The sequence below is a fragment of the Argentina silus genome (genome assembly GCF_951799395.1).
Source record: "Argentina silus genome assembly, chromosome: Y".
Lineage (NCBI taxonomy): Eukaryota > Metazoa > Chordata > Actinopteri > Argentiniformes > Argentinidae > Argentina > Argentina silus.
The window spans coordinates 29,686,504-29,791,201 of record NC_139654.1 but is presented as its reverse complement, the minus strand read 5'-3'; the positions used below and the strand labels follow the sequence as shown (position 1 = coordinate 29,791,201).

The 104,698-nt window shown below is 46.5% G+C and overlaps 1 protein-coding gene across 2 annotated transcripts; it reads left to right on the top strand.

Annotated features, from left to right (window-relative positions):
* Positions 1–9,877: 9,877 nt before the first annotated feature.
* LOC310824228 (serine/threonine-protein kinase SIK2-like) lies at positions 9,878–66,393 on the top strand. Of its 2 annotated transcripts, none has more exons than XM_083697058.1 (15): positions 9,878–10,265; positions 28,044–28,160; positions 29,878–29,941; positions 35,150–35,311; positions 44,871–44,995; positions 47,778–47,901; positions 55,354–55,571; positions 55,832–55,984; positions 56,298–56,435; positions 57,406–57,616; positions 57,823–58,107; positions 61,779–61,948; positions 62,049–62,162; positions 63,965–64,056; positions 64,261–66,393. In XM_083697058.1, the coding sequence occupies exons 1-15, from the start codon at positions 10,125–10,127 to the stop codon at positions 64,925–64,927; spliced, it is 2,781 nt and encodes a 926-aa protein (XP_083553184.1). In that variant the 5' UTR covers positions 9,878–10,124; the 3' UTR covers positions 64,928–66,393. The 2 variants fall into 2 exon arrangements, with proteins under 2 accessions (XP_083553184.1, XP_083553185.1); XM_083697059.1 differs by lacking the exon at positions 9,878–10,265 and adding an exon at positions 27,330–27,416.
* The last annotated feature ends 38,305 nt before the right edge of the window (positions 66,394–104,698 follow it).

Here is a 104,698-nt window from a genome sequence, read left to right as displayed (position 1 = left end):
GGGCGACTCGTCGGTAACAGGGGCGGGATTCTTTTCGGTGTCCGGGCCACCCTCATCACGCCCTGGGCGGCCTGGTAGCCTTCCACCAGGGATACCAGCTGCTCGGCGCTCTGGGGGTTGTTCTGGCACGCATACCTCCGGGCCTCGTGGGGCAGTGCCCTCATGTATCGGTCCATGACCACCCTCTCCACCGGCCCCAGGGAAGGGGGGTCAGATACCAACCACTTGTTGGCCACCCGAGTCAGTTCGTGCATCTGGGCCCGGAGGAAAGCGGCCGGGTCGAAGGTCCACTCGTGGAGCTGTTGGGCCCGGGTGTGGCCGAGCCGCTTGACGATCTCCGTCTTCAAGGTTGGGTATGGCACAAGCCCGTCCGCGCAGAGGTCCTGATAGCAACTTTGGGCCATGCCTGACAGAAATGGAGCCACCAGGCCTGTCCATTGATCGGGGGCCCAGCCTTCCCTCTGTGCTGTCCTCTCGAACATCTGGAGGTACGCCTCCACGTCGTCGTCCCCCGTTTGTTTGACCAGGAATTGGGCCGGAGTGGCGGACTTGTGCTGGCCCTTGGCCAGCAGGCCGGCGACGAGCTCCTCTTGGCGGGCTTGCTGCTTGACATTGAGGTCCACGGGCTGCGCTATCAGCGCCTGGAAATCCGTACCAGTGGCCATGGCGGGGTCTGGACTGGTTTCCCGGTGCTTGGCCCCCTGGTGTCTCTGCGGTTCACTGCGTTTGGGTCCCGGGTCAGTATGCCCGCATTCTCCACCAAATGTGACGGCCGCCGGGGTGTGCGGGCACGTCACGGACCCAAACACAGTGTAAGCAGAGAGGTCCACACCAGAATTATAATCAAAGATTTTTATTCGGTTAGCGGGGAGCGGGAAATGATAGAGAGAGGGTGGGGGTGAGAAGGCGTCGTGTCGTGAAGATAGCAGGGGGGTTCGGTACACGGTGGGTGGTCCTCTTACGTTCCAGGTCGGGGCGGCAGCGGGGTAGTCAGACAGGCGAAGGTTGGCAACGTAGCGGGCTCTCCTATGGTCAGGGGTCATACACTGGACAATGGTGACATGGCTTATTCTCTCTCTCATCAACTGCTCCTTGGTTCGCCGTAGCAACTCCTCCCCACTGGGTGCTCCGTGGGCTACTTTTGTACCGTCTCTGCTGCTCCTGCTGATGCCCTTCACCTGTGCCTTGATGGGCAGGAACTCCATGTATGGGCATACGGTGATTATCTCCACGGGTTGCAGCTGTGGCCCCTTGGGGCGCAGGAACTCCATACATGGTCCTGCCAAAGACAACACGGGGCAAGAGAGGGACAGCAGAAACAGCAGAGACAAAGCGAGGCGAGATATATACTCCATTTACCACCGTCCCACACTCGCGCATGGGCTTAGGCACGGGCCGGGCGCCACACTGTATATGGGTAAAATACCTGTATATGGGTAAAATAATATAGTGGTAGTTCTAGTTTTCAAATAAAGTCCATTAATGTCATGGCTGTGTTTGTTTCCCCCAATTGTACCTATTCAAGTAAAATAGTTATGGTTTACTCATACTCTGTACAGTAATACAGGATTATAAAGCAAACGTGTATGAGTAAATTTTTTCTAACTTCAGTTTGTTTTACCAGCAGATAGTGCTGTTCCATAGAATCTAATCAGCTGATCCATTGGCCCAGCTGTAATACACAAAAATAGAACGTAATGGTATTTATGTATGTTATGTAATTCCTTGATATTATCTTTGTTAAATGACTGTAGTCCATATCCATACAGTACTTGTTTGGCTAGACTAGAGTATTGCATTGTAGCAGTGCGTCTAGACCATAGGCTAGACCCATCATGCAAATGAGGTCATGCAGTTTTGCTCATGTAGGTTATGAACTGTACTCCCAAATGCTTTCGGTAGTTCTTCTAGCTGCCTTCCATCCCAGGGAGGATACTCATAGCACAATATGCATACTCTAACCCAAAGGACAGGGAGAAATCATGAAATTAAAATTATGTTTAGCATGTTGCCAATGTCGCCGAGCGCGAGTCTAGTATGGCCTTTCCCCGGCCTAAACACCATTCCCAACGTTACTCAGTTAAGCACAGCAGGATTGTCCCGAGGTTTGAGAGCAACCTTGGTGAATCACCACGACACTGCGAGAAAGAGAAAAAGCTTAGCAGCTGGGGGCCCAACCTGACGAGGGACACCGCGGCTGCGGATGTTCCTGAAACACATTTTATTTTTGATTTATCCCTCAAATAGGTGCAACTGCATAACTAAATAAGAGGAATTAGAATGCAAGTGCTTGACCCCGTGTCACTATATCTGCTTAGGCCTCATTGTAAGAGTAGGCCCGCTAACAAAGAAAGTGCTAGAAATAACCATGTTTACTGTGTGGTTGTAACAAAGTCCGTTTATACATAGAGGCAGACGCAGCGGTGTAGTGAGGGAAAGGTCCCGTTTATTCATACAGTCAGTAATAATAATTTGTCCGTTGGCTTTCCAGCCTCGCCAGAGCGTCTCTCTCTCTCCACTGTCAGCTCTCAGCTCTCCTCGCCTACTGAAATGGCAGAAGCACACACATCTTAAACATTCGCCGACGAGACTTCATTTGCAGCAGGTGTGCAACAAAGTCTCGCCGACACAACCCCGGCCACGGTCCTGTAGCTCCCTCTACAGGCCGAACGCTGCATGTCCCCCCACATACCCCCATCGCCCGACGACCTACTCCCCCCCCCCTGCACGGGAGAGGAAGTCTGCCACGAACATCTGCGCCCCCGGTCTGTGCACGACGGAAAAGTTGAAGGGCTGCAACGCGAGGTACCACCGGGTGATCCTCGCGTTTACATCCTTCATGCGGTGGAGCCACTGGAGGGGGGCATGGTCGGAGTAGAGGGTGAAAGCGCGACCCAGCAGGTAGTAGCGGAGGGTGCCGACCGTCCACTTGATGGCCAGGCACTCCTTCTCCACGGTGCTGTACCGGCCCTCCCTCTCCGACAGCTTGCGGCTCAGGTACAGCACTGGTCGGTCGGCCCCCTCCACGCGCTGGGTCAGCACTGCTCCCAGCCCTCTATCCGACGCGTCCGTCTGTAGGGAGAAAGGGAGGTTAAAATCAGGCGCATACAGGACCGTTTCTCCACAAAGAGCCCCCTTAAGGGCCTCGAACGACCCCTGGCACTGGCCCGACCATTGGACCGGATCCGGGGCACCCTTCCGGGTGAGGTCCGTCAAGGGACTGGCCAGCTCTGAAAACCCTGGTACGAACTGCCGGTAATATCCAGCCAGCCCCAGGAAGGCCCTCACCTCCTTCTTCGTCTTGGGCCGGGGAGAGGCGGCGATGGCCGCAGTCTTTTCAATCTGCGGTCGCACCTCCCCCCGTCCCAAGTGGTACCCCAGATACCGGATCTCCCTCCGCCCGATCACGCACTTTTTCGGGTTGGCCGTCAGCCCCGCCTGCCTCAGGGACCGTAGAACAGCAGCCACACTCCGCACATGCTGCGGCCAGGTGTCACTGTGAATGACAATGTCATCTAGGTAGGCCGCAGCATAGGCAGCGTGCGGCCGCAGAATACGGTCCATGAGGCGCTGAAAAGTGGCTGGGGCTCCGAACAACCCGAAAGGGAGCACGGTGAACTGGAATAACCCGAGCGGAGTGGAGAATGCCGTTTTCTCCCGGGACACCGGCGAGAGTGGAATCTGCCAGTATCCCTTCGTGCAATCCAATGTCGTGAAGTACCTGGCCGTACCAAGCCGGTCCAAGAGCTCGTCAACCCGGGGCATCGGATACGCATCGAACTTGGAGACCGCATTAACCCGTCTATAATCCACACAGAACCGTATAGCCCCATCTGGCTTGTTGACAAGCACGATGGGGCTACACCAATCACTGCGGGACTCCTCGACCACACCCAGCTCCAGCATGGCTTCCAACTCCCTGCACACAACGTCTCGTTTGTGCACCGGCAACCTATAGGGACGCGTATGCACCGTTAAACCCGGCTGCGTTTCTATATGGTGGTCGATGAGCGTAGTCCGACCGGGCAGGGGAGAGAACACGTCGGCGAACTTAACCTGCAAATCTGCAACGTCCGCGGCCTGGCTAGCAGAGAGATGGTTATCAATATCGACCGGAGTGCTAACTTTCGATTTTGGGACTTCCGGACCGAACTCCTCTCTCTCTGGAATTACCGTAGCCAGAGCAACAGTGACCACGTCGTTCCATTTTTTTAGGAGATTGACGTGATACACCTGCAAGCTATCCCCCCGGTCCGAGCGTACAACCTCATAATCCACGTCCCCCATGCGACGTGTGACCACAAACGGCCCTTGCCACTTCGCAAGTAATTTCATGCTGGAGGTGGGTAACAGTACGAGCACCTTGTCTCCCGGTGTAAACTCTCGTAGGGTAGTCCCCCTGTCATACAGGTGTTTCTGACGCTCCTGGGCTTGCAGCAAATGCTCACGTGAGATAGCCCCTAGGGCGTGGAGCTTTGTGCGTCAAGGACGTACTGGAGGACGTACTGGAGGACGTCGAGGACGTACTGGATCTCACTTTTACTGTCGCTAGACCCTTCCTCCCAATTTTCTTTAAGCAGGTCTAGGACACCCCGGGGCTTACGCCCGTAGAGTAATTCAAACGGGGAAAACCCGGTGGAAGCTTGGGGAACTTCCCGCACCGCAAACAACAGGGGATCTAGCCATTTATGCCAATTCCGACTATCCTCGTAGACAAACTTCCGGATCATTGACTTCAAGGTCCGATTGAACCGCTCACAAAGGCCGTCAGTGGCCGGGTGGTAAACACTGGTTCGAATCGCCTTGATGTTCAACAAGCCATACAGTTCCTTGAGGGTGCGTGACATAAAATTAGTGCCCTGATCGGTGAGAATCTCTTTCGGGATTCCCACGCGGGAGATGACTTGAAACAATGCTTGCGCTACACTCCTGGCGGAGATATTGCGCAGTGGTATTGCCTCGGGGTATCGGGTGGCGTAATCTATCAAGACCAACACAAATCGATAACCCTGTGTACTCCGGTCAAATGGCCCGATAATATCCATCGCGATGCGGTCGAACGGGTTCTCGACCAATGGTAAGGGCCGCAAGGGGGCCCGTGGAATGGCCGGGGAATTTACCAACTGACATTCCCGACAGGAAGCGCACCACCTACGCACCTCTGCCCGAATCCCCGGCCAATAAAATCGGGCCATTATACGGTTCAGTGTTTTGTCATACCCTAAATGGCCCGCCATGGGGTTGAAATGAGCCGCCTGGAAGACCATTTCGCGGCGGCTGCGGGGAACCAACAACTGGGTTACTTCCTCCTGACTTTGTGAGTCACGACTTACTCTATATAACCTGTCGCTGATAATCGCGAAATAGGGGTGGGCGCGCACTGTGTCTGGCCGTATCAAAGTACCATCAATTGCTATCACTTGGTCAAAGGCTGATCTTAGGGTCTCGTCACGAGACTGCTCGAGGGGGAAGTCGCCTAGCAGCGGATAGTTCGGCGGGGAAATCTCGGGGTGAGGCGTCCCCGCCGGCTCCGGCTCCCCGGCAGTGCCGCGAGGCGCCGCCTCGGCACAGAGCACATTACAAGCCTCACACCTCCCTAGCTGTCATGCACGCACCCCGGTAGCCCTCTTTACCGCTTGAGGAAACCCCTCCCAATCCACACCTAGAATCAGGGGATGCGTGAGGCGTGGGCTAACCGCCGCCTGTACACTATGTTTTTTTCCCTCAAAATGAATTTCGATAGCGACCACCGGATATTCGTGAATGTCCCCATGCACACACCTCACCCGCACCCTCGATGCCTTCAACAATGCCCCCGGCCGAACCAGGCGCTCCTGGATCATGGACTGCATGCAGCCCGAATCCAAGAATGCCTGGTGCGTATCATGTTGTATCCTTACCGGAACACGATACGCCGCTCCTCGCTCCCGGGGGGAGGGCCCGGTATGTCGCCGATGCGGACGACCTGTCCCACGTCCATCGCCTGGCACTCGGCCTGCACATGGCCCGGCCGTCCGCACCGCCAACACACACCCCCTGTCGCTCGAGGTGCTACCTGTGGGGCCGGGGTCGGCTCTGGATGGGTGCGCCCCTGCCATCTCGACCTTGGGGCGGGCGCCGGCCTCTCTCCTTCTGGTCCCTCGGCTCCTCCTGGGCGTCGCCCCCCCCCCCTGCCGCGGGGCCGGGGTTGGTCGTTGTGGCCCCCGCGGTGGGAGGGAGAGATGGTCCTCCACCAGCCCCACGGCGGTCTTGAGGTCCTGGGGGCGGTGGTACTGGACCCAGGCGGCGGAACGGGCCGGGAGCCCCGCGAGGAACTGCTCCATTACTACCCGGTACCCGACCTCCACCGCCGAGTTGTTCTCGGGGTCCAGCCACCGCCATGCGCTGTCCTGCAGCCGCTGGGCGTAGGCGAATGGCCGGCACCCCTCCTCCATTGCCAGGGCCCGAAACCGGCGCCGGTGTTCCTCCGGTGTAAGGCCCAGGCGGTCCCGAATCGCCCGGGCCAGAGACGTGTAATCCCGTTGGGCGGCCGCCGGCAAACTGTGGGCCGCGAGCTGCGCCTCCCCTGACAGGAGGGGCAGCAGATGGTAGGCCCACTCTTGGACCGGCCACCCCGAGATCCTTGCCGTCCCCTCGAACACCGCGAGGAACGCCTCTGGGTCGTCCCCCATCTTCTGTAGCTGGACCTTGGGGGGACCTGGTGCCGCCCCGGTCCCCGGCGCCGGCCCGCCGACCCTGGTGAGGTCCTGGAGGAGGGCACGGTCCGCGGTCCTCGCCGCCGTCAGCTCTCCCAGCGTCGCCTGCTGGGTCTGCTGCAGGATCGTCTGTTGCTCGAGGACGAGCGCTATCCTCGAGACCGCTGCTGCTAGCGTCTCCATTCTCCGCCTTCACTCTGTGTCCCAGGTTGGGCGCCAATGTAACAAAGTCCGGCAGACGCAGCGGTGTAGTGAGGGAAAGGTCCCGTTTATTCATACAGTCAGTAATAATAATTTGTCCGTTGGCTTTCCAGCCTCGCCAGAGCGTCTCTCTCTCTCCACTGTCAGCTCTCAGCTCTCCTCGCCTACTGAAATGGCAGAAGCACACACATCTTAAACATTCGCCGACGAGACTTCATTTGCAGCAGGTGTGCAACAAAGTCTGGCCGACACAACCCCGGCCACGGTCCTGTAGCTCCCTCTACAGGCCGAACGCTGCATGTCCCCCCACAGTGGTCTTGCTCAGAATTAATCGCTGAGGTAAGGCAATATATCTTTGAAAAGTTGAAGTCATGGGTGCAAAGTGTAACCACTGTAGGAAAGAAAATATGAAGTGAGACCCGTCGAAGGGGCAGGTCAGGTGGTGGAAAGTCCCCAACAGGAAAAGTACCATGGCGTCCGAAATCAAGTGTGAACATGTTAAGAGATGTGTAATACTAATAATATGAAGAATAGAATGATTTACTGGTTTTAGATCCTTTAAAATGATTGATTACTATATGGTTATACGGTTGGAGAGTGTGTTGATGTGATAGGGCCTAAAAGCAATACTTGCTGAGGGACAGAGAAAATGTCCTAGTCTTAGTGTTGCGAAATCTGGTGTTATTGCAATACCCTCTTCCTCTTTTTTATTTTTATATTCTCTGAAAAAATACTTTGCAGGCCTGCTCTGCAGAACATAGACACACACAATGGAAACTTAGACACAATGTTCAGACATAGACACAATGTTCAGACATAGACACAATGTACAGACATAGACAAAACACCCAAGATAGGGGGGTACCTTAGCCAGGGTATAAAACATGCTTTTTGGGGCATTTCGTTGGTCATTCCCCGCTGCGGAGCGTAATATCTGAGGCATCGGAGCAGGATTGAGTGTGTTGGAGACCAAGCCCGGAGCTCATACTCTGATCATATTCTGACTTACGGATTGCCACCGCTGAACAACTTTTAGAGACGAGTTTTCTTGATAAGTATTTGGAAGTTCACTTTAGTGACTAGACCACAATCTGAGAACTCCACAGCTCCTCTTTCAGCACGGGGCTAAACCCTTAGCTGTTGGGGCTGTGGCCGTAAGCAATACCAAGGAGCTATTATCACAGGTTTTCACTCTGAGGAGCTATTATCACAGGTTTTCACTCTGAGGAGCATTTATCATAGGTTTTCACACGGAGGAACAATTATTACAGTTTTGTTCTTTTCTAAGTTTTATTGTTTTCAGAGGAACCCCTTTGGATATAGTATTGTTACAGGAGTTCTCATCAGATTCACGGATAATATTGGACACAGGATTTCAGGATCATTTGGATTTCAGGATCAACCGGAGTTCCGGATCATTGAGAGTTCAGGTTCGTCCAGAATTCAGGATTCTTCAATCAATTCCAAAAGAAAATAATTTTAGTAGTTTTTCTGGATTTTGCTCGTCAGGGGCAAGGCTGAGGCCCCCCGCGGGGAATCAGAGCCTCTTGGCTGGGTAGAGGAAACTCGAGCTTACCACAAACACGGCGGATAGAGGAAACGGATCTAACTCGACGGGGTTTGGAATCGGAGCCTCTCCAATCTTCACTGACCAATAGTAAGACAGGCTGATAGGTTTTTATTATTTTTTAATTTTTATATTTTTTCTATTATCATGTTAACAATTTAATCAAGCTGTCTGTAACCCCATTTTATGATATTTTAGCTATGCTGTAATGCTTTGAATATTAATTAAACATCATATCCTGCATTTAAAGCAACAGTGTCAAGAAATGTAATGGTTTATTATTATTTTATTCTAAATTGTAGAACTCAGTATAAGTCATATTACTCTTCCTGGTAATGTAAAAAGTTATAGGCTACTGTGCATGTGATATCATAGGATCTGAAAGGTTATATCTGGCCCCTTATTTTTACCTCCATTGGGTATATTTTCCATACCGATAAATCTTATATCCGCAACCACACCAACTGGCACTCATTAAGGTTAGAGCAGCCGTACAACCATAGAGGTCACCTGCTTCAGTGCACGGTTTTATAGGGGTGACTTTTCAGTGCATTGGAAGTGAGTGAAGGAAGCTTTGGGGGAACTATGGGATTTTTAGGCTGTTAACAGCGGATTGAATCTAACCACCACCAACCTACCCCGAGGTCTAAACCTGTTACTAGAGGGTTGGTACCGGAACCCTGTATAGGGCTATGAGTTCTGGTTGTGAATTTTATATTTTAAACTGGAACTCAACTTTTGCCGGGAGACACCAACAACAATCAGTAGAGACCACAGGTCAGGTGAACTGATGTTCTGAGAGCAGGTTAGCCAAGCATCTCACACACTGTAATGCCTGACTATATATATATATATATGCCATTTAGCTGACGCTTTTATCCAAAGCGACTTACATTGCAGTGAGTGCATACATTTTTCATTTTCGTAACCTTGTTCAAATGCAACAGGCAACAGGCAATCAAATATTGCATGCATTATCATTTATTTATTAAGTTTTGTTTAGGTTCTCAGATCTCTTCTTAACGCCAAGCTGCTATAAAACTGTAAACACATCTGTCAAAACAATATGCAGACATTTGCTCGCATAAACACGCATGAATAATGTTTTTATGTCCCTGCGCTTTGACTCAGAGAAACACAATCTTTTAGAATCAAAGCACCTGCGGACCCAACTTCAAAGTTACATATGGGCGGGTGAGCAAACAGATTTCAGAACAGAAAGGTTACCGGTTGACGTAAGAGATGGTTCTGTCGCCTTGGAAACCAATTTGGCACTGAAGTGCAGAACGTATTAAGAGCCCCGACCCCTGTGCAAATAACCCTTGGCTCTGACGTCAATGCACGTCAACCAGAGAACGCGATGCCTCCTGCAAGTTAACTCTTGTACTGTAGCTAATAGGGTAGCTTGCTAGCTGAAATGTTATAGCTCTATTGTATTGGGGAACGTGGCGTGAAAGCCCGTGGCACTTGTAAATGTCCTATTTCGTATCGTTGGCCTGAGGGGCTGTCAATGTCCAAGCTGGCTGCGCAACCGACAATTTTACTTTGTCTATTTTAAATAGACACATTTTTAGAGGGCGGATTGTTTTCGTCGCCTTGTTATCTGTCGGTTCAGTGGCCAGTCTGTGGCTACCTCCTCTCCACAAGCCCTCGAGAACAGCATGGTCATGGCTGCTGACAGCCTTCAGAAACCGATACTTCGGGGTCCGGTCCGAGTGGGCTTCTACGATATCGAACGCACTTTAGGAAAGGGCAATTTCGCCGTTGTGAAGCTGGCGAGGCATCGCATTACGAAGACCGAGGTGAGTCGGCTAGCTAGCAGAGGAAAGTTAGCTAGCTAGCTAAGTGTGAGATTCTGGCAAATGGCAACACTAACTATGCATTTTATCCAGCTAATAAACTCCGTGTGCGAGCTTCAAAACCTTGCACCCTTGCCTACTCTATAAAGTTATTATTTCCACATTTTCATTGAAATGCTTTGACTATTCTTCCCGTTCTTGAATGATCCTAAGTCACATTTGTCAATGACCCCTGTGGATGTACACACTATTGAGCAGTGAAATGGGCTGTCACTCGTTTTTAAATGCAACTCTGTAGACGGATTTGGTGGAGACGGTCATGTGATTTACATGTATTTAATTGTGGCTGATACAAAGGCTGTTATCGTCTGATCTGCCATTGTAAATGGTGATAAATGCCCCTCTCTCTCAGCTCGGTGTCGTACACAGATGACTCGGGTACAGTTCGGGAGCTCAGATGGTCAGATGCTGCGCGACTTGTCATTTCCGGGATGCTGCCCAATAATCTGAATTATGTATTTAATGGATTTTTGGATGCAATGTAGCTTATATGCGTTTGTGTTTATGGATCGTAAATTAGGTGTAATGCGTTTGTATCGAACTAGCTTCATGTAATGTAGAGTCACTACAGTATTTATCCAATGAAACATTAGGTAGCCATAAGCGCTGTTCAACTCGATCATTAAAGTCAGATAACCCTAGTGGGATGGTCTGATAGATGAAAAGTAATGGTTGGATAAATAGGCCCATATTAGTGTTTGTGTTTATTTTGTATTATTCACAGCGAAGGAAAACTAAAGCTAAAACTAAAGCTAAAGGCATTTTAGCTTTGTATGTAGTATTGTTACAATGTTGTTGCATAGGCTACAGGTGAGATGACAATTAATGTCTTGGAACATTTAAAGATGTCAGTGCAGAGCAGCACATGAAATAAACAAGTTGAACAGATACATTATCGTTGGCAATTAAGTACATGAAAATTAATAAAAAAGAGTTACCAAAAATGGAAATACATTCACATAATAAAATGACAGTTCTGTGATACGCGGAGCTGTTTCACTTAAATTAATACTGTGATAATAAATAAGAACATAATGAGAAACTAGTGGCACTATCAGAAGTGATACACTCACGGGAGAGGACTGGAGTAGATTAACAAACCTGTGCAGCCTCATGGGCACGGAGCTCATGCAGGCGATTCGGCTGGATCTGGAGGAGACCATGAAAATGTATGTCGACCGACATCGGACAGTGCAGCACCTGGTTACGCGAGCAGGGTGTACTCATGCTCCAAATTGAAAGGACCAGGCGCTCTGTTAATATCTTGGCGTCAGCCTTCCTGAAGGACACAACTGCATTAAGTACGGAGACTCCACGCTCTACAGGGCTGATGGTGTGCACCTCCCCAACAAGGGTTCTGCTTCTCGAGCCTTCGGGAATGTCTCGCTGCCACTGTGTCTTTGGTGTAGACAAGCACATGCTCCCGCTCCCCCCCCCCCACAAAGCCTCTTATAAGAGCCACTCAATCAATGAAATATATGCACACCCTACTTAAGTGGGCATGAGCCATAAGCATCTGTTCAACTCCATCATTAAAATCAAATCACTTGCATCCCCCCAAATAACAAGCTGCAGGCAGGAATCGAACCCTGTGCCTCACACGTCAAGGAGCAAGGACATCTCTATCATGCCACGCAGACTGTGCTAGAGAGGGAGGCAACAAGTGTATATGATGATCTGTCATGGTGTGGAAATCAAAAGTCCCCCAAAAATTCCTTGGGTGATTCAATTTTAATGATCAAGTTGAACAGTGTTTATGGCTGCCTAATGTTTAATTGGATAAATACTGTAGAATCAGAATTCTTTTATTTGGCCAAGTATATTTGCACATACTTATAGACTTGGTGAGGTTGGTGCATGGACATAAAAAAACAAATAGTAAATATTGACAAGAAATTTACAAAATAGCAAAATATGAACAAAATAGCAATAACAAATTTACAAAAAAGAGCAGCAGAACAATACATCTTGTAGGCTGTGTGAGACTAAGTGGCAATGAGGCTAGAGGTTGTGAAATGGTTGTAGGGCATGTACACTATAAATTAGAATAATTTAAAATAATTATAAATTACACAGTGCATTGTGTGTGGGGGGGGGGTGGTGGAAGTCCCAGAGTCAGTGAGAGGCAGGGGGCTTGTTTGTGAGCCCCACTGCCATGGGGAAGAAACTGTTCAGGTGGCGCGAGGGTTTAGTCTTGATTGACTGGAACCTTTTGCCGGATGGAAGTCTCTGGAAGAGGTTGTGACCAGGATGGGAAGGATCAGCTATGATCTTTCCTGCTCTCTTACTGGTCCTGGAGTGGAACAGTTCCAGGAGAGAGAGCAGGTTCTCGGCTGACCGAATTATCCGCTGCAGTCTGCCTTTGTCCTTGGCAGTGGAGGCAGCAAACCAGACAGTGATTGATGAGCTGTGTAGAACTCGGCCATCACTTTCTGCGGCATGTTGAATTTCTTCAACTGCCGCAGGAAGAACATCCTCTGCTGGGCCTTCTTGATGGTGGAGGTGATGTTCTCCGCCCACCTGAGGTCCTTTTGAAATTATTGTCCCCAGGAATCTGAATGACTCCACAGTGTTAACTGGGGAGTTACACATGATGAGGGGGGCGGTTGGGGCTGGGCTTCTCCTGAATTCTACTTCTATCTCTACAGTTTTTAGCGCGTTCAGCTCCAAGTAGATCTGGCTGCACCAGGAAGCCAGGCTGTCAACTTCCTCACTGTAGGCGGCCTCATCACCATTGGAGATTAATCCAATGAGGGTAGTGTCATCCGCAAACTTAAGGAGTTTGACAGAAGGGTGGCTAGAGGTGCAGCTGTTGGTGTAGAAGAGTAGAGGAGAGAGCACACAGCCTTGTGGGGCTCCGGTGCTGATGGTCCGGGGCTCCGAGACAAGCTTGCCCAGCCGTACCTGCTGCTTCCTGTCTGTCAGGAAGTCAGTGATCCATCTGCAGGTGGCCTCAGACAAGCTCAGCTGGGATAGCTTGTCTTGGAGGAGAGCTGGGGCGATAGTGTTAAATGCAGAGCTGAAGTCCACAAACAGGATCCTGGCGTAGGTGCCGGGGGAGTCTAGGTGCTGGAGGATGAAGTGAAGTACCATGTTCCAATACATTTGGGATTGAGTGAGTGGTGAAGCCTGTTCTCCAGTCTGAGTAAATTGGTTTAATCTTGTTTGTAGTCAAGTTGAAGTTTATTTGTTACGTCTCATACACGAGTGCAGGGAGTAAAATTCTTGGGCTCGGTTCCTTGACAATGCAGCATACAATACAAATAATACAAATACGCAGTAGTGCAATGAGGTAGGACAAGACAATAAGTGACAGTGCAAGATAAGTGAGACGGTTGGACAGTGACGATGTTGGGGACACAAGACAGTAGACATGACATAATTCCAGTATAAATAGTAGAGTAAAAAAGTAAAGTGTTCAGTGGAATGTCATTATTATTGCACTGTGCTGTTGGTGTAAGAGGTGTTGTTAAAGTGACTGTGCTGGTAGAGTCTATTCTGTGGGTGTGCTGGGGGTAAAGTCATGGGTTCGGGGTAGGCTTGTTCATGAGCCTGATGGCCTGGGGGAAGTAGCTGTTGGAGAGCCTCTAAGTTTTGGCCCTGAGGCTCCGGAGGAAGCTCTGTCTTTTGGACGGCAACAGTTCAAACAGGCTGTGATTGGGGTGGCTGGGGTCTCTGATGATCCTCCGGGCTTTGCTGACACATCGTTTGCTGTATATGGGGCTTTGCTGACACATCGTTTGCTGTCTATGTCCTGGATGGAGGGAAACTCACATCCACTGATGCGCTCAGCTGTCCGCACCACCTTCTGCAGCGCCTTGCGGTTGAGGGCGGTGCAGTTGCCGTGCCAGGCCATGATGCATCCCGTCAGGATGCTCTCTGTAGTGCCCCTGTAGAGGGTATGCAGGATCTTGGGCCCCATGCCAACCTTCCTCAGCCGCCTTTTTCACTACCTGATTGGTGTGCTCGTCCCAGGTGAGGTCGTCGGAGATATGGACGCCAAGGAACTTAAAGCTGTTGACCCTCTCTACTGCGGACCCGTTGATGCTGATAGGGTCCTGTTCCCGGCCTTTCTTCCTGAAGTTCACCACCAGCTCCTTGGTCTTGTCAGTGTTGAGAGAGAGGTTGTTCTCCTGGCTGTACTGGGCCAGGCGGTCGACCTCTCTCCTGTAGGCCGTCTCATCGCGGTCTGTGATCAGGCCAATCACTGTGGTGTCATCAGCGAATTTGATCACAGAGTTGGAGCCATGAGTGCCCACGCAGTCGTGGGTGTACAGGGAGTAGAGGAGGGGACTCGGGACACAGCCCTGGGGGGTTCCAGTGTTGTCGGTCAGGGGGGTGGAGGTCTTTGAGCCCATTCTCATCCAGTCGCATAGGCCGGAGTTGAGGCCTAGGTTCCTCAGCTTGGTGTCGAGCCTGGAGGGGACAATAGTGTTGAATACTGAACTGTAGTCAACGAACAGCATCCTCACGTAGGTGTTCCTCTTCTCCAGGTGGGTGAGGGCGGAGTGGAGTGCGGTGGCGATGGCGTCGTCAGTGGATCTGTTTTGCCTGTAGGCAAATTGGTGAGGGTCCAGGGTGGGAGGGAGCATTGATTGAGTGAGTGGTGAAACCTGTCTGGTCGTTAACTGATCATCAGGTGGGAGGGGATGCCACCCTGCTAGTCATCAGCAATCACAGAATCTGCATTTATTTTGTGAGATCGCAGAGCGACAGCCTCCTGACACGAAGACTCCAGACACAAAGACATAGGAGTCTATCTGTGGAGTCCATCGAGAAAGGCCTGAGAGGAAGGCCATACTACTAAGTATTTTAGTTCTACTTTAATGAAAAAAATAAATAAAAAAAGTTCATTACCCTGAGTGTATTGAGCCTACCTGTATCCTACATTTCCCATAACCCTCTCCCTCTATACTGGCAAAAAATCACAATGTGCTTTCTCCCCATTCCTGTTATTTCCTCCATTAGGAGGACACATCGACGCTACACCTCCACTCGCAACCCTTCCAACCTAATCTACCCACCATGCTCAACTGACCATGTCCCACTCTCCTCCCACTCATAAGGCGGGCAATCAGCTTGACCTTGTCTTCACTAGATCCTCCCATACCTCAAACCTCACTGTTACCCCTCTCTTCCAGTCTCGGACCATCATTTTGTATCCTTCTCCCTCCCTCTCAAATGCTCACCCTCCCAACCAGTCTCTACCCACACTGTGTTCTCTCATCGCAACCTGCGCACCCTCTCACTCACCGCTCTTTCTTCCTCTGTCTTATCCGCCCTACCCTCTGTTGAATCCTTCTCTCTTCTATCCACTGATGCAGCTTCCTCTACCCTCCTGTCCTCTCTTTCCTCATCCTTCGACTCTCTCTGTCCACAGATCTCAAGGCCGGCACCATCCACTCCACGTGCTCCCTGGCTGTCTGAAACCCTGCAAGCTTGTAGAATAGGGCTCCGGGCAGCTGAGAGGAAATGGAGAAAATCTGGCCTTCCTGATGATCTAGACCATAGGTGTCAAACTCATTCCATGGAGGGTCTACAGGTTTTTGCTCTTCCCATCTACTTGATTGATGAATTAAGGTCACTAATTAGTATGGAACTCCCCTCACCTGGTTGACGAGGTCTAAATTGAAAGGAAAAAACAAAAACCTGTAGACACTTGGCCCTCCATGGAATGAGTTTGACACCTATGATCTAGACCCTTGTCTCTCTCTCCTCCTCAACTACACCTCATCTGCATCAGCTGCTAAAGCCTTATACTACCATTCCAAAATTCAATCTTCTGTCTCTGACCCAAGGAAACTGTTCTCCACGTTCTCGTCACTCCTCAACCCTCCTCCTCCCCCTCCTCCCTCCTCTCTGTCTGCCGATGACTGTCACCTATTTTGAAAAGAAGGTTGATGACATTTGCAGCTCCTTCAAAGGTCTTCATTACCACAGAGGTCAGGGCGACTGGTCTGTAGTCATTAAGGCCTGTGATCCTCTGCTTTTTGGGAACTGGGATGATGGTGGATGTTTTGAAGCAGGCAGGTACCATGCATTCAGCCAGTGAGGTGTTAAAGATGTCCGTAAACACTGGAGACAGCTGGTCTGCACAGTGCTTCAGTGTGGAGCACTATGAACCAAGATGGCGGCGCGTGCACACGCAGCGACCACTCGCGCTCCAGAGAATGCGGTGTTTTGTTTGTTTAATAAGTGTTTGCCCGAAAGTTTGTCGTGTTCGTCTCGTCTGTCTGCGTCGAAATACAAGTACAGTCGACAGGCTCTGCTAGACATCTGCGAGAGCAAGATTTACAACGTTTTGGACACCACAACAGAGACACTCGAAGAGCTCGGATTACTTCGCCGGCCCGCGACTACTCGACCCGACCCGACTCGACTCGACTGCCACCACTCCCCCGGAAAGGAGAGGTCGGAAGCGGTGTGCGAGGAAGCAGAAGAGGGGCAAGCGCGGAGGTATCCGGGCTAGGCTAGCGGCTAGTCCAACTCGCCCAGCCATACCATCCATCATCCTGGCTAACGTACGATCCTTGGACAACAAAATGGATCATATACGACTGCTGAGGTCAGCTAATCGGACAGTGAGTAACTGCTGTGTACTTGTTTTCACTGAAACATGGCTTAACGACAACATCCCCGACTCCGCTGTACAACTTGAGCAGCTGACATGCTATCGAGCGGACAGAGCCCTCGTCAACGGAGGTAAACAGCGTGGCGGCGGAGTTTGTGTTTACATTCGTGATGCGTGGTGCCGGGACGCTGTGGTAGTATGCAGACACTGTTCACCACTGGCGGAGTTTATGATCATAAAGTGCCGTCCTTTCTATCTGCCGAGGGAGTTTACTGCGGTCTTGCTAGCCGCAGTGTACATCCCTCCAACCTCCAGCAACAGTGACAGGAATGCGGCACTTTGTGAACTGTACCAGGCCATCAGTGAACAACAGACAGCACACCCAGATGGATTTACCATCCTCGCTGGAGATTTTAATCATGCTGACCTTAAGACTGTCCTACCAAAACTCCATCAGCATGTCAATTTCCCAACAAGAGGGGAAAACACCTTGGACTTGGTCTACACTTCCCACAAAGGAGCATACAAGGCCTCCCCCCTCCCCCACATCGGACTCTCTGATCACATCACTGTCATGCTAATGCCAGCATATAGGCCCAGAGTGAAAGTCGGAAAACCGGTCCGGAAAGAGATAACTGTGTGGCCGGAGGGGTCCAGGTCTGCTCTCAAGGACTGTCTTGCAACAACAGACTGGGACATGTTCAAGCAAGCAGCCACACAGAACAACCATACGGACAATGAGGAGCTTACAGACACTGTCCTCTCCTACATCCGTAAGTGCTCTGATGATGTGACCCACAAAAAGACCATCATCACTCGGGTTAACCAGAAGCCATGGCTGACAGGGGCTGTCCATCGGCTGCTGAGGGCCAGAGACAAAGCCTTCAGAGCCGGGGATGAAAATGGCCTAAGAACAGCGAGAGCCAGCCTGTCCCGTGGCATCAAGAAAGCAAAACTGGACTACACAAATAAGATTACCTGCCACTTCAAGGACAGCAGAGACACGCGGAGCCTGTGGCAGGGCATTCAGACCATAACGGACTACAAGCCCGCGCCACAGACCTGCGACAACAACATCTCTCTGCTCAACAACCTCAACAGCTTCTTTGCACGGTTTGAAGCAACAAACACTACAAGCCCACAGAAAACTCCACCCCCCCCCCACGATCAGGTCCTGTGCCTGTCTGCTGCCAGTGTGAAGAGGACACTCTCTACCATCAACCCCCGCAAAGCAACAGGCCCAGACAACATCCCAGGCCGTGTGCTGAGGGACTGCGCAGAGGAGCTTAAGGATGTCTTCACGGACATCTTTAACACTTCTTTGCGTCAAGCTGCTGTCCCATCACATTTCAAGACCTCCATCATCATACCTGTGCCAAAGAAATCCGCTCCATCCTGCTTCAATGACTATCGCCCGGTAGCACTGACCCCCATCATCATGAAGTGCTTTGAACGGCTAGTCATGTCTCACATTAAGTCCATCCTCCCCCCCACCCTGGACCCCTTTCAGTTTGCATACCGAGCAAAACGTTCCACAGAGGACGCAATCTGCTCTGCTCTCCACCCAGCCCTCACCCACCTGGAAAAAGCAGACTCATATGTGAGAATGCTTTTCATAGACTTTAGCTCAGCATTTAACACCATAATCCCGCAACAACTGATCTGCAAACTGGACCAGCTGGGGCTCAACACCTCCCTCTGCAACTGGCTGCTGGACTTCCTCAGCGAGAGACCACAGGCAGTACGAGTCGGCAACAACACCTCGAGCAGCATCACACTCAGCACAGGGGCCCCCCAAGGCTGTGTGCTCAGTCCCCTGCTCTTCACCCTGCTGACTCACGACTGCACATCAACCCACAGCACCAATCACATGGTGAAGTTTGCGGACGACACAACTCTGGTGGGTCTCATCTCCAAGAACGACGAGACCCACTATAGAAAGGAGGTCAACCTTCTGACCACGTGGTGCAGAGACAACAACCTCCTGCTGAATGTCAGCAAAACGAAGGAGATTGTGGTCGACTTCCGGAGAGGGCACACCGAACACCCACCACTGACCATCGATGGTGCTGCTGTGGAGAGAGTGAGCAGCACCAAATTCCTGGGGGTGCACATCAGTGAGGACCTCTCCTGGACCACCAACACCGCATCACTGGCGAAGACAGCCCAGCGGCGCCTCTACTTCCTCCGCAAGCTGAAGCGAGCGAAAGCTCCCACACCGATCCTGACAACATTCTACCGAGGCACCATTGAAAGCATCCTGTCCAGCTGCATCACTGTGTGGGGCGGTAGCTGCACCGAACACAGTAGGAAAGCACTGCAACGCATTGTGAACACAGCTGCTAAGATCATTGGTGCCCCACTCCCTTCCCTGCAAGAGACTTACTCCACCCGCCTCACCCGAAAAGCTACCTCGATTGTGAGCGACGCAAGCCACCCCGCACACAGTCTGTTCAGCCTCCTGCCTTCTGGAAGAAGGTATAGGAGCCTCCGTGCCCACACCACCAGACTCACGAAGAGCTTCATACCCCAAGCTGTCAGGAAGCTAAATTCTCTCCCCTCACTTCCCCCAGCCACATCCTCCTAGCTGTCAGGAAGCTGAAACCACCCCCACCCCCCCCCCCCCCCCCCCCAAAACACACGGACTCTGGACAATCCACTACTCTATTGCTACAATGCACTATTGCACTATTATTTTATTTTTTTTATACATAATACACAGTATTTGGCTGCTATTTTACTGACTTTACTGTCTTTACTGACTGCTCTTTTTGCACTGTTTTAAATTATTTTTATTGAATGTTTTACTTTTAGTATGTGTTATCTGTTGTGCCTGGGCACTTTATCTGTCTCACCGTGGGAGAGTGAGAAACGTCCTCTCGATTCCTTTGTATGTCTTGACATGTGAAGAATTGACAATAAAGCCACTTTGACTTTGACTTTGAGACAGCGTCTGGTCCAGCTGCCTTGCGGGGGTTCTGTTCCTTTAACAGTTTGTTGACGTCTCTTTCCTGGATGGAGAGAGGTGCGATGGGGGGGAGGGGGCTGTCTGGGTCCATTGTGTAGGGGGGGTAGTGTCTCTGTCCAGGCTGGGAAGAAGAGGTGTGATAGCTGTGGGGGAGGGTTGGTTGTGTGGGTCAGAGTCAGGACTGCTCCATTGTCTGTCGAATCTACAGTAGAAGTCATTTAGGTCGTTTGCAAGTCTGAGGTCATCCATAGAGTGGGGGGATTTGGTTTTGCAGTCTGTTATCACTCGAAGGACTTTCCAGACTGACGAGGAGTCGTTGGCTGCAAACTGTTGTTCTAGCTTCTTTGAGTACTGTTGTCTGGCCTCCTTAATCTTCTTGCCAAACGTGTACTTAGCCAGTCTAAATCTGTCTTTGTCTCCACTCCTGAAAGCCCTCTCCTTCTCCAAACCAAACTGTTTGAGTCTTGCTGTGAACCAGGGCTTGTCATTGTTGTAACTCACCCTGGTGCGTGTTGGAATACATCTGTCCTCACAGAAGCTGATGTATAACGTCACAGACTCTGTGTATTCGTCCAGGCTGTTGGAAGCAGTCTTAAAAATGTGGTGTCTAGGCAGTCACGCAGCTCCTCTACTGCTTCTCTGCTGCTCCAATTCTTAGATGTCCGCACAGCAGGTTTAGAAAGTTTTAGTTTCTGCCTGTATGCCGGGATCAGGTGAATAAGAACGTGATCAGATAGTCCCAGAGCCGCGCTGGGAACTGCATGATGAGCTCTGCTGATGGTGCTGTAACAGTGATCCAAAATCTTCTCCCTGGTCGGGCATTTGATTAACTGTTTATATTTAGGGAGTTTGTGAGTTAAGTTGCCCTTGTTAAATATTTGGTCGGCGAGTTGACGTTTAGCCACTTTCACATCTGTAGTGACTCTACATTACATAAAGCTAGCTTGATACAAATGCATATTAGCTAAATGACACCTAATTTACGATCCCTAAATACAAACGCATATTAGCTAAATTGCACCCGAAAATATCTATTAAATACATAATTCTGGTTATTGCGCAATATCCCGGAAATTACAAGACTCTGAGCGCCCCTGAACGGTACCCGAGTCGGATATAGCAAGTTCTTGTACTAGCCCATGTCGGCATAGGTTCGAATCCAGCCCATGACCTGCTGACATACCCTCTCCTCCTTACTTTCCTCTCATTATTCACTATCTCTATCCAATAAAGAAAACATATGAGTGAGACTGCCCCACTTACAAAAATAACCTTTAGAAAAGACAGCTTCCATTCGTTTACAGTTTGTACTCTATCCACATTTTTCCTATGTGATAGTGTGCGCTGGATGACTCCCACATAATCGTGACCAGGTTATCACAGAGTTCACCATTAATGTCTAATGTTCACATGCATAGTTAACAACACGTAGACTCATCGACATCAGATTGTACTATGCATAAACTCCTCACGATTTATTGTAACTGCATGGTCATGGCATATTGGGTATTCTTAATGGAATCTAGGAGTGTCTGTCAAACAGGGATGAGCAAATCATTCTTAATCATAAAATACGGTCATGGCCAAAAATATTGCCACCCCTTTACTTCTTTCAGATAATGCACCACTTCTCCCAGAAAATTGTTGTAATTACAAATGCTTTGGTATTCACACGTTTGTTTGTTTTGTTTGCATTAGAACAACACAAAAAAAGCAGAGGAAAAAAAAAGCCAAATCTGATATAATTCCACATAGAACTCCAAAAATGGACTGGACAAAATTATTGACACCCTCAACTTAATATTTGGTAGCACACCCTTTGGAAAAAATAACTGAAATCAATCGCTTCCTGTAACCATGAATGAGTTTCTTACACCCCTCTACTGGAATTTTGGACCACTCTTCTTTTGCCAACTGCTCCAAGTCTCTCAGTTTTGAAGGGTGCCTTCTCCCAACTGCTGTTTTGAGATCTCTCCACAGGTTTTCTATGGGATTTAGATCTGGCCACTTCAGAACTCTCCAGAGCTTTGTCCTAAACCATTTCTGGGTGCTTTTTGAAGTATGATTTGGGTCATTGTCCTGCTGCAAGACCCATGACCTCTGACAGAGACCCAGCTTTCTGGCACTGGGCCCAACATTGCGCTCCAAAATTCTTTGGTAGTCTTCAGATTTCATGATGCCCACAGTCAAGGCATCCAGTGCCAGAATCAGCAAAGCAACCCCAAAACATCTGTGAACGTCCACCATGTTTGACCATAGGGACCGTGTTCTTTTCTTTGAAGGCCTCATTTTGTTTTCTGTAAATGGTACAATGATGTGCTTTATCAAAAAGCTCTATTTTGGTCTCACCTGTCCACAGGACGTTCTCCCAGAAGGATTTTGGCTTCCTCAGGTAAGTTTTAGCAAACTTTAGTCTGGCTTTTTTAATGCTAAATGCCATAAATGTAAATGTAAAAATGTAATATGTCTGTGTCAGTAGTGGGGTCCTCCTGGGTCTCCTACCATAGCGTCCCATTTCATTCAGATGGTGATGGATGGTGCGAGCTGACACTGTTGTACCCTGTGTCTGCAGGTCAGCTTGAATTTGTTTGGAAGTTGATCGAGGTTCTTTTATCCATCACTCCGAACAATCCTTCATAAATGTTTCTCTTCCGTCCACGTCCAGGGAGGTTAGCTACAATGCCATGGGCTGTGAACTTCTTGATGACGTTGCGCACAGTGGACACAGGAACATTAAGATCTCTGGAGATGGATTTGTAGCCTTGAGATTGTCCATGCTTTTCCACAATTTTGGTTCTCAAATCCTCTGACAATTCTTTCCTCTTATTTCATTTCTCCATGCTCAGTGTGGTGTACACAACACAATGGTTGAGTCAACTTTTCTTCATTTTAAACTGGTTGCAAGTGTGATTTCTATATTGCTAGCACCTGTTACTTGCCACAGGTGAGTTTAAATACAAATTAAAGGAGCATCACATGCTTGAAATCCAATTATTTCTTACAATTTTGAAAAGGTGCCAATAATTTTGTCCAGTCCATTTTTGGAGTTCTGTGGAATGATATCAGATTTGGCTTTTTTTTCTCTGCTTTTTTGTGTTGTTCTAATGCAAACAAAATAAATAAACGTGAATACCAAAGCATTTGTAATTGCAACAATTTTCTGGGAGAAGTGGTGCATTATCTGAAAGAAGTGCAGGGGTGCCAATATTTTTGACCATGACTGTATATCTTGGGAGTCAGATATAATGTAATGTTAACTTGTGTTAGTTTGTCATGTGACCACTAATGTGTAGAGTCCGCTTTATCATGTCCATAACCGTCTGAAGTTGTATTGGGGAATAAATGTATGGTCCCTATTCTTATCCCGTCCAGTCCCTTTCTCTCTTCAATTTGGGTCTTTACCACTTTAACTCTGTGAGGCTCTCCTCACTCACCCATGGGAGCTTAGGCCTACCTATCATTGTAATAGGCCCTGCCCATTGAATGCGTCAAACACTTAATCACTAGCTACAGGAAGTGAATGTATGTAATCTAAGTTATTACTTAGACATCAAACCAGCCCAAATCCTGCTGTAAACAAGCTAGTAGAGACAGTATCTAGGGCATGCTACATAGGTCTGTGATTATATAACTATAATAATGTGATGTTGCTGCTTGGACAATCTGTGTGTACTGTACACGCTATAATTGGAAAAGCAAAGCCAGGCCGGGACCCCTTGTTCTTTACAAAGACATGGTATTATGACATGCCACTGTTCTGGAGTTTCTACTTCTCTTCTTGAGTTGTCCAGGCCTAACAACATAGGTCAGAGAGCTGGGGTCTTGTGATGCCACACTTGATATTCTATTTTATGATCACAGTTTTTCTTATCTTAGAAGTGAGTGTTTGTGTTGTAAAGTACATTTTGAAGGACATGTTGTTTGGATTTAATGAAAAGCAAGGGCATCAGCATGGACTTGTACAATACTGGCTGGATTATCCAACACCATGGCACTTGCCACGGAGTTGGACAGCCTTCTCGATCAGGTTTTCCTCCAGATACATGAATAAATCCCAGTATTTACGCTTCCATGATACACTAACCATGTCTGGCCATGTATGGCATTGAGCTGTATCCATTTTCGAAAAATTGTTCATCAAGATCTGATGTGTCCCTTAAGTGTTCCCTTAATTTTTTTTGAGCAGTGTATATATATATATATATATATATATATATATATATATATATATATATATATACAGTGGAACCTCGAGATACGAATTTAATCCGTTCCGAGACTTCCTTCGTAAGTCAAAACATTCGTATCTCAAATTTGAAAAAAAAAGGGTTCGTGTGCAGGCGGCTGCCAGTTCTCGCAAAAAAAAAGGATTCGTATCTCAAATTTTCATTCGTATCTCAGAGCACAAATTCTACGAACTTTCAATTCGTAACTCAAAACATTTGTATATTGGGGCATTCGTATCTCGAGGTTCCACTGTATATATATGTGTATTATTATTATTTTATTTTTTATTTTTTATTCTCCTGCTGAGCAAACACATTACGCAAAAGAGTAGGAAATTAACACTTTTTTAAGGGCTTTATTATTTAATTTTTTTTGCCCCTGTTTATTTTTGTAGCCAATTTAAAAAGTTTCCAGGACACTGTCACTCAAGGATGAAAAGCTCTTGTTTCATGGTTTGAAGATGTAGCTATTAAAGGCCTAATATCTCTCACAACACTTGATTATCCACTGTTGTTGATGATGATTACTTTTGATAAGTTCCTGATACGTTTTTATTGGCTTTTCAGTCAGGACACTTACATTGCTCAAATGTTAAGTTTAAGTTCATTCTATCATTATGTGACCTCAACTATTTACTATTACCCATGTAGCACAGCGACCTCATCGTATTGTAGGGCAGGGTAAAATCTCCTTTTACAAACACATTTTCCTTCTAAGCTTGTCAGCACCCATACGATGAACGAAGCAGAACTACCCATGTTATCTCGTACATGGGAATATTCTACCTTGTGAGCTGTGAATCCATTACCGCTTTCCTGCAGATGTCTCAGGATTGGCCAGGGGATGTCAAGAAACCACCTCATGGCTCTGTGCTAGAATACAGAGCACGTCTGCGACCCACCATGGATGATTATCGAGATCTGCCTGGTCATTCTACTTCTACTACGCAATCAATACCCAGCCACCACCTGCTCGATAACTGTTCATCACATACTTTCCATATACAACTGTACCTTTGGACCGGGACAGAGAATCAGCAATTTTATTTTGTAAACCAGGAATGTAAGCAGCCCTAAGCACAAAAATTCCCCATTACACAAACCCAGGTAAGTCATGTCATTAAACGATTGATTATGGGAACGGAAGAACGGCTTCACATATTGATTGTCAACTGCAGCTTTGTTGTCACAATGCACAAGAATCTGCTTCCTAGTCCACTGATTGCCCCATATGATGCATGCTGCCACGATAGGATATAATTCGAGAAGCGCTATTGATTGCTAATTCTGAGGTAGACATAAAATCTGAAGGAGCCAGATCTGTGAAAAATGTTCAATTTTCGCACAAAAGGGTCCAAGACGCATGTCGGATTGGCAACCCGAATCTATAGTAACCATATCATATAAACCGTCAACAGATTTAGCCAAATCTAAAAGCCTGGAAATGAAGGCACGGCCATGAGGAATAAAATGCATCACAACATTTTGATGCCCTAGCAGAGAAAGCAATTCGCGTTTAATAACGGACATCATGTTGAAAAAACTCCTCATGATCAGGCAGAGAAGCTTGCATTGAAATGCTATCGAAGGTGATGCCTAAGTACTCCAAGGAAGTTAGAGGCCCCACTGTCTTTTCTTTTTTAGAAGCACGCCTAGCGCTTTAAAAGTAGTTTTGAGCTTTGAAATGCATTGAGCAGGAGGAGAATAGGGAAAATCGATGACAAAAAATGTGTCCAGTAAATGCAACATGAAAGGCAGCCGACAATTATTGAGGAGGATCCAACATAAAGCCTCTGATGGTATCGAAAATGCGAGGGCTGCTGCGACACCCGAAGGGCAGTCTGGCTGAGAACACATCAGAATACATTAGAATACATAATGCCACTAAGAGTGATGAAGAGGCATGATTCGCACCTGCTGTTTTAAGCATCCGAATAGCGTGGTCAACGGGGGGGGTATTGATGCTTGGAACAGGGCCATTGTGAGGCGCAGAAAGATCAAATGTAGTCAAAATGTAGCCTCCACCTTTTCTTTTTTTTAAACAACCTATCAACCACATCCGGTTCTTGACATGCAGACAACAAATTAGGACATGTATTCCCTTAGGAATAGAACTTAAACCAGCATGAGTAAGACCAGTAATGAGAGAAGCCACAAAGGAATCATTAGGATGGTTGATCAAGCGCCTTAGAAAGTTCAAGTACATTGATGTTGAGGGATGTTAAATTCATCTTTTCCCTGGAAACCCCCTGCGAGGGCAGATCGCCCGAGAGTGACTGTCTCCACATATCCATGTAGCGGCCATCTGGGGTCGAACGGCTGAGGTGGGATAGTGCCTGCCTGCACCGTCCTCGTACAAACACCAACAGTATCAGGAGCAGAACCGCAAACAGAACATGACAAAGCACGGTGCCTAGTGAAAACCGTTGATATTAGAGGCAAATCCACCATGGACCAGTCCAGCCTGACATTAGAGCACTGAAGGGTCATAGCAGCCTTAGAGGAGAAAAATGTATGATATTCATAAAACAAGTTTCCCCCGTAGGTGAGTGCCAAGTCGGAGATCAAACTCAAATGGGTATCTCCTCTCTGGGAAAACTTTGCACAAGGTGTCCCAAAAACCCTCAAAAGATATGTTAAATTCCACCATTGTCAAACAGTCTAGGATCACATTCCTTCAGAATAACAGAAATGTCCCCACAGTCAACCACGTGTCTATCGCCCCCTCAGCAGAGATCAACATCTTCACCAGATTGATATTGTTACCTGCTATGATCTGGTTCCAGAAATAGTGGCAGCAGGAGAGACGAATGCGACCCTGCCGACTGCTACCGGGACTCCAGTACCCATCGTCCTGATTGGTGTGACGTCAGGCATGAAAACCGGAACCCCTTACACGGCCGCGGATGGGCTGAGGGCAATGCCGGAAGAGAAAGTGCCGGTGGTGGTGTTGATGTTTTCCAATGTAGTGAGGCATGCATTCATCAAACCCAGGGAGCCTTGGATGTCTATGAGCGCTGCGAGGACCGGGTCCTCCACCACAGGCGAAACCAGCGCAGGCTCTGGAACCCTCGCCCTCTTCGGGGCCGTGGGGTCGCGTGATGCATGACGCTTCTTAGATGTAGCTTTACCGACCCGAACGGTTGATGGAACATTGGGCCCCAAGGACCGCAAAAAACATGAAAAGATCCTTGTGATCAATGCCCATGCCCACAATCTCACGGCGGTAAAGGTCATTGAGGATGCACTGGTGAATCGGGAGGAACGCCTTCAATTACCTCCATGGAGAGGCCAACTCCGATAGATCAGACATGGCGAACCCCAACCAGGTAAAGAAAAGAAAATACACAAAAAGTACTTGCACAGCCAGTGGCGAACAACTGCTCAGCTATGGTGAGTCTAGCGTAACTCGGCTCTTATAGCCTGTCCCATGAACATGTGACATGATTTGCATAACGTGAGATCAGCTGTCCATCCCTGACGACCAGCTGCTCTCCTCCTTAAAGTGTCTTGCCTGAACCTTCGTGAACTTACATTTTTTGCCTTCGTCATTATGATTTCAGGGGCATTTCATGAACTTTCCAGGGCATCCCTTAATTTCCTACCCCGTTAGGCAATCATCACTGGAAATTTAGGAGAAGTAGTTTATTGTGTTCTTGCTCATTAGACCGGAATATATTCTGTTGATAGCTGTCTGTTTGCCCAGATTCTGTGTCACTTATACAAACCTCTGTTGTAGGTGGCCAATGTGTAGGTGACCAGCGTGTTGATCGTATATCGTATGTTCATCATCGTATAACTGATCTTTAACCTACATGTCTATAATGCGTTTCCTGTAGGTGGCCATTGGCCAATGTGGTGTTGTGTATCACTGATCTATGAACCTTTGTCTGTTGTGTATTCTACAGTGGCCACTGTGTATCACTGATCTATAACGTCTGTCGTGTCTCCTCCAGGTGGCCATTAAGATCATTGATAAGAGTCAGCTGGATACTGTGAACCTGAAGAAGATCTACAGGGAAGTCCAGATCATGAAGATGCTGGACCATCCACACATCATCAAACTGTACCAGGTAAACCTCTCTAACATAATTTTCTTACGACAGGTGGTGCCATTCCTATGCGTCTGTAGGACGTAGAACCAAGCTGAAGTTCTGAAGAATCTGCCATGAAGTAGATCATATTTGTGATATTCATTCCCTCCAATTATTTTCTATGAGACTGCTACTTATGTTAGAAAACCATGAAAACTTGATATAAATCGTTAGTTACTGTTGTTTCAAGTCACTTTTAGAAGCATTTGAGTTACTGTTTTAGTTACAAGTAGTCTACCCATTGTAACAATATGACAGCACATTTCAGCCGGGCTACTTTTGAGCTATCCTATGAGTGTTTTCGAGATACAGGTCAGTGTAGATGGAGTCACGCTATCTGACATGAGAGAATGCGCTAACGTAGCATGATGACTTTATTTAATCCATTTGGACATTTCTGTCATACATCATGTCATTATGTCAACAAAGGAGATTATAGTCAGTCAGACAGACAACAACAACATGCACAGCATATATAGTTAAATCATTCACAAACAGAAATCCCTATTTTAGTTTCCTTTCTTGATCGTTATTAACAGCCTAGTATCCGTAGGCCTATCCAGCACCTTTTCTAATGGGTTAGCCAACACCTTTACACAATCTAGCTGTCCTTCCCCCAGTCCTAGACCATCTGAGCTATCAGAGCTGAGTTAATAACTCACCAACACTCTGGCTGGCTGAGCTGCAGTGTGTCATGGTGTTGATTTGAGAGTTAGCACTGTAGGGTCCAGTCCTGTGTGTGTAGCCTGGGGTACAGTCTTGTCCAGCTACACAGCTTTACTAACCTCAGAGCAACTCATAGTCCACACTACAGCCCAGCCCAGATAGATCACTCCTTTTTCAGAGGACTTCACTTCATTATGTAAGACTCAGTCACTTTGGTTGTTTGGAATGTGAATAGCATTTTGTTATTATTACACAACTGTGTGTGTGTGTGTGTGTGTGTGAGTGTGATTATTTCCAGCACCTCGTCCATTCCAACACCATGGGTCAGTTAGTCGTCATGTCCCTTCAGACCTCATAAACAGACAGGGCAGCGCCGCATGGCTCTTGCTCTCATCACTAACACTCCACCACACTCTAGTGAGGGTTGGAGATGAATATGTAGTAGCATATCAGAAGTGTGCAGAGCAACAGGGTTGGTTTGGTAGCTCATATGGTTTTTAGTATAATATGTGGTGTGGTATTCCAGTGCTCATGTATGAATGTTTCTGATTAATTCTCTCTCCTCCTGCACATTTAGCTCGATTCATGTCTCTGTAGTTTCTATCTAATTCTGGCGGCCGCCCCCACATGGCTGCTCCAGCAGTAGGCCTGCTCTGTTCTCTATCAGTTCTGTCAGGACTGGGTTTGGAGGAACCATTCATACATGGAACGTCATTCCCATTCACTCAGATCTGCTCTATGTTTAACAATCGAACAGTTTAATTTATTTGCAGATGACAATGTGGTCTGATGTGTGTTATTGTGCTGCGTTTTCTTTGCTGATCAGTGTTCTCTCTCTCTCTCTCCTTCACTCTCCCTCCCTCATTATCTCCTTCCTTCTCTTTATTACTCCTTCCCTCTTCATCTTTCCTTTTCTTCTCTCTCTCCTTCATTCTCTCCCTCCCTCATTATCTCCTTCCTTCCCTCTCTCCATCCTTCCTTTTCTTCGTCCCTCAATCTCTCCTTCCTCCCTTCTCTCCCTCTTTCACAGGTGATGGAGACTAAGAACATGCTGTATCTAGTGACAGAGTATGCCAAGAACGGGGAGATATTTGGTGAGTGATTGATTAAAGTGTTACATAGTGTTCAGGCCCAGTGAAATCATATCACACCAGGTCTCGCATTGCCAGACTTCAGAGTCTTGTTAGCACTCGCCTTTTGGAAGTCTGGTGAATTCATGATTGGAAAGTGCATTTGATTAGCTCTTAGCAGAAGTGATGTTTCGGGAACAACAACCCCCCTCCCCTTTTTTGTTACTCTTGATAAGAACAAATGAGTCAGTGTTATTAATTAGTCAAGGCCTATTGACTGCTTGGAACTGTGTCAATTGTGTCACAGGTCTCCACCCCTCGGGAGAGAGGGAGGGAGGAAGGGGGGGGGGGGGGGGGGGAGAGGAGAGAGGGAGGGGGGAGAGAGAGGGAGGGAGGAGGGGGAGAGAGAGAGAGGGGAGGGATCTGGAAAAACGTCTTGTGAAGAGATGAGATGAATATTATATGTACCAGAGTGATTGTAAGTGGAACGTTTGGAGAAAAAAATTGCAGCAGAATGTATTCTGAAGTGTACAGAAACATCTTGTCTGCTTGAGTACAAGCAAATGCCTCCAAATGTATTGGATGGCGCATTATCGTACAGTAAGACAGTGACCCCAAACATACTGCCATAGCAACTAGGGAGTTTTTCAGTGCCAAAAAGCAGAAAGGTCTTGACTGGCCAAGTCAATCTTCAGATTTAAATCCAATTGAACATGCATTTCATTTCCTAAGGATAAGATTTTAGGCAAAAATCCCATTCTCGTCCCACAGCCTTGCTGCTTTGGGGAGGCAGGTAGCCTAGAGGTCGCTGGTTCGATCCCCACCCCACAGGCCTGGCAGAGCATCACCAGAGAATATACCCATGGTCTGGTGGGGTCAATGGGTCGCATGTTTAGTATTTGGTCGACAATCCTTTGCATGCAATAACTGCCTGAAGTCTGCGTCCCATTGACCACACCAGACGCTGGGTATCTTCTCTGGTGGTACTCTGCCAGGCCTGTACTGCAGCCATCTTAAGTTGTTGTTTGATTGGAGGCCTTATCAGGAAATAAAATGCATGTTAAATTGGATTTAAATCTGAAGATTCACTTGGGCACTCTCTTTTTGGCTCTGAAAAACTCCATGGTTGCTATGGCAGTATGTTTGGGGTCATTGTCTTACTGTATGATGTATATTTGGAGGCATTTGCTTGTATTCAAGCAGACAAGATGTTTTTGTACACTTAAAGAATACATTATGCTGCTGCTATCAGCAGTAACATCATCAATTAAGACAAATTAGCCAGTTCTTCTGGCAGCTATACATGCCCAAACCATAGCATTCACCCTGTTTCACAGATGAGGTGGTATGCTGTAAATCTTGGGCAGATCCTTTTTTCTCTAAATGTTCCTCTTGGAATCACTCTGGTACATGATAATGTTTGTCTTATCTGTCCACAAGACAGTATTCCAGACCTCTGCAGGGTTTTTAGGTAGTTTTTAGCTGTAACCTGACCATCCTTTTTGAGGATAACTAGTGGTTTGCACCTTGCAGTGAAGCTTCTGTAGTTTGGCTGTATTCCGTGGATGGTAGTCTCTGACACATTCAAGCCTACCTCTTGAAGGGACAGTTGTTTTGGGTTTTTACTTAATTGTGGTAAATTCTCCGGTCATCCACTGTCTTTCTTGGTCTACCAGCCCATTTGCTGAGCTCACCAGTGCTTTTTTTTTTTTTTCATGATGTTACAAACTGTTGATTTTGGTAAGTCTGAGGTTTTGGCTATGTTTCTGATTTCAGCCTGATTTCTTTTGTCCTCATGTTCACAGACACCAATAGCAAACTCCAAAGGCAAATGCAAAGCCGAGAATCAATACTAGACATTGACAGCTCTCTTATGCCTGCACAAATGATGTGACGGAACACACCTGACAAACCAGAAACACCTGTCAAGCCAATTTTCCAATACTTTTGGTGTTCTGAAATAGGGGGACTATGTATAAAAAGGGTTGTAATTTTTAAATGGTTAGACCATTCTGAAAAAAGAAAACATTGAATTAAAGCTGAGAATCTCTACTTTAACCCCAAAGTAATTGATTTGATTTTGAATCCAAACTGTTGAAGTATAGAGCTAAAATAAGACAAAATGCTTCCTCTTTCCAATACTTATGGAGGGCCCTGTCTGAATCTCTCCCATTACTTTTGATGCCTTAAAATAGGGGGATTCTGTGCAGCCTCCCTGTGTCTCTACTGTCTGGACGCAGGCCAGTGGGAATGATATACAGACGAGAGAGAGACATTTACATTACATTTACATTTATGGCATTTAGCAGACGCCTTTATCCAAAGTGACTTTGTTTAAGTAAGTGAATCATCTATCCAACAGTCATCATAAGACAAAGTAATCAATGCTCACACCAGGGGCCATTGGCAGTCGTAATGCCAGAAGGCTTTTTATTTTTTTATTTATTATTTATTAACAGGAGAGGACTTGTACAGGGGTGAAGAGGTCTCAAGGGTTGGGGTTAGGGTTAATACAGGGAGGGTAGTGGGGGTGAAGAGGTTTTAGGAAGGACTGTTAAGATGTGGCCTGAAGAGATGGGTTTTCAATCTACGGCGGAAGATCGGTAGTGACTCTGCAATCCTGACAGTGGGGGGAAGCTCATTCCACCAGCGGGGCGCCAGGACAGTGAAAAGCCGTGACCAAGTGGCGCGGCTGCTGCATCCACATAGAGGTGGCGGTGCCAGGCGGGCAGCCGAGGTGGAAGAGCGGAGTGATCGTGCAGGGGTTTGGGGGCTAACCATTGCTTGCAAGTAGGGAGGGGCTGTTCCCTTTGCCGCCCGGTAGGCGAGCACCAGGGTCTTAAATCTGATGCGAGCTGCTACCGGGAGCCAGTGGAGGGTGTGGAGGAGGGGCGTGACATGGGAGAATTTGGGGAGGTTGAATACCAGACGAGCGGCAGCATTCTGGATGAGCTGCAGAGGTCTGATGGCGGAGGCGGGGAGTCCGGCCAAGAGTGCGTTGCAGTAGTCAAGGCGGGAGATTACAAGTGTTTGGAGCAAAAGTTGTGCTGCTTCTCTGGTGAGGAATGGGCGTATCCTTCTGATGTTGTCGAGGAAGAATCTACAGGAGCGTGCTGTCGCTGTGATGTTCGCCACACAGGATAAGCGGTTGTCAAGGATCACCCCAAGGTTCTTGGCTGTATGGGAGGAGGTCACAGTAAAGTTCTCTACTGTGATGGAGAAGTCTTGGAGAGGGCAGGCTTTCCCTGGGAGGAAGAGCAGCTCAGTCTTGTCAAGGTTGAGCTTGAGGTGGTGAGCTGACATCCAAGCAGAAATGTCAGCAAGACATGCCGAGACGTGTTGCCACCCGTGAGTCAGAAGGGGGGAAAGAGAGAAAAAGTTGAGTGTCATCAGCGTAGGTGTGGTAGGAGAAACATGTGAAGAAATTACAGAACTGAGAGATTTGGTATAGAGAGAGAACAGTAAAGGCCCAAGAACAGAGCCCTGGGGGACCCCAGTGGTTAGGGCTCGTGGAGAGGACAGCGATCCTCTCCACATCAACTGGTAGGAGCGACCGGCCAGGTAGGATGCAAACCAGGAGAGTGCAGAGCCAGAGATGCCCAATTCTGAGAGGGTGGAGAGAAGGATCGGGTGGTTTACTGTGTCGAAAGCAGCGGACAGGTCCAGAAGAATGAGAACAGAGGAGAGGGAGGAAGCTCGAGCGGAGTGGAGGGCCTCCGTGACAGCAAGGAGAGCAGTTTCAGTAGATTGCCCAGCCTTAAAGCCGGATTGGTGAGGGTCGAGGAAGTTGTTCTGAAGGAGGTAGTTAGACAGTTGGTAAGAGACAGCACGTTCAAGGGTTTTAGATAAGAAGAGAGAGAGAGAGAACCCTGTGACTCATGCCCCTCTCCCAGCATGCATCAGTGCAGTGAGGCTGTGTGGAGGTTGTTGCCCCCTGTCTGACATTGACGAGTGTTAGTCATCCATCCACTGGTGTGATGCCATCAGCTCTCTGTGGCGTTAGCAGCATTAGTGGAGCCGCTCTCACTGCCTCTGAAAGGAACCACTTCCACACTAATGGCATGTTTGGCAGAGAACATTCACGAAGAGTAGATAAAGACACAGACACAACATTAATTTATGTGGAAGTGTCAATACAAGAGAAATATTTTATCTGAGTGACCTGAGTGGCCAGTGTTTATTGTGTCTGCTAAACCAAACAGCCATCACTGTTCCAAAGTCCACGGCGTGCATGCGCATGTATGTATGTGTTTGAGAGCGGAACAGTCTTCAGAGCTCTGACACATTCCCATGCCAAGTGTGTTTTTTTAGGTTTTTTTTATTAGAGAGGCAATCTGAAAGTCCTCATCCGTCATTAGATGTGGCTTGATAGAATGTAGACCTCTGTGATCTCTACTGTATACTTGAGACATATTCACTTGCATGTGCTCATGGCTGTAGAAGAGAGAATTTTGCACTAATGTATTTGGGACCATAGCTGTGTTAACATGACTTGCACTGGAGTTATGTTTGACCGACAGAGTCAAACTAAACAAGCAGTGAAGATTCCCATGTGGCAGAGGAAACAGTTGACTAAGACAGGTTTTGATTGGTTGCAGGAAAAGAGTCCCATAGTTCACTATAGTGTCCCAGAGAGACAATATAAGAACCAGGGGTGGGTGTGTATAGACTTGGAACACCATTGCAGCAGGAACAGTGAAGTTGGGTCATGTTGGCCCTTACTCCCTGCTCCTTTCCCTGGCTGCCGTCTTATTTACTCTTCTGGCCAAAATGTGCCCTTGCACACCTCCCACCTCCCAATGTTTTTGGGTGCATGAGGGGAAATGAACTGGTGCACGCTTCAGCCAGAATGACAGAGAATCCGATTGAGGCCCCTCTCCCTCCCCTGCTCCCTGATGTGATCATACAGCAGCAGTAGGCTAGTTCTCAGAACCCTGACTGCCCTCCCCTCTTTTAACCATGATGACACCATGCTAGATGTTCTCAACACCCCACCCCCCACGCACAAAAAATACATGTACTGTATAACTGTTCAGTCATGAGCAGAGAATGCAGATAATACTTTGTCAGCCAGTCAAGCAACCATTGGTTCAGACTATATTAGTAAGACTTGGACCATTCATGTGCATGCAAACGTTACACCAAATGTGACTGGTAGACAGCAGAACACCTGGAGATGCTTCTAAACCTTCTCCCTCCTTGTTTCTCTTCCTCCTTCTCTCTGTCTCTCAGACTACCTAGCTAAGCAAAGTCGTCTGAGTGAGCTGGAGGCGCGGAGGAAGTTTTGGCAGATCCTGTCAGCGGTAGAGTACTGCCACAACTGTAACATTGTCCACAGAGACCTGAAGGCTGAAAACCTGCTACTGGATGGACACATGAACATCAAGATAGCAGGTAGGTCGCCTACTATACCTGGCCAGCATAGGACACATGAAATCCAAAATAGCCACTTTACCTGTGATGATTACATGGTTCCAGATCCATCAGGCAGGCAGGGACGCTCGTACATCCTGTACTTGTCTGAGATGATGACGGCCGCCCGTCCGCCCACTCCCACAATAACTGTCCTGGGTTATGTTCTATACCTACAGCCTGTTTGACAGAGGCCCACACTGTGGCTGTGACATTCATACATTCTCCACACACCATACCTCTTATTTAACCTCTAGTTCATCTCTAGCAGACAGAAGGACATGTTATTTCATCCTCAGATGAGAAGATGGATACACTGCCACAACTGGTTATAAAGGTGTCCTGGTGGGCCCGGTCAGCTAATCTCTCTGAACCCCCGCAGAGCAGCGGTCAGTCAAAGAAAAGTCACCCCATTTTTTGCAATGGGATGGGGACCCCCACCCTCACTAGAGTGCTCCTCTGGGTCTGACATCATAAACCTAGCTGTGTCATCAGGCCTTATTCACCTTTGATCTGTTCCATAACCGCTCCTCACCTCAGTTATTATGTGACACTGTTCTAGATCTGTTCTGGGTAGATCTTGTTGTGTTGCAGCATGTCTGAGCCAGCCATCTACACTCAGTATTACACAGCCCCAGCATTAATAAGACAGAAAAAGAAGGATATGCATAGATTCATATTGATTTTAGATTAGTGTTATAAAACACTGAGTGTCGTGTGACGTGTGTGTGCACGTGCTATGGTGAGAGAATAGAGAAAGGAGCGTTGTATTGTATTGGAAAGGGGTTGCGCGGTGGCATTGTATAGTGTTGGGCTCGAGCTCTGATGAAACTTGACGCATTTACTGAGCTGCGGAGTACTGCTGTCTTGCACATACACTCACTGAGCACTTTATTAGGAACACTATACTAATACTGGGTAGGGCCTCCCTTTGCTCTCAAAACAGCCTCAATTCTTCGTGGCATTGATTCCACAAGATGTTGGAAACATTCCTTTGAGATTCTGGTCCATGATGACATGATTGCATCATGCAATTCCTTAGGTGCACTTTCAAGCTGTGAAGAAATTACAGAGCCGAGAGATTTGGTATAGAGAGAGAACAGTAAAGGCCCTAGGACAGAGCCCTGGGGGACACCAGTGGTGAGGGGTCGTGGAGAGGACAGCGATCCTCTCCACGTCACCTGGTAGGAACGATCAGCCAGGTAGGATGCAAACCAGGAGAGTGCAGAGCCTAATTCTGAGAGGGTGGAGAGAAGGATTGGGTGTAGCACACTAATGCGCTTACCACATAATCGCATGGTTCCCAGTTCGATTCCGACCCACGACCTATCTTGCATGTCATCCCTCCTTTCTCTCTCCCATCCTTCCTGTCAATCTCTACTGTCTCTATCCCAATAAAGCAGAAATGCCCTAAAAACATATTTAAAAAAAAACTGTCAAATGCAGCAGACAGGTCCAGAAGAATGAGAACAGAGGAGAGGGAGGAAGCTTGAGCGGAGTGGAGAGCCTCTGTGACAGCGAGGAGAACAGTTTCAGTAGAGTGCCCAGCTTTAAAGCCGGATTGGTGAGGGTCAAGGAAGTTGTTTTGAAGGAGGTAGTTAGACAGTTGGTTAGAGACAGCACGTTCAAGGGTTTTAGATAAGAAGGAGAGAAGGGATACCGGTCTGTAGTTATGGACAGCAGACGGGTCAAGAGTTGGTTTCTTGAGAAGAGGCTTGACTCTGGCTGTCTTGAAAGCAGCTGGGACAGATCCTGTGGATAGAGAGGAATTGATTAAGGTGGTAAGGAACGGAAGGAGGTCTCTGGAGATGGATTGGAGAAAGGGGGAGGGGATAGGATCGAGGGGGCAGGTGGTTGCCCGCTTGGATGTGACCAGCTTTAGAACATCATCAGGGGAGAGGGGGGAGAAATCTGATAAACCAGAGACTGGGTGTTGCACAGTGGGTTTTGGAGGAGAGGTAGCATTGTTGGTGAGAGGTAGAGGGAAGGAGCTGCAAATGTCATCAACCTTCTTTTCAAAATAGGTGACAGTCATCGGCGGGAGGAGGGGGAGGAGGAGGGTTGAGGAGTGACGAGAACGTGGAGAACAGTTTCCTTGGGTCAGAGACAGAAGATTGAATTTTGGAATGGTAGTATAAGGCTTTAGCAGCTGATGCAGATGAGGTGTAGTTGAGGAGGAGAGAGAGACAAGGGTGTAACGATGTCCGTGACACACAGAGGCAGACGCAGTGTTGGGATGAGGGAATTGTTCGTTTATTTGGCTTTCCACCCTTTCAAACAGTCGGCAACTTTCCAGTTGCCGTTCTCTCTCTCGAAAGCAGAGGCACACACATCTTAAACCCTGTCGTTAGCGAGGCTTCATTCGCAACAGGTGCGCAACAAACCTCGCCTCCGAACCCTGGCCACGGTCCTGTAGCTCCCTCTACAGGCCGAACGCTGCATGTCCCCCCACATACCCCCACCGCCCGACACAGGCCGGGGACACGACGGCCGACAACCTACTCCCCCCCCCTGCACGGGAGAGGAAGTCTGCCACGACCATCTGCGCCCCCGGTCTGTGCACGACCGAAAAGTTGAAGGGCTGCAACGCGAGATACCACCGGGTGATCCTCGCGTTTACATCCTTCATGCGGTGGAGCCACTGGAGGGGAGCATGGTCGGAGTAGAGGGTGAAAGCGCGGCCCAGCAGGTAGTAGCGGAGGGCGCCGACCACCCACTTGATGGCCAGGCACTCCTTCTCCACCGTGCTGTACCGGCCCTCCCTCTCCGACAGTTTGCGGCTCAGGTACAGCACCGGCCGGTCAGCCCCCTCCACCCGCTGGGTCAGCACTGCTCCCAAGCCTCTATCCGACGCGTCCGTCTGTAGGGATGTTAAAATCAGGCGCATACAGGACTGTTTCTCCACAAAGAGCTCCCTTAAGGGCCTCGAACGACCCCTGGCCCGACCATTGGACCGGATCCGGGGCACCCTTCTGGGTGAGGTCCGTCAAGGGACTGGCCAGCTCTGAAAATCCCGGCACGAACTGCCGGTAATAGCCAGCCAGCCCCAGGAAGGCCCTCACCTCGTTCTTCGTCTTGGGCCGCGGAGAGGCGGCGATGGCCGCAGTCTTTTCAATCTGCGGCCGCACCGCCCCTCGACCCAAGTGGTACCCCAGATACCGGATCTCCCTCTGCCCGATCACGCACTTCTTCGGGTTGGCCGTCAGCCCCGCCTGCCTCAGGGACTGCAGAACAGCAGCCACACTCTGCACATGCTGCGCCCAGGTGTCACTGTGAATGACAATGTCATCCAGGTAGGCCGCAGCATAGGCAGAGTGCGGCCGCAGAATGCGGTCCATGAGGCGCTGAAAAGTGGCTGGGGCTCCGAACAACCCGAAAGGGAGCACCGTGAACTGGTAAAGCCTGAGCGGAGTGGAGAATGCGGTCTTCTCCCGGGATACCGGCGAGAGTGGAATCTGCCAGTATCCCTTCGTGCAATCCAAGGTCGTGAAATATTTGGCCGTGCCAAGCCGGTCCAAGAGCTCGTCAACCCGGGGCATCGGGTAGGCATCGAACTTGGAGACCGCATTAACCCGTCTATATTCCACACAGAACCGTATAGCCCCATCCGGCTTGTTGACAAGCACGATGGGGCTACACCAGTCACTGCGGGACTCCTCGACCACACCCAACTCCAGCATGGCTTCCAATTCCCTGCACACAATGTCTCGTTTGTGTACCGGTAACCTATAGGGACGCGTGCGCACCGTTAAACCCGCCTGCGTTTCTTTATGGTGGTCGATAAGCGTAGTCCGACCGGGCGGGGGAGAGAACACGTCGGCGAACTTAACTTGCAAATCTGCAACGTTCGTGGCCTGGCTAGTAGAGAGATGGTTATCAATACCGACCGGAGTGCTAACTTTTGATTTTGGGACTTCCGGTCCGAACTCATCTCTCTCTGGAATTATTGTAGCCAGAACGACAGTGACCATGTCGTTCCATTTTTTTAGGAGATTTACGTGATACACCTGCAAGCTATCCCCCCGGTCCGAGCATACTACCTCATAATCCACGTCCCCCATGCGACGTGTGACCACAAACGGCCCTTGCCACTTCGCGAGTAATTTCGTGCTGGAGGTGGGTAACAGTACGAGCAGCTTCTGTCCCGGTGTAAATTCTCGCAGGTTAGTTCCCCTGTCGTATAGGCGCTTTTGACGCTCCTGGGCTTGCAGCAAATGCTCGCGTGAGATAACCCGTAGGGCGTGGAGCTTTGTACCCTTCCTTCCAATTTTCTTTAAGAAGGTCTAGGACACCCCGGGGCTTACGCCCGTAGAGTAATTCAAACGGGGAAAACCCGGTGGAAGCTTGGGGGACTTCCCGTACCGCAAACAGCAGGGGATCTAGCCATTTATGCCAATTCCGACTATCCTCGTGTACAAACTTCCGGATCATTGATTTCAAGGTTCGATTGAACCGCTCACAAAGGCCATCAGTGGCCGGATGGTACACACTGGTTCGAATCGCCTTGATGTTCAACAACCCGTACAGTTCCCTGAGAGTGCGTGACATAAAATTAGTGCCCTGATCGGTGAGAATCTCTTTCGGGATTCCCACGCGGGAGATTACTTGAAATAATGCCTGCGCTACACTCCTGGCAGAGATATTGCGCAGCGGTATTGCCTCGGGGTATCGGGTTGCGTAATCTATCAAGACCAACACAAATCGATATCCCTGTGTACACCGATCAAATGGCCCGATAATATCCATGGCAATGCGGTCAAATGGGTTCTCGACCAATGGTAAGGGCCGCAAGGGGGCCCGTGGAATGGCTGGGGGATTTACCAACTGACATTCGCGACAAGAAGCGCACCACCTACGCACCTCTTCCCGAATTCCCGGCCAATAAAATCGAGCCATTATACGGTTTAGTGTCTTATCATACCCTAAATGGCCCACCATGGGGTTGAAATGAGCCGCCTGGAAGACCATTTCCCGGCGGCTACGGGGAACCAACAACTGGGTTACTTCCTCCTGGCTATGTGAGTCACGACTTACTCGGTACAACCTGTCACTGATAATCGCGAAATAGGGGTGGGCGCGTACTGTGTCTGGCCGTACCAAAGTACCATCAATCGCTATCACTTGGTCATAGGCCGATCGTAGGGTCTCGTCACGAGACTGCTCGAGGGGAAGTCACCTAGCAGCGGATAGTTAGGCGGGGAAATCTCAGGTTGAGACCCCCCCCACCGGCTCCTCGGCAGTTTCGCGAAGCGCCGCCTCAGCACAGAGCACATTACACGCCTCACACCTCCCTCTCTGTCGTGCACGCACCCCGGTAGCCCGCTTTCCCGCTTGAGGAAACCCCTCCCAATCTACACCCAGAATAAGGGGATGCGTGAGGCGCGGGCTAACCGCCGCCTGTACACGATGCTTTTTTCCCTCAAAATGAATCTCGATCGCGACCACAGGATATTCGTGAATGTCCCCATGCACACACTTCACCAACACCCTCGATGCCTTTAACAATGCCCCCGGTCGAACCAGGCGCTCCTGGATCATGGACTGCATGCAGCCCGAATCCAAGAACGCCTGGTGCGTATCGTGTTGTATCCTTACCGGAACACAATACGCCTGTCCTGGTCCGGGGGGAGGGCTCGGTATGTTGCCGATGCGGACGACCTGCCCCACCTCCATCACTGGGCAATTCGCCTGCACATGGCCCGGCCGTCCGCATTGCCAACACACCCCCCCTGCCGCTCGGGGTGCTTCCCGTGGGGCCAGGGCTGGTTCTCGACATGCCTGCCCCCGCCATCTCGTCCTCGGGCCGGGCGCCGGCCTCTCCTCCTCCGGCAGCACGGCTCCTTCCGGGCGCGGGGTTGGTCGCCGGGGTTCCGGCGACCAACCCCACTCACTCAATCCCAAATGTATTAGTCGTGGTCCAGGGTGAGCAGGAGTTAAATAGTGTTTAGGCCCTCCCACTGGAGATTGACAGCACCTCACAGCTAATTTACTTCAAACAGATGGCTTCCATTAGAAACTACTTAAGGCAGGATAGCCAAACATAACAACTCTTAATAGCACTCTGATTAGAGAGGCAGGATAGCCACTGAAAAAACAAACAACTCCTAATAGCACTGACTACAAACAAGATCAAACTGACTTACTCGGGCTGGAGAACAGGCTTCAGGCAGGATAGCCACTGAAAAGACAAACAACTCCAAATAGCACTGACGAGAAACAAGATTAAGCTAACTTACTCAGACTGGAGAACAGGCTTCACTCACTCAATCCCAAATGTATTAGTTGTTCTGATGAAGATAAAGTCAGATTTCTGAACTTACCCAGGGACCAATCAGAACAGAACACAGTTGTTATGACCTCATGTCCGTCTCCCGGGGGATGACATCACATGGAGGCTAGGGCTGTGACGGTCATGGAATTTTGGGTTACGGTCGGTTGTCATGCAAATAACCATCATAACCCTTTCACAACGGGGACGAGGGATGGAGTCGTCGGCTGCTTCGCTCACTGGCCCCGCAGCCCATAGGTCGCGTTTGCTATTACTGAATAGCTAATGGGTTAGGGTAACACATCAAACGTTTATAAGAAGATTTATTTATTGATTCAACAGAAAGCAAGAACATCAGGCATAAACTAAAGTGCACACATATTTAACAAATCTGCCTGCCATATGAACGCATGGAACAGAAATTGCTTTTTAATTAATAGTCGATGCAAATAAAATAACAGGCAGCTTGATCAATAAAAAAAATTACAAACACAAAAGACACGCTAGGCCTACCGTAGTCAGTACAAATAGACTGTTGTGCGTGTCCTTTTAAAATAACAGGCTAAAAGAGCAAAATAAATATGTGCTATTTAATAGCAAAATAGGCAAACTATAAGAACTTTGTTCAGTCTATTATGAGGCCTCTTCCTTTAAGTTCCATGCCAGGAACACAAGCATATTTACGTTGTCCGGCTTGAGGCAAGACGAGCCAGGGGTAACAATGTTCCCCGCTGTACTAAAAACTCTCTCTGAGGCTTTGCTCGTTATGCACGTGTTTTCTTGCAAGTTTCACCATCAAAGGAAAGTGATCCTGGTTGTCACACCACCATGCCAGGGGATCATCAGTGGAGTCCATCGGCTCTTGTCTGTCTAAGATGACAATAGTTTTGCTTTGTTCAGGCCTACCTCCTCCCCTCCCCTGCATCTAGTGTGCTAGCTAGCGGGAGCTTCAAAGGGGTAGAGCATTTCTTGAGGGAGAGAGCATGCGAACTACAGTGCCTATAGAAAGTCATCATACCCTGTGAAATCTTTACCTTTTGTCACATTACACCCTGGAAATGAAAATAAATCAAATCTAACTTTTTTGAGCTGTATGTACACATTATAACCCTCATCATCAAAGTGAAAATAAAAAATAAAAAAATTCTGGACAATTATTAAAAATTAATTAGTGAAATACCTGGTTTGGTTAAGTGATCAGCCCCTTAGAGTATACCATTATAAACTTGCTCAGGTGCAACCAATCAACTTCCAGATCAAACACCAGGCTAATTGCCCCCCACCTGACATCAATTGTAGTGGTTTTGATTACTTCAGAATAAAACCAGCTGTTTCTTGAGGATTCCACTACTAGAAGTGCATGGTTCTGCAAAGAATTCACCATGGTTGGAAAAGTACTTTCAAAAGGCCTCCGGGATAAAGTTGTAGGAAGGCACAAGTTAGGTGAAGGCTACAAAAAGATTTCGAAGGCTTTAGCTATCCCTCTGAGTACCGTTCAGAGCATCATTAAGAAGTGGAAGGCGTATGGCACCACCAACACCTTGCCTCGATCAGGCCGTCCGTCCAAACTGGATGACCGAGCCAGGAGGACATTGATCAGAGAAGCTACCAAGAGGCCAAAGGCAACTTTGAAGGACTTACAAGTCTTTATGGCTGGGACTGGTCTGTCTGTGCATGTGACAACAATCTCACAAGCTTTATACAAAGCTGGCCTGTATGGCAGGGTAGCAAGAAAGAAGCCTTTTCTGAAAAAGTGCCACACTCAGTCTCGTTTGTGCTATGCAAAAACACACCTGGAAGATTCTGTTGCCATGTGGAAAAAGGTTTTATGGTCAGACGAGACTAAGATTGAACGTTTTGGACTGAACTCCAAGCGCTATGTTTGGCGAAAACCAAACGCAGCACACCACCCAAAACACACCATATCTACTGTGAAGCATGGTGGTGGCAACATTATGTTGTGGGGATGTTTCTCTTCAGCGGGGACTGGGCAATTGGTCAGGATTGAAGGGAAAATGGATGCTGCCAAGTACACCCAAATTCTTGAGGACAACCTGCGTCCCTCTGCTAGACAGCTGAAGATGGGCAGGTCATTCACCTTCCAACACGACAACGATCCTAAACATACCGCCAAAAGAACAACGCAGTGGCTTAAGGATAGAAAAGTGAATGTCCTTGAGTGGCCAAGTCAGAGCCCTGACTTAAATCCAATAGAAAATCTGTGGATGGACTTGAAGAGAGCAGTCCATTGCCGCTCACCACGGAATTTGACTGAACTCGAACAATTCTGCAAGGAAGAATGGGCAAATATTCTCCAATCTAGGTGTGCAAAGCTAGTAGAGTATCCAAACAGTATCCAAACTGACCCTTACAGATACATTTAAGAGATCTGCAAAAATCTGATATTTGGTGCCAAAATGAGCCGGAGTTTAATGTCCTCCAATAGGACAAGTGTTTTTCCCTTTTGTCTTGCCCCTAGAGTACTGTCAATCAATATCACAGAGGTACCAGTTTACAGCCAATCAGCATTCACTCGCCAGTCTACGACGTTGACTTTTGCAACACTGCTAAACTGATCTGAGGCAGGTGCTTCAGTTTGTGGGCTGTGTGAAGTTTTGGACTGAGCATGTCAATGGAGAGCAATTCACAAACACGAGAAGATTGGCATGTTTTTTTCTAACTGTTTGGATCAACGTACAGGTGAATCCAGGTTCTCTCACATGAACGCTATTAAAACTAACACCTGTTCCCTCCTGACAAATGAACATTGTCATCATTACCTGAGAATTGCCTTGACTTCATATGAACCAAACTTTTCTGCTCTTGCCCAATCAAAGAAGTGCAATTTCTCTCATTAGAAGGGAGCACTGTGTGTGCTGTGTTCATATCCAGGAAGTTAGAGAAGTGTTATTCAAAAGAAAGAAAAGTATGCACTTATAGGCGAATAATAAGCACTTAAAGTGTGCTGTATACAGTTATTGGGAAAAATAATCGCATGCATTGTGGAAAATGTCTGCCCCCCGTGCAAATAACATTTTGAAAATTTGGCCCCCTTAATAATATAGTTGAATATTATCATTTGTTTATTCCTCAATTCCTACCAATCATCATCCACACTGAGAGAGAATGAAACGTTTAGAAACTACCTGCGTCTGTTTTAAAAGCATACATTTTGTCAAACCTCTAAACCCTTCTAAGAGGGTTGTGTGTTTGAGTTCAGATGACGGGTATGTTGGTGTTAACCCTGTCTCTCTCTCTCTCCTCCCTGTGTAGATTTTGGGTTTGGGAACTTCTTCCAGCCGGGCGAGCCCCTGGCCACCTGGTGTGGCAGCCCCCCCTACGCTGCCCCCGAGGTGTTTGAGGGTCAGCAGTATGAGGGGCCGCAGCTTGACATCTGGGTAAGACCATAAATAGACATACAGTGCCCTCCGTAATTATTGGGACAGTGAAGCATTTATTCTGCTTTTGGCTCTATACTCCAAAAGTTTGGACTATGTATAAAAAGTGTTGTCATCGATACTTTATACTCCAAAGGTTTGGATTTGAAATCAAACAATTACTGGAGGTTAGAGTCGAAAGGAGAAAAAATGCTTCACTGTCTCAATAAGGGCACTGGAGATAGACTGTGGATAGATTTGATGTTTGGTGATACAGTGTGTAGAAGTGTCCTGTTGAAAGGTGAATCATCATTCCCACTAGGTAGCTGATCTCTCTTAGTTCTAGCCCCAGCTCCACTATGATAAAAGTCTGTGAGAACTTGGTCTTGTCATAAACCTAACAACCCTCGCTCTCTTCAAAGGCGGCCAGCCGAGGTGGAAGAGCGGAGTGATCGGGCAGGTTTGGGGGCTGACCGTTGCTTGCAAGTAGGGAGGGGCTGTTCCCTTTGCCGCCCGGTAGTCGAGCACCAGGGTCTTGAATCTGATGCAAGCTGCTACCAGGAGCCAGTAAAGGGTGCGGAGGAGGCGAGTGACATGGGGGAATTTGGGGAGATTGAACACCAGACGGGCGGCACCGTTCTGGATGAGCTGCAGAGGCCTGATGGTGGAGGCAGGGAGACCGGCCAAGAGTATGTTGCAGTAGTGAAGGCGAGAGATCGCAAGTGTTTGGACCAAAAGTTGTGCTGCTTCTCTGGTGAGGAATGGACGTATCCTTCTGATGTTGTAGAGGAAGAATCTACAGGAGCGTGCTGTCGCTGTGATGTTCGCCACACAGGATAAGTGGTTGTCAAGGATCACCCTAAGGTTCTTGGCTGTATGGGAGGAGGTCACAGTAGAGTTCTCTACTGTGATGGAGAAGTCTTGGAGAGGGCAGGCTTTCCCTGGGAGGAAGAACAGCTCAGTATTGTTAAGGTTGAGCTTGAGGTGGTAAGCTGACATCCAAGCGGAAATGTCTGCAAGACACGCAGAGACGCATGTTGCCACCTGTGAGTCAGACGGGGGGGAAAGGGAGAAAGAGTTGAGTGTCATCTGTGTCGCTGTGGTAGGAGAAACCATGTGAGGAAATTACAAGAGATTTGGTATAGAGGGAGAACAGTAAGGACCCAAGGACAGAGCCCTGGGGGACCCCAGTGGTGAGGGCTTGTGGAGAGGACAGCGATCCTCTCCACGTCACCTGGTAAGAGCGATCGGCCAGGTAGGATGCAAACCAGGAGAGTGCAGAGCCAGAGATGCCCAATTCTGAGAGGGTGAAGAGAAGGATCAGGTGGTTTACTGTGTCGAATGCAGCGGACAGGTCCAGAAGAATGAGAACAGAGGAGAAGGGAGGAAGCTCGAGCAGAGTGGAGGGCCTCCGTGACAGCAATGAGAGCAGTCTCAGTAGAGTGCCCAGCCTTAAAGCCAGATTGGTGAGGGTTAGAGAGGTTGTTCTGAAGGAGGTTGTGAGACAGCATGTTCAAGGGTTTTAGATAAGAAGGAGAGAAGGGATACCGGTCTGTAGTTATGGACAGCAGACGGGTCAAGAGTCGGTTTCTTGAGAAGAGGCTTGACTCTGGCTGTCTTGAAGGCAGCTGGGACAGATCCTGTGGATAGAGAGGAATTGATTAAGGTAGTAAGGAACGGAAGGAGGTCTTTGGAGATGGATTGGAGAAAGGGGGAGGGGATAGGATTGTGGGGGCAGGTGGTTGCCCGCTTGGATGTGACCAGTTTTTGAACATCATCAGGGGAGAGGGGGAGAAAATCTGATAAACCAGAGACTGGGTGTAGTGCAGTGGGTTTGGGAGGAGAGGTAGCGGGAAAGAGCTGCGAATGTCATCAACCTTCTTTTCAAAGTAGGTGACAGTCATCCACAGACAGGGAGGAGGGTTGAGGAGTGAGGAAAATGTGGAGAACAGTTTCCTTGGGTCAGAGGCAGAGGATTGAATTTTGGAATGGTAGTAAGAAGCTTTAGCAGCTGATGCAGATGAGGTGTAGTTGAGGAGGAGAGAGAGATAAGGTTCTAGGTCATCAGGGAAGCCAGTTTTTCTCCATTTCCTCTCAGCTGCCCGGAGCCCTATTCTACAAGCTTGCAGGTTTTCAGACAGCCAGGGTGCGTGTGGAGAGGATCGTGCCGGCCTTGAGGTCTGTGGACAGAGAGAGTTGAAGGATGAGGAAAGAGTGGACAGGAGGGTGGAGGAGGCTGCATCAGTGGATAGAAGGGAGAAGGATTCAACAGAGGGTAGGGCGGGTAAGATAGAGGAAGAGAGAGCGGTGAGTGAGAGAGTATGCAGGGTGCGACGAGAGGATACAGTGTGGGTAGAGACTGACTGAGAGGAAGGGAGAAGGATACAAAATGATGATCAGAAACCGGGAGAAGGGTAACAGTAAGGTTGGATGTATGGGAGGATCTGGTGAAGACAAGGTTGAGCTGATTGCCCGCCTTATGAGTCGGAGGAGAATGGGACAGGGTAAGGCCGAAGGAGGAGAGAAGGTCAAGTACTCCAGACGAGTGAAACATCTCCGACTGGATGTTGAAGTCACCCAGTAGTCACCCTCTTGCATAGATTGATATAATCCCACTGTAGAACCAGCCTGGGTTGCCCTCTCACACACACTGTACACCTGGCTGCCTTTGATCTGCATTGATCTAGTTGCTTGTTTTATGATGTAAGGATTGTTCCCAGCTGCTGCCCTGTGTCTGATATGAAGCTGAAGTTTTTTTCCTTTTCACTGCTGACAAACATTGTGTTTTTGTGTCCCTCTGCAGAGTATGGGGGTAGTGTTGTATGTGCTGGTGTGTGGCGCCCTGCCCTTCGATGGCCCCACTCTACCTCTGCTCCGACAGCGTGTCCTGGAAGGAAGGTTCCGGATCCCCTACTTCATGACTGAAGGTGAGACATTCCGGCCCTGTCCTAATACTTTCAACTTCCTTGTTTGCCTATAGTAATCACGTGATTGGATTGTCAAAGCAAACTTTCACTGCCAGTAGACCTGTTCTTGGGTTGGGAGGGATGGGGTGCGTGGTGAGTGACTGTAATATCTGAACCAGATATAGGACTGTCATGTTAGCTAACTGTGTGCGAGCACTGCTGGCTGGCCAGGTACTGTATTTAACTCCGGAGCTCGGCTTGTTTCATGACATAACCCAGGGGAAGAACCAGTGAAGTGCTCCAGCAGCTCTCTCCCCCCTCTCTCTCTCGAGTCTGAAGGGGTTTGAAGCAGTTACTAGTGAGCGCCTCAAAAACCAAGGACAGGTCCCACGAGGGGACACTGCCTGACGACCGGACAAAGACGCTTGGGACAATAGATCCCTTAATAACGGGAGGCGTCCAGAGGATGTATACAATAGCCAGTCCACAGTGCCCTCCATAAATATTGGAAAGAGGAAGCGTTTTGTCTTCTTTCAGTGTACTCCAACAGTTTGGATTTGAAATCAAACAATTACTATGGGGTCAAAGTACAGATGCTCAGCTTTAATTCCATGTTTTTTTCTTTCAGATTGGTTTCTCAATTTAGAATGTTTTCTTTTTTTTTATAAAGATACTCCCCCTATTTCAGGTCTGCAAAAGTGTTGAAAAAAAAATCATACAGTGCCCTGTGTAAGTAATGGGACAGTGAAGCGCTTTTTTTTCTTTTGGCTCTAACCTAATAGTAATTGTTTGATTTAAAGTAGAGATTGTCAGCTTTTATTTGATGGTATTTGTGTACATATTGGTTTCAGAAAAAGAAACACTTTTTTATGCGTAGTCCCCCTATTTTAGGGTATTCAAAAGTAATGGCACAATTTGCATGACAGGTGTTTCTGGGAAGTCAGGTGTGTTCCGTTACATCATTTGTGCAGGTATAAGGGAGCTGTCAATGTCTAGTATTGATTCTAGGCTTTGCATTTGCCTTTGGAGTCTGCTATTGGTGTCTGTCAACATGAGGACCAAAGAGGTGTCAATGAAACTCAAGGTGTAGACGGACTTGGTGGCAGCAGCCATGGTGGCGGCAGACACAGTGCATTCGGAAAGTATTCAGACCCCTTCGCTTTTTCCACATTTTGTTATGTTACAACCTTATTCTAAAATCAATTAAATTCATTGTTTTCCCTCATCAATCTACACACAATACCCCATAATGACAAAGCGAAAACAGGTTTTTAGAAATGTTTGCTAATTTATTAAAAATAAAAAACTGATTTCACGTTTACCTAAGTATTCAGACCCTTTGCTATAAATTGAGCTCAGGTGCATCCTGTTTCCATTGATCATCCTTGAGATGTTTCTACGACTTGATTGAAGTCCACCTGTGGTAAATTCAATTGATTTGGACATGATTTGGAACGGCACACACCTGTCTATATAAGGTCCCACAGTTGACAGTGCATGTCAGAGCAAAAACCAGGCCATGAGGTTGAAGGAATTGTCCGTAGACCTCCGAGACAGCATTGTGTCGAGGCACAGATCTGGGGAAAGGTACAAAAAAAGTTCTGCAATATTGAAGGTCCCCAAGAACACAGTAGCCTCTATCATTCTTAAATGGAAGAAGAACCACCAAGACTCTTCCTAGAGCTGGCCACCCGGCCAAACTGAGCAATAGGGGGAGAAGGGCCATCGTCAGGGAGGTGACCAAGAACCCAATGGTCACTCTGACAGAGCTCCGGAGTTCCTCTGTGGAGATGGGAGAACCTTCCAGAAGGACAACCATCTCTGCAGCACTCCACCAATCATTATGGTAGAGTGGCCAGACGAAAGCCACTCCTCAGTAAAAAAACACATGACAGCCCGCTTGGAGTTTGCCAAAAGGCACCTAAAGGACTCTCAGACCATGAGAACCACGATTCTCTGGTCTGATGAAACCACGATTGAACTCTTTGGCCTGAATGGCAAGCGTCACGTCTGGAGGAAACCACCGCTCATCACCTAGCCAATACCATCCCTACAGTGAAGAATAGTGGTGGCAGCATCATGCTGTGGGGATGTTTTTCAGCGGCAGGGACTGGGAGACTAGTCAGGATTGAGGGAAAGATAAACAGAGCAAAGTATCCTTGATGAAAACCTGCTCCTGAGCACTCAGGACCTCAGACTGGGGCGAAGGTTCACCTTCCAACAGGACAACAACCCTGAGCACACAGCCAAGACAACGCAGGAGTGGCTTCAGGACAAGTCTTTTGAATGTCCTTGAGTGGCCCAGCCAGAGCTCGGACTTGAACCCGATCGAACATGAAAATAGCTGTGCAGCGACGCTCCCCATCCAACCTGACAGAGCTTGGGGTCTGCAGAGAAGAATTGGAGAAATTCCCAAAATACAGGTGTGTCAAGCTTGTCGTGTCATACCCAAGAAGATTCGAGGCTGTAATCGCTGCCAAAGGTGCTTCAACAAAGTACTGAATAAAGGGTCTGAATACTTATGTAAATGTATTATTATTTATTTATTTTTAATATATTAGCAACAATTTCTAAAAACCTGTTTTTGCTTTGTCGTTATTGGGTATTGTGTGTATATTGATGAGGAAAAAAAATAATTTAATCAATTTTAGAATAAGGTTGTAACATAACATAATGCGGAAAAAGTGAAGGGGTCTGAATACTTTCTGAATGCACTGTACATGTGGCTGAGACAAAGACGGTGATCGTCTGATCTTCCATTCTGAATGGTGATGCCTCCCTCTCTCAGCCCGGAACACCTATTTACAGTTGAATGAGCATGCCTGGTGGACGTCCTGAGGATATCGCACCTTGCCTGTCGTCAATTCCTTTGCTATTGTAATGTATATTGTATCGGCCAACCGGCATCTTCCACCTATGTTCTATTGTTTGGAGAATATTTCAGGAAGATACAGAACCTTCATTCTTTGAGTTTCTCGGGTTTTCCTTGACACACACAGCGTTGGACTTATGGTTAAACTTCCATTTGTTTACAGTTTGTTTATTTCTTTGAAACTATTCAATTGGTTTATTTGTTGATACTCTTCACATTCTTCCTATGTGGAGTAATGTGATGTTGTGCACTAGATGAAGGTTCTGTTAAAACAGCATAACATAATCGCGACCAGGTTATCACACAGCGTTTACTATTAATGTCTAATGTTCACATACGTAGTTAGCAACACGTAGACTCGAGTCATCACATCAGGTATATTGGACCATGTGTATACTCTTCATGATTTCTTCTAACTTAAAAGCATGGTCATAGCATATTGGGTATTCTTAATGGAATCTAGGATCAGATATGATTGAGTGTCTGTCACACAGGGATGAGCAAATCATTATCAATCATTATTAATCATAAAATATATTTTGGAGTCAGATATAATGTAATATTAACTTGTGTTAGTTGGTCATGTGACCACTTGTGTGTAGAGTCCAGTTTGATTGTAACTGCTGACGGCAGCAGCAGAATGTATTCTGAAGTGTACAGAAACATCTTGTCTGCTCAAGTGCAAGCAAATGCCTCCAAATTCATTGGATGGCAGTGCATCATACAGTAAGACAATGACCCAAAACATACTGCCATAGCAACTAGGGACTGTTTCAGGGCCAACAAGTGGAAAGTTTTTGATTTGGCAAGTCGATATTCAGATTCAAATCCAATTGAACATGCATTTCATTTCCTGATGATAAGATTTTAGGCAAAAACACCTAAAAACAAACAACAACTGAAGATGGCTGCAGTACAGGCCTGGCAGAGCATCACCAGAGAACATACCCAGCGTCTGGTGAGGTCAATGGGTTGCAAACTTCAGACAGTTACTGCATATAAAGGATTTTCAGCAACAACACATTGCATGCAGTAACTGCCTGAAGTCTGCGACCCATTGACCCCACCAGGCGCTGGGTATCTTCTCTGGTGATGCTGTCAGGCCTGTATGGGGTCTTTTTGCCTTAAGTTCCTTCTTCAGCAAATTAAATACATGTTCAATTGGATTTAAATCTGAGGATTGACAGTAGAGTATAGAGCTAAAAGAAGACAAAATGCTTCCTCTTTCCAATAGTTATGGAGGGCACTGTATCTGCAGCCTCCAAGGCCTCCCAGGCCAATTCAGGGCTATCAGGAGCAGGGACAGGCCGCTCACAGACCCACTGGAGGGAAGGCATACAGCGCGTGGCCACTATGGGCCAGTGCGTCCGTGCCTAGCGGAGCACAGTGGTCGCGAAGAATAACGGAAATTGCTTGTTTTCCTGCGATGCAAACAGATACAGCGGGTGAAATAAGTATTGAACACGTCACCATTTTTCTCAGTACATATATTTCCAAAGGTGCTATTGACATGACATTTTCACCAGATGTTGGTAACAACCCAAGTAATCCATACATACAAAGAAACCAAAAAAAATACGTTCAGAAATTAAGTTGTGTAATATTGTGAAATGACACAGGGAAAAAGTATTGAACACATGAAGAAAGGGAGGTGCAAAAAGGCATGGAAAGCCAAGACAACAATTGAAATCTATCAGTAATTAAAAAGCAATCCAGCCCCTTGTCAGTGCAAATTAATATCAGCTGGTTCAGTCCCAACTGATGGCCTACAAAAAGGTGTCATTGCCAAGGTGTCACACAAGACACATCTTGATGATTAAAAGCAAAGAGCTGTCTCAAGACCTTCGCAACCTAATTGTTGCAAGACATAACGATGGCATTGGTTACAGGCGCATTTCTAAGCTTCTGAATGTTCCAGTGAGCACTGTTGGGGCCATAATACGGAAGTGGAAAGACAATCATTTCACCATAAATTTGCCTCGATCAGGTGCTCCTCGCAAGAGTGAAAAGAATAATCAGAAGAGTTGTCCAAGAGCCAAGGACCACTTGTGGAGAGCTTCAAAAAGACCTGGAATTAGCAGGTACTGTTGTCTCAAAGAAAACAGTAAGTAATGCACTCCACCGCCATGGCCTGTATGCACGCTCACCACGCAAGACTCTGCTGAAAAGCTTGTTTAAAGTTGCACAACATTTGGAAAAGCCAGTGAAATACTGGGAGAATATAGTGTGGTCAGATGAGAGCAAAATTGAACTGTTTGGATGCCATAATACACACCATGTTTGGAGGAGAAATGGCACTGCACATCACCCTAAAAACACCATACCAACAGTGAAGTTTGGAGGTGGGAACATCATGGTGTGGGGCTGCTTTTCAGCAAATGGTACTGGCAAACTTCACATAATTGAAGGAAGGATGAATGGGCAAATGTACCGAGACATTCTTGACCAAAATCTGCTGCCATCTACCAGGATGATGAAGATGAAACGAGGGTGGACATTTCAGCAAGACAATGATCCCAAACACACAGCCAAGGAAACTCTCAATTGGTTTCAAAGAAAGAAAATAAAGCTGCTAGAATGGCCCAGCCAATCACCCGACTTAAATCCCATTGAAAATCTATGGAAAGAACTGAAGATCAAGATTCATAGAAGAGGCCCACGGAACCTTCAAGATTTGAAGACTGTTTGTGTGGAAGAATGAGCCAAAATCACACCAGAGCAATGCATGCGACTAGTTTCTCCATACAGGAGGCATCTTGAAGCTGTCATTACCAACAAAGGCTTTTGTACAAAGTATTAAATAAATATCAGTAAGCGTGTTCAATACTTTTTCCCTGTGTCATTTCACATTATTACACATAACTTAATTTCTGAACTTATTTGTTTTGGTTTCTTTGTATGTATGGATTACTTGGGTTGTTACCAACATCTGGTGAAAATGTCATGTCAATAGTACCTTTGGAAATATATTTACTGAGAAAAATGGTGACGTGTTCAATACTTATTTCACCCGCTGTATATGGGTGCCCACACCGTTGCGTCTCCAAACATCTTGCACGACCTGAGGTGTCGTCATCTTTCCCCTGAAATGGGTCCTCCGCGTGACAGTAAGTCCACTCCTGTGTTTAGCTGACACATGAGTGGCTGTGAGGGACAACAAATGTTCGCTGCTTCACGTCAACAATCCTCCTTGGCGATTGACATACGCCACTGTGGACATATTGTCCGTTCTGACCAGGACGTGATGTCCCTGCAGGAACGGGAGAAAGTGCTTGAGGGCTAGAAACACTGTGCAGAGTTTGAGCACTTTTATGTGGGCTGTGCGTAACAGACCCGACCAAACGCTGCTTACTGACCATCCGTCGTGTAATGCCCCCCGTGTATACTCTCAAGTGGGCGAATCTCAGGAACCTCCTGTGTGTCTGACAAATCTTGATGTGGGAATACGCATCTTTGAGGTCGACCGTTTTTTTGGGGGGGTTTTTGGAACCACAAGTGACCGCTGTCACTGGGTTCGTCCTCTGGAGTCACACTGATCACGCCCCTGGCCAACAGAGAGAACATTTTGACTGAGTATTTGGGTCGTGCCCATGACTGCACCACCCCCGCAAATGCATGGGATGTTCCCCACAAGGTGCAGTCTGTAGCCCTGTGTCACCATGTGGTGGACCTAGAAGGGAGACAGAACATGCGCATCACTGCACCGAATGGAGTAACAGGGAGCCTACGCATTCCTGGAGCGGAACGGGGAGGCGGGGGGCAGACTTGTAGTGCCGACCCCACAGGGCCGTGCGCACGGGGTCCGCCAGGTAGACTGACAGGATAGCGTTGGTGTTAACCTCTCTCACTGCTTGCGCAGTGCCGTAGATCTCGTCATAGGTAAAAATATCTGACTCCTGACTGCGGCAAAGGCCAGGGGCAAAGTAGACCACCCAACCTCTCCCTCAAGGGGATTTAAGTGGTTTGAACTACTCACCACGGGCTTGGCTGAGAAGGCTGCTTCCAAGTAGGCTGAATAGTCTCAAAGCATTCGCTGAGGATCGGTAAACGTTGATGGGCTCATAGATCTGAGTGGACTGGATAGGTTTAAGCAATATCACAGTAGTTCCATCTTGCCCTCTGATACTAGCCCAGGTCAAGTTTTTCCACCTTTTTTATCCAATCCACACAGAATTGTATTAGTGTTTATAATGTAGGGGATGAGGGAAATGCGATAGAGACAGGCTGGGCGGGTAGCTGTAGAGCAGAGGTGAGATGAGTTGAGAGAAACGCTCAGCCTCAGCCAGGGGCAGTAATCCTGTTAGGAACCAGCCGTGTGTGACGTCAACCTCAGCTAGGCGCTAACTAGAGGTGAAGATTTTTCATCCAGAGGGGGAGGGAGGGAGAGAGATTGCTGTGCACTCCTGCCTATTCCTCTCTGCTCTGTACACAGTCCTATCACTGTCACCACCACCTGGGGGGGTGGTGGTATGTGTAATGCTGATGTTTTATTCACACAGATAACTCTCTTTTTGTCTCTCTGGCTGCCTTACCAGAGATCACACTTTGACTCTCTTATATATTTCTCTCTGCCCCCCCCCCCCCCCCCCCCCCCCCCCCAGACTGTGAGCATCTGATAAGGAGGATGTTGGTGTTGGACCCTTCTAAGCGTTTGACCATAGCCCAGATTAAGGAACATAAGTGGATGATGTTGGACGTGCCAGTGCAGAGGCCCGTGTTGTACCAGCAAACACCGGCCGAGGGCGATGTGGGAGAGTACAGCGAACAGGTCCTCCGGCTGATGCACAGCCTGGGCATCGACCAGCACAAGACTGTAGAGGTGACGACTAACACTTATACACCATCTTCTCCTGTACACCTGAGAAACCTCAGTCTTTATGTATTGTATTGTTTCACCTAGTGTACCACAACAGTGATGAAATACAAGAGAAAGCTGTTTTAGCCAATGGCAGTATTACAGTAAGAGGGTTAGTGGAGATGTTCAAAGAGAGAGTACACCCAAATGAACCTAGAAAGTGGCCTGTAAACCTAGACAAATAACCATCCCTTTAATCCTGTGTGTTTCTGTTCTCTCCCCAGTCTCTTCAGAACAAGAGTTATAACCACTTTGCTGCTATCTACTTCCTGCTTGTGGAGAGAATGAAAGCCCACCGCTGTAGTTTCCCGGTGGAACAGCGTCTCGACGTGCGCCAGCGACGACCCAGCACCATTGCAGAGCAGACAGTCGTCAAGGTAACCCATGTCTGCCTCTTGAGTGTCAGTGCCTGGGAGAGCATCCAGGCTCCATTCGCATCAGTGTCTATCATTGATCAAAGAACAGTCATTCACACCTGGACTCACTCTCTCTTCCTCCTCCTCCAAACACCTCTCTCTCTCTTGCTCTTCCTGTCGCTACCCCTTCATATGCCTCTGTTCATTTAATCTTTTCTTCTTTTCCTTTCTCTCTTTCACCTTCTCTCCGTCATTGTCTGTGTTCTTGTCATCACTCTGTGTCTTCCTTTCCCATCTCTCGCTGATCCTTTCCATGTTATCTTCTCTCCCCCAGTCGACCAGTGGTTCTGACCAGGTGGGGCTCCTCCCCCAGGGTGTGCATCTCCTGCGTTCCCCCGCCCTTCTTCCAGCCACCTCAGATACATGTCCACCAGAGCACAGCCTCATAGTCGAGGACGTAGGAACGCCTAAAGTAAGTCAACACAAACCCTACTTCTTACCCTAACTCCTAGGATACAGTAAGTCACCTCAACCCTCAAGTAAGTCATTTGGAGATGGTTTCATGTTGATCCAAGCCTCACTAAATTAGCCAGCTAACTACATTTTGTTTGGCTTATTTGGATCACTAACCTGAATATGGGTTGTTAGTAGTGGCAAGTAGTCAATCACACTAACAGTCTATCTTTATCAATATAAATGTATTTCAGTTTATAGCTAGCTAGCTCATTGATCTGCTTTCTGTAGCAGCCAGTGTGAGTGTGATGCAGGATAATGCTGTCCTGGCAGCAGCTAGCTCCCCACAGCCCCTGAACCCTAGAGCGCTCTCACATCACAGCTGCCTTGCTTATGTAACACACTCAACCCTGACATGAACACACACACACACACACACACAGCTCGCACAGGGTCGTCTCACAGCTCTTTCAGCCAAAGCACACGTCCTGGCCCTACATTCCCAGTGTCTGAGTAACAGAGGGGGAGGGAGACGGTTACAGCTGTCAGTTTTTGATTTGATTGTTCACATTCAAATGTATTTCTAATTTGAACTTTTTGGCAACATTCTAAAGTGGAAAGAGCTATTCAAATGTATGTCTCTTCAGCACAGTCTCTGACTAGGTGTTTTAAAATGCAGTCTCTAAGTATTTCTATGTGAAACCCAAGGAGGCTGCTCTTCACAATAAAGCTACAATAGTTTTTTTTTTGTTTGTTTTTCAACACTAACTGTTAATTTCGCAGTTCATAAACAAAATAATGAAACGAAATGAACATACAAATGTGAATTGTCGACCAAATTGACGTCAGACATATTTGTTTACACACCAGTTCAGAAGATGGTGTGTCCCCCCAGGCTAAGCTGTGTAGAGGATGCATTTCTGGTTAATGGTTTTAGTTTAGCTGTGTGTGTGGGTTGAACTGATCCTATGGTCTCCCCCTGCCTACAGGTGAATGGCTGTCTGTTGGACCCCCTGCCTCCCACTGTTCACCGCAAGACCAGCGTCTCATCAACTAGCAACGTGATGGAGATGTCCATTGATGAAGGCATTGAGACGGAGGAGCCGGACACTGAGGACGACCCTGCCCACCTCTTCTCTGCTGATCAGACAGCCAACTTCAGCCAGCATAGACACACCCTCTCAGAGGTCACCAACCAAGGTCCGCCAGCACACATGCACGTATAAACACACACACACACACTCCGGGCTGACAGTTATAGTGGTCTGCTAAGCCAGCATCCAGCATGTATACATATTGTGTAATATATGGTGAATATCATTTGACCAAGACCCACATTTTAAAAAGATCAAAAGCAAATGTGTATTTTACTGTGTGGTGGTCTCTCTCAACCTGCCCCACCGCAGGAAAGTTGTTCAGCTTTGGCCATAACCCCTCCCTGGGCAGTGTGGACTCTGAGTACGACATGGGCTCCATGCACAGTGACCTCAGCCTACTAGAGGACACCCCCTCCCTCAGCGAGGTGGTACTGGTCAACTCCTCCACCCCCCAGATGACCCAGCCCTACCTGAACGCACGGCCGGCCAATCCTGCCATGCAAACGCTCAGTGCCCAAAGGAGGGAGGAGCACAACCGTTCACCAATCAGCTTTAGGGAGGGACGCCGTGCCTCTGACACCTCCCTCACTCAAGGTCAGCTCCTTAATCCTCCCCCCTAACCCTAGTCCTTATCTAGTCCTTACTTCTCCTTCACCCAATGAGCTTGCAAACTGCCCGTACAAACACCAACAGTGCCCAACATTCTAAAGTTGGCAGTTGTTGGCTGTTGTTTTTAGAATGTTCAAAAAGCCAAATGTCAAGGCACACTGCTCAAACATTGCCCAACAAAAAACACATTTTCCATTGTACGTTGCTCAGGGTAGGGTTAAAATATCCAGAATCTACCCATTCCTTTAGATCTAAACGATTAGTCACTCCCATATTAGTTACAAGTTCGCAGAAGCCTTTTAACTAAACACAGGGTGCTACCTAACTAGCAAACGCACATTTAGATAATTAGCTATTAGGCTATGCAAAACATGTTTAACTTCTTGCTGCACATCATAGCCTACTCTTCCCTCCCTACCATCAACCTGGGCTTTTCTCTCACTATCAATCTTGTCCATCTTCCTGTCCGCATTAGATATTGAGAGAAATCTGCATAGGCAACACAATAATATCAGACAGGTATAATAGGTATATGTTGCATGTTGCTGCATACAATGTTTCAATATTGGCAGAATGTTTCCCTTCCCTGGCAAATGGCTATAATGCAGACAGGCAAAAATGAGCTGCATGGGCACACAAATTATGAGGAAAATCTCTGAATGCAGTACGGCAATTAGAGAAAAAAAACGACATGCTGTATGTTCGTGCAGCTGGCTATGATTAGATAAATCATCTTATTTGTTTTAACCAGTTCCAGAGACCTGTAAGGCCATCCATCATGTTCTGCATGAAAAATACCTCAAGGTTTATGTTGATTGATTGATTGAGGAAAAAAGCAGATCACTCAACACAACACAGAAACAAGCATCTGATGCTGGGGTCGATGAGCGCGCGCATGCGAACTTGGATACCCGTGCGCTGCATTTCTATGGAGTTGGCAAGGAAAGTTGCTAAGTTGCTTAGGGAACAGGGGACACACTGTCATCTCAGCTGTGCAGCCGTCAGTCGACCACGCAGGTTTTTAAGACAGTTCGCATTAAGGCATCGGATCGGTAAATAGCATTCCATATCTCAGACTCCCGATCCAGCATTTTAGGCCAATATCAGCCCGATAACAATGCTCAGTATTGGATCGGTCCATCTCTATTCGGTACACACCGGTCAAATTTTCCACAACTCCAACAAACGCTGATTGAACAAACTCAAAAAAACATCAACCAACAAATGCAGACGGGAGGCACACACTAACCCAAACACTGTTTGTTGTTGCCGTTTGTTTGGGCAGTGTGCAAACTTCTTAACACCTATCTTACACCTTTAAGGTTAAGATTAGGGTATGGGTAAAGGTTAGAGATGGTCTTTTAAATCTATAGTTTTTGTCAAGAGCCTTACTTCTGCCGTTTGCAGCATGGCCAAATAGTGAGGACTCTACAGCCCTAGGCACTAGGACGCAAAGATGTGCTCTGATCTCTGTTCCTAATGACACAGACACGACACCCACTGCTGCTGCTCATTCACACCTAGACACATACACACATCACACACACATTCTCACAGGCTGGAAATTGGTTCTCTTCTCTCTCTCTGCCACCCCTTCTCTTGTTGGCTGGCTGTGTGGTGATTCAGGTTGTGAATCAGACAGCTCTTTGTGGGTTTGGCCCACTTAACTCTGTTTCAGGTTTGATCCTGCAGCCTTAAGTGTGTGAATTACTTCTCAGCTAGAGACTAAGCTAGAAGCTAAAGAAGAGCTTTTCATCCATCAGTCTCTAGTGACTCTAGAGGTCATTTTAATGGCTGCCTGAAACGTCAATGCTGACTTTCTCTCTGTCCCTTTCCCTCTCAAAAGAGTGTGGTTTTTAAATAGCTTAATCAGTAGGATGAGTCAGGAATCATGGTTTAGGGAGGAACTGTCATGAAGGATTTAGGACAATGAGATTCCTTTTATTACCACTTCTATATATATATATATATATATACAGTGCCTATAGAAAGTCATCATACCCCTTTGAAATAGTTACTATATTTGTCGTACAGCCTGAAATCAAAACTTTTTCCAGCTTTAGCCATACAACATCAAACTAATGAAAAAAAAGGCGACAGTTCTGAACATTTATAAAAAATGAAAAACAAGAATAACAGGGTTGGAAAAGTCATCAGTCCCCTGATTTAATACTTTGTAGAGCCACCTTTTGCTGCAATTACAGCCATCAATCTGTTTGGATATGTCTCTACTAGCTTTGCACACCTAGATTGGAGAATATTTGCCCATTCTTCCTTGCAGAATTGTTCGAGTTAAGTCAAATTCCGTGGTGAGCGGCGATGGACTGCTCTCTTCAAGTCCATCCACAGATTTTCTATCGGATTTAAGTCAGGGCTCTGACTTGGCCACTCAAGGACATTCACCTTTCTATCCTTAAGCCACTGCGTTGTTCTTTTGGCGGTATGTTTAGGATCGTTGTCGTGTTGGAAGGTGAATGACCTGCCCATCTTCAGCTGTCTAGCAGAGGGACACAGGTTGTCCTCAAGAATTTGGGTGTACTTGGCAGCATCCATTTTCCCTTCAATCCTGACCAATTGCCCAGTCCCCGCTGAAGAGAAACATCCCCACAACATAATGTTGCCACCACCATGCTTCACAGTAGGTATGGTGTGTTTTGGGTGGTGTGCTGTGTTTGGTTTTCGCCAAACATAGCGCTTGGAGTTCAGTCCAAAAAGTTCAATCTTAGTCTCGTCTGACCATAAAACCTTTTTCCACATGGCAACAGAATCTTCCAGGTGTGTTTTTGCATAGCACAAACGAGACTGAGTGTGGCACTTTTTCAGAAAAGGCTTTCTTGCTACCCTGCCATACAGGCCAGCTTTGTGTAAAGCTTGTGAGATTGTTGTCACATGCACAGACAGTCCTTCAAAGTTGCCTTTGGCCTCTTGGTAGCTTCTCTGATCAATGTCCTCCTGGCTCGGTCATCCAGTTTGGACGGACGGCCTGATCTTGGCAAGGTGTTGGTGTTGCCATAAGCCTTCCACTTCTTAATGATGCTCTGAACGGTACTCAGAGGGATAGCTAAAGCCTTCGAAATCTTTTTGGAGCCTTCACCTAACTTGTGCCTTCCTACAACTTTATCCCGGAGGCCTTTTGTAAGTACTTTTCCAACCATGGTGAATTCTTTGCAGAACCATGCACTTCTAGTCGTGGAATCCTCAAGAAACAGCTGGTTTTATTCTGAAGTAATCAAAACCACTACAATTGATGTCAGGTGGGGGGCAATTAGCCTGGTGTTTGATCTGGAAGTTGATTGGTTGCACCTGAGCAAGTTTATAATGGTATACTCTAAGGGGCTGATCACTTAACCAAACCAGGTATTTCACTAATTAATTTTTAATAATTGTCCAGATTTTTTTTTAAAATTATTTGCACTTTGATGAGGGTTATAATGTGTACATACAGCTCAAAAAAGTTAGATTTGATTTATTTTAATTTCCAGGGTGTAATGTGACAAAAGGTAAAGATTTCACAGGGTATGATGACTTTCTATAGGCACTGTGTATATATATATATATATATACACACACACACACACACACACACACACACACACTCAAACACTTTGCAGATGATGACTCCTAACGTTGTGTGTTGTTTGGTTGCGTTGCGACAGGTTTGGTTGCGTTCCGGCAGCACCTCCAGAACCTGGCACGGACCAAAGGTATTCTGGAGCTCAACAAGGTCCAGATGGTGTACGAACACATGGACTCCGAGGACAACCTCCCCATGGGCCCCCTCAGTCCACACACACACCTACATAACCTCCTGGACCCCACGCTACAGGTACAAACACACATGCGCGCGCTTGCACACTCACACACCCTGACCTCACTACTGCTCATAGTAGTGACCGGTGCCTGTGTGCATGTGTTGTATATTCCAGGGAGAGGTGTCCAGGCACCAGGACAACCTAGCTTTATACCAGAGTGGAGCCCCTCCCCCCCTACTATCCCGGAGACAGAGTTTGGAGACACAGTACCTCACGCACAGACTACAGGTGCTAATACACACAGACACACACACACACACATTTTTCATTCATATACTTTATTTAAGCAATAAGTCATAGATGATGGGTGTTGTTGGGCCGAAGCGGAGGACTGACTTTATTCACGATAAACTCAAGTGCCTTATTGCTTTTATACAACGGTTACAGAACAAAACAGAGAATTGTGATGGATATAGAGGTCTAAATACTGTTGATAATTAATTACTATTTCAAATGAATACTGTAATTACCTCAAGGCACCACTAAGAGGTGGTGAGCAGAAGTTCTTGAGTTAGACTCTGGATTTGTTATTTTACAGAATAATTACTTCAACAGTCAGTCTTTTATCAATCATTTTTGCTCTATACTCCAACAGTTTAGATTGTTAATCAAACAATTACTATGGGGTCAAAGTAGAGATTCTCAGCTTTAATTCAATGTTGTTTTTCTTTCAGATTGGGTTCATCCTTTAGAAAGTACAACTTTTTAAACATAAACCCTACTTCAGGGCACCAAACGTAAAAAAAATAAAAATAAAAAAAAAATCCAAGTAAAGTATGCATGTTTAGTATTTGGTCGACAATCCTTTGCATGCAATAACTGCCTGAAGTCTGCGACCCATTGATCCCACCAGACGCTGGGTATCTTCTCTGGTTAGGCTCTGCCAGGCCTGTACTGCAGCCATCTTCAGTTGTTGTTTGTTTTGAGGTATTTTTGCCTAAAATCTTATCAGGAAATGAAATGCATATTCAATTGGATTTATTTGGAATCTTGAATTTGGAAGATTGACTTGGCCAGTCAAGAACTTTCTGCTTTGTGTCCCTGAAAAACTCCCAAGTTGCTATGGCAGTATTTTTGGGGTCATTGTCTTACTGTATGAATTGTCCATTCAATGAATTTGGAGGAATTTGCTTGTGCTCGAGCAGACACAATGTTTCTGTACACTTCAGAATACATTCTGCTGCTGTTGTTACCAGTAACATAATCAATTAAGACTGAAGTCAGCAAGTTCTTGTGGCAGCTCTACATGCCCAAACTATAGGGCATAATAATCTTGGGCAGTTCCTTTTTTCTCCAATTGTTCCTCTTGCAATCACTCGTGGCCAGATAAGACGAATATTATTATATACCATTTGGAAACATTTGGAAAAAAAAGGATCTGCCCAAGAATATTATCATGTACTAAAGACTGTTTTCCAGACCTCTGCAGGCTTTTTAGGTACTTTTTAGCAAACTGTAACCTGACCATCCTTTTTGAGGATAACTAGTGGTTTGCACCTTGCAGAGATTGTCTCACCTCTCCTAACTGCAGTGAATACAGATATTCCCGGAATAAAGATATAATTTATTTACAATTTATAACATATTTGCAAAATGTTCTCACATTTTGCACAAATGCAAGTCTTCCATATGTATATGCCTCAAGTACATATTTTGTGATGAATTGTGGTAGTTTCTGTCCTGCATTCAGAAATATTGTTCTCAAAGCGACCACTGTTGTCAAGGTAACATGGTAAACACATTTTACACAAGGATATTACTGCAGTGTATGGTAAACAGGTAAAACTCGTCTATTTTTAATTGATATACTTTATTTATCTTGACATGAATTACAGACATAAGTGCACACAAGATGTAAGAGACAGTAAGAATGTATACCGGAATTATTATTTTTTGATGCCGATTTCTTTGTTAAAGTTCATAGTCACATTGTGTTACAATATAAACAAATGCAACAAATGAAAAAGATTGATTTATAAGTTGCCCACATATCTATTCTACATCCAGTAATTTTTCCTATCTTCTTGTAGACTGCCAGTGTTCTGGCTAACAGTCCTGCTAGCTGTCAGCTCTTCTGTAAGGAGACGCCTCGCAGTCTGGAGCAACAGCTACAGGAGCATAGGTGATATAATAATAAGATGTGGGATTTGCATTTTCACTATTATTGTTTATGAATAGTCTATGTATGTAAAGTTTGAATGTTTTTGTCACCTTTTTCGATTCTACGTCTCTGGGCTCTGGTTGAAGAACATTTTCAATGTGTGTGTAGTTACAAATGGCCAAATAAACTTGAACCTTAAACGTACAGTTTCCTCTCTGTCCGTAGGCTGTACCAGAAGAGGATGTACCTTCAGAAGCAGTCCCAGGGCCTGCAGTTGCAGGCCTATTTCAACCAGATGCAGATCATAGAAGGTTCCAGCTCTTATACCCCAGGCCAAGCTATGGGCCACCAGGACTCTGCAGCCCCTCTCGGCTTGCAGGGGGCCATGGCTGCAGTTGCAGCACAGCAACACCAGCCCCACCCCCAGCAGCAGCAGACCTCCTCCCAGCCTTCCCTCCTATATACACACCCCCAGACCCTCAGTCCCCTGATGGAGCCTAGTGCTGAGGGCCTGATCTATGACCTCTACGACCCTTACCTGGACCACTATCCCCACCTCTTGCCTGGACTACTGCCTCCTGGTGGTCTGGTGGGTCAACTGCAGAACCAGCTCCCAGAGGGTCTCTGCTACAGCTACCCAGGATGTGACCAGGCCCAGGGCCCCTACCCCTCCGCTGAGGCAGTTTACCCAGGGCAATATGAGTTGTCCTTTCCTCTGGACCCAGGACAGCCCCCACCAGCCCCAACCCCTGGCCTCCCCGGCCCAGGACACGCCCCTGTAGCGGGGTACATGGAGAGTCTGACCCTCCCTGACCTCCAGAACTCCTCCTTCCTGGACACTGAGATGATGGAGACTGTGGACTCTCAGCATGGCTTCGTACTGGTCAACTGAACCAGGAAGGCACAGAGGAAGCATAAGGCAATATTACCCTTGAAGCCTACACAGCGTTAAGTCCTAGATGGAGTGTAGTTGGGCCAAGGTACAGGGAAGGAACAAGTGTTTTTGTATCATTCATACTCTTTTAGTTGTGGTGAACCTTACAACCTTTCTACCAAAATCCTCCCTACCTCCCTCTCACTCCTCTGTTTCCACCAGTCCTGAGCCATGAGGCGAGGCCTGGCAAGCTGACTTGGCGTGGCCGTTGCCATGAGCATCACCATTAGCATCTCGTCTGTGAAGTGATTGGCTTAACACCACGCACGCCTGGCAAGCTGACTGCAGCTGCAGCATGGTGGAACTGCAGAGCTTGATGTACTGCATCCGTAGCACAGCGTATTACAGATGCTCCTTGTTGGATGTGCACAGTGGGACTGGCTAGCTAAAGCACAAACAGCAACAATGCATTTTGTATTGAAGTAGGACAAAAATCTGACAAAGCATTTGACATTAAGTAACAAACGAGACAATATCATTAATTGTGTGCTTGATAAGTGCAGTGTGAGTCAGTATATTTTTGTTGCAGTATTATTAATCCATGTTGGAGTGTGCATCTCGGGAGGTGTAATCTTATTGGTTGCTGAGAGGCTCTGATTTGCAGCCAAAACATCTGGGACATCACTGGAGCTGATGATGTTATCAGGAGATAATCCACCACCAGCCCACTGCTGTGTGTGTGAGAAAATCAGGTAGTTGTTTTCCAATTCATCTCCGATGTTGAGTAGGTGTTGGTTTGTCTTCTGGTTGTATCCTTCCCTCCTGTGATGTATAGCCCACTGTAGCTGTTTTTTTTTCCATGGTGGAAGAACCCTGCAGTACACACCTGCTGGGTTTCTGAAAGAATGTTCCTCTCATCTTAAGTAAGTTGAAGGCCAGAGGGATAGTCACCCGACACAACACTGGATACACTAGTTCACCTCGACTTTAAGCCAACAGACTGACAATAGAAGGAGAGGTTTTACAGGACTTAGGCTTCTACTAACGGTATAGTAAATCTACTTCTTGTAAGGTCTCTGACAGACAAAACTCTGCTTTAATTTAAAGGTTGCGGTGAGAGCCAAGCATTATAATTTCTGGTTCTTGTTTTTGGTATTATCTCTTTGGAGAAGACGAGATCCAGGTGTTACTACGGTACAAAAACCAAAGTCCCTCAGAAGTTTCCCTGGCAACCCTCGTGGTGTGAGGTTAGAAGCTTCTTGGTTTGCTAGCTTCTTGACAGTGCTTACCTTGGTCAATCAGTATATGCCATTTAAAAGTATTATAGCAATATTTCTGAGTACTCGTTGAAGATTAAGTAAATATGAAGATAGTAGTGGATGTGTTTCCAGTATCATAATAACTGCACCTCCTGCTGATAAAACACCAGTCTATAGAGATCCAGTTTTATACTCCTTTTGTTGATGTTGACCACGCATAAGCTAACTTGCTGTTGAGATTAAAAAATGATTTATTGAACAAATGTGTTTCTTGGTCTATTTTGTGTTTATACACCACATTACACAACACTGTTTGTACTGATATTGCTCTCTCAGCTAGCTAGAGATGTAGTTCTATTCCATACATAGGCATACAACAGGAGATAATGTTAGCAGTGTAGCCTGTTCTCATAATGGAACCAGTGGAGGCTGTGTCCTGTGTGGAGGACTAAGGAATCATGACGAGTGAATCACACACAGAGCTTTATAAAAACAGTTGTCATACCGTAGCCTACATGACCCTGACATTTCAAGGAAATCATCCCAGGTCTCTTCCAGGTCGTCCATTATGTAGAAGGTATTGGTACGTCTAATAATTTATTAATTATTAATATTCAAATTACTTACGATTCATTTGCTCTTGGTAATTATGATGAGTATGCTGAATATTTGATGAGATATTTAAGTTAAACTCGAGTTATTCCTACATTCACTAATTATGTCAATATCTAGCAAACTCTTAAGTTTTCATGGATGCAATTGTTCACAAAAAGGGCTCAAACACAGGGATCAAAATACAAAAGAATAATTATTTACTAACTAAACAGGAATATGAAAACAGCGTAAAGCAATGAGGTAGACAAAATGAATGAATAAAATAAAAAGGGTTTTGATGATTGGAAAGAAATTCACAGGCAGTATAGTGAATGACGGATGGGTCTTGCACACAAAACACGTCACGTTATCAATGAGCCCGTCCTCTGATTTCTACCTCCACAAACCTCACCCAATCATTGGTGTTCACATGGGTTACAGGGAGTTTCCACCAAATTTCTTATATCATTCAAATACTTTTAAATCCATGAGGGGGAGTGAATAAGTGCACACTTTGGGGGAGGTGTTGGCTGTGTAAGAGCTTGAAATACTACCAGTTGCCATTATAATAAGCACACAAATTGGGCTATGAATGCAGTAGTGATTTCAATCAAAAACATCTCATAGGGTTAGTTTATTGGATACAGATTAAGCTTAATCTATTTTCAATAGAGATTTTCTATTGAAAGAGTTAGTCCAGGACTTCATCAGTGTCCGGGAACCCACCCCATACAATCCAAATTTAGTTGTTGGACAATGGCAATGGCCATGAGTATGTTCGGCATCCCTTGGCGGTGGACTATGGAATATCTGCTGTGCTGTTAATACAGTATAGTAGTGATGGCAGTGCGACACTGAAGCTTCAATACGTGCTTCAAACCCTGAACTACAATTCCATAGAACCACTGCTTCAAAGCTTGCTTTGGTGCGAAAAAAATCACGTGACATATGACGTCCGAAGCAGCAACTGCTTCATTGCCTGAATGAATCACCTGACTGGTTCGCGGTCCAATCAGGTGATTCACTGGCACTGCCTCGTCTCGATTCTGACAGGTGACAGGTTGTGACTGTTTTGAATTTGAGCGTCTCAACACTTTATAACCGCTCTAAACAATGCACAATTTGTGGATTGTCGTAGTAGTTGCGTTGTTGGAATTGCGTTTGTATTGGATCATTATGGAGCCAGCCAGGAAGAGCGGTCGTTCTTATCGCTTCGGATCGCTCCTAATAAGGTAGGTGTGCTGGCTGTTTAATATTTAACGTAGGAAAAGTAAAGTTACTTATACAACAGTAACTGTCAGTACAGTCCTATAGCTATGGTCTATCTCAAGTCTATACTAAGTAGCATTACAGTAAAATGATGTTTATGATTAGTGTAGCCATTAGGCTACAGCTTTATAGACTCAAATTGCATTTTTATTTACAAATGGCTTTCTCTACAGGTCCGGTGCTTGGTGTGTTCAACTGAACTGAAGTATCATGGGAATACTTCCTCCATGCTTAGGCACTTCACTGCCAAGCATGGAGCTGCTGCTAACCAGGGGAACACAAATCAAGGTCGGCTATATGTATTATATTGTTATTAACTAGACACACTAACACAATATGATATGACTGTATTCCATGACTCATAGGCCTGCTTAATTTTAATGCAATTTCACAAAAATCCTTATTTTCTTTTATTAATTTTCTTTTTATTTCTTTATGTTTTTATTTATTTGTCTTAGTGGACCGGAAGCGAGAGCTAGATGAGGCTCTTGTGAATATGGTGGTGAAAGACTCGCAGCCTTTTTCCATCGTGGATGACTGTGGCTTCAAGGAGTTTGTGGCATTGCTTGATCCCACATACACTCTTCCATCCAGACGGGCTCTAAAGAACATGGTGGTCCAGAGATACGAGGAGCAGAAGACCAAGGCCAAGGCTGTCATGCCAAGCCTGACTGCTGATATGTGGACCTCCATTAATATGGATGCATATCTAGCAGTGACCTGCCATTATGTGGATGACTCTGTGAAGCTGGCCACAGTGCTTTTGGGAGTGCTGCCTTTCCCTGAAGCTCATACAGCTGATAACATCACTGCTGCAACGAGGTCTGTCATGGAGGAATGGGGCATTGAAGGCAAAGTGACCTCGATTGTGACAGATGCAGGAGCTAATATGGTTGCCTCTGTCAGAAGTTTAAATCTAAGACATGCACTTTGCTTTGCTCATTCACTAAATTTAGTGGTGAAGAAGTCTCTTGATGCAACTCCTGGCCTAGAAGACCTACGCACAAGGGCACGAAGAGTAGTCACATTTTTCAAAACCAGCACAACAGCAAAAGAGAAGCTCAGAGAAGTGCAGGAGCAGATGAATCGTCCAGTGATGAAGCTTATTCAGGAGGTGGACACACGCTGGAACAGCACCTTCCTCATGCTACAACGCCTTTTCGAAGAGAGACAGTCAGTGGGGGCAGCTCTTGCGACGCTGAGGACAGACGTGAGACCTCTGTCCTCTGAGGACGATGAAACAGCTGCTGCATGCCTGCAATTGCTTGCCCCCTTTTACCAGGCAACAGTAGAACTGTCCGAGGAGAAGAGAGTCTCAGGGTCAGAGGTTATCCCAATGACAAAAATGTTAATGTTATACTTGTATGACACAATGGGGAAAAGAAGCCACAACACGGCTAACCTGCTGGGACAGAACTTGGTGTCACTGATGCAAAACAAGTTTGACCCTATAGAGAACCAAACAGTAGTGATGGGCAAATGAAGCTTTTGTGAAGCACTGAACCACTTGTGCCAATTGTTTCGAAAATGGGTTCATTACTCGAAGCTTCAGTTACAGTGACCTTTCCTGGCGAAGTGCAAGGCTGCAGTCAAATTAGGCAGGCTAGTTGGTGGACAGGAGGCTTTTAATTACACGCACGCACGCACGCACGAACACACACACCTCAATGAGCAGTGTTGGAGAAACTACTTTACTTTTGTAGAAAAGATCTTTTGTTCTGAAGCATCTTTGCTTTGATCAACCTTGGATTTAAAGTATTGTAACGACCCTGTGAAAGGCCCGTTAGCAATTCCGCCAAGGGAGTTACCGCTCTTGGTGTTGTGGCTAGCGCGGCCGGTTTGTAAACGAAAGATTGCGAGTTCGATACCCGCTTAAGGCAAGCTGCTCTACCACGCCGTTCGCTACAGCATCTTTGCTTTGATGAAATTCTTTGATGCACACACACACTAAGACTGAATATCATGTTCTATTTACAAATAAAGATTGATGAATGTGTGTATTGTGTTATTGAGGAGAGAGTGCTGGGGAAAATATGGCATAGGTTGGGTGTGTTTGTGTAACTATGGCAGGGGGTGATTATGTGGGATGGGGAACACTCAAAGATTACAAGAAGAACACTCAGAGAATACAAACGCAATACCAACAACTCAACAGCAACAACGCACCTACTACGACAATCCACAAATTGTGCATTGTTTAGAGCGGTTATAAAGTGTTGAGGCACTCAAATTCAAAACTGTCGCAACCTTTCACCTGTCAGAATCGAGACGAGGCAGTGCCAGTGAATCACCTGATTGGACCGCGAACCAGTCAGGTGATTCATTCAGGCAACGAAGCAGTTGCTGCTTCGGACGTCATATGTCACGTGATTTTTTTCGCACCAAAGCAAGCTTCGAAGCAGTGCTTCGATAAAATTGTTGGTCAGTGTTTGAAGCACGTATCGAAGCTTCAGTGTCAAACTGCCATCACTACCAAACAGCACTGACCCTTTCAACACTGCTGGATCCTAGATTCAAAACCATTGGATTCTATAATCAAGCACAGGCACAGGCATCACTAAAACGACTGACAGCACAATGCTCACAATTGATAAGATACACACCACCTGACACACCTACAGAAGAACAGCCCTCCACATCAGCTCAACCAGCACCAGCAAATGTTGAAAATCCATCATCCACAGGTAATGTTATAAATAGTTAATTGATAAAATGCAGGACAAAATAAGTAAAAAAGGATACAAATTGAAACCTTTCAGTACTGATGATTACCGTCATGTTTGTCTTTCAGATATTAACCTTTGGGCAACTCTGGGCAGAGATGCTTCTGAAGCAAGGAGGGCAAAGAATGCCACAGCGGATGCTGTAGTGGAGGTGCAGCGGTACATGACTGATCCACCGCTGGAGAGATCAGAAGACCCACTGGCTTACTGGCTGAACCATCAAAATGTGTACCCTCATCTGTGCGCCAGCATCATCGGTTCCTTGTGAGCGAGTATTGTGGGCAAAAAAAGAAACCGGCTCAATCCAAAAATTGTTGAAAAAATAATGTACCTCAATAAAAATCTTTGAGTGTTCCCCATCCCACATAATCACCCCCTGCCATAGTTACACAAGCACACCCAACCTATGCCATATTTTCCCCAGCACTCTCTCCTCAATAACACAATACACACATTCATCAATCTTTATTTGTAAATAGAACATGATATTCAGTCATAGTGTGTGTGTGCATCAAATAATTTTCAAAGCAAAGATACTGTAGCGAACGGCGGGGTAGAGCAGCTTGTCTTAAGCGGGTATCGAACTCGCAATCTTTCGCTTACAAACCGGCCGCGCTAGTGTTAGAAATTGTTTTTATAAAAACAGTTTATTATTGCTATAAGAAAAATACATTATTGCAGTGTGCTAAATTTACTAATATGATGGCCTGTTGATAAATGAGAGATGAATCAAGCATTAGTTCCATGGTACTTGGATTAATACATGAAGAGGTAAGGGTCAGGTCATCAAGATAGATGCTGTAGTGATGGGCAAATGAAGCTTTTGTGAAGCACTGAACCACTTGAGCCAATTGTTTCGAAAATGGGTTCATTACTCGAAGCTTCAGTTACAGTGACCTCTCCTGGCGAAGTGCAAGGCTGCAGTCAAATTAGGCAGGCTAGTTGGTGGACAGGAGGCTTTTAATTACACGCACGCACGAACACACGAACACACACACACACTTTTGTAGAAAAGATCTTTTGTTCTGAAGCATCTTTGCTTTGATCACCCTTGGATTGAAAGTATTGTAACGACCCTGTGAAAGGCCCGTTAGCAACTCCGCCAAGGGAGTTACCTCTCTTGGTGTTGTGGCTAGCGCGGCCGGTTTGTAAGCGAAAGATTGCGAGTTCGATACCCGCTTAAGGCAAGCTGCTCTACCCCGCCGTTCGCTACAGTATCTTTGCTTTGATGAAATTCTTTGATGCACACACACTAACACTGAATATCATGTTCTATTTACAAATAAAGATTGATGAATGTGTGTATTGTGTTATTGAGGAGAGAGTGCTGGGGAAAATATGGCATAGGTTGGGTGTGTTTGTGTAACTATGGCAGGGGGTGATTATGTGGGATGGGGAACACTCAAAGATTACAAGAAGAACACTTAGAGAATACAAACGCAACAGCAACAATGCACCTACTACGACAATCCACAAATGTGCATTGTTTAGAGCGGTTATAAAGTGTTGAGGCACTCAAATTCAAAACTGTCGCAACCTGTCACCTGTCTGAATCGAGACGAGGCAGTGCCAGTGAATCACCTGATTGGACCGCGAAACAGTCAGGTGATTCATTCAGGCAACGAAGCAGTTGCTGCTTCGGACATCATATGTCACATGATTTTTTTCGCACCAAAGCAAGCTTTGAAGCAGTGGTTCGATGGAATTGTTGTTCAGTGTTTGAAGCACATATCGAAGCTTCAGTGTCGCACTGCCATCACTAGCTGTCGCAGTGTTTTGGCGTGAGAATTGTTTGGGCAGCGTGAGGCTGAAGGTGAAAGCGTGTGTCACACGCCAGAAGCGTGAGAGTTGGCAACCCTGGTTCTCTACTCCCGAAATGTTCGCAGATCTAACAGCGACATTGGACTACTCGTGTCTTTCCATTAAACTATTTACAACTGAGGACCTAACAACCGGTGAATTACACCAAACAAATCACAACTCGCATAGCCAGGAAAGATATCTTAACTATGTCCTCCTCGTATTGCGAATGATGAAGGATAGCCTCCATGGAGAGGGTCATGCTATTGCGGAAGATTTAGAGTCGTTTAGAGTCGCATTCGGACGCAGGAAACGTTGTCAAAAATTGAGGATTAATTGAGAAGTTAGGGAACAGCTGGAGTTTACTGAGGTAGTTCCATCCGATGCATTAGAACAGAGTTATACAGTAACATTACCCCGGCACAGCCAGCAGACAGGTTGGCGCAGTTGCCGGCCTGAGCCGCCCTCCTCTGGGTGTCAAATTGAGTTGTGCAACCGCTTCTCACCGCTCAGCAGTGGCACGCAAGCACGTCAGGTGTCTGTGTGTCCTCGAGATCACGGCTTTCCGATAAATAAAACGTTAGTCATTGGCGACTCCATAACACGTAATATTAGATTAGCGTCACCAGCTACTGTACATTGTTTACCGGGGGCCAGGTCTACCAATGTAGCAGCTAATCTGAAAGTGCTGGCGTCCAACAAAACGAGGGAGTTTAAGCAGTATAGGGACATTGTTATTCACGTCGGCTCCAATTATGTTAGAATGAAGCAGTCAGAGGTCACTAAGAGCAACATTGCTACAGCCTGTGATCTCGCCAAAAAGATGAGTCGGCGTCGAGTAATTGTCTGGTCCCCTGCCGGCTCGGGGGAGCGACAAGATCTACAGCAGACTGACGTCGCTCAATAGCTAGCAGGCTGGCTAAATGTTGCGCGACACAAGGTGTCGGGTTTATTGACAACTGGTCCACGTTCTGGGGTAAGCCTGGAGTGACGGACTCCACCCGAGCTGGGGTGGTGCTCATCTCCTGTCTAGGAACATAGATGATAGCTTGCGTCAGTCTAATCAACTATGATATGCTAGGCCGCGAGCCAGGCAGCAGACTTTTAGCCCCAGGTCTGCTAGTTCAGTGGAGTCTGCCAACAGTATTAGTACACATAGTTTGGGTATTTTAGCAAATCATATTGAAACTGTTTCTGTCACCTGTCACGCATCTGGTATAACTAAGCTGAATAGACCGCCAGGTCCTTGTTCTAGTAACCTGGCGGGTATAGAAATCTCCCCCTCTGCTGATAGTAAAATGCACTCTGTCTCTCTTTCCAACACCAAGCTTAAACTGGGCATACTAAGTATTAGGTCGCTTACTTCTAAGGCTATTTTAGTTTATGAACTTATTACAGACCACAAATTAGATGTGATAGGACTAACTGAAACTTGGCTTAAAACAAATGAGTATATTCAGTGAAATGAAGCCTCTCCTCCTGGATTTATTAACAGCCATGTCCCGCGCGCGTCTAAGAAAGGAGGAGGGGTCGCTATGATCTACGACACACGTCTAGGTCTTACACGTAAAACACGTGGTGTTCTCGTCTTTGGAGGTTCCAGTAATAAAGTCTTTGCAGCAGAAACGTACGTATAGCTATAGCGCTCACTCTGATTACTCTGTATGAACCCCCCGGGGTCAACATTCCTTAATTAATTTGCAGAGTTCCTGTCTGATCTTGTAGATGGATTTGAAGACAGGCTGATTATTAAACTGGTCTGAAAATATGATGACAGCTGTTAAAATCGTGACCTATATTCTATTTACATGTGAATTACTGTTTCTGAGCCAAAGGGAATACCTTGATCAACTGCTATCACTTTAAGTGTTTTGGGTTCATTGTGTCGCAGAAGAATGGGCACACCTAGCAGACATCCTGTCTGCGATTAAATCCATACATCCCTTTTTCTTACATTTACATTTATGCCATTTAGCAGACGCCTTTATCCAAAGCGACTTACAACAAATACATTTGTTTAAGTAAGTGAATCATCTATCCTTTTTAGTCTAGGACTAGGTTTAAGCCTTGTCTGTGAAACTGGCCCTAAGAGTCTAGTGAAGTGCTCTTGGTGGCCACAACGCTTGGAGGAGTAATCCGTCTATAACTCGTTTGTGTTCATTACATTTGGCGAAACTAGCAAGTAAGGAGCCTCTGAATCATCCTTTGTTCAATAGGATTTAAATCAAACTTGTACACTAACTATTCTACATTCCCTCTGGCAATCTAAGACTTGAGTTTAACGCTCACTTCAATCTGGTAACTCAGGCTGATAGGATTGTGATATTCAGAGATTTAAACATTCATGTAGATGATGATGCCGAACCACTCAGAAAAGCTTTATTTGCACTTATTGACTCAGTTGTTTTTTTTACAACATGTAACTGAACCTACCCACTGCCATCATCATACTCTGGATTTAGTTCTATCGTGTGATATTGATGAAGTCTTTGTATTTTCTCATGACCCTGTGCTGTCAGATCACTTTTTTTGTGCTTTATTCAAGCATGAAGCATGACAGCAGGATAATACAACATATCAATAAAGTGATTTAATGGAAAAAGAATAAAAATACAAAAGAAGATGAAAAGTAATTACTGGACTGTAAATCTAAATACCAAGGGTTACAAATTCTCCCGTTCTCTCACTCTGGTCCATCACCGCCTCCTCAGTCGAAGGACTCCCATGGTTCCCGATCTCCAAGTAAAAAGAAAGAAAAGAAATGGAAAAAGCGATTCTGGTCGATCACCACACCCTCAGCCGAGGGATTCCCGATCTCCGAGTAAAAAGAAAGGTTTAAGGAAAAAAGAATAAAAATAGAAGATCCAAGTAATTAAATCAAACCCACGCGATAAAAAAAAAAAGAAAATCAAAGGAATTAAAGAAATTATCGAAATGAACTAAAATAAAATAAATCAAAGAAATTAAAATGAAAGTAAATAGATTGGAGTAAAAGGACTTATAACTTTAGAGAGGCTCCGTACAGCATCGACAGTGGCCATTGCCGAAATCCTCTTAAATCCTCTATCAGCCCGGCCGATTTCTCCGAAGCAGCACTGTACCCTCAGCCGAGGATCTACAATGGCCCACCTCCCAGTACAAGTGAAGTGGTCACACAACCCCTAGCAATACCCTTTCGCTGAATATAGGCAGCCAAAAGAGTGAGCCTCCTTCTGATACTAACAGCAATTCAAACTGGGGGCTTTCCGTTTCGAAAACTCTCTCCAGAGAGGATTTTGGTCGTGGAACCCCGATTAGGCTAGACCTCCTGGTCTCTATAGGGATCCGTCCTTATGGGAGATCTGTGGAAAATGCCCAAAAACGCCTAACAACCAGTTTTGCATAACCCCCCCTTCATGAGCTCCTCTGAGCATAACTGTTTCACATGAGCAAAGCTTCTTGACATTTACAGTTCCTCCTTACCCCCCCTCCGGGTCGTCCTTGACTATTACTTTATCGGAACCCATTGCCTTCTGGACTCAACCCAAACCTCTCTCAACTTTGACTTAATTCCCCTTTCTCTCCTTCCTTTTCAAATTTATTACATTTCAACTTTATTTGTTACACATAGTTAGACAGATCAGTTTCATCCTTCAAATCATAAAACAGGCAAAACCTCCTTTCAACACAAATCAACCCCAAGTTATTTGATCAGTTTTATGTCTGAATAGTATTTCTTGCCATTAGACATTCAGTACCTTAGTTGTATATCATATGTTTGGCTGGTTATACTTCAGCATATTAGTAGTACATAACATCAGTAGTATATAGTGTGTTTTTTTGCTGGTTATATTTCAATGTGTTTGTAGCACATACCATCAGTAGTATATAGTATGTTTTGGCAGATTATGTTTCAGTGTGTTAGTAGTACATACTCTCAGCATCAAAATCCAGCAGCGGGTACTCCAGGTCACAAAGGAGCCCTACGACATATTCCTCCGTAGCCTCTGTAGCCTCCGTAGCCACAGCCTCCATAGGTACAGCATCCACCACGCCCGACCCCACCTGCCCCTCCTCAGAAAGCGGAGCGGGAGCGGGAGTCCGTCACAGGGAGGTCCCCAGGAGAGACACTGACATCACCATCTTCCTCTCCCCCCTCTGGCTCAACAACCTCTTCTTTAAGCCCATCCTGAATCATCCCCTGAGCCAAGCTCTCAGCTTCCCCGGACACTTCTGGTCTGAGGACACGAGATGGAGACAGCCCCCTACGCCTGGGCGCTCCATCAGGAATCCACCGGTACCCACGTGACACCGCCATCCCTGCTCGTCCATAAGGGAGCCTGCCATGATTTAAGCGGGAATCCCCCCTCTGAAGTTCTGAGCGGCATGCTCAGGTGGAGATGCAGGTCGGGGGAGGGCCAGACTTTCAACATTGGAAAAAGACAGAAATTACCTGATTGGACAGAGAGGCATACCTCCCACACCTTGTTGGCCTTAAACTGAGGACTGTGTGGTCTAATGAGATGAGATATCGATTAACATTGTATCATAAACCATATAGTCAACACTTGAACCAAAATGTGATACAAAGAATTTGCGTCAAAACTCCTGTAGCATGTCTTTAACCAATATCTCTGACAAAGACAGGTCTTTGCTGCTGAGTCAACCATGTTGCTATGTTGTTATAGTCTGTCCAGAGTGACAGAATGTTTTCCTGGTGGGCAACAGACAAGGAGATGTAAACTTTAAGGGTATTTTTCTGCCTTCTTCTGAGGCTGTGTTCCCACTGAAGTAATATTGGGTATAGGGTCAATAAACCCTTGATATAAGACCAAGATGGCGGCGCGCATGCATCGCGACGCCCGGTGTCTCTCCAGAGTTTGCGAATTAGTGGTTATTTGCTTGTTTATTTCAAGTATTCTCGCTAAAAACAGTTTAGCGTACATATCGTACAGCCGACGAGAACTTTTGGACATCGGTTCCGGCATTCCAGACACCTTTATCGACGCAATACCTGAGATTACCAAAACAGCGGGACCAGCTAACTCCGCTACACCGACCGGAAGCAACCCCAGACCGGCTTGGAAACGTAAACACAGGCGAGGGAGCCGAGGTGGGCTGAGAGCTAGGCTCAAGCTAACTCCACATTGACTCTCACTACCTAGCCTTTTCCTCGCCAATGTTCGTTCCCTGGCAAACAAGATGGATGAACTGCGGCTGCGGATCACCACACACAAATGGATTATGGACTGTAATATCATGGTTTTCACGGAAACCTGGCTCAACAGCGACGTACCCGACAACGCTATCGAGCTAGCAGGGCGCTACGTTCTCCGAGCAGACAGAACAGCGGGTGACTCCGGTAAGACCAGAGGTGGAGGTTTGTGCATCTATGTGAACAAGACGTGGTGCACGGACAATACCATCACCGAGAGTCACTGCTCAGCTAACCTGGAGTTTCTCATGGTTAAGTGTAGACCTTTCTATCTGCCCAGAGAGTTCACGTCCACTATTATCACGGCAGCCCATATCCCCCCGGATGCTAATGCTAAGATTGCCATGAAAGAACTGCATACTAACATGAGCAAACAACAGACCTCTGCATCCCGAGGCAGCCTTCATTGTCGCGGGTGACTTCAACCACTCCAATTTAAAGACTGTACTGCCCAAATTCCACCAAAATGTCTCATGCCCCACCAGAGGAGACAGGACATTGGACCATGTATATACCAGCATGGCTGATGCTTACAAAGCCGTTCCCCTCCCCCACCTAGGTCAATCTGATCACCTCTCATTGTTCCTACTGCCCAAGTACTCAGCACTCATCAAACGGGTGAAACCTACAGTGAGGACAGTCAAGGTCTGGCCAGAGGGAGCTGACTCAGCGCTCCAGCAGCGTTTTGGAAACACTGACTGGGGTGTGTTTGCCACACAGGCCACCCATGTCTCCCACACGGACATTGACTCATATGCCTCCTCTGTTTTGGACTACATCAATTCCAACATCAATAGTGTCACCACACTCAAACGGATCACCACTTTCCCTAATCAGAAGCCATGGATGAACAGTGAGGTCCGACTCCTGCTGAAGGCACGCGACATTGCCTTCAGATCAGGGGATGCTCGGGCCTATAGCTCATCCAGGGCTAACCTGCAGAGGGGCATCAAAAAGGCCAAGCACAACCACAAGCTGAGGATCGAGGATCACTTCAAGAACAACTCTGACCCCCGACGCATGTGGCAAGGCATCCAGGCCATCACTGACTACAAACCCACTAACACCTCAGCCCTCTCCATCGACGCCTCCTTGCCTGATGAGCTGAACCACTTCTATGGCCGCTTTGACAGGGACAACAAGGAGGTGGCCATCAAGGCTGTGCTCCCTGCAGATCACCAGCCCCTCACTCTATCTCCCACCGACGTGTGTGCGGCACTGAGCAGGACTAATGCACGCAAGGCTGCTGGTCCTGATGGCATCCCCGGACGCGTCCTCAGGGCCTGTGCTGTGCAGCTGACTGAGGTTTGGACTGACATATTCAACCTGTCCCTAGCCCAAGCAGCTGTCCCCGCGTGCTTCAAAACCACCTCCATCGTGCCGGTGCCAAAACACTCCACTGCAACGAGCCTAAATGACTTCCGCCCAGTTGCACTCACGCCCATCATCATGAAGTGCTTCGAGAGGCTGGTCTTAGCTCAACTCAAGACCTGTTTACCACCCACACTGGACCCCTTCCAATTCGCCTACCGGCAGAACAGGAGTACAGAGGATGCCATCTCAACGGCACTTCACTCCGCCCTGTCCCACCTCGACAATAGCAACACTTAAGGGAGAATGCTGTTCATTGACTTCAGTTCAGCTTTCAACACCATCATCCCCTCCAAACTCAGTCAACTGGGCATCAATTCCTCCCTCTGCAACTGGATTCTGGACTTCCTAACCAACAGGCCGCAGTCTGTTAGGCTACACAACCACACCTCCTCAACCCTCACCCTGAACACCGGCGTTCCACAAGGCTGTGTGCTGAGCCCCCTCCTTTACTCCCTCTTCACCTACGACTGCACACCTGTACATGGCTCAAACACCATTGTTAAGTTTGCAGACGACACAACGGTGATTGGTCTCATCAGCAACAACGATGAGTCGGCCTACAGGGAGGAGGTCCAGCACCTAACAGTGTGGTGCAACGACAACAACCTGGCTCTCAACACCAGGAAGACCAAAGAGCTCATTGTGGACTTCAGGAAGTCAAAAGCTGGCACACACACCCCCATCCTCATCAACGGGACTGAGGTGGAGCGAGTCACCAGCTTCAAGTTTCTGGGTGTCCACATCTCTGAGGATCTCTCCTGGACCCTCAACACCTCTACCCTGATCAAGAAGGCTGTGACGGTCGCAGCTACACTCCGCCCGGGTCTGTGTTTGTTGTTGTGTGTGTTCTGTGTTTGTTTCCTGAATGTTGTGCAGCAGGCTCCATATGGTCCATGGTCCGAAGGCTCCGCCCACTTCCTGGATGATCAATCCATTCCACCAATCAGCCCAAGCCACATGGACTATAAAAGCCTACTGAGTCACTGTTCGGGAGCAGGGCTAGCTCACCACCTTGTGTGTATTGTTCGATCTTGTTGAGAATATTAGTGATTATCCATTTAGGGATACTGGTTGCTGTGTGTGTGAGTGTGATTTGGAGGAGGTTTAGCTTGAGGAAACAGGTAACAGTATTTTCACTTTATTATTATTAGGCACTGATTTACACAACTTCACCTTGTCACGTAGTTTATTCATGTTAGAAACACTAGGGCTAGGGGCGACTGTGGGTTTATGTACTTTTGTTTGAAATTGTTGTTTAGGTAGTGAGGTTTTGGTTTATTGGTGTTTACTTTTATTTTAAGCTCAGATAGGAGCAAGGACTCACTCTTTTTGGAGTCCAGTTTTCTTTTGTGATTATTGTTTATTTGTTTCTTTGATTTCCCCTGCGCCCATAGGGAATTTGCCTCCTTTTGTTGTAGCTTTGGGGATCTAAAAGACAATACCATTTCCCTGTTAATAAATAACTTTAATAATTACCCACACCATCGGGTTTATGTTGCTTCTCTTTTCCCTAACGAGCTAGGGTCGTAACATAAGTGGGGGCTCGTCCGGGATATCTGTTAAAAGATTTTCCTGGATCCAACAAAGTTGTTAGTGGCTAGGAGTTGAGTTGTCTTTTAGAGATGGCCTCATTTGAAATAGAACAGTTCATGACCAAGCCTACCATCGAGCAAATCGATGATTGTAGAAAAGACGAGTTAGTCCAAATAGCAACCCACTTTGGTCTCCAATTTCCCAAACGAATAGTTAAAAAGGAGTTAAAAGCTCTAATCATGGAGGAATTGGTGGAAAAGGGTCTTGTGCTGGCTCAGGGAGAGGTTCCTGAGTTGGAGGCTGGTGCGGCGGCAGGTCAGACCAAGCCCAAAACTGATCCTTTTACAGTGGAAGGTGAGCTGTTTAAAACCCCGTTACGCAAAGAGGGGGATATCACCTTGCCTCAATTTGATCCTTCACCAATTGCCAGTACTGGGTCCCTCGGAGACATGGAGAGGCAGAAGATGCATCTTGCTTGTCTCCAGATGGAGGCCCAGGAAAGGGCAGAGACGAGAAGGTTAGAGGCAGAGGAAAGAGCCGAGGCCAGACGGCACGAGCTGGAATTGACAAAAATTGAAGTAGAAAAAGCTGTGAGAATACGGCAGTTGGAGCTTGAGTCCCAGAGGGAGAGCCAGGCTACACACACGTCGACCTACTCCACCACTTCACCCCACCAATCTTTCGATGTCAGCAGACATATAGTATTAGTTCCACAATTTAAAGAGACTGAAGTGGATTCCTATTTTAGTGCGTTTGAACGCATCGCTTCCGCATTGAATTGGCCAGTTGAAGTTTGGGCCCTGTTACTGCAATGCAAACTCTCTGGTAAAGCTCAGGAGGCAGTAACTGCGCTTCCCATTGAGCATAGTTTAGATTATGAGCAAGTAAAAGCCGCTATTTTGCGTGCCTATGAATTAGTGCCGGAAGCTTATAGACAGAAATTTAGAAATCTTAGAAAAGCCCCGACACAGACCTTCGCTGAGTTCGCTAGGGAAAAGGGAACTCTTTTTGACAAGTGGAGCAGTGCGTGCAAGGCTACTGATTATATTGCACTGAGGGAGTTAATTCTTTTAGAAGAATTTAAACAGTGCTTGCCAGACCGTATTGTTGTTTATTTGAACGAACAAAAAGTAAATTCACTTTCTTCTGCTTCCGTGCTGGCCGACGAGTATATACTGACTCATAAGACTGTTTTCTCGTCAGTCTCTGCTGAAAAGTCTCGTCCTGCTCTGGCTGTGCACACTTCTTCCTTTAAGACACACAATCCAAAGAAAGAAGATAGGGAGTGTTTTTATTGTCATAAATCTGGACATGTGATTTCAAATTGCATACTTCTTAAAAACAAAGAGCAGCAATCTTCTCAGAGGGTATCACATCCAAAGGGCGTTGGATTGGTCAAGGTAGAGTCATGTTTTAACACGGAGTCTACTGCTACCGACGTGGATAAATGTTTTAAACCATTTATATTTGAGGGATTAGTTTCACTGACAGGCGAAGCTCACGATCAGCGCCCGGTGCGTATTTTAAGAGACACCGGTGGTTCGCACTCTGTAATTCTGTCCAGTGCCTTGCCGTTTACAGAACAGTCTGCGTGTGGCTATGGCGCAATGTTGCGTGGGATTGAGATGGGTTATATCCCTCGGCCCGTACATAGAGTACATATAAAATCAGAGCTAGTTACAGGTTTCTTTCCTGTCGCTGTGTGTCCAGCGCTGCCTATTAGTGGTATCACACTTTTGATGGGAAATGATATAGCTGGGGGTAAGGTAACTCCTACTCTAGAAGTACTAGACTCGCCGCAGTTTAGCGAATTATGTGAGGTGGAACCGCTTCACTCAGAGCTGTTTCCTTTGTGTGCAGTTACTCGCGCACAATCGCGTAGAAAGCAGGTTGAGCATAGTGATGTTTATCTTGCTGACAGTGTGTTAATGCGAGCATTTTCAGGAGAGGGTGAGATGGAGGGTGTTTCAGTTTCTCCTGGGGAGAACGTTACAGAGTCAGTGCGCTCTGTTAATCTCAACCCGTCCCTTCCAGTGACCCGTGAGCGTCTGCGCGCTGCGCAGAGGGCTGACCCTACGTTATCGAAATATTTCTCAGAAGTGGTGAGTGTCAACAGTGAAAAAGAGAAAAAGGTTGTCTATTTACTTGATAAGGGTGTTTTGGTTCGTCAATGGTCTCCTTCCGTAGTTGATGGTGGTGAATGGAATTCTGTCTTTCAAGTAGTTGTTCCCGCTGAGTACCGAAAACATGTTTTATCGGTAGCTCATGAAAGTCAGTGGTCAGGACATTTGGGTATTACCAAAACCTATCAGATGATCCTAAGGCATTTCTTTTGGCCAGGGTTAAAATCTGATGTAGCGAGATACTGTCGCTGTTGCCACATATGCCAGCTGGCAGGGAAGCCGAATCAACCTATTCCCCCCGTCCCGTTGCATCCCATACCTGCCATAGGAGAGCCGTTTGAAAGGGTAATAGTTGATTGTGTTGGTCCTTTGCCCAGAACCAAAAGTGGAAATCAATACTTGATCACCGTTATGTGCGCAGCCACTCGTTTCCCAGAAGCTGTCCCAGTGCGCAACATAACCGCTAGTTCAGTGGTGAAGGCTTTAACCAAATTATTTTCTACATTTGGCCTACCCCGTGTGATCCAATCTGACCAAGGCACAAATTTCCAGTCCAAACTGTTCAAGCAGGTACTGAAAATTTTAGATGTACATCACATCGTTTCCAGTGCCTACCATCCTGAAAGTCAGGGTGCCTTAGAACGGTGGCATCAGACGTTAAAAGCTATGCTCCGAAAGTACTGTTTGGAAGATGGAAAGAGTTGGGATGAGGGTGTGCCATTCATGTTATTTGCAGCCCGTGAAGCTGTCCAAGAGTCCCTAGGATTCAGTCCTGCGGAGCTTGTCTTTGGCCACACACCTCGCGGTCCGCTTAAGTCACTGCAAGAGCGATTTTTGTCGGCCGACTCCGCTGCTGAACGAAATGTGTTAGATCATGTTAGTCAGTTTCGTGAGCGTTTGCATCATGCCAATGCCATTGCCAAAGAGGCTCTAGCCAGGTCACAAACTGTGATGAAGCGTCATTACGATCGCTCTGCTGTTCCCAGACGTTTTCAGATCGGTGATAAAGTTCTGGCTTTACTACCTATCCCTGGTTCTGCCCTGTCAGCAAAATTCTCTGGTCCTTACGACATTCGTGAGTGTCTTAGTGACACAGATTATGTGATTAGCACACCTAAGAGACGGCGAGGTACTCGCGTCTGTCACATAAATATGTTGAAACGTTATTACTCCAGAGAGGAGTTAGGAGCAGGTAAGGAGACAGGTCAAGTTGTCCCGAAACCTATTGTCCCGGTGAATTGTGCGTTACTCGTAGCAGAGAGTTCGCATGTGTCTGATGAGGACCTTATGGCGCGTCACTCATCAAATCAGAGTAGTCGGTTGGTGAATTCTGAGATGTTGAAGGTGTTGCCACAACAATTAATTCACTTGTCAACTGAGCAGCAAGTAGAGGTGATGGAATTGATAAGGCGTTTCCGTTGTATAGTTGGAGATGTTCCCACTCAAACCACCGTTGTTCAACATGATATTGATGTTAAGGATGTGAAACCCGTTAAACAGCATCCTTATCGTGTTAACCCGGTTAAACGGGCATTGATGAAAAAGGAAGCAGAGTACCTGTTGCAACATGGCTTAGCCATACATAGCTCTAGCTCCTGGAGTTCTCCGTGTCTGTTAGAGACTAAACCTGATGGTTCTCCTCGTTTTATAACGGATTTTCGCAAAGTAAATGCCGTTACGGTTCCAGATTCTTACCCACTCCCGCGGATGGAAGATTGCGTTGACAACTTGGGCACGGCCAAATTTGTTAGCAAATTAGACCTGCTCAAAGGTTACTGGCAAGTACCCTTAACTGAACGCGCTTCTCAAATTTCCGCATTTGTAACCCCTGATTATTTTTTACAGTACACGGTCATGGCTTTTGGGATGTGCAACGCTCCCGCTACCTTTCAGAGGTTGGTGAATACAGTTTTGGCAGGAGTGCCTAACTGTAATGCTTACCTTGACGATCTGATTGTGTACACGTCTACTTGGGAGGAGCACATAAAAGTTTTGGAGCAAGTGTTCACTCGGCTTGCTGACGCATCCCTCACAGTGAATCTAGCAAAGTGTGAGTTTGGAAAAGCCAGTGTCACTTATTTAGGCAGACAGGTAGGTCAAGGTCAGGTGCGGCCTGTGGAGGAAAAAGTCTCTGCTATATCAGAGTATCCAGCTCCCACCACTAGGAGAGCTCTTCGCAGATTTTTAGGCATGGCAGGATATTATAGGAGTTTCTGTCGAAACTTTTCCACCATAGTTCATCCGTTGACCACAATACTAAGTCCGAAGGTAGGGTTTGTGTGGACTCCTGAATGTCAAAGTGCTTTTGACAATGTGAAGTCTTTGTTAAGCCATTCCCCTGTGCTCGCGGCGCCAGACCTCTCCAGGCCGTTCAAGTTAGAGGTTGATGCCAGTGGTGTTGGAGCTGGGGCTGTGTTGTTGCAGGAGGACCTGGCTGGAGTTGATCACCCTGTGTGTTATTTTTCAAGAAAGTTCAATAGGTATCAATGTAGATATTCAACTATTGAAAAAGAAACTCTTGCTCTGCTGTTGGCACTCCAGCATTTCGAGGTGTACGTTGGGTCCAGTCCTTTGCCGGTAGTGGTGTTCACGGATCACAACCCTCTTGTGTTTCTCAATCGCATGTATAACCACAATCAGAGACTCATGAGATGGGCTTTGATAGTGCAGGACTACCATTTAGAAATCCGGCACAAAAAGGGCACAGATAACATAGTAGCTGATGCCCTGTCTAGAGTGCTCGAGGAATAGATTTCAGAGATTTGGATGGTGAGAAATTTTAATAATCTATCAAACATTTTTTGGGATTTGTGTCTTAAGGGGGGGGGGGTGTGACGGTCGCAGCTACACTCCGCCCGGGTCTGTGTTTGTTGTTGTGTGTGTTCTGTGTTTGTTTCCTGAATGTTGTGCAGCAGGCTCCATATGGTCCATGGTCCGAAGGCTCCGCCCACTTCCTGGATGATCAATCCATTCCACCAATCAGCCCAAGCCACATGGACTATAAAAGCCTACTGAGTCACTGTTCGGGAGCAGGGCTAGCTCACCACCTTGTGTGTATTGTTCGATCTTGTTGAGAATATTAGTGATTATCCATTTAGGGATACTGGTTGCTGTGTGTGTGAGTGTGATTTGGAGGAGGTTTAGCTTGAGGAAACAGGTAACAGTATTTTCACTTTATTATTATTAGGCACTGATTTACACAACTTCACCTTGTCACGTAGTTTATTCATGTTAGAAACACTAGGGCTAGGGGCGACTGTGGGTTTATGTACTTTTGTTTGAAATTGTTGTTTAGGTAGTGAGGTTTTGGTTTATTGGTGTTTACTTTTATTTTAAGCTCAGATAGGAGCAAGGACTCACTCTTTTTGGAGTCCAGTTTTCTTTTGTGATTATTGTTTATTTGTTTCTTTGATTTCCCCTGCGCCCATAGGGAATTTGCCTCCTTTTGTTGTAGCTTTGGGGATCTAAAAGACAATACCATTTCCCTGTTAATAAATAACTTTAATAATTACCCACACCATCGGGTTTATGTTGCTTCTCTTTTCCCTAACGAGCTAGGGTCGTAACATAAGTGGGGGCTCGTCCGGGATATCTGTTAAAAGATTTTCCTGGATCCAACAAAGTTGTTAGTGGCTAGGAGTTGAGTTGTCTTTTAGAGATGGCCTCATTTGAAATAGAACAGTTCATGACCAAGCCTACCATCGAGCAAATCGATGATTGTAGAAAAGACGAGTTAGTCCAAATAGCAACCCACTTTGGTCTCCAATTTCCCAAACGAATAGTTAAAAAGGAGTTAAAAGCTCTAATCATGGAGGAATTGGTGGAAAAGGGTCTTGTGCTGGCTCAGGGAGAGGTTCCTGAGTTGGAGGCTGGTGCGGCGGCAGGTCAGACCAAGCCCAAAACTGATCCTTTTACAGTGGAAGGTGAGCTGTTTAAAACCCCGTTACGCAAAGAGGGGGATATCACCTTGCCTCAATTTGATCCTTCACCAATTGCCAGTACTGGGTCCCTCGGAGACATGGAGAGGCAGAAGATGCATCTTGCTTGTCTCCAGATGGAGGCCCAGGAAAGGGCAGAGACGAGAAGGTTAGAGGCAGAGGAAAGAGCCGAGGCCAGACGGCACGAGCTGGAATTGACAAAAATTGAAGTAGAAAAAGCTGTGAGAATACGGCAGTTGGAGCTTGAGTCCCAGAGGGAGAGCCAGGCTACACACACGTCGACCTACTCCACCACTTCACCCCACCAATCTTTCGATGTCAGCAGACATATAGTATTAGTTCCACAATTTAAAGAGACTGAAGTGGATTCCTATTTTAGTGCGTTTGAACGCATCGCTTCCACATTGAATTGGCCAGTTGAAGTTTGGGCCCTGTTACTGCAATGCAAACTCTCTGGTAAAGCTCAGGAGGCAGTAACTGCGCTTCCCATTGAGCATAGTTTAGATTATGAGCAAGTAAAAGCCGCTATTTTGCGTGCCTATGAATTAGTGCCGGAAGCTTATAGACAGAAATTTAGAAATCTTAGAAAAGCCCCGACACAGACCTTCGCTGAGTTCGCTAGGGAAAAGGGAACTCTTTTTGACAAGTGGAGCAGTGCGTGCAAGGCTACTGATTATATTGCACTGAGGGAGTTAATTCTTTTAGAAGAATTTAAACAGTGCTTGCCAGACCGTATTGTTGTTTATTTGAACGAACAAAAAGTAAATTCACTTTCTTCTGCTTCCGTGCTGGCCGACGAGTATATACTGACTCATAAGACTGTTTTCTCGTCAGTCTCTGCTGAAAAGTCTCGTCCTGCTCTGGCTGTGCACACTTCTTCCTTTAAGACACACAATCCAAAGAAAGAAGATAGGGAGTGTTTTTATTGTCATAAATCTGGACATGTGATTTCAAATTGCATACTTCTTAAAAACAAAGAGCAGCAATCTTCTCAGAGGGTATCACATCCAAAGGGCGTTGGATTGGTCAAGGTAGAGTCATGTTTTAACACGGAGTCTACTGCTACCGACGTGGATAAATGTTTTAAACCATTTATATTTGAGGGATTAGTTTCACTGACAGGCGAAGCTCACGATCAGCGCCCGGTGCGTATTTTAAGAGACACCGGTGGTTCGCACTCTGTAATTCTGTCCAGTGCCTTGCCGTTTACAGAACAGTCTGCGTGTGGCTATGGCGCAATGTTGCGTGGGATTGAGATGGGTTATATCCCTCGGCCCGTACATAGAGTACATATAAAATCAGAGCTAGTTACAGGTTTCTTTCCTGTCGCTGTGTGTCCAGCGCTGCCTATTAGTGGTATCACACTTTTGATGGGAAATGATATAGCTGGGGGTAAGGTAACTCCTACTCTAGAAGTACTAGACTCGCCGCAGTTTAGCGAATTATGTGAGGTGGAACCGCTTCACTCAGAGCTGTTTCCTTTGTGTGCAGTTACTCGCGCACAATCGCGTAGAAAGCAGGTTGAGCATAGTGATGTTTATCTTGCTGACAGTGTGTTAATGCGAGCATTTTCAGGAGAGGGTGAGATGGAGGGTGTTTCAGTTTCTCCTGGGGAGAACGTTACAGAGTCAGTGCGCTCTGTTAATCTCAACCCGTCCCTTCCAGTGACCCGTGAGCGTCTGCGCGCTGCGCAGAGGGCTGACCCTACGTTATCGAAATATTTCTCAGAAGTGGTGAGTGTCAACAGTGAAAAAGAGAAAAAGGTTGTCTATTTACTTGATAAGGGTGTTTTGGTTCGTCAATGGTCTCCTTCCGTAGTTGATGGTGGTGAATGGAATTCTGTCTTTCAAGTAGTTGTTCCCGCTGAGTACCGAAAACATGTTTTATCGGTAGCTCATGAAAGTCAGTGGTCAGGACATTTGGGTATTACCAAAACCTATCAGATGATCCTAAGGCATTTCTTTTGGCCAGGGTTAAAATCTGATGTAGCGAGATACTGTCGCTGTTGCCACATATGCCAGCTGGCAGGGAAGCCGAATCAACCTATTCCCCCCGTCCCGTTGCATCCCATACCTGCCATAGGAGAGCCGTTTGAAAGGGTAATAGTTGATTGTGTTGGTCCTTTGCCCAGAACCAAAAGTGGAAATCAATACTTGATCACCGTTATGTGCGCAGCCACTCGTTTCCCAGAAGCTGTCCCAGTGCGCAACATAACCGCTAGTTCAGTGGTGAAGGCTTTAACCAAATTATTTTCTACATTTGGCCTACCCCGTGTGATCCAATCTGACCAAGGCACAAATTTCCAGTCCAAACTGTTCAAGCAGGTACTGAAAATTTTAGATGTACATCACATCGTTTCCAGTGCCTACCATCCTGAAAGTCAGGGTGCCTTAGAACGGTGGCATCAGACGTTAAAAGCTATGCTCCGAAAGTACTGTTTGGAAGATGGAAAGAGTTGGGATGAGGGTGTGCCATTCATGTTATTTGCAGCCCGTGAAGCTGTCCAAGAGTCCCTAGGATTCAGTCCTGCGGAGCTTGTCTTTGGCCACACACCTCGCGGTCCGCTTAAGTCACTGCAAGAGCGATTTTTGTCGGCCGACTCCGCTGCTGAACGAAATGTGTTAGATCATGTTAGTCAGTTTCGTGAGCGTTTGCATCATGCCAATGCCATTGCCAAAGAGGCTCTAGCCAGGTCACAAACTGTGATGAAGCGTCATTACGATCGCTCTGCTGTTCCCAGACGTTTTCAGATCGGTGATAAAGTTCTGGCTTTACTACCTATCCCTGGTTCTGCCCTGTCAGCAAAATTCTCTGGTCCTTACGACATTCGTGAGTGTCTTAGTGACACAGATTATGTGATTAGCACACCTAAGAGACGGCGAGGTACTCGCGTCTGTCACATAAATATGTTGAAACGTTATTACTCCAGAGAGGAGTTAGGAGCAGGTAAGGAGACAGGTCAAGTTGTCCCGAAACCTATTGTCCCGGTGAATTGTGCGTTACTCGTAGCAGAGAGTTCGCATGTGTCTGATGAGGACCTTATGGCGCGTCACTCATCAAATCAGAGTAGTCGGTTGGTGAATTCTGAGATGTTGAAGGTGTTGCCACAACAATTAATTCACTTGTCAACTGAGCAGCAAGTAGAGGTGATGGAATTGATAAGGCGTTTCCGTTGTATAGTTGGAGATGTTCCCACTCAAACCACCGTTGTTCAACATGATATTGATGTTAAGGATGTGAAACCCGTTAAACAGCATCCTTATCGTGTTAACCCGGTTAAACGGGCATTGATGAAAAAGGAAGCAGAGTACCTGTTGCAACATGGCTTAGCCATACATAGCTCTAGCTCCTGGAGTTCTCCGTGTCTGTTAGAGACTAAACCTGATGGTTCTCCTCGTTTTATAACGGATTTTCGCAAAGTAAATGCCGTTACGGTTCCAGATTCTTACCCACTCCCGCGGATGGAAGATTGCGTTGACAACTTGGGCACGGCCAAATTTGTTAGCAAATTAGACCTGCTCAAAGGTTACTGGCAAGTACCCTTAACTGAACGCGCTTCTCAAATTTCCGCATTTGTAACCCCTGATTATTTTTTACAGTACACGGTCATGGCTTTTGGGATGTGCAACGCTCCCGCTACCTTTCAGAGGTTGGTGAATACAGTTTTGGCAGGAGTGCCTAACTGTAATGCTTACCTTGACGATCTGATTGTGTACACGTCTACTTGGGAGGAGCACATAAAAGTTTTGGAGCAAGTGTTCACTCGGCTTGCTGACGCATCCCTCACAGTGAATCTAGCAAAGTGTGAGTTTGGAAAAGCCAGTGTCACTTATTTAGGCAGACAGGTAGGTCAAGGTCAGGTGCGGCCTGTGGAGGAAAAAGTCTCTGCTATATCAGAGTATCCAGCTCCCACCACTAGGAGAGCTCTTCGCAGATTTTTAGGCATGGCAGGATATTATAGGAGTTTCTGTCGAAACTTTTCCACCATAGTTCATCCGTTGACCACAATACTAAGTCCGAAGGTAGGGTTTGTGTGGACTCCTGAATGTCAAAGTGCTTTTGACAATGTGAAGTCTTTGTTAAGCCATTCCCCTGTGCTCGCGGCGCCAGACCTCTCCAGGCCGTTCAAGTTAGAGGTTGATGCCAGTGGTGTTGGAGCTGGGGCTGTGTTGTTGCAGGAGGACCTGGCTGGAGTTGATCACCCTGTGTGTTATTTTTCAAGAAAGTTCAATAGGTATCAATGTAGATATTCAACTATTGAAAAAGAAACTCTTGCTCTGCTGTTGGCACTCCAGCATTTCGAGGTGTACGTTGGGTCCAGTCCTTTGCCGGTAGTGGTGTTCACGGATCACAACCCTCTTGTGTTTCTCAATCGCATGTATAACCACAATCAGAGACTCATGAGATGGGCTTTGATAGTGCAGGACTACCATTTAGAAATCCGGCACAAAAAGGGCACAGATAACATAGTAGCTGATGCCCTGTCTAGAGTGCTCGAGGAATAGATTTCAGAGATTTGGATGGTGAGAAATTTTAATAATCTATCAAACATTTTTTGGGATTTGTGTCTTAAGGGGGGGGGGGTGTGACGGTCGCAGCTACACTCCGCCCGGGTCTGTGTTTGTTGTTGTGTGTGTTCTGTGTTTGTTTCCTGAATGTTGTGCAGCAGGCTCCATATGGTCCATGGTCCGAAGGCTCCGCCCACTTCCTGGATGATCAATCCATTCCACCAATCAGCCCAAGCCACATGGACTATAAAAGCCTACTGAGTCACTGTTCGGGAGCAGGGCTAGCTCACCACCTTGTGTGTATTGTTCGATCTTGTTGAGAATATTAGTGATTATCCATTTAGGGATACTGGTTGCTGTGTGTGTGAGTGTGATTTGGAGGAGGTTTAGCTTGAGGAAACAGGTAACAGTATTTTCACTTTATTATTATTAGGCACTGATTTACACAACTTCACCTTGTCACGTAGTTTATTCATGTTAGAAACACTAGGGCTAGGGGCGACTGTGGGTTTATGTACTTTTGTTTGAAATTGTTGTTTAGGTAGTGAGGTTTTGGTTTATTGGTGTTTACTTTTATTTTAAGCTCAGATAGGAGCAAGGACTCACTCTTTTTGGAGTCCAGTTTTCTTTTGTGATTATTGTTTATTTGTTTCTTTGATTTCCCCTGCGCCCATAGGGAATTTGCCTCCTTTTGTTGTAGCTTTGGGGATCTAAAAGACAATACCATTTCCCTGTTAATAAATAACTTTAATAATTACCCACACCATCGGGTTTATGTTGCTTCTCTTTTCCCTAACGAGCTAGGGTCGTAACATAAGTGGGGGCTCGTCCGGGATATCTGTTAAAAGATTTTCCTGGATCCAACAAAGTTGTTAGTGGCTAGGAGTTGAGTTGTCTTTTAGAGATGGCCTCATTTGAAATAGAACAGTTCATGACCAAGCCTACCATCGAGCAAATCGATGATTGTAGAAAAGACGAGTTAGTCCAAATAGCAACCCACTTTGGTCTCCAATTTCCCAAACGAATAGTTAAAAAGGAGTTAAAAGCTCTAATCATGGAGGAATTGGTGGAAAAGGGTCTTGTGCTGGCTCAGGGAGAGGTTCCTGAGTTGGAGGCTGGTGCGGCGGCAGGTCAGACCAAGCCCAAAACTGATCCTTTTACAGTGGAAGGTGAGCTGTTTAAAACCCCGTTACGCAAAGAGGGGGATATCACCTTGCCTCAATTTGATCCTTCACCAATTGCCAGTACTGGGTCCCTCGGAGACATGGAGAGGCAGAAGATGCATCTTGCTTGTCTCCAGATGGAGGCCCAGGAAAGGGCAGAGACGAGAAGGTTAGAGGCAGAGGAAAGAGCCGAGGCCAGACGGCACGAGCTGGAATTGACAAAAATTGAAGTAGAAAAAGCTGTGAGAATACGGCAGTTGGAGCTTGAGTCCCAGAGGGAGAGCCAGGCTACACACACGTCGACCTACTCCACCACTTCACCCCACCAATCTTTCGATGTCAGCAGACATATAGTATTAGTTCCACAATTTAAAGAGACTGAAGTGGATTCCTATTTTAGTGCGTTTGAACGCATCGCTTCCGCATTGAATTGGCCAGTTGAAGTTTGGGCCCTGTTACTGCAATGCAAACTCTCTGGTAAAGCTCAGGAGGCAGTAACTGCGCTTCCCATTGAGCATAGTTTAGATTATGAGCAAGTAAAAGCCGCTATTTTGCGTGCCTATGAATTAGTGCCGGAAGCTTATAGACAGAAATTTAGAAATCTTAGAAAAGCCCCGACACAGACCTTCGCTGAGTTCGCTAGGGAAAAGGGAACTCTTTTTGACAAGTGGAGCAGTGCGTGCAAGGCTACTGATTATATTGCACTGAGGGAGTTAATTCTTTTAGAAGAATTTAAACAGTGCTTGCCAGACCGTATTGTTGTTTATTTGAACGAACAAAAAGTAAATTCACTTTCTTCTGCTTCCGTGCTGGCCGACGAGTATATACTGACTCATAAGACTGTTTTCTCGTCAGTCTCTGCTGAAAAGTCTCGTCCTGCTCTGGCTGTGCACACTTCTTCCTTTAAGACACACAATCCAAAGAAAGAAGATAGGGAGTGTTTTTATTGTCATAAATCTGGACATGTGATTTCAAATTGCATACTTCTTAAAAACAAAGAGCAGCAATCTTCTCAGAGGGTATCACATCCAAAGGGCGTTGGATTGGTCAAGGTAGAGTCATGTTTTAACACGGAGTCTACTGCTACCGACGTGGATAAATGTTTTAAACCATTTATATTTGAGGGATTAGTTTCACTGACAGGCGAAGCTCACGATCAGCGCCCGGTGCGTATTTTAAGAGACACCGGTGGTTCGCACTCTGTAATTCTGTCCAGTGCCTTGCCGTTTACAGAACAGTCTGCGTGTGGCTATGGCGCAATGTTGCGTGGGATTGAGATGGGTTATATCCCTCGGCCCGTACATAGAGTACATATAAAATCAGAGCTAGTTACAGGTTTCTTTCCTGTCGCTGTGTGTCCAGCGCTGCCTATTAGTGGTATCACACTTTTGATGGGAAATGATATAGCTGGGGGTAAGGTAACTCCTACTCTAGAAGTACTAGACTCGCCGCAGTTTAGCGAATTATGTGAGGTGGAACCGCTTCACTCAGAGCTGTTTCCTTTGTGTGCAGTTACTCGCGCACAATCGCGTAGAAAGCAGGTTGAGCATAGTGATGTTTATCTTGCTGACAGTGTGTTAATGCGAGCATTTTCAGGAGAGGGTGAGATGGAGGGTGTTTCAGTTTCTCCTGGGGAGAACGTTACAGAGTCAGTGCGCTCTGTTAATCTCAACCCGTCCCTTCCAGTGACCCGTGAGCGTCTGCGCGCTGCGCAGAGGGCTGACCCTACGTTATCGAAATATTTCTCAGAAGTGGTGAGTGTCAACAGTGAAAAAGAGAAAAAGGTTGTCTATTTACTTGATAAGGGTGTTTTGGTTCGTCAATGGTCTCCTTCCGTAGTTGATGGTGGTGAATGGAATTCTGTCTTTCAAGTAGTTGTTCCCGCTGAGTACCGAAAACATGTTTTATCGGTAGCTCATGAAAGTCAGTGGTCAGGACATTTGGGTATTACCAAAACCTATCAGATGATCCTAAGGCATTTCTTTTGGCCAGGGTTAAAATCTGATGTAGCGAGATACTGTCGCTGTTGCCACATATGCCAGCTGGCAGGGAAGCCGAATCAACCTATTCCCCCCGTCCCGTTGCATCCCATACCTGCCATAGGAGAGCCGTTTGAAAGGGTAATAGTTGATTGTGTTGGTCCTTTGCCCAGAACCAAAAGTGGAAATCAATACTTGATCACCGTTATGTGCGCAGCCACTCGTTTCCCAGAAGCTGTCCCAGTGCGCAACATAACCGCTAGTTCAGTGGTGAAGGCTTTAACCAAATTATTTTCTACATTTGGCCTACCCCGTGTGATCCAATCTGACCAAGGCACAAATTTCCAGTCCAAACTGTTCAAGCAGGTACTGAAAATTTTAGATGTACATCACATCGTTTCCAGTGCCTACCATCCTGAAAGTCAGGGTGCCTTAGAACGGTGGCATCAGACGTTAAAAGCTATGCTCCGAAAGTACTGTTTGGAAGATGGAAAGAGTTGGGATGAGGGTGTGCCATTCATGTTATTTGCAGCCCGTGAAGCTGTCCAAGAGTCCCTAGGATTCAGTCCTGCGGAGCTTGTCTTTGGCCACACACCTCGCGGTCCGCTTAAGTCACTGCAAGAGCGATTTTTGTCGGCCGACTCCGCTGCTGAACGAAATGTGTTAGATCATGTTAGTCAGTTTCGTGAGCGTTTGCATCATGCCAATGCCATTGCCAAAGAGGCTCTAGCCAGGTCACAAACTGTGATGAAGCGTCATTACGATCGCTCTGCTGTTCCCAGACGTTTTCAGATCGGTGATAAAGTTCTGGCTTTACTACCTATCCCTGGTTCTGCCCTGTCAGCAAAATTCTCTGGTCCTTACGACATTCGTGAGTGTCTTAGTGACACAGATTATGTGATTAGCACACCTAAGAGACGGCGAGGTACTCGCGTCTGTCACATAAATATGTTGAAACGTTATTACTCCAGAGAGGAGTTAGGAGCAGGTAAGGAGACAGGTCAAGTTGTCCCGAAACCTATTGTCCCGGTGAATTGTGCGTTACTCGTAGCAGAGAGTTCGCATGTGTCTGATGAGGACCTTATGGCGCGTCACTCATCAAATCAGAGTAGTCGGTTGGTGAATTCTGAGATGTTGAAGGTGTTGCCACAACAATTAATTCACTTGTCAACTGAGCAGCAAGTAGAGGTGATGGAATTGATAAGGCGTTTCCGTTGTATAGTTGGAGATGTTCCCACTCAAACCACCGTTGTTCAACATGATATTGATGTTAAGGATGTGAAACCCGTTAAACAGCATCCTTATCGTGTTAACCCGGTTAAACGGGCATTGATGAAAAAGGAAGCAGAGTACCTGTTGCAACATGGCTTAGCCATACATAGCTCTAGCTCCTGGAGTTCTCCGTGTCTGTTAGAGACTAAACCTGATGGTTCTCCTCGTTTTATAACGGATTTTCGCAAAGTAAATGCCGTTACGGTTCCAGATTCTTACCCACTCCCGCGGATGGAAGATTGCGTTGACAACTTGGGCACGGCCAAATTTGTTAGCAAATTAGACCTGCTCAAAGGTTACTGGCAAGTACCCTTAACTGAACGCGCTTCTCAAATTTCCGCATTTGTAACCCCTGATTATTTTTTACAGTACACGGTCATGGCTTTTGGGATGTGCAACGCTCCCGCTACCTTTCAGAGGTTGGTGAATACAGTTTTGGCAGGAGTGCCTAACTGTAATGCTTACCTTGACGATCTGATTGTGTACACGTCTACTTGGGAGGAGCACATAAAAGTTTTGGAGCAAGTGTTCACTCGGCTTGCTGACGCATCCCTCACAGTGAATCTAGCAAAGTGTGAGTTTGGAAAAGCCAGTGTCACTTATTTAGGCAGACAGGTAGGTCAAGGTCAGGTGCGGCCTGTGGAGGAAAAAGTCTCTGCTATATCAGAGTATCCAGCTCCCACCACTAGGAGAGCTCTTCGCAGATTTTTAGGCATGGCAGGATATTATAGGAGTTTCTGTCGAAACTTTTCCACCATAGTTCATCCGTTGACCACAATACTAAGTCCGAAGGTAGGGTTTGTGTGGACTCCTGAATGTCAAAGTGCTTTTGACAATGTGAAGTCTTTGTTAAGCCATTCCCCTGTGCTCGCGGCGCCAGACCTCTCCAGGCCGTTCAAGTTAGAGGTTGATGCCAGTGGTGTTGGAGCTGGGGCTGTGTTGTTGCAGGAGGACCTGGCTGGAGTTGATCACCCTGTGTGTTATTTTTCAAGAAAGTTCAATAGGTATCAATGTAGATATTCAACTATTGAAAAAGAAACTCTTGCTCTGCTGTTGGCACTCCAGCATTTCGAGGTGTACGTTGGGTCCAGTCCTTTGCCGGTAGTGGTGTTCACGGATCACAACCCTCTTGTGTTTCTCAATCGCATGTATAACCACAATCAGAGACTCATGAGATGGGCTTTGATAGTGCAGGACTACCATTTAGAAATCCGGCACAAAAAGGGCACAGATAACATAGTAGCTGATGCCCTGTCTAGAGTGCTCGAGGAATAGATTTCAGAGATTTGGATGGTGAGAAATTTTAATAATCTATCAAACATTTTTTGGGATTTGTGTCTTAAGGGGGGGGGGGTGTGACGGTCGCAGCTACACTCCGCCCGGGTCTGTGTTTGTTGTTGTGTGTGTTCTGTGTTTGTTTCCTGAATGTTGTGCAGCAGGCTCCATATGGTCCATGGTCCGAAGGCTCCGCCCACTTCCTGGATGATCAATCCATTCCACCAATCAGCCCAAGCCACATGGACTATAAAAGCCTACTGAGTCACTGTTCGGGAGCAGGGCTAGCTCACCACCTTGTGTGTATTGTTCGATCTTGTTGAGAATATTAGTGATTATCCATTTAGGGATACTGGTTGCTGTGTGTGTGAGTGTGATTTGGAGGAGGTTTAGCTTGAGGAAACAGGTAACAGTATTTTCACTTTATTATTATTAGGCACTGATTTACACAACTTCACCTTGTCACGTAGTTTATTCATGTTAGAAACACTAGGGCTAGGGGCGACTGTGGGTTTATGTACTTTTGTTTGAAATTGTTGTTTAGGTAGTGAGGTTTTGGTTTATTGGTGTTTACTTTTATTTTAAGCTCAGATAGGAGCAAGGACTCACTCTTTTTGGAGTCCAGTTTTCTTTTGTGATTATTGTTTATTTGTTTCTTTGATTTCCCCTGCGCCCATAGGGAATTTGCCTCCTTTTGTTGTAGCTTTGGGGATCTAAAAGACAATACCATTTCCCTGTTAATAAATAACTTTAATAATTACCCACACCATCGGGTTTATGTTGCTTCTCTTTTCCCTAACGAGCTAGGGTCGTAACAAAGGCTCACCAGCATCTCTTCTTCCTGAGGAGACTAAAGAAGGTCCATCTGTCTCCTCAGATCCTGGTGAACTTCTACCGCTGCACCATCGAGAGCATCCTCACCAACTGTGTCACAGTATGGTATGGCAACTGCTCTGCATCTGACCGGAAAGCACTGCAGAGGGTGGTGAAAACTGCCCAACGCATCACCGGTTCCTCACTCCCCTCCATTGAGGCTGTCCAGGGCAAACAATGCTTGCGTAAGGCACGCAGCATCGTCAAGGACATTTCTCACCCCAACCATAGACTGTTCACCCCACTCCCCTCCGGGAGGCGCTACAGGTCTCTCTGCACCCGAACCAGCAGGTTCAGAGGTAGCTTCTTCCCTGCGGCTGTCACCCTACTGAACTCCAATTCTGCACCTAGGTGACAACCTACCAACCCCTGCCCCCACCCCCCCACGGACAATTGCACTACTCTTACAGTATTCCTATAAACTGCTGCTCTTACTCCATACACTGCTCTTCTGTACATATCTGTCTATACTGTTCATAATCTGTCTATACTGTTCATAATGCACATATCCTTATATTTTTCTTTTAATGCTACTGTTAATACACTGCACATATCTGTACATACTGTACATACCTGTTTATACTGTTCATACGGCATTCCATATTTATTCTGCTATTTACTCTAATGTTACTGTTAATACATTTATACTGCTAGACTGCATTGCCTATACAGCTCTATGCCGCTTACACTGTTCATACTGCATCCTATTTATTCTGCTTATAATGCTACTACTAATTCAGATACTGCTTACACTGCACTACACCACGTAGTTCAGGGTGTGGGAGCTGAACTACGCAGACATTCACTGTCGGAGATGGCACACACAAAAAAAGTGTGAATCTGGATTGTTTTGTTATCATCCTATACACCTCATACCTTTCTCACGTAGTCCGCGTAGCATGATTGAGATGTGGGTTCAATTCTGCCACTCAATCGATAAAATATATGCACACAATAAAAAATTCTATGAAATGAATGATAAAAAATGGGCACAAGCATCTGTTCAACTCAATAATTACAATCAAATCACGTAAAATCCCCCAAAATAACACGCTCCAGGCAGGGTTCAAACCCTGCACATCACACTGAAAGAGCAGGGACATTTCTACCATGCCACGCGGGTTTACTCGAGTGATTACATTTTTAATGATCAAGTTGAACAGAGCTTATGCCTGCCTAATGTTTAATGGGATAAATACTGTAGTGATTCTCTACATTACATAAAGCTAGCTTGATACAAACATACATATTAGCTAAATTACACCTAATTTATGATCCTTAAATACAAACGCATGTTCTCTAAATTGCACCTGAAAAAATACACAGGCACTCATAATTCTGATTATTGCGCAATATCAAATATCAACAAGCGCAGCATCTGAGTCCCCGAACGCTACCCGAGCCATCTGTGTACACCCGAGTCGGATTTAGCATGACACCGGATAGCTTTCTGTCTGTTGCAAGCACAGCTCTGTGCAATTCCTTCTCCACTCACAAGCTATTCCGCCAACATCAGGGCCAGACCACCCATTAGGCAACTACAGGAGACCGCCTAGGGCGGCAAATTGGAGGCGCTAGGACCTGGGGTTGTCACGTCTTTCTCTCTCTCTCTCGACCAGTCAGGCTGATTTCAGGAGTGGTGTCAGGTGTGCAGAAGTCAGATGACCAGCTGTTCCCCATTCTCATTACCAACATTTGCCATAAATACCCGGTTCAACCTTCACTACCCTGCCAGATCGTAACATCAGTTCATTGTTAGTCACGCTTCTAGCTATAATTCCTGCTTCTTAGTAGTGATGGGCAAATTAAGCTTTTGTGAAGCACTGAACCACTTGAGCCAATTGTTTCGAAAATGGGTTCATTACTTGAAGCTTCAGTTACAGTGACCTCTCCTGGTGAAGTGCAAGGCTGCAGTCAAATTAGGCAGGCAAGTTGGTGGACAGAAGGCTTTTAATTGCACGCACGCACGCACCTCAATGAGCAGTGTTGGAGAAACTACTTTACTTTTGTAGAAAAGATCTTTTGTTCTGAAGCATCTTTGCTTTGATCACCCTTGGATTTAAAGTATCTTTGCTTTGAAAATTCTTTGATGCACACACACACTAAGACTGAATATCATGTTCTATTTACAAATAAAGATTGATGAATGTGTGTATTGAGGAGAGAGTGCTGGGGAAAATATGGCATAGGTTGGGTGTGCTTGTGTAACTATGACAGGGGGTGATTATGTGGGATGGGGAACACTGAAAGATTACAAGAAAAACACTCAGAGAATACAAACACAATACCAACAACAGCAACAACACACCTACTACGACAACCCACAAATTGTGCATTGTTTAGAGCGGTTATAAAGTGTTGAGGCGCTCAAATTCAAAACTGTCGCAACCTGTTACCTGTCAGAATTGAGACGAGGCAGTGCCAGTGAATCACCTGATTGGACCGCGAACCAGTCAGGTGATTCATTCAGGCAATGAAGCAGTTGCTGCTTCGGACGTCATGTGTCACGTGATTTTTTTCGCACCAAAGCAAGCTTTGAAGCAGTGGTTCTATGGAATTGTTGTTCAGGGTTTGAAGCACGTATCGAAGCTTCAGTGTCGCACTGCCATCACTACTTCTTAGCATTCCCAGCCTCCTTACCTTGTTTGTTCCTATGTCCACAGTTCCCTCCTGACTCCTGCCACCAACCCTCCTTCCCTGCCTCACCCTCCTGCCTGCTTGCCTGCCTGCTTACCTGAACCCTGCCTGGACGACTATCCACCTACCTGCCTGTTCCCCTGCATGACTGCCCGCTTCCCTGCCTGACCTCTTGTGTGTACGACTGCCCGCCTGCCTATTCGACCTATGCCTGCCTGCCAACCCGATTACCTGCCTAAACTCTGCCCGTCTGCCTGCCAGCTTACCTGTTTGACCCCTGCCTGCCTGACCAACCGCCTGCCTGACCCTTACCGGACTACCTGTCTCCATATCGGCTCAGTCAGCCTTCTCTTAATAAATACACCCCAGCTTGGGGTTTCACTGATCCTGTCTCTTAGTCTGTGTTCTGCACTTGGGTTCACCTGTCTGACCGTTATAGGGGTGGCAAGTGGTGCGAGTCGCCAGCCGCAAATTGGCGGCGGTAGGACCTGGGGCGGCTCTTCACTTCGCTCTTCACTGTCCTGCACTGATTTGCTGCTGGCAGTGCCCCTAGACCTACATTTGTTGTGCCCCCTCTCTCACCCTAACTTGGTGTAACTATGGTGATTTTTGCATGTTTTTGTTCCCCATCCAATTGTAAAAGATTAAATAAAATGTATTCAAAAATCAACGGACCACCTCAACAGCTTCGAGAGATGGAAGGAGCTGGAGCTGCGACTCAATTTAAAGCAGACCGTGGATGCACAACACCAGTGTACTATCCATGCAGAGACAGCGCACTGGCAGCAGGTACTGGAGCACCTCATCAGCCTCATACGCACAATGGCTGCCCAAAACATCGCCTTTTGAGGGAGCGCTTATCAACTTTATCAACCAAACAATGGACATTTTTTTAAATTTGTGAATCTGAATCCAATAGAACATGTGGTAGAACGGGATGTGGTAGAACGGGAGATTCACAGCTTGAAAGTGCAATCATGTCATCATGGACCAGAATCTCAAAGGAATGTTTCCAACATCTTGTGGAATCAATACCACAAAGATTTGAGGCTGTTTTGAGAGCAAAGGGAGGCCCTACCCAGTATTTGTATAGTGTTCCTAATAAAGTGTTCCGTGAGTGTATTATTCTATTATTTTGGATTGCACCCTGGACCAGTCCAAGGTAGAACAGATGACGATGATTGTGCGTTTCGTGACAACTAATGATAGTGGCACTGTGCGCATCCGTGAGCACTTTCTCCAGTCCCGCGAACTGCTTGATGCTACAGGGGCTGGCATGACCAAGCTGCTGCTTCAAAAACTCCAGGAGCAGGGCCTCGACATACAGGACATGAGAGCGCAGGGATATGACAATGGTACCAACATGAAGGGGAAGCACAATGGAGTACAGAAGAGGGTGCGTGATGTCAACCCAAGAGCCTTTTTCATCCCCTGCAGTGCTCACTCTCTTAACCTGGTCCTCTCCGACGCAGCATCATGCTGCCTAGACACAACCAAATTCTTTGGAACAGAACAAGAACTGCATGCATTTTTTTCTCGTCTTCAACTCACTGCTGGGATGTTCTCAAAGAACACATCAAAGGTGGACTGACACTGAAAGCTCTGTGTGAGCCACGATGGGAGGGCTGTCTGGAGGCAGTGAAGCCCCTCTGATACCAGCTAGGGGAAGTATATGATGCCCTCTCCTCCATCACCAGCAACACCAGCCTGACAGACACATGCGGGGTGAAGACAAGATTGGACGCCAACAACATCTCTGAGAAAAGGTATTTCAAATGTGTATGTGCCATTGTCATCTGGTATGACATTCTATTTGAAGTCAACATGACAAGCTCCGCATGACAACAACATTCCTGCAGGACTCAGATGCAGGCTTTGCAGGCACATTGGTGAGTGCCAAGGAATTGGCAGAGAAACTCAAGATCAAGCCCTGCTTCTCATGATCGAGCCCCGACCCCACATCAGGAAGAGACAATTCTCTTACGAGGGCAGAGATGAACCTGTGACTGACCCTGCGCAGCACTTTAAGGTTGTGTTCTTCAATCAGATCCTGGACTGTGCCATCCAGTCAGCCAGTCAGTGGCCGAGAGATTCACCCTGCTGGAAGAGCACAGTAAGAGCGCAATATTTTCAGCATCCTCTACAGCATCCCGCTCGTCAATGGAATGGAGAGAGACACCCTGCGCACGGCTTGTGTAACATTCCAAAAGGCCTTGGAGCATGGCGACGCACGGAACATCAATGGGGACGACTTGTGCTTTGAGCTTAGGGCTTTCAGCAGGCGACTGGAAAAAGCGGCCAAGCCACTTGACGCACTCCAGTTTATCACCACCAATGCAGTTACCACACTTTACCCAAACACCTGCATCGCCCTGAGGATTCTCCTCACCCTGCCCGTGACAGTAGCCAGCGGAGAGCGCAGCTTTTCAAAACTAAAGTTGATTAAGAACTACCTCCGCCCATCTATGACACAACAACGACTGAACGGACTGGCCACCATCTCAACCAAACACGAACTTGCTCAGGAGATCTGCATGATGCCATTCACCTATTTGCTACGAGGAAATCCTGGAAGATCAACTTGGAATAAAGGTAGGCCTATATCATATTCAAATGTATCCACGATATGCCCTAGGCCCACTATTGTCAAAGTGGGGTACGCGTACCCCCGGGGGGTATGTGGATCGATCTAGGGGGTATGCGAAATAAATCTGTGATTTACCTTCCCAAACAGTCCTGTTGAATAGCCGACTGCAGTCTCAGTACCAAAAATAAATGCGTGCACCCTATCCAACTGAATAATATTATCACAATGTCTAATATGTAAGGGATAATGTTCATAGAATATCAATTAGGCTACAAAATAACCGACAGGGGGTACATGACTGTTAAAAGTTTGGGAACCACTGCCCTAGGCCTATCAAATTGCATTGGCTGTAGTTTGTTTTCCCCCATTTTTTTTCTCTCTCCGTCTCCAAGTTCGGAACCAGATCAACACAGCTGTTAAGGGAATGTTTTGCTTCTGCGGCTGTATCAGCAGATACACTGTAAAAAAACAACTTTAATTTGACAGAAAATTATAGTATTATTTTACATGTATTTTACATTTTTCTGAAATTACAACAAAATCCCAGTGAAAGTAAAGAGATAAACCTTAGGGATAAAACATATTTGCTGCTATTTTAAGGCAATTCAACCTGTTTTAAATAGTCGCAAATTTAGTTTTACATGGAAAACATAGTAAAAAAAAAAAAAACGGCATTGCTCCCCCTGTTACAAGGGGATTGTCGGTAATGGTGAATTTCTGTTATTTGTGTTGCATTATCTCACTAACCAATATACCTGTGATGTTGAATTTTGTTTGATTCTGATGACTGTTATTTGCTGGAAACTCTGTTGCCAAGCCTTTTCCTTTTTTTTTCGGCTTATTATTATTTTTTACAGTGTAGGCTATTACTGTGTGTGCGCACTTTAATAAATCTTGTTTTTTGTTAATTACAAAAGTCTTGCATATTCTTATAGGCTAGCTATTCTTTCTATTCTTTCACAGATTGTGTTGAAAGTAGGCCGATATGACGGCCCTATATGTGGCTCTCTGTGGCTCAGTTGGTAGAGCATGGCGCTAACAACGCTTAGGTCGTAGGTTTGATTCCTGCGGGGACCATATATACTGAAATGTATGCACTCACTGCAATGTAAGTCGCTTTGGATAAAAGAGCCAGCTAAATGGCATATATTATATTATTATTGTAGCCCGAATGTAGTTGATGATAGCAATGATTATTATTGTAATTTTTTTCTCCATTTTATCTTGTTTTAGGGCGGCCTTTTTCTATCTTCAAACTCACCTGATATGCATTCTGGAAGTGTTGAGGAGTGGTACCAAAGATGTGTTGAAATCTTTGAAAAATAATTTTGTACAGTCCATTATGTGTGTCTTACACAGTGCAGATTGGTTACTTTGAGGTGTATGGCTGGGGTAAAGAGCCAGCAACATTTGCAATGACATCGCTCTAGATTCAAACACACCTGATATGCATTGCAAGTGTTCCAGGTTAGAGTGGTACCAGAGATGTATTGAAATCTTTGAAAATAGTTCTGTACAGTTTATACAAATATAATAGGCATGTGTAAAATTACATGTGATTCCACTAACATGTACATTTTAAAGTTCAAAATTACTATAATAATTGTATATACTTCTTGTTGCGTAAATTGTGCTTATTTCAGAAAAAATATGAGAAAATATTGTAATACCATCACTTTCCATTCACG

Coding starts and splice junctions, on each gene's coding strand:
- LOC310824228 (XM_083697058.1), top strand. CDS start 10,125: ATGGTCATGGCTGCTGACAGCCTTCAGAAACCGATACTTCGGGGTCCG. Junction 47,902..55,353: donor CCCCTACTTCATGACTGAAG/GTGAGACATTCC, acceptor CCCCCCCCCCAG/ACTGTGAGCATCTGATAAGG. Junction 64,057..64,260: donor CAACAGCTACAGGAGCATAG/GTGATATAATAA, acceptor CTCTGTCCGTAG/GCTGTACCAGAAGAGGATGT.